The sequence below is a fragment of the Clarias gariepinus genome, chromosome 7 (genome assembly GCF_024256425.1).
Source record: "Clarias gariepinus isolate MV-2021 ecotype Netherlands chromosome 7, CGAR_prim_01v2, whole genome shotgun sequence".
NCBI lineage: Eukaryota > Metazoa > Chordata > Actinopteri > Siluriformes > Clariidae > Clarias > Clarias gariepinus.
The window spans coordinates 11,761,064-11,904,908 of record NC_071106.1 but is presented as its reverse complement, the minus strand read 5'-3'; the positions used below and the strand labels follow the sequence as shown (position 1 = coordinate 11,904,908).

The 143,845-nt window shown below is 38.5% G+C and overlaps 9 protein-coding genes across 13 annotated transcripts; 3 read left to right on the top strand and 6 right to left on the bottom strand.

Annotated features, from left to right (window-relative positions):
• Positions 1-2,805: 2,805 nt before the first annotated feature.
• Positions 2,806-11,501, bottom strand: prpf18 (PRP18 pre-mRNA processing factor 18 homolog (yeast)). 2 transcript variants are annotated; one of them, XM_053501159.1, is made up of 10 exons: positions 11,313-11,501; positions 9,336-9,413; positions 7,018-7,125; positions 6,819-6,932; positions 6,576-6,722; positions 5,861-5,929; positions 5,379-5,519; positions 5,183-5,254; positions 3,162-3,317; positions 2,806-3,003 (listed from the first exon to the last, which is right to left on the bottom strand). In XM_053501159.1, exons 1-10 carry the CDS (start codon positions 11,376-11,378, stop codon positions 2,923-2,925), a joined length of 1,032 nt encoding a protein of 343 aa, XP_053357134.1. In that variant the 5' UTR covers positions 11,379-11,501; the 3' UTR covers positions 2,806-2,922. The 2 variants fall into 2 exon arrangements, with proteins under 2 accessions (XP_053357134.1, XP_053357135.1); XM_053501160.1 differs by lacking the exons at positions 9,336-9,413; positions 11,313-11,501 and adding an exon at positions 9,142-9,160.
• Positions 11,502-14,724: 3,223 nt separating this feature from the next.
• bend7 (BEN domain containing 7) lies at positions 14,725-24,396 on the top strand. Its single transcript, XM_053500852.1, has 9 exons — positions 14,725-14,971; positions 17,970-18,044; positions 18,129-18,395; positions 19,539-19,670; positions 19,744-20,036; positions 20,295-20,520; positions 21,834-21,947; positions 22,048-22,101; positions 24,008-24,396. Exons 1-9 carry the CDS (start codon positions 14,908-14,910, stop codon positions 24,094-24,096), a joined length of 1,314 nt encoding a protein of 437 aa, XP_053356827.1. The 5' UTR covers positions 14,725-14,907; the 3' UTR covers positions 24,097-24,396.
• A 3,523-nt stretch (positions 24,397-27,919) lies between these two features.
• sephs1 (selenophosphate synthetase 1) lies at positions 27,920-38,135 on the top strand. The gene is made up of 9 exons (XM_053500018.1): positions 27,920-27,987; positions 33,133-33,383; positions 33,618-33,721; positions 34,466-34,573; positions 34,661-34,815; positions 34,966-35,056; positions 35,376-35,475; positions 35,573-35,785; positions 37,082-38,135. Exons 2-9 carry the CDS (start codon positions 33,191-33,193, stop codon positions 37,294-37,296), a joined length of 1,179 nt encoding a protein of 392 aa, XP_053355993.1. The 5' UTR covers positions 27,920-27,987; positions 33,133-33,190; the 3' UTR covers positions 37,297-38,135.
• A 1,032-nt stretch (positions 38,136-39,167) lies between these two features.
• On the bottom strand, positions 39,168-57,638 carry cpt1b (carnitine palmitoyltransferase 1B (muscle)). Of its 2 annotated transcripts, none has more exons than XM_053500016.1 (19): positions 57,576-57,638; positions 49,462-49,610; positions 49,189-49,328; positions 48,098-48,269; positions 47,885-47,986; positions 47,614-47,751; positions 46,997-47,074; positions 46,803-46,910; positions 46,630-46,714; positions 45,830-46,025; positions 44,422-44,607; positions 44,142-44,247; positions 42,897-43,013; positions 42,652-42,816; positions 42,409-42,543; positions 41,572-41,724; positions 41,364-41,477; positions 41,157-41,249; positions 39,168-39,839 (listed from the first exon to the last, which is right to left on the bottom strand). In XM_053500016.1, exons 2-19 carry the CDS (start codon positions 49,600-49,602, stop codon positions 39,756-39,758), a joined length of 2,313 nt encoding a protein of 770 aa, XP_053355991.1. In that variant the 5' UTR covers positions 49,603-49,610; positions 57,576-57,638; the 3' UTR covers positions 39,168-39,755. The 2 variants fall into 2 exon arrangements, with proteins under 2 accessions (XP_053355991.1, XP_053355990.1); XM_053500015.1 differs by lacking the exon at positions 57,576-57,638 and adding an exon at positions 51,118-51,376.
• On the bottom strand, positions 51,515-57,269 carry LOC128527574 (kelch repeat and BTB domain-containing protein 13). The gene is made up of 4 exons (XM_053500017.1): positions 56,832-57,269; positions 53,911-54,630; positions 53,495-53,795; positions 51,515-52,201 (listed from the first exon to the last, which is right to left on the bottom strand). Exons 1-4 carry the CDS (start codon positions 57,120-57,122, stop codon positions 51,861-51,863), a joined length of 1,653 nt encoding a protein of 550 aa, XP_053355992.1. The 5' UTR covers positions 57,123-57,269; the 3' UTR covers positions 51,515-51,860.
• Positions 57,639-61,086: 3,448 nt separating the features above from the next.
• Positions 61,087-74,227, bottom strand: chkb (choline kinase beta). Its single transcript, XM_053501070.1, has 11 exons — positions 73,881-74,227; positions 70,966-71,074; positions 70,740-70,853; positions 68,415-68,548; positions 68,231-68,335; positions 65,159-65,217; positions 64,533-64,620; positions 64,210-64,318; positions 63,044-63,135; positions 62,780-62,861; positions 61,087-62,237 (listed from the first exon to the last, which is right to left on the bottom strand). Exons 1-11 carry the CDS (start codon positions 74,090-74,092, stop codon positions 62,181-62,183), a joined length of 1,161 nt encoding a protein of 386 aa, XP_053357045.1. The 5' UTR covers positions 74,093-74,227; the 3' UTR covers positions 61,087-62,180.
• A 4,998-nt stretch (positions 74,228-79,225) lies between these two features.
• On the top strand, positions 79,226-129,019 carry mapk8ip2 (mitogen-activated protein kinase 8 interacting protein 2). Of its 2 annotated transcripts, none has more exons than XM_053500384.1 (13): positions 79,226-79,415; positions 106,914-107,019; positions 116,675-116,908; positions 117,004-117,082; positions 118,031-118,123; positions 118,505-120,847; positions 121,709-121,784; positions 122,025-122,197; positions 122,314-122,423; positions 122,531-122,653; positions 122,777-122,847; positions 122,941-123,039; positions 124,964-129,019. In XM_053500384.1, the coding sequence occupies exons 1-13, from the start codon at positions 79,345-79,347 to the stop codon at positions 125,034-125,036; spliced, it is 3,651 nt and encodes a 1,216-aa protein (XP_053356359.1). In that variant the 5' UTR covers positions 79,226-79,344; the 3' UTR covers positions 125,037-129,019. The 2 variants fall into 2 exon arrangements, with proteins under 2 accessions (XP_053356359.1, XP_053356358.1); XM_053500383.1 differs by having other exon boundaries at positions 118,031-118,225.
• On the bottom strand, positions 90,350-94,138 carry LOC128527797 (gastricsin-like). Of its 2 annotated transcripts, none has more exons than XM_053500385.1 (9): positions 94,031-94,138; positions 93,761-93,902; positions 93,569-93,686; positions 93,343-93,461; positions 92,067-92,266; positions 91,836-91,952; positions 91,582-91,735; positions 90,895-90,990; positions 90,350-90,800 (listed from the first exon to the last, which is right to left on the bottom strand). In XM_053500385.1, the coding sequence occupies exons 1-9, from the start codon at positions 94,084-94,086 to the stop codon at positions 90,642-90,644; spliced, it is 1,161 nt and encodes a 386-aa protein (XP_053356360.1). In that variant the 5' UTR covers positions 94,087-94,138; the 3' UTR covers positions 90,350-90,641. The 2 variants fall into 2 exon arrangements, with proteins under 2 accessions (XP_053356360.1, XP_053356361.1); XM_053500386.1 differs by having other exon boundaries at positions 90,350-90,797.
• Positions 129,020-129,273: 254 nt separating the features above from the next.
• Positions 129,274-136,482, bottom strand: arsa (arylsulfatase A). The gene is made up of 8 exons (XM_053499699.1): positions 136,113-136,482; positions 135,052-135,292; positions 134,705-134,923; positions 133,481-133,650; positions 133,240-133,364; positions 131,569-131,696; positions 131,363-131,465; positions 129,274-130,810 (listed from the first exon to the last, which is right to left on the bottom strand). Exons 1-8 carry the CDS (start codon positions 136,370-136,372, stop codon positions 130,491-130,493), a joined length of 1,566 nt encoding a protein of 521 aa, XP_053355674.1. The 5' UTR covers positions 136,373-136,482; the 3' UTR covers positions 129,274-130,490.
• Positions 136,483-143,845: the final 7,363 nt, after the last annotated feature.

The window sequence follows — 143,845 nt, the reverse complement described above, 5'->3', positions numbered from 1 at the left end:
GAGAGGTTTTTACAATTCAAACACCACCTGTAATAGGAAACCCCAGTTAGTGTTAGCATTTAATAAGACCCTTGGACATTAGTATGCAATTAAAGCCACAGCACTAGGTCTCCTTTTACTTCCTGTAGTCGCAGCGGCACTTCAAGCACAATAGTGTTTCGGGTGAGTCAGAGGAATTTCCCTTTATTAACCATTAGCCCTCAGAGGACACCAAGAATGTTTGCTCTTCCCTGGTGGAAATCTAAGCTTTACACCTGGCAATTGTTGGTTTTAGTCAACAGCCTAGTGTACAGTACGTGTCCTACAACAGTCATAACGTCTCCTCCGAAGGTTGGCGTTTACATCCTGTGGTCACATTACAGTTTTGTACGATTTCCACACGGATTTTATTCCTCCTCCACAGGCTTCATGTGGTTGGATGGACTGGATACTTTAAAGTGTCTATATTGGAGTTACACTGATCCAACACATCCCTGATCAGAGTTGATGCGCACTTACTTCTGATGAAAAATATGAAGAGCGTTCAAGTCAAAGTGGGATTTTTTTTCCAGGATTTTTTTTTATTAATGAAGGTGTAAAACCTACTGACACTTACAGAAGACTTCAAGCGCGGTAAAGTAGACGTCCACTAATGATGATCCTTGGTGGTTTGGTTGTTCCAGCGAACATTTGGCGTGTAGCACACCTGACCCTTGGAAATCGACGGATTATTTGTCACCAGCTTGTTTAAAGAGGCGCATATTTCTACGGGAACTGTACACCCAATCATTCACCAAGTCCACTTGCATATGACAGTTGGAACTCGTTGGAAGTTATTGCCACATACCCTGTACAGTCCTGACCTCGCTCCAAGCCATTTCCACACTAAAGGAGTTCCTGGGAGGCCAGAGTTTCAGACATGAAGCAGGCAGTCAGTTCATGGGTCTGGTTCACTAAGTAAATTGTTAACACTGGGATAAGTGCATTAGTGTAGTGAGAAATAAATTAGTTCTTAATTCTCATCACTGTGTTCTGTTCTTTTGCATGATCAAAAGTCCCGGTTTGATGGAGAACATACGCTTTTAAAGGTACCATGTCATCGTGAATTACTTCATATAGTGCATAACACTTTTTTTTTTTTTTTTTTAATTATGCATTAAAAATTGATGTCATATCCTGATACTGTGTAAATAAATTAAATAAAATAATTAAACATTATGATTTGTATCATTAAAGGGATTTACTGCTGGAAACAATAATTCCGGGAGCAGAAAGTCACAAAAAAAAACAACAACAACAAGGAAACTTGAGTGACTCACAGCTTGCCTCCAAATCCTGCAATTTTCAGCAACTGATAACTCGCACACAAAACACACACACGTACATGCTAATAAAGTCCAGCTCTTCCTGAACAGCGTTGCCGTAGCAACAGTCCAGACCGTTGCAGAATGTTTCCTTGCGGGCCTTTGACGGCAGCTGGAAGTTCTTCTCTCATGCAGTGAAAGTGTGTGTGTACATGCGTGTGTGTGTGTGTGTGTTCTCCCACATGCCGTGAGAACACAGCGCGAGAGTGTAATGAGGCTCTTTCAGGAACACTGTGTGTATGTGTTTGTGTGTGTTTTCCCTGTTGCTGTGTGAGTGTTTTGGTGTAGCCTCTGGTCATTGGGAGTCTGGGCTTTCTCTCTCAGTCTCGCTGCTACATCTAGGCCTGGAGGAAGGTCAACACATCTGGCCCTCTGTGAATAATTTACATGCATCTGGTTGGAAGAGTCGAAGCTGATGTTTGAAAACGTTTGACGGTGAACAGGCGAAGAAACGACGGACTTTCTTTAAGGGTTATGTGAATCAGGACAGTAATGATGGGAAATTTTTAATGAGTCAGATTATTTAACGAAGCTCACTATAAAGAGTCGACTCTATAAATCTCAGTAATCTCATGGGTTTTTTTGCGTCATATTTGTTATGAAATGCATTTTTGAATTTTTTTTTTTTATTATTTTGCTGAAATTATTGCTGAACGTCCATTAAACTATAGACTATAGAATGTATAGGGTTTTGTCCCTTAACAACTTTTACACTTACTCACTTGGTCCCACTTATCCTGGGGTGCCAATCCATCACAGAAGACACAAGCACGCACAATCACTGCAAAGGAGAAAACCAGAGGACCCAGGAAACTCTGGGTCCGGATTACTGAACGGACACTGCCACGCTGCCCATGTTGACATTTACAGCCAAGACCTTATCCAAGGCGACTTACATTTAACTCATTATATAACCTAGGAGCTTCCAATCAGTAGTCCTACACCTTTACGACAGCCCTACTGTTGAGCTCATGAGCATCAGGACTGTAACCCTATCTGCTCCAGGAGTGCTGTATCCTGGCAGACACTGTGCCCTGACCACAGCTTCCCAACTGGGATACGTAATAAATTATTTCACTGTGCTGTAAGGTTCATCTAACAAATAATTTAATCTTAATCGTAAATAAATATGCCAAAATCTATAAAAGTTAAATGTCCTCCAAAAAAAAAAAAAACTATCATCTTGTGTAAATACTGGCTTTAACATGATCACTGCTCTGTATGGCGCACTGTAAACTGGTTGACAAATTAAGGGAAAAACCAGTGGCAGTATTGTGGTATGATTTGGGTCCTCATTCCTTTCAGGTTGCTTTCTTTATATATATAAAATATATATCTATATATATATATATATATATATATATATATATATATATATATATATATAAAATTATAATAACTTACACACTTTTTCTCTCACTCGGATACCTCAAGGGTCAATAAAATGCAATTTAACACCTAATATGATTTGAAAAGCATTTATTCAGACTGTTGATTTAATAATATTTACATTATATATATATTTACACAGGAGCAGGGTGGGTGAGTGAGTGTGTGTGTGTGTGTGTGTGTATGTGTGTCACAGAGCGTTGTATTCCACACATTTCGAAGGATCTGTGGAAAAATGCTTCTGACAGATTGTCATTAACCTCTTCAGACCCTGAAGAAACAGAAAGAGAGAGAGAGAGAGAGAGAGAGAGAGAGAGAGAGAGAGAGAAAGAGAGAGAGAGTTAGACACACAAACACACATTGTGTTTAAACAATTAATTCAGTTGTTAATTTTGACTGAAGTCTCATACGTTCACACCATGAACTGACCTGAATGTATTTCCGCTGGGTTTCGTCATTGAGGACGTGAGCGACGTGTTTGGAGAAGATTTTCTCTCGGCCAGTACGCGCATGGATTCCCACCATGGTCACACCGATAGGCCACGGAGCGTTCCCTATCGCCATCTGCAGGTACGCATCATTCGCCTGAGTGCAAAAACAGAGCAGAATCGGAACATCAATAAAGACTCAATGACTCCGTTTCTAATCAGGAACCTGATAAACATTAGAGCTGTTAGTTACCTAGACTTTGCAATCATTTTTTATTTTAATGCTCGAAATTGTTACAGACTTCCTAATCCATCTGGCGCAAATTACAACCGTCAAGACTTCTTTCTTGCAGATCCTGCGATATGTTTCCCATGTGTTTGGCTCTTTACAGCGCAACATCCTGTAAATTTCATTTTCTAGCCAGATTAAGTTGAAGGTAATATGTACCACGTGGAGAAAGCACCTGCAACCTGCCAATATGCTCTACGCCCAGCGTCGAGACCAGATTCAAGAGTTCTAACTGCCAACTTTACAGTAGACTACAGTTAGAGGACTTATCTGGCACTGCAGGTTCTACAGACACAGGGAAATCTTAACCAGATGCTAAATGATAAAACTGAAACGCTACCAAATTGGATCCGCTGCTCCTGGCGTTCTCCTACAGGACTCGGATACAAAGCGTAATTCATGATTCTTATCCCGACCTGTGAAACAGCACTGCATTCTTAAATTCAACATTCTTTAGTCATTTTTAGATGTTCAGCTGGCCTGGGTTTAAACAAGCTAATTAGATTTTTTTCCCCCCTATAGCGACCTCATATAGGAAGAGCCCCTTCCATGGATTGTTGCTCAGCTCTGGAGTGCACAGACAGAAGAGGAGTGAAATTAAGAGAGACTGAAGTATAATTTTTTTTTTATCATTATCTGAGGGGTGTTTCAGCTGGAGTATTAACACACGCACACACTTTGCGGGGAATATAAAGTCGTTAACGTCGTAAATTTGTTAACGATATTGTAAAATATAAGACTTTTAATGCATCCTAGTATCGCACTTATTTATAGCGGTATGAAAGCATGTCTCTTTGTTCTGAGATCCCAGATATGAAGCGGTTAAACTGATTTGTTCACGAAAAAAAAGGTTTGGGAATCATCATGTGTTCCTGGTTAGTGGACGTTTCTGCCTTACTATTCTCCCATGAAGCGCAATCCCTTCCTGATTGCCGAGTGCCAGACCCTGACTGTAACCGAGGCAACAGAAGGCTGCATTTCTTTCAATGTTTTTTTTCCCCTTCTTTCTTTCAGGATCTGTTGAGACTTCCTGGTTGATTTGGGGAGATGTTTGGCATTTCAGTCACTAATGAGCAGATTACCTGACAAATTTACAGCTTATGACTTGAACTGCGGTCATCTTTGAGCAGCACAGAGGACTTCTAAACTCTCTTTTCTTTCCCCCCTGACCTCTTCTTTTATCATGGTGTAAAATGCTGACTGAACCTTTGCACTGGAACTTGATGGTAAGCGTTTCTATGATTTATCTGGGTGAGGGTGGGCTCTAGTGGGGATCGTCCATGCTCAGTCACAAGCGATAAATATGTAACATGTTAAAGCATGATGTGGTTGGTGTGTTTTAACCAGCTCTCAGTGAAACCAACGACTTTTATATACAAGTGGTGTTCAAGTCAAACCGGTACTTCATTTACCTATGTGAACTGTATACACAATCATTCACCAACACCACTTGGACATTACAGGAACTCGGCTGGAAGTTATTGCCTCAGTCCCTATACAGTCCTGACCTCGATCTAAGCCATTTTCTCATGTTTGAGCCGTTAAGTTTCTGTGAGGAAGCAGGCAGTCCGATCATGGGTCTACTGAGAAAACTTTCTACCTCGATGGTATTTAAGCACTAGAGATACGCTGGGATATGTGCATTAGTATAGGTGTTGGTAGATTAAAAGTCCTGGATTGACTTGAACACCCCGGGTACACTTCACACATTCTGTTAATTAAACATTACTCACCTTTACATATTCCCTCTGCAGCATGAACTTAATGATGTCTGTGATGGATTCTTTAATATCTGGAGATAAAGTCTAAAACAGAAAAAAAATGCCAGTTAAACTCCCTGATCTCCCATCGTTCCAAAGAGAACCATCTACAAAAAAAATAAAAAAATAAATTTCCAAAATCAAACAAACAAAATATAAAAACCAGTACCTTCTTGCTCAGTTTTCTGAACAGAGGCTTTAGATAAGACTCGGTCTGTTTCTGCGTCGCGCTGGCCAGCTTTCCCTGTACGCTCCGCTTAATGTGGTACTCTCTGCTGTTCAGGTCTTTAGCCCAAACACCCAGCAAGAACTACACACGCAAATACACACAATGGCAATCATGTGTAAAATACTTACAAATATCTTACACTTTAGGGTAAATGCAAAACAACGCAGTTAAGAACTTAAATCCCTTAAATTTTCTCTCTCCTCATCATATTTTGGCATCATATTGGTCCTTAGACCTCAATTCTTAAAGTTTAACTCGAATATGCTTCAGAAAGCAGTTTATTGATAGTTCTACTTACATCCAAATAGAGTTTTACTTACTATGAAACTCCAGACATATATATTTTCATATTATTCTGTTTATGTTTTCAATGACAAATGGGAAACCTGTCCAAATTATGTTCTTTCTAAAACACGACTCACCCGCATCACTTTTTCTATAATGTCCATGTCTTTCATGTCGTTTCCGGTGCCTAGAGATTCACCCAGTGCCTATGGGTTACAAGACACATCTTAAAACAACAACATGCTTATTATATTTTTAAAAGAAACATTTTTTTACCTGATTAATTCTAATAACTATTAACGATAGTGTGTTTTCTAAGTTGACCCACAGCACCACCTGCAGGCTCAGAGGTGAATCCATTCAACACAACTTCCAACTTGAATGATTTTTTTTGCTACAGGTCACTACAGATTCACAAATCATGCTGTTCCTTTGGTAAGATCATGGCTTATTAAGGTGTGCATCATGGTGATCTGTAGTGATGCAGATTTTATAACACATAAGCCTGTTGTACATCAGTTTTTCGTGGCCCTTAGTAACGAATCCCAAGCAGCTGTCATCTCAGTGCTCCCTCCACACCACACTCATGTGATGTCTAGACATAATTTGGTAAAAAGTGTGTCTCTGACCAGGAAGTGTAAGTCTTTTACAAGAATGCTTTAAACGCTTTTAAAAGAATGCCTGTTTTTCCCCCTCTTTCCTTTATTTAATAGATTTCTAATCTTTTAAGCAAACCTTAAGCCCATATTTACCAATTATGTGTTTTGTTTATTTTATTGCTATCTTATTGTGATTTATTTTAGTGCTATATAAATAAATGTTGATTGATGAACACGGTTGAGATTTTCCTACCTCCAGCTCCTCGATAGTGGTGTTCTCTTCATGCACTTTAAGGTCGTCCTGTGCGTCTGGATCTCCAGCCTCCTGCCCTCCTACGATCTCGTTCAAATACTGCTGATCGATCTTATCCATCGCCGCCTTCAGATCGTTCCTCAGACCCTAAACACGGCCATTTGATCGAGACACACACAAAGTCAGAAACGTCACCGTTTCTCTTTAATTTTATGAAAAAAAAATCAACCCGTGATGTCTTGCCTTGTTCACTTCCGGTGCGAGGATCTCGATCTTGCGGAGCCTCTGAAAGGCATCGTAGTCAGTCTCTCCGAAAAGACGCACCGGCTCTCCGCGCTCCCTCAGACGCCGGATCACCTGCACACAAGGTACATACGTTCGATACACCGGTCATGACGTACAGCAAGGAGTAAAACGGAACGAGTAAACCGTTTACACGTACTTCCTGTCGAGAGAGGGTCATGGGTAACTTCTCCTCAGTGAGCTCCAGCTCTAAGACGGGGTTGGATGAGGTGGACGGCGTGGTTTCCTCTTTCTGCTGCTTCTTCTCCTGGTAAGGATAAAGAACACACAGGCACAAATGATCGATCGGTCATGCCTTAGCTGGGAAAAAAAAAAAAAAAAGGGGGAAAAAAAAGGGGCCTGGTTTATGCTTCATGAAGCTTCCACTAAAACGAACCGTGTTATAGTCTTTCAGATCAAGATGATGATCTTGGATACCTGTCTAACAAGATGGCGGTAGAGAACCATGGTAAAAATACTTAAGCTGTTTCTTCTGCGGCTTTATATTCAGTTTGTACAGAATGACAGGAAAAGGGAATTTAAATTTTTTTACCCAATTTCAAATCAGTAATTAGCGATCAAATTATAAATAAACCTAAACCCAGAAACACAAAAATCTTGCTCTTCCACTCACATTTAGTAATTTACAGACTGTAGAACCCACAAAAGCAGTGTACGGCTCACCGCTATTAGAGTAGACGTAGCGTTTACAAGACTGTGCATACTATCGCTTTCAAAACAACAAGGGCAGGTGAACTAAATGTTAAGATGCTACCCGTGCACATTTACATCAACCAACATCAACAGCGCTCTGCTCAAAGTTCAACGTCTCCCCAATCCTCTGCTGTTTCTTAATCAAGCCCGGCCTTCACGCTCTAGGATTGGCTTCTATTTCAGAACCCTTGCGATCTAACAAATCATAAATGAAGCTGAATTCTTGAAAGCATCACAACGCAGAAAGAACGAAGCAAAAAAATAAAAGGCTGGCCCTGCTGATCAGTAGTAATCTCAGTTGATCTTTCAGTTAGCCTAATTTCTCTTTATGCACTACAGCTTTAGCTGTTATTAAGTGTGGTTAAGTCTGATATTTTAATCTCTTTACAAGATATAGAATATAATGTATCTGTACAAGTCTAATCGACACATCACATGCATCAACATCTGCCCGTTGTTCAGTGATCTACCTTTTCATACAGGTCTTGTCTTACTCTGTCACCACCTCTGCTATTAGGCTGTAATCGATTCAACAATGACCCTGATTCCACTTACCCTTCTTTCACACAGAACGTTGATGGCACAGTGTTCCTGCACTAAACCAGCTGTGTGAATAGCACTAGCAGCTCCAACACACCACTACATACCTACTTCCTCCATAACATTAAAAAAAAAAAGCTATGACACTTAAACCCCAATATACCATGAAGTTAAACTAATCGTTTAAACTAAGCGAGACAGCACTGTGATAAATGTATTTAATAACTGGGTTTGTTCTCAGACACAAGCAGAGCTTTTGATTTTATTTACTTTTTTTTTTTTATTCACACATCGATCCTGCTCACTCGCCAAAGACCCACTTCAGATGCGGCACTTTCAGGGAACGCGATCAAGCTGCGGTGCTTCGCCCTTATCTGAAGTACCGTCTTTGGATAGAAATATAAATCAGGCTTCAACGATCCTCTTCTTCATGCTCTTACGTTACCATCCGTACCGTGTAGCAGTGCAGATAATACACATCTCCAGAGCATGCAGCAGCAGCAGCAGCAGCAGGTAAAACGACTGCGTAGAGCACACTTACCACACAATTCTACAGACATGAATATATACTCAACATGGTCAAAAATTTGTGGACACCAAACTGTCACTTGCACACTTTTTCTGAACGTTGCATGCCAAGTTCGTTCACTCTTCTACAAAGGTTTTCCACTAGATTTCTGAAGCGTTTGTGTTTATTCAGCTACAAGACATTTTAGACGATTCCAACTGTTTCGCAAAAGGACCACATCATGAGCGCGATGGTCAGGTGTCCCTATATTTTTGGCCACATAGTGTACACATTGAGAAACAGTCGTACTTATTCCTGTGGACTAATTAAACCAAACTAAAAAATAAATAATTAAATAAATAATTAAAGAAAGGAAGATGCTGCTGTGGGCTTCATGCAACAGTGGAAACAAATACAACTTAAAAAAGAAATGTGTAAATTAATTGAAGACTGCTTTCTTTAATGCATTAGATTTTAAACAATTCATGCATACTTGGTGCATTCCGCCTGTGTGCACTATACCTGCGTCACAGGCTGTTCATGAGCAACCTGTACACTCGCAGAAAGGAGGGAGAGAGAAAGAGAGAGAGCGGGAGAGAGAAAAAAAAAAGAACAGACATTTCAAAGAAAAAGAGGTTTGAAAGAGAATGAGAAAGGCACGCTCGGTTATCAAGGTTTAAGCTAAAAAATAGTTCACACAAAGTTTGGTGACTTACGTTGTATCCACATCGTTTAAAGTACTCTTCTTCCTCCTTTTTGGCGAGTTCAGCCCGCTTGAAGTACTTCTTTGTGTTCTGGAAAATCATGATGAACAATTTTACCAAAACGCATATGTCTTAGTACACTTTATTGCTGTGCTGCCCGCTGAGGTGTTGATAATTTGCCACCTGTAGGATTATAGAGGTACTGCAGCAATTCACGCAAACATATATAAATTTAAAAAAATTTAACCATGTGTAAAAATAGACAATAAACAACAATCATAACATATCTGAATCAATGTTTTCTTCCCATTGCTAATCTATATATACCGTATATACAAACTGAAATTCTGTTTCTTCTGCCGTTTCAATGTTTGCACAGTTAACACTAAGCAGTGGCTTCATCATCATATTTTACGTCATACTGTGAACATGCCACAAGCGTTCCTCATTGACTGTAACAGTAGACAGCGTTGCCTATGGTGAGAATAAGTACACCAGGCCAAACTCATAGCAACACAATACCAACCCAACGCATACAATTCAAGACAACTAATCAACACTTTAGAATACCCCAGTTAGAGCACAGATCTGAATGCCATCAAATATCTGAGGACTGACCTGAAAAAGCGCTGTTCACCAAATGCACTATGTGTTATATCTGGATAATAAAATGCACCTACTTAGTAGACTCTTTTATATTTATACAGCATATGATGTAAAAATGCAACAATTATAACAAGGTGTAATTATAACGAGGTGGTATTAAAAAGTTTTGAGACTCAGATTCACGTCCTCACTCATATGCCTTAAAACCTGGCAGTAGAATTCGCTATTGATGGTTTGGCCGCTGGGGACGAAATCTCGATGAAATAAATGTCGGTTGTGGGGATGATGAGCTCGTTCACAGTGAAGACAGTTGCTTCGTTTTAGGGTCGTACCCACACACCCAGGTCTCATCACCGGTAATGATTCTAGACATGAAGAAGTTCTTAGCAGACTTCGACGTGTTGAATGACACCTTGAATGACTCATCAAGTTTGGTGCTTCCAGTGACTGTGTACACGGCCTTGTACTAGTGATGGTAAGTTTGTATCATTTTAGTGACTCGGTTCTTTGAATCTCGTTCATCAAAATTAACAAATCTTTTTTTGAGTCATTTAGTTCATTTTGTTCTTTTGATCAGAAATGAAATAAAACGTCGCATTTTCAATAAAAAGACCCACAATACGTCTACATACAAAAATTTCGGCTATAGTTCAGGTTATGAAAATATTACAATGCAGCTGAGGACATATAATGAACAGAATGAGTAGCTCACCTCTCATATCTTCAAGTCCGAGTCGTTCGTTTTTTTTGTTTTGTTTTTTAATCTATTGCACTCTATAGTGTCTATGGGAGTCACGTGACAAAAGAACGACCGACTCGGAGTAGAAGAGTCATTGAGAAAGATGATTCTGTTTCCTGTACATAACCTACCGAGGTTTTGCGATGATTTGCGCATGCGCGCCCAGTAGATAATAAACGAATCACTCTCGGAGACGACTCGTTCTGCTGAGTCACGTTAAAGATTTGTTCAAAAAGAACGAATCGTTCATGATTGTTCACCACTACCTCGTACTGCCATCTGGTACCATGTTACAAAACTCCACCTCGTACATATTTGCTGTAGTTTAGGTGACAAGGTGGATATCCGTGTGAAATGGATTTTATTTAATTTTTTTTTAATGCACGGCATTAGATGGGACTTTTGCTTTTACATGATATGGAAAGATTCATGTAGCAACGTGAGAAGCTAGAAAATGTGTCCGGGACATTTACTGTTTCCTTTCCTCATCCATCATCTCAACCGTTACTGCTTGAAATTAAACATCAAATACAGAATTCAGAATTCAGGGTTGTTATTTCCTGCCCACTGAGCTGCAACAGCACATTAAAGCTAACTCACTGACTATATAGTTAACAAAAAAAACAGCGGTTAAAACCACTCACATCCACGAGCTCTTTCTCCTCCAATAACTTCCGCTTCCGCGCGATTTCCGCTTTCAGAATGTCCATTTTCTCTAAAAGCGCGACTTTTTAAATTATATATACACACAAAATAAAATTAAAGAAATAGAAAAATCCAGAATGCGTGCAGTCGCTCAACGGGAAGTTACGTTTGCAGACTTCCGGTATTAAAAAAAAAAAACGAAACTGGAATTGCGCATGTGCCCTCTAGTGGTTGAGAGATTTAAAATAGCAGGCGTTGATATGACGTCATTTTGCCGAAGCCTTTTACAATAAAAGGCGGCCATATTGAAATCACTCCTAGCATAGAAGTACCATTAAGTTCTGTGTTGTAACATAAAGTATGTGGGAGTTAAGATAAGGAGGGAAGCAATCTCACCTAACTTTAAACTGAACATTTGAAAAATCCAAATCTAGTTTTAATTGTTGGTTACAAAGAGAGCTTTAAATTTTTAACTCAATCATTCTTACTGATCCCTTTCTGTCACAGATCACTCCTGCTGCTCTTCTTCACCTATTCCACCCTGCCTTCACTTTTAGAACCCAATCCCCATTGCTTTGGACACTCACTCATTCATTCATCATCTACACCACTTTATCCTGTATACAGGGTTCAGGGGGGTCTGTAGCCTATCCCAAGAGACTTATGGCACAAAGGCGGAGTGCACCCTGGACGGGGGGGCTAATCCATCACAGGGCACACACATACACACAATCACATGCTCATTCACACTCTGCGGGCAATATGGGAAACGGCAATTAGCGTAACATGCATGTCTTTGGACTGTGGGAGGAAACCGGAGTACCTGGAGGAAACCCACCAAGCATGGGGAGAAGATTCAAACTCCATGCACACAGAGGCAGGAATTAAACCTGGACCCTGGAGGTGCAAGACAGCAGTGCTAACCACTAAGCCACTGTGAAGCCTGCTTTGGACAGTTGACTCTAAATATTTAAACTCCTGTACATATCTTGCTCCACCTTCACATACTTCTCTGGCACTCCTGACCTCCTCATGCAATACCACAGTTCATCTCTGGGCACCTTGTCTCTAGATCTACAAACACACAATGCAACTCTTTCTGACCTTCTTTATAACTTTTCCACCAGGATTCTCAAAGCAAATATAGGGAGTTGTCATGTAATCGGAAACTAAGACCTGTTCTGTATCAACCAATACGGGATGCTCCTAGTTCCATATTTTTGAGAATCCAAGGGAAATCTATGGAAGAGAATTATTCCAGGTTAGACTACTAGGATATGAATAATATAAGATGCTGTAGATGCAAACAGTCTATGGATAAAAGGAAATCTCTTCTCTCTGTCATAGTCTCTACCAAAACAGAGAACAGAGACTGTGCTTCTCATTGCTTGTGACTCACAACCCAGGACAACATCTTGCCATATGATGTCTTGCTAACATCTTGCCATCTTGCCGGGGCACAGCATGCAGGGACAAATAAGGGCAAAATTCAGCATAATGATAGCATTTGGATGATTGGTTTCCTATCTCTAATTTGTTTTCTCTGCAATAACTGATAGATAATTTTTTATATTATCTATCAGTAACAACTGTGATAATTTTTACTACAAAAATTACTTACTATTTTTATTTTACTATAATAATTTCATTTTTACTAGTAAATATATGCTATATACAAATTTTACAAATATTTTACAAATCCAAAGATCTCATATTAATAAATGAAGGTGTTCGAGCCAAACAACAGCACATATCATGTGATATTTCTTAAATAACTCCCCTTCTTTTTTCATTCCCAATTTTATCATTGATAAGAGTGGCAGTTTAAGATTTTAGCTTTTTTGTGATTTTGTTCCAAATAATTTGCTTATCAAGCTTGTGATCTTTCACGAACAAGCCTTTGACACATCCAAAATTGTCTTCAAGTTTAATAATATACAGTAATATAATATGTTGATATAATAATAATTAACATACATCCATAAACAAGACCACTGTCTGTAAGGATTAATATGACCAAGGTGTTATGTTTACCTTTGGAAATGTTTTTAAATGAACTCAAGTCATTCTATGATGCTGAAGTATATAAAAACCAAAATGCTTTAAAGACATTATGTGTTTTAAAAGCTGTTATTACCAATGTTGTTTATTATTTTTAATAGTAGTTGCTCTACCTTTGCCACTTATTTACACTAAAAAGGTATAAGGAACATGCACACAAATCTGGACCCTGAAGGTGGGAGTTGAGTTTGTTTTTAAATAATAAAGTGGGGGTCCACTTTACTACATTTAAATTTTATATAAGAGTTACAACATTGCTGCTGAAGTTAACACTTAATTTTTTCATTCTTTCATGACTTCGAAGAACAGCTCATAGCAAAGTTTTAAATTTCCAATATGGCTCTAGGATCTGCTCTCATGGACAGATGTATTATGTCACATGTTAATTAAATAATGATAATAATATTAATAACAATAATAATAATTCTTTTTATATAGAGCCCTTCTAACACTCAAGGTCATACACAATATGGAAAAAAAATTGACCAAACCTGGTAATTATTGAATTCAGGTGTTTCAATCAGGCTCCTTATCCCTTGTGAAGGACAATCTTAATGCCTTAGCATACATACCTAGAAATCCAACTTTCAAGTTTTTGGCAACAGTTTGGAGAAGGCCCTTTTTTTTGTGAAGGTGCTCGAGTGCACAAAACAAGGACTATGTATAAAGATATAAAATTTGACCGGCCCGCACACAGAGCCCTGTGACCTCAGTGCCATCGAGCACCTTTGGGATGAACTGGAACAGAGATCAGTGCCAGTGCCTGAACTCCTAAATGCTCTACAGTACAAATGGGCACAAATTCCCACAGAAACACTCCACTCACAAGAAGAATGGAAGCTGTTCTAGCTGGAAAAGGGGAACCAACTTCATATTGAGGTATATGCATATGGATACGATGCCATGCAGGTTTGGGCAAATACTTTTGTTAATAAAGTGTATATTTAAAGAAAAACTACGATTAGATTTTAGATTTTATTAGAAACAATCGCAGGAAGAAATTTCTACTTGATTTGATTTTTCGTCCTGTAAACAATTCTGTACTGTAAAAAAAGATAATAATAATAATAATAATAATAATAATAATAGAGTCAGAGAGAGAGAAACAGTGTAAGTCGGAGATTCTTTTGGTTAACAGGTGTGTGTGTGTGTGTGTGTGTGTGTGCTTCAGTGCAAATCTCGGACATTCACATTTGCGTCCCACAAAATATTAGTGGCCGTCAGGTGGCGCAGAGGACCAGATGCGACGAATTAAAAAAAAAAAAAAAAGAAAGAATTAAGCGATTTATTTATTTGCATGAGAAACGAGCGGCCCCGAGGTCTCGCGCTCCTTCATGCCCGGCGCACAGACGCGTGTGTATCCGGGGAGGAGATCCGAGCGCCCGGGCGTCCTGAGCTCTCTGTACCTCACCACTCTGCAGGATTAGGAGTGAGGATGATGAGGAGGAGGAGGAGGATGATGATGGATGGAGTGTGAGACGTTTCTGTGATCAGAGCCTCTGCGCGTCCTCTGGATCCTCTCAGGTCTCAAACATGGAGCTGGCGGAGAGGAGACGCAGCCGCAAATCACAGAGCTTTAAACTGATCAGCGACCCAGGTAAGAGCACAGGGGCTTCCTCAGCACGCAGACAATGAGAAATCAATCACATCCTGCATGTCACAAAGCCCTCCAACCTCCCCAAAGGTCCACAACAGACTCACTCATATATATGTGTGTGTGTGTGTGTGTGTGTATATATATATATATATATATATATATATATATATATATATATATATATATATATGTGTGTGTGTGCCTAAGTGTGTGTGCCTGTGTGTTTGTGTGTGTGACCTCTGAAAAGCACCAGACTGCCTACAGGTGGGATTTTATCTGCGCGGGCACGAGCATCAAGGAGCGCGCAGACTGAATTGCGTCATGGAGTGCATAACACTGATGGAAGCCTTTTTATTATTATTATTATTATTAATATTCAACTGATTTTATGCTAAATACTAAGAAAATCTGAATTGTGTTTATTTTTTGTATATACTTTTTTAAATACTCTATATGGGCACTGGTGGCTCAGTGGTAGGTTTCTCACCTACCATTCAAAAGGCTTCAGAAGGTTTGATTCCCAGCCAATGCCCAAATATATATGGCATGTATTGGATGTACTGCCAGTTGCATCAGAAAGGGAATCCAGTGCAAAAAACTTTGCTAAACTGTTGTGCGTAGGAGTTGGTCTGCCGTGGCGATCCCTTAACCGGAGAACCCGAATGACTTACTATATACAGTATATATAAACCTTACAATGAGGTGAGGTGTATAGTGGTTAGTGCTGTGGCCTTGCACATCCAGCTTTAAGGATTTGATTCTTGCAATTATACTCTTTGGGTGTTCTCCTTGTGCTTCCTGAGGCTCTGGGTTTTTTTTCCCACAGTCCAAAGACATGCAGACTAGGTTAATTGACATATTGTCCATATTTCCTGTAGTGTGTAAATGTGCTTATGTGCCCTGTGATGGATTAGCTCCCTGTAGAAGGTGTACCCCTGCTAATGCCATGAGTTCCCCTTATCATGTGGCATTGTACAGAATAAGCAGTATGGAGAATGTGTACACAACAAAATGTGTATTGTAAAAAGTCCTCAGATGTCATTATCTATCTATTTATTTTTTTCATAATTTAATTTAAAAAGTTTAAATTTAAGGAAACGTTTCTATATTCTAAATTAATTACACATACAGTAAAATATTTTGAGCCTTTTTTGTTTTCACTGTGATGATTATGGCTTATAGCTCATGAAAAATCTCAAAGTATCCAGTACCTCTGAATATTAGAATATTTCATTTTGAGTTTGAGTAAATTCCTAATGTATGAAACCGGTTTGAAGCATACAGTATTCATGAAAAGGACCTTGTGCATTAAGAGCCACCACGCACAAACATCTGCGTTTCTAGTGTCTCCGGTTCAGGAGTGGCTTGACAAGATCTGAAGCATCTTTCGTAAGCTATGGACAAAAATAACTGGACTGTTGCTCAATGGTCCAAACTCAAGCCAATTCTGCATTTCTTTAGGAAATTGCGGTCCCAGAGCCTGAAGGAAGGGTAGAAAGGCACACAATCCAAGTTGCTTGAAGTACACTGTGAAGTTTCCACAGTCAGTGATGATTTGGTGTGCCATGTCACCTGCTGGTGTTGGTCCACTGTGTTTTATCAGGTCCAAAGAAAACAGCTGTCCACCAGTATGTCTGCTGGCAAGCTTTATAAGAATGCCAATTTCTTTTTCCAGCAGGACGTAGCACCTGCCCGCAGTGCCAAAAGTTGATATTACGGTGCTCAAGAACTTAGAGAGCTTATGGGCTATTGTCAAGAGGAGGATGAGAAACACTTGACTTAACAATACAGATGAGCTGAAGGCTACTATCAAAGCAACCTGGTCTTCAATAAAACCACAGCAGGGCCACAACAACAGTGTTCAAATGAATACTGCTGTTGCCCGGGCAGTGTATCTATAAATAGCTTTAAATATGATGTGTTAACAAACAACACATCAGATTCGAAACCATTTATAGATACACTGCCTGGCCAAAAAACAATCACAGTTTCAAAATTGTCAAATTATTGTTCTGCACCAAGCAAAGTGGACAAATGTGGAAATTGTAAATGTGTTGTCCATTAGTAAGGATACCTGGAAGGATTGTGCTGGACCGTCAACTTCATTAAAGAAATGTGGTCGAGAAAAAATCGTGAATTGAGATCACTTAAATGCTTAGGGAAATTGTATTTCTTAGGTAAAAAAAAATCCTGTTTATCTATATTTAATAGTGAAAGTAAGTGCTGTTCCACAATATGTTGAGAACACAGGATTCAGACTGAATAGCTGTGAGGCCATGATAAAACTCATGAGAAAAAAAGCTTCAGTTTGGTAAGGAGCATAAAGAATGGGCTTTGGAGCAATTGAAAAAGGTCAAATGGTCTGATGAGTCCGGGTAAGTCCTGGTAAGAAGAGAAGCACATAAAACCACTATGCAAGCCTCTGGAGGCAGTGTTACGATCTGGGGTTTCTTCAGTAGAAATCATTTTCACACATGAACTGGTCATCACAGTGAGCGTCACATTCAAAGCTAAAGGTGAACAAATGAATATTAGAGAATGTGCCTGTTTTTGGCCAGACAGACTATATACTTTAGGTCTTATTACAGCCTACAGTGTAGAAGCCATAAACACCTGTTTTTGTAACCATAAGCGTAATTTGTAACATGATTATACACTACATTATTATGATTAAATGAGGTGGCAAATTCATAATAACTTTAGTCAGAGATTAGCAAAAGCTGTTGAGAAATTAATTGTCTCTATTAATGGAAGAAAAAAAAAAGAAGGGTAGCACCATCTGCCAGCTAGGTAATCAGAATACGCTGCCATCGCTTATTTTGTATTCACTGTTAAACTTTGCTGTGAGGATGTGAAGTGCAAGTAATTAAGATGAGACCTTCGGTACACTGTTATACATTAACTCTCTGAAATGTATCAAAATTTAACTTAATTGAGAAGTTGTTACAAGGTTCCACGCTTTTTGTAAGAAAATACTCATCGAGTTTTCTTCCTCTAGACTACGGACATAATTCCGACAGTGTGGAGCACATGGACACGGACAGCGAACCGCTGGATGCCTCTGAAAACGAAAGTAGGCTACTAAACAGTACATGATGTTATGCTAGTTCAATGTGTAAGCGACAGGTGCTGAAGTTCTAACCCCCATCTCTCTCAGCATGGCCAGGCGAGGAAGACATGGAGATTAAGAAGCAGATTACAGGCATGATGCGGCTGCTGAGTGATAAAGCAGGTCGGGTGTACCAGAGAGTGGGCAGAGAGGGAGAAACTCTTAAAGAGGAGCCACAGGAGGAGGGTTTGAGCTGGACTTCAAGTCACAAGCAAAGCCCTGAACAGCCTGAGCCTGGCTGGGACTCAGGGTCCCATAATCAGTATGATACACAGTCCAAGAACCAGAAGATGCTGGATCAGGACAAAAACAGAGGTGGGTTTCAAAGAGGGAGTAATGGTTTCAGTGTATGGTATGGATGAATAATTATAATAATAATAAAACAATTAGGAACCACTATAGTCCAACTAGGAACCATGGACGCCAATAGTGACGCCAATTTGGAAACTCCAGTTAGCCTAATCTGCATGTCTTTGTACTGTGGGAGGGAACCAGAGAACCTGAAAGAAATCCACCAAGCACGGGTGGAACATGCAAACTCCATGCACACAGACCCAATGTGGGAATAGAACCCAGGACCCGAAGGTGCTAACAACTAAGCTACTGTGCTGCCACATAAATACATACGCTGTACATGTCAAATTATGATACAAATTCCACTGATCTTACTTGAACATTTCCATTTTTTTTAATGTATTTTGATTATAGAATTAGATCCAAAATCAAATTTAATTCAAACATGTTGCGGCACAGTGGCGTAGTGGAAAGCACTGTGGCCTCGCATCTCCAGGATCGAGGGTTCGCTTCCCGCCTTGTATCTGGTTGAATGTTCTCTACGTGCTTGGTGGGTTTATTCAATGGGCTCCATTTAAGCACAACACTCATTCATATCCACTGACGGGAAATTATACTGTATAACATACTTCAACAATCACTAGATAAGAGTTGCAGGACAACCTGAAAGCAGCATGAACAACAGTACCACCAAGCAATGAACTGTACCATCATCATCTTCATGCAACTCAAAACAAAACAACACAAAGATCCCCAAGTCTTTTGAAACACCATACAAGCTTGTCATGTTTGAAGAAAGAAAGCTTGCATGGAACCAAACAAATCTTAAGTAACTTATTTGTTGCTTGCTGTATCATTACATTAAATCACAATGTGCATTTAAAAGTCAACAACTGGTAGTTAAATGTGTAAAATTTAAAGAGCAGAAGCATTGCACAACCAACTTGATGCACACCAGATGCAAAATAAGATAACAGAGCGATTTAATGGCTGAACCTGCAGCTGTGTAATTCAAAATACCGTCTAGACTGTCTAGACATTTCTCTTTCTGACTCACACCCACACACACACAAAGTCAAGTAACCAGCCCATTGTCTAGTGTCCTTGCATCACTGTTCGAAAGAGTGTGGCGTTCACAGAAGAGTGTGTGTGCTCTGCCTTCAGACTCGGCTCTGCCCCATGTGCCTGCCAGCATGACGACAGAATCCAGCTGCTGCATGTGCAATTGCAAGAGCACTTTACAGGCCATCCTGCTGGAGTTACGCACAATGAGAAAACTCATGCAGACTCAGAGAGGTACAGCATCTCACACAGACACACATGTTTTCCTGGCACAATCACAGATTCACCTGTGGTATGTGAACTTTAGGCCCACCGGAGAAACAGCGAGTTGCGGCCAGCGCGTCTCCCACCTGCAGGAGGAGATCCCGCAAGAGAAGGACGGCGCAAAGAATAAAAGCGGTATCCCCGGCCATAAAAATTCCCACGGCTCTACAAGCTCCCGTGGTGGCCGAATCATTTGAGGCGATTTGCCTTAAGAAACCTGAAAATAAAGAAGAAGAAAAGAAAGAGAGGGCTGTTCCATCTCCTCCTTCAACACCCGTGTCTAACTCTCCACCGTCAGCTCAGTACTGTCTGAACAGAGATCAGACCTGCACAGAGGTACTGAGGAGTGTGTGTTTATTCTACTGTATGTACACATGTTCATATCTAAGCTTTTGGAACTATAGTTTTCCTTTTTTTTTTTAAAGGAAAAAGAGCAAAATAATGGACTATCAAATTAGAAACTAACAGTATGATTAGATCTTTATTAATCATCACCATGAACATTTATTGTTTTCTGTGTATACTAAAAGCACTATCACTGAGAGTGCTATTATAAAACATGCATATGAAATATCTGAGCTGCTTCTCTTGTAGCTGGAGGTGCAGTTGGCAGAGGAATATGAAGTGTTCATCCCGAAGGCGCAGCTGGATTCCATCCTGCTGAACTATACACGCTCGGGCAGTCTGCTCTTCCGCAAGCTGGTGTGTGCCTTCTTTGATGACGCCACGCTGGCTAACTCACTGCCCAACGGCAAGCGGAAGAGGGGTCTTAATGACCAGAGGAAAGGACTGGACCAGAACATAGTGGGAGCCATTAAAGGTAGGTGAACATTAGCACATGTTTGGACAAATAAACAAACAGTCAAATAATTAATAGTATGGACGCCACAGTGGTTAGCACTGTCGCCCTGCACCTAAAAGAAGACTAATTGTAATTTGCTAGGAAGGGTTGCCAGGAGAAACATCTTCTGTCTAAAAAGAACATGGAAGAGCAACTAAAATGCAAAACTGCTTCTAAACAAACTATGAGGTTTCTGAAAAAATACCCTATGGACAGATGACAGTGTGAAGTTGTTTTGCCTTTTTGGCAAAAACCAAACAGCATTTTTGCAGATACACTTCATACCCACTGACAAGCACGGCAGTGGATGGGTGATCATCTGGGCATCATATGACCTGGGCCCGTATTCACAAAGCTTCTTAAGTGTAAAAGTTGCTCCTAGCGATGAAATTCTCGAAAAATTTCCTAAAATTATGACATTTTCTAAGAATTTCCCCTTAAATTTAGGACTAAATCTTAGTAAAGATAAAAATGATTCATGACGCTAACGGTAAGAATCGCTAATAGTAGAGAGGAGGATTTAAGCGTTTCTATAGCAACAAAGACAAAATGGCAGAAAGAATAAATATTTTCCAAACACTGAACTTAAAGCTAAAAGTAAACACTGCTCTTCTGTCCAATTTGGTTTTCATGTTTCTTTACTTCCTTCCATCTCTGTTGGATTGTTGGCTACAAACCATCCAAAATTGCAACCTTAAATAAACTGTCCCTCAATCATGTAAACTGGTAAATTGCTTCCAATCTGAAATGGATTACGAGTAATAAAATCAGTACGGTAAATAAATGTAAGAACTTAAATATAGTAACTACTGCATGGAAATTTGTTGCTTCAAAGGTAGACACATTTTCAACATTTGACTGTTTTAATTAACTTTTAGCCTATAACAGAAACTTTGCATGAAGTATCCGGCATTCATGATTATACAAACATTATGATTTCCCAGTTGTAACACGGCTGCCCGCGCTAAGGGCAAATCTGCGGCAACTACGCAGATTTATAGGCAGGCAGAGTGATGGATGGCCATGGTTGCTAGGCAACCCCGCCATGTTGCCAAATAAAAAAAAAATACATATATTTGGAAAATAAAAAAAATTATTTCACAAAAAGGGGAGAATAAACAGTATATCCAACTCCTGCGTTGGGGCTCTCACACTTAACATATTCATTGGAGACATATTGGAGCGCCCCACTTATAACACCAGCACGATGAGATGATTTTTATTATGTTTTTACACATGATTGCACTGCCTACTTTTTGCTCTCTTTGTTTCACACTCCTGTCTGAGTGTAGTGTTTACAGAAAAATATTGCATGGCGAACAGAATCGAGAAGCTTCCTGGTCCACGAGACTGGGTCCAGATCCTCCAAGACCAGATCAAACTGGCTCGACGGCGCTTAAAAAGAGGTCAGTGAGCACCCACCTTGTCTTCTCTTATTGCCTTTGCAATTCATTGATGGACCTTATTGTTAATAATCGTGATGCATTGTATTGTGTGTGTGAACAGCGGAGATGACTACAGACTCTGATGAAATCAACAGGACATGTACATATAACACAGGTACAGAGTTTGAAGAAAATTCCTGGAGAAGGCGTGTACACAAATGTTTTGAAGAAGAGTAATGTGAATGCCTAGAGACACTCAAAAGGAAGGAATTTCTATTTATTCCTGACAACCATCTTTCAAATTAAATCTTAAAAATTGGCTGTTATTGCATTTTACAAATTATCAATTATAAGTTTGCAAAAAACAATTGCAAACTTAATATCAATTATTTAGTTAGCAATTGTTTTTCTGTTTTAATCTTTCTAGTTTAAATAGCTTACATTTTTCCACTTCTTTAAGAAGTTAACCCAGGTCTTAAAGTTCCCCAATGTGTGTTAATGCTTCAGGTGAAATATCCCCCATATAATATATATTTTTTCATACCTCAAAAATAGATGTGTCTATTTAAATAAGCTACTACTGAGCCTGCAGAGAACAGCAGAACTGAGCAACAAACCCAGCAAAGGTTTCCCTCCTATGAGGTCACATAAGAGGGACAATCTAATTGGCTTGTTTTAAGCCCTAGGCAAGGAAAAAAGGACAAAAATCAGGACGTTTTTTTCCTTGCATTTTCTTTGTACATACACACACTGGAGACCCATCTGAAAGTCTTAAAATGACTAAACAGTGAATTTTAGTGCAAACTGTTTAGTATTTTATTTATTTTATGTTCAAGTCCTTTAATTTTTAAGTTACACATGCATTACAAATTTTAATCTGATTAATGTAAAGATTTATCTTTACTTTATTAAATTTATTGAATTACATTATTGAACTTATTGAATAAGTTTCAATATTCTTGTTTTTTTTCCTCATGATTTGTTTATTTTATGTATAGTTATTTATTTTCACAGGTTTTATTTATTAAATATTGTTAACAGGAAATCACGTGTGTAGTTCCAGAACATGCAAAAATGCACTTTTGTGGGTTTCACATAAGGTCGTGTGAAATGCATGTTTATTTTACATGATTGTCAAAGGTGACCATCATTATTTCTTTCATATTATATCATACAGACACTTGCCAGCCAAAAGAAAGTCATCTCCAGGATTTAACTAAGCAATTAGTTTAAGAGCCTTTAATTGGATAATGCAGTGACTAATATAGTTCAGCTGGCAACAAGTTATTTAACCCTAAATGATGTAGTTAGCAGCTTCTCATTTCTTAAACAACCATGTCAGAAAACATACGTGCTTATGGCAAAGATGTAACTCTGATCAGAACAGTCATATGATTGTCCTGCATTAAGCAAAGAAAACAACTAAGAGATTATGAGGAGAAACTACTGAAAAATACATTATTAAGACCTAAAGGCATAGTGGTGAACCATATTCTTTGAGGAAAAAATGTGTTTGTTTTTTTTAATGATCATGTTAGGAGATCACCTGAACATTTATGGAAATCAAACTGTAAAAAATAATAATGTATAAGGCGAAGAGAACTCAAGGGATTGGGACAAAACAGCTGTGTAGGTTTAAGAAAACCAATTAATCAATCAGAAAAAAGGCTCGGTTTTCTAGGGAGTATAAAGAATGGACTATGGAGAGCATTAGAAAAGGGTCATGTGGTATAATAAGTCCAGATCACGATGTTCGCTCTTATTTGATCAGGTCGAGGTTTAGCAATGTTATGTGCTCAAAGATGAGGTCAGTTAACGACTTGAAAATACTCAATGACCAGATTTTTCCGTCACTGACGATGGTTCCAAAATGACGATGCTAGGACTCATCAGGCTCAAATTGTGAATAAGTGATTTACAGAGCATACTTTAAAATATCGTTTTCACACATTGATTAGCCACCACTGATTTTTGGGGGCTGGGTAGTGTGTGTAATAATAATGATAATAATAATGATAATAATAATGTCACATATTTCATTATTTAATCATTCTTCCTATGCTTTCTGCTCTTCGTTGCAGGGGCTGAAAGTCAGGTAGCAGTGCAAAATGCTGAAGATGACTCCTTTTTTCGAGCAGGTTGGACGGCACCATCTTCCAATGATGTGTAAATTCTTGTCAACTGCCTCAAAGTCAATTTGTTCTTCATCCAAGGGCTCAACGGATTTACAGTAGGCAGAACAGAATTTTGGCATCATCGAAGAAAAAGATGAACTTGTTCATTCAACAAAGGAAACCTCCCGAACTCTTTGACTTCCCGACATATACTGATTATATTTTTATGTTTCAATACAAATGCTTCTTGTTAACTTGTGTGGTTTTAATTGTGTGCGAATGACAGTTTGCTGATTGCTGATCTAATTGTATAATGTACAATGTGTTTTTACTTCCTTTACCTCATTGAGGTGCTTCACAAAGGTCTGGTGTTAAGAAATGAATGACTTGTGTGCCTTTAATTCATTCTGGTAAAATGTGACAAGCTCAGATCAGTATCTCATATCTGGATTGTGACATTCCTAATGTTACATCAGTTGAAATAATCATATATTGTACCATTTTGTTCTTGGTTTTGAAACATCCTCTTTGCGCAGTAGACAATATATCAGTACAGTAACCGTAAGAGCTGTGCCTAATGACTTGTGCTAAATTTCTTCCTGTGTAAGAGGATATGTTTTTGTATTGTGTGCAATTGTGTAAATTATGTCCCAGGACTAAATCACATGGATTTAAACTTGACTGGCTTAAAATTTCATTGTTTACTGTACTGTGTGCACAGATTGTCAGATGTCAAGTTGTTTAAAACTGAGACAAAAAAAAAAACCTTGACCATTTTGTCTAAGGTGTGTGTGTGTGGAGTTTGCATGTTCTGCTCGAGCTCGGTGGGTTTCCTTCTGGTACTCTGGTTCACTCACAGCGTTTAATTACGGGGATTTTATTTCTTAATTACCCCTAGTGTGTGAGTGTGTGTGTGTGTCTGTGTGGGCCTTGCGATGGGTTGGCACCCCATCCAGCCCCCAGCCAACTTGTGCCCTGTGTTCCCTGAGATAGGACCCAGACTCCCTGTGAGCCTACACAGAGTAAATGGAATAAACAATGGATAAATGGTTGGATGGATCTATAAAAAGTACTACTAATTCTCCCGTGGAAAAAGACAAGGTATCCAACTTCTTCTGTTACATTAGGGTAAACAGTAAATGAACCTGGTTGGTGTAGATTTCATTATATCAGAGAAATTAAACAGCAGACATTTGGAAGAAAAAGTGGAAGGAACCAGATACAAAATGGAATCTGTCCTTTTCTCGATGCAACTCAATTTTGGGATTACTGTGTTTACGTGTATAAAGGGCCAGGGGTAGCTCAGTGGTTAAGGCATTGGACTACAGTTCGAAAGATCCCAGGTTCAAACCCCACAACCACCTAGTTGCCACTGTTGGGCCCTTGAGCAAGGCCCTTAACCCTCAACTGCTCAGATGTATAATAAGATAAAAAAAAAAAAAAAGGAAGTCGCTCTGGATAAGAGCGTCTGCCAAATGCCTAAGTGTACAATGCTAATAGTAATGAGTAAATTACAAAGATTTTCACTATGGACAGATTGTAAATAAGAGTCCTGGGATAAGAACAGAGCAGTGTTTATGATTACAGCAGTTTAAAGTAAAGCACAAGTGAAACTTGGAAATAATATGGTTCTGGGAGGTGAAGATTTTTGGATTATGAATGCAAGGCCATTCACAAATATTTATTCATAACCACAAACAACATTATTATAGCTTTAACATTTTAAAGTAAATAACATTGATATGGTTTAGAGACTTCAGTTCAAATTTAAATGTTATTTCTCACATAAACAGTATGATATATGTATATGTGTGTGTATAAGCTGAAAATAATCACAATATTTACAAATTTACTAAATAAAATATAATTATATAGAATATAGAAATAGAAGTTAATTACATATTAGTAAACAGGTAGGTTTATTAACCTACTGTAATCAGGGTGCACTTTTTTTTGGTTAAACAAGATATTTTTGGCTTATCAAAGCTTAGGGATGTTTTGATTTTCTGGCATATATGAAGTAAGAAAATGTTTTTGTGGACTGTAAAAGTACAAAATAGATACAATGCATATAATACTTTTAATTATTTATTAATTAATTAATTTATTTATTTATTTACAAATCCATTGCAGAAGATTAGGTGTGTAAAACAAATCATGTTATCTGCATCTTGCAAAATGCTGTCCGATGTAAACTCTACTTCAAATAAAAAGTTTTCACTGACATTTTATTTCTATATGCAGAATCTATTTGTTTAAATTTAAACTCTGTCTTGTTCATATTTCTTCATCAAATACAATGATCTTTAGTCTTGTGACACCCAGGACACCCTTTTGGAAATGCTGGCAAAAATTTGGCAATTCTAGTCTGTAATATTTTAAGACATTTATTTTGAGGAGATTTGTCATGTCGTACAAATTAAATGAAACATTCAAGTGGAAAAAGACAAGCATGTTAACAATAATCTATATATTATAATACAATTTATGGCCCGTGGATGAAACTTTAACAAACAAAAATCTCTCAGGCCCACTAAATAAGTCTAATATGGCAGCACAGTGGCTTAGTGGTTAGCACAAGTGGCTTATTTGCTTGCCTTTCGGCTGTTCCTGCCAAGGGGTTGTCACAGCTGAACATCTGATCTGCACAACAATTTGGCACAGGTTTTATACTTGATGCCTTTCCTGGCGCATCCCTCCTATTTTATTCGGGGTTTGGGACCGGGACTGCATCCATTGGCTCAGATTAGGCTATAAGGCTAACATTCCCATATTGCCCATAGTGTGTGAATCAGAGTGTGTATATGTGTGTCTGCCTTGCGATGGATTGGAACCCTGTACAGGGTGTAACCTAAGTCTTCTGGGATAGGCTCCAGGCCCCCCCGAGACCTTGTACACAGGATAAAGCGGTATAGGTGATAAATGAACGAATGAATTAATGAATGAATAAATAAATAAATAAATAAATTCATTTATTTTTAATAGCAAATCATTTGCTCTTACAACTTGGAATGCTGTGCTGCCTGCCAATGTGTGGACAGTTTAGAATGCACCACCTGTAGAATGATAGAAACTGCAACATTTTACCACCTGGAAAAAAACGGAGGCACGGTGGCTAACTCTGTCGCACTTTCGCCTACAAGGTGTGTGTGCATGAAGTTGCATGCTCTCCCCATGCTTGGTGGGTTTAATCCGGGTATTCAGTTTTCTGATCCATAGTTCAAAGAAATGCAGATTAGCCGGATTGACATTTCCAAATGTGTGTGAATGAGCATGTGAATGTTGACTGGCCGTGAGGTGGGAATAAATAAAATGGCAATTGTATTACCACAGTAGACTAGTAAGACTACAGATGTTCCTAGGTGGTTGGATGTAAATAAGTCTAATGGGGTATGTTTGCATTGTTAAACCTTCTTTCTTTCTTTTAAAATATCATAATGGGAATCTTTGGGCTTTAATACAACAATTAAAAAAAAAAAAAAAATAATAATAATAATAATAATAAATGTACACCAAATGTAGAAGAATGACCCAAGCTTTATGAACATCTGCCTGAACCTAGTATATAATAGACAAAAAAAAGAGAGCTTAATTAAAGGTACATAGCGTTTTTGACTTTTTGTCGGCACACGTAAAACACTTTTTAAAGGGGAAGTCATGGCGCCAAAGCGCCATATTAGGACCCTTTGTACTCCACACTATTTACTGTCCGTCTTTTTGATCTCGACTCGTACGCGTGTGAACCCGAATTTAAAGGGTATACGTTTCTTCCTCCGCACTAAAACTTACTGTAAGCGTCGTGAATGTTAACGTTATCACTGCGGAATTCGCCACAAACATTGTTTTATTTCTCATCAGGCGGTTGCCAAGGGCGCCCGTTTTGCTCGCATTGCATTGTGGGAGCGCTGCCTTTTCTTCTATCGGGAGGCGCCGCTAAAGCGAAACCGGTAAGCAGAAACCTAGCTGCACAATTAAAGGGGAAATGGGGTAGAAATAAAACTCTGGCACAGTGCTTAAAGTGCCCGGAGAGCTCCTTTAGCCGCTCACTGATGCATCTGGATGCGTGAAAATGCCGCAAAACCTGATTAATGTCTGGTATTTAGTGTTATTATGAGTGTTCTAGCGCACCTCTAATGGCGTGGGGTGCCTTAAGGGTTAAATTTTTCCGCCGCCGACATTTTATAAACAGTCCAGCCTGCATGCACGAGATAAATAAAAGTTTTGATTCCAAGGGGAGAGTTTTATTATTTTATTTTTCTCTCTATACATCAATGCACGTGTAAAGTGTAGTGCATGTGCAGAATATGGGTATGCATGAATTATTATGAGTATTACGAGTATTTTTAAGTATGCCCAGGGGGGAGTGTGTGTGTGTGTGTGTGTTCGCGCTGCAATGGGACGCTCGCTCGCGCACGTTCGTGAACGAGCACACACACACACACACACACACACACACACAATGCAACTTTTACATTTTTATTTTAATTTTGCATTGATAACATAAATGGGGGGGGGGGGGGAATACACACACGCACAGGGGTAAGATCGTGTGATTGATCTGAACACTAATAGTAATACTGCTGTGTGTATGTGTCTGGTAGTCGGAAGCAGACTTTCCCTATACAATTATATATTGTGCAATTGTGTGTACTGACGTGTAGTTGGGTCCTCGGCGTTGGTAATCTTCGCACACGTTGTGTATGTTTTATTAAGCCTATGTGTGTATATGGAGCTCCGCGTGCGCGCGCCGTTTTAAAGGGGAGTAGTGTGTGTAGAGGTTGGACTTGATCTGTTGTTCAAACTATTTTTCTCCACACACACACACGCGTGTGTGTAACAAACCCCCCACCTGTTATCACAGTGTAGAATTTACTCACACAACGTCGGTGTACTAAATATACGTAAATATTTAAATTTAACGTAAAAAACAGTCTCTACCTGGATCGAAATTTAAACCAAAAGTGGGCGTGGCCTAAACAAACGGAAAGGTATTATTATTGTCCTTATTAAAAAAAAACCCTAGCATTCAGTTCTGTAGATATGTTTGCAGGGTTATTCATTTATTTGCTCACTTAAATGTGTGTTTTTAAGTATGTATGAGAGACCAAATAAATATATATATATATATATATATATATATATACAGATTGGGCTGTTCCTAAATTACCCATAGTGTGTGATTGCCCTTACTGTGTGAATTAATGTGTGTGCACCCTGCGATGGATTCACACAATGCAAGGTGTAAATTGCCTTAAGTCTCCTAGGATTGGCTCCAGAGCCCCTGCGATAAAGCGGTACAGACGATGAGATGATGAGATATATCTATATAAATATAAGAGGTTTTATCTGTTAATATCTTTACCTTTCATACATTTCATTGAAGGCCCGAAACCAGTCTCAGAAAAAATTCAGTTTGTATGTATGTCTGACAGAATTTAATGGTATTTTTGCAGTACTAAGATATCTGCCTGAAGTTTAAAATGTGCAACCTTATAAACAGTTATTAATTATTTAATAAGCTTTCTGGTATGATTTTTCTATTTTCTCATCTGTAATTTCTCACTCTCCCATTGTACAAACAGGGAGTGTATTTGACTCACAACAATAGTAGTACAACTTACCGTGAACAAGGTGTAAACAAACTTTTCTATATCCTCTCATTCCCATTGATTGTAATAAGATGAAATGCCGATAGGTATAAAAAGAACTGGTTAAATTTTGTAAAATGTACTGATATTTAGCCACCAATCCTGTGAAAACCAATCCCATATAATGTTGTCCATAACCGTGAAATTAAAGTAAAAAAATATATTTTGAGGGGTTTATCTTTGTGTCAGGCAGAGACATAGCTTAAAGACATGGGCTTAAACCTGAAATAATATCACTTATTACATTAAAGCCGATCAGCTTATTTTTAGCTTTAAGATTTTAACTCTTTCTACAACCATTACCTGTAAAAGTGTGCATTCTTACGCTGCTCCAATATTTCTGCAGCTCCTACTTCTGACTGTCGTATGTGGGCGCTCTGCAGTCTGATCCGAGGTTTTAGTAACAATGCACAGTATGGCATGAAAGCTGACCTTCACCTGTGACACGGTGTGTGTAACACTGGCCGGCCCTGATAAAAGTCTGTGACACGGCCACAGTATGTTATAAAAAGTGATGATGACGCTACCTACTATTAGATTGGGTTAGGAACGATTGTAACACGCCTGAGTTTGAACAACCTGTACAAACATCAGCCACAGACCATCCATACAAACAAACACAGAATTTTAGGTTACACCTCCTCTGCGAGATATCACAGCTTGCAAACGCTTTTTAAAGCCAGCTAAAAGTTTTTCAATTCTTATACTTGGGATTTTCTCCCATTCTTCCTTGCAAAAGGCTTCTAGTTCTGTAATATCCTTTGGTCGTCTTGCACGCACAGCTCTTTTAAGATCTACCCACAAATTTTTAATGATGTTTAAATCAGGGGACTGTGTTGGCTGTTCCAAAACTTTCAGCTTGCGTCTCTTGAGGTATTCCATAGTGGATTTATAGGTATGCTTAGGGTCATTGTCCTGTTGTAGAAGCAATCCTCTTTTCAGCTTTAGCTTTTTTACAGATGATGTGATGTTTGCTTCCAGTATTTGTTGGTATTTAGTGGAATCTATCCTTCCCTCCACGGGTTCAATGTTTCCTGTGCCACTGGCTGCAACACAACCCCAAAGCATGATAGATCCACCGCCATGCTTAATAGTTGGCAGGGTGTTCTTTACATGAAGTGCTGCTTCTTGTTTTCTCTAAACATGCCTTTGCTGATTGAGGCCAAAGAGTTCTACTTTAACTTTATCAGCCACAGCACTTGTTTCCAAAACACATCAGGCTTCTGTAGATGTTCTGTTGCATACTTCTGACGTTGGATTTTATGATGCGGATGCAGGTAAGGTTTTCTTCTGCTGACTCTTCCATGAAGGTCTTGTGCAAAGGTGCATCACTCCTGAATCTGCTAAATCTTCCTGAAGGTTTTTTGCAGTCAAATGGGCTTTTAATTTGTCTTTCTGACCAGCATACGAGCAGTTCTCTATGAGTTTTCTTGGTCTTCCAGATCTCATCTTGACCTCCACAGTCCCCCTGACCTGCCATCCCTTAATTACATTTCTCACTGTAAAAGCTGACAACACTTTGCTATCTTCTTGTAGCCATCTCCTGCATTGTGGGCATCAATAACTTATATTTTCAGAGTCTGACACAGCTGCTTAGAGGAACCCATGGTTGTTAAATGTCTGCAAGTGTGGGCACAAGGATTGAAGAGTCAAAGTATTTGTAAAGCTTTGAAATTGGCATTTACTAATGACAGCTGTTGACATGCATCAGAGCTGATTAAGGTCTGAAACCTTGTAAAAAGAATCTGATTCTCTAAAACTTTTAGGGTGCCCAAACGTTTGCACAATGCCATAATAATGTTTTTATTTTTTATTTTTTTCAATTTTTGTTCCCATTTCCAAGAGAGACTTTTCAATGAAAAAAATCACCAAAAATCTATTATTTATCAAGGGGTGCCCAAACTTTTGCATAAGACTGCATGTGTGTGTGTGTATACACACAGACCAGAGGCAAGAATTGAACCCCAACCCTAGTGGTACAAGGCCACTTTGCAGCCTACATACACATAAAGAGGCGCCCAAAATATATATCCACAAAATATAATAATTCATCATTTTAAGCCAGGTTTTCCTTTACGGGTGCTTTGTGTTTACAGTAAATTATACAGAAAAATTATACACTTATTATATTTTATATGTAAATTTAGCTGAATTTATGTTAATATTCATGTTACTAAATTTGTAAATTATATTGTTCTTAATAGTTTAGTGTTAAAACGCATAAAAAATTATATGTTGCCACAAAAAAAGCCATAAAAAATTGCGAGGGATAATTACAGTTCCCGGGAAATTGCGAGGGTTTCTTTAAACATTTATTAGTTTGGTTCTAAGGAAAAATTCGCAAACGACTGAAGCCGTGAAGTCTGAACCACGACTTTAGTGGGGGTCGACTGTAGTACACATTGACGCCATAATTCAATTCCAGTTTTTTAAACAAAGGGCATAGATAACAATTGTTAAAGTTTGTATACATTTTTTGGGCCTATCTTGTTTTCTTCACGTATACATAATGTAAGAAAAAAATGCTTTATGGTACTTGTTAAATTGACAAAACATACAGTACACACATGTTATAAATTTACCTTACAGCATTGTGTAAACTATGTAAAAATCACGTTAAAGCCAGCTTTTAACCTGCTGCCACTTTGTCTTGTGTTTGCAAAATCTATATCACTGTTCACTTGAGTGTTCTTGAGTTTAACTCTGTGTTGGCCATTTTCCATTGTCTAATATTATACTGATTTCTAGTCACATGACTGTACGCTTTCGGAAATGTTCGAGAAAAACATTCAGTCATTAAAATAATTATACGTTTGTTGTGATTATTTGAGCTAAAAATATAGGCTGAATGCATAGTTTGTAGCAGACACATCTCAATATCAACTGTTGAAAATAATTCATAATGTAGAAACTAATAAAAATCAGGAAATAGCATGGAATTTGATGTTGTGTCCAAAATTTTGACTGGTAGTTATTGTTTCTAATAAGAGCTTCCTTTACTTGTCTTATTCCTTGTAGACTACAGTAATACCATTACCTTATTAAACAGCGATGTTTTATTCGAGAAATCCCCAAATGTCTCTTCTAGCGATGTCTCTGTATACAGTTATGTTTAACGTTGTGGAACATATGCAGGGTCTTAACATTCCTGATGTTATTAATAAAGCAGCTATAATAGCAGTCATTAGCTGACCACACTTTTTTTTTCTTTTCGCTTGAAGTAAAAATCACATTACTGAAAAACTACACAGTGAAAACACTTCTGTCTTTAGGTCTCTCTCTTACTCTAACTTTACATTTTCAGAGAGAGAATGATGTGTGTTGGACACAAGCTGACCACGGACTGTTAAAGCCCCATAAGTATGTTATAATTGCTTATTTTGTGTTGTGCCCTCTCTCTCTCTCTCTCTTTCTCTCTCTCTCTCTCTCTCTCTCTCTCTCTAGCTGCTGTTCTCTAACACGTCGTGTGGACTGGTGCGGGCTCCGTTAATCTCTCTCCACCATGTCAGTGCGGGAGGCTTTTAACCCAGAGAGTTACGAGTTGGATAAGAACTTCAGACTAACGCGGTTCACAGAGCTTAAAGGCACCGGCTGCAAAGTCCCTCAGGATGTGCTACAGAAACTTCTGGAGTCGTTGCAGGAGAACCATTTTCAGGAGGATGAGCAGTTCCTTGGGGCAGTTATGCCCAGATTGGGTTTGTAATTGTACACATTACTCATATGGTAGTTTAGCCACTATTTGTGCTGCATAATATATATTTCCATAGGTTTGTAAAGAAAAACTTACTTGGTTGGCTGCAGGGTCATCAGAGCTAGAGTATTTATGATGGACTCGGCTCAAGTCATGTTGATGCTCAGTGTGGTATTTAAATGTTACCTTAGGTGCGTTTTAGGTTTGTCAGTGTGTGTGACTTTTTGTTTTTTCACAGGCATCGGCATGGACACCTGCGTGATTCCTCTGAGACACGGCGGCCTTTCACTTGTACAGACCACAGACTACATCTACCCTATAGTGGACGACCCTTACATGATGGTAAATTGCTTCGCAATACACTTTATTGAGATATTACAGGTATATGTAGTCCCCTACTTAGAAACATTAGATTCACAAATTTCCACAGATATGAACGGACCGCAGTTCTATTTTCGGGTTCAATCATGTTTAATTCGGAAGTAGCTCACTTGTATTGTACAAAAAAATAGACACTGAGATACCAGATATCAATATTTACAGTTATAAATTTGTATTTATATACAATATTTTCAGTGCGTAAGTAAATGTAGAAAATGTCTAAAGTTCGGTGTGTGTGTGGGGTGGGGGGATTACCAGTTTCAATGAATCAGTTCATGAGCATGGTGATAGAAAATGGTTGTAGTGTAAAGCTCTCCTGGTGGTGAATAATCCTAATTTCGTAAAAAAACAGCTTTGAGAGAATATGGTTTTTAACTTCAAATGGTTTATGTAAATGTTTTTTAATAGGATTCCTCGTGATTTAAAGGTGCAGAGACAACACTAACATTTAGTCATGCTTTACATTGTATATTCATTTCAAAGTGGTATAAGACTCACTTTGTCGGACTTTAGCGCAAATGAAACTTACGAACGCGCTCAAACTCGTATCAGGACTTCTGTATCAGGATTTCTTTCTATAACTTTTATATATTGTATTTGTTTTAAAGACAATTAATTAATGTAATTGTCAAAGAAATGGTAAATAGTACTTTATAAATGTAAAATACAATCTTAAAACACTTACACTCTGTACTTTTTCCTCAGGGCAGAATTGCGTGTGCTAACGTCTTGAGTGACCTGTACGCTATGGGAGTGACCGAGTGTGATAACATGTTGATGTTGTTAGGCGTCAGCAACAAACTGTCAGAAAAGGTAAGACGTAGAAACACGGAATAACAGTTCTGGTTATCCGAGTGAGTTTCCTCGTGCTGACATACTTCCTGACGTGTGTTGGTGTAGGAGAGGGACAAGGTGATGCCGCTTATTATCCAGGGTTTTAAGGATGCAGCAGAGGAAGCAGGCACCTCGGTGACCGGTGGTCAGACTGTTGTGAACCCCTGGATCGTACTCGGAGGCGTGGCCACGACAGTCTGCCAACCCAATGAGTTCATCATGTGAGCATTTTTATTTGCGTCTCTTTCCTTTTTTCTGTATCTGCCTCATTTCCTTTTCCATTTCTGTTTTTCAGGTGATGAGGTTTCTCATTATTAAATCAGTGCACTCGCGTTTTATGTGTTTTGTTCTTGCGTGTTTCTGTGTTAAAGGCCAGATAATGCAGTGCCAGGTGACGTGTTGGTTCTGACGAAACCTCTCGGCACTCAAGTAGCAGTTGCAGTGCATCAGTGGCTGGACATCGTGAGTCTGCTTCCGTTATTATCTGTAGGATAATGTGTATTGTAGATATTCATATTGGAGTCCTAGCCTTGAAGCCATTGCCTCATAAGTTTTGGCCCCAGCTAATTTAATTTAATGGAGATTTATTAATATAGTTTTAATGTTAAAGCACATGTTATTGAATATTTACTGTAAAGAATGATGTCATTAGCTGTCTAGGTCTTTCATGTATAGAGGTCCAAACACTATTGTTGATAACAGCAACATTATAACATTTTTCAAGCACAAAGTTGATTGTGTTTTCTCTCTCTCTCTCTTTCTCTCTCTCTCTGCCTCTCAGCCAGAGAAATGGAACAAGATCAAGTTAGTGGTGACACAAGAGGATGTGGAGCTAGCCTATCAGGAGGCTATGTTGAACATGGCAAGACTCAACAGAACAGGTCCGTAAAGGACACTTACTAACTTTAGCTTTCACGCCCACAGTCCAATCACACATATCCATGCTAATTTTCCTCCTCCCGTGTCTTTGTTCTCCAGCCGCAGGTCTGATGCACACGTTCAACGCACACGCCGCCACTGACATCACAGGCTTCGGTATTTTGGGTCACGCTCAGAACCTCGCCAGGCAGCAACGCAGCGAGGTCTCCTTTGTCATCCACAACCTACCCGTCCTCGCCAAGATGGCCGCCGTCAGCAAAGCCTGCGGGAACATGTTCGGGCTAATGCACGGCTCCTGCCCCGAGACCTCAGGTCAGAAATCTTTAACACTCAGATCTCATGATCTATAAGGATGACAATCACCCGTGACCAGCTGATACGATATTATAGAGACACTTAGGTGCAGTTTCGATTAATATTGTGATTCTGTAAAGTGTTTTGAGAGCGATAATGAGTGGGTTTCAGACCAATTCGGTGTTTTGATACTGGTGTAAGTGTGTAATGAGTGCATTTTGAGACTAATTCTTAGAATTTGGAGAAAACAGCTAATTGTTTTTAACACCATAAAAATGCATTTCTATTGCACCTTTTGGAAAACTTGCGCACTTTGCACAGAATCAGAAATGCTAAAAACTGATTGGTAATGAACTGTCGAGCTCAAAACCTGCAAATTCCAGTCACTGCCTGATCAACTAGTGCATCTCTATTATAAATGTAAAAACAAAAAAAAAAAATGTGGTGATACTTGAATCGGCATACAAAAGAATCTCTTGTAATCTAGTTGACACAAGTGTTTTTTTATACAGTGTAATACTGTATACACCTTCGACCTTACCTTATGCATCACAGTATAAATGTAATATAAAATATATAATATGTAATATAACCAACATTATATATATTTGTATGAAAAATATCGGAAAACACTGCGCCACATAAAAATCTGATGGGGTGGGGGCGAGGGTAATTTCTAAGATAATACTAATCCCGTGCATAAGAGCCCCAAACGTTTTCCAGCGTGAATGTGATTGTAAAAAAACTAGTGGAAATCCATCCCAGGAAAGCTTATTATAACTGCAAACATGAAATACATCTGGAATGGGACACTTAACAAGCACATATGGAGGTAATACATAGATAATATATTGAGTAGCATAAATCAGATTAGTGCTGTAAATGACTTTCAGTGCATGTGAATGAGTAGTCAGGTATTTTTATTTTTTATTTCTTTATTATTAAAGCTACTAATCAGTTTGCAAAGAATAATAATTAAGTCCAAGCTCAGTCCAGTGACGGATCTTTACTCTGAAAGTACTGTATGTTATGATTAACAAAGTCACAATGTAAACCAGAAATGACACAAAGTAAGGCAAAAAAAAAATTCTATGGGATTAGGGGGTTTAGACAAAAGAAAACCTACACATCACGCGTGTACACATGTAGATCAAAGTGCGTTTAAGGATGTTATTGGAAAAATGTCCCCCAACTTCTGTAAACCCTACGGTCTTAACTCCACTCAGCTTCTTTAACAATGTTTGTCAATATAGACGTACTCAGTCCCTGTCAGTTCACACTTGACTCCCACTCTCGTCTGTTTTTCCGTTGCAGGAGGTTTGCTGATCTGTCTTCCACGTGAGCAAGCCGCTCGCTTCTGCGCCGAGATCAAATCTCCAAAATACGGCGAGGGCCACCAGGCCTGGATCATCGGCATCGTAGAGAAAGGCAACCGCACAGCCCGCATTATCGACAAGCCGCGCATCATCGAGGTCGCACCCCAGGTGGCCACGCAGAACGTCAACACCACCCCAGGAGCTACATCCTAAAGCTGAGCCCACGACCCCTGAACATTTTACCACGCTCTAGCTCCACCACAGCGTAGAAACACACACCGCCTGCCTACCATGACATTACGGCAGATACTACATGGACACACTTAAAAACAAAAGTAACAGGGAATCAATGTCTTTTTTTTTCCCCCCAGTAAGTTTTCTGTTACTAAACGTTGCAGAAGCACCCAACTTTAAGGCAGCTTCTACAGTAAATGAAGAGTATGACGATAATCTGATACTGTTGATTCTTTGTGAATCTCTTTGTGAATCTCTTCTGCTCCTCTTCAATTGGAAATCATGTCCCAGTAAATCTCTAACGACCCACTGACACGCGTACATTGTAGCAATATATATATAAAGTTTTGATTTTGACGCTCCATGTGCCAGCAGTAGTTCAGACTGTAGCTGATATGTCGAGCGATAGGGAAAAAAAGTGAGTATATATAGTTTTTTTTTTTGTTTTTTTGTTTTTTTATAAATTTTGTCTTTTGTATGATATTTTCCTGGACTAATCTAAATAAAGTGACCCTTGCCTGGTTTTTGAATGGGCTGAAAGAATCAGAACTAAACACCGTCCTGTATCTTTTAAGGTGTGCCGTGTCTACCCATGATGGTAGTGTGTTGACATTTTGTCAGCGAATGTAAACAGTGGAGATGCAGTTTATATATTGTAGGACGTTCACCGTTTGGTACAGACGTTTCTGGGATAGAGTTAAGGTTTTATATTCTATGAAAACCCCATTATTCTTTCTCTGTCTCTCTCTCTCTCATCTACCAACAGTGACATATATCTCTATGCCCCTTAAATAAATCTGATCTTTTTTTTTTTATTATTTCTTGGAAATTTGTGGCTTTGTTTGTGTGTGAAGGTAAATAATTTTGTAATGCTGAGTGCTGAAGCTATCCCAGCCACTCTGATATTTGATACAACAGCTCAATGTTGAGTGTGATATTGCTTTTATACAACAGTTCCACAACCGTAATTTATGATAAATTTATTATTATTATTTTTTAACAGTTATTTTGTTCCTCCAACGCACAACTAAAGTTGTTAACAGCCATGAAAGTAGTTTTCAATTCTTGCTGGTACTCTCTATGTAGCCAAAAGGTGAGAAGAATTAAATCATGGATGTGTAGAGGTTGGGTTAACACCCCTACCCTAAGTTTAAGGATATATCTAATGATAGAAACTTTTGCAAGTCGCTCTGGGTAAGAGCGTCTGACAAATGCCTAAATGTAAATGCTTCGACAAATTTAAGAGATGTACTTGATATTTTTATTTATTACTTTATTATTTATTTTATAATATTAGCTAACTGACAAAGTTCCAGGGTTTAATTCCAAATAGCATTAAATGAAAAGCTTGTGCACTATGTAATGTGTAGTGTAGTGCCCTTGATCGGGGACTCAGCTGTTTCTTAGGTTTGTAGCTTGTGTTAGCTGTAAAAAAAATCAAAAACCTGATGGATGGTTCAGAGGCAATTCAGGATTGCCTTCCAAACAATTATTAGGGAGATAAAGTGTTGTTTAAGATGACATAACATTATCAGATGTGTGTGTACTTCAGTGACTGGTATTGATTGTGGGTTTTGGCAAGCCGCTGCTTTTCCCTTTTTCCAGTACTGTGGATTGTACCAACCTATTTTCATTAGTTTAATTAACTAATTATTAAAACACCTGTGATGAGAGGTGATGCATATAGTCCCAGCACTTTAAACTCGTCACTTGTGGAATGCCTCCCAACCAATCAGAGATTACTTGGTCTGATCTAACTGCTTTGTAATCCCATATTATCTCATTACATGGAGCTATTACTTTTATCATAATACTCCAATACTACAAGACGTTTCAGATACAGATACATATACAATACTACATACTAATAATACTTTATTAATTGTGCAAGCAAATGGGTTCTTACACTGAGGTTATCATGTAGAGAAAGCTCTTGACACCAGTACATGTTCAGCCCAGTCATAAGCTTTTTAGTATAACATTAGATCATTTCATAAAGACTTTATGAATGAATTAGTGAGACATTAACTTATATTTTGTCGTCTGTGTGCCTTATGACGTACAATTATTTACAATTATACAACATTTCCATATCAGAATGTTGTGCAAAGCAGCAAAATGATTTTGTGTAAGCCTGATGTCACCATTAATTATTAAATAATAAAATATTTAATCCTAGTTTATATTGTTTCGATGCTCAGATTAGCAGTGAAATAGATTCATTAAATTAAAAATAAATTAGTAAAATGTCCATCTGTACAATATTTTTATCAAGTTGTTCTAAGCAATAAATTCACTTCAAGTTTTAAAATATCTGTACAATATTTTTACATGTTGCCATTCTCTGGTTGATTCTGTTTTCTTTAAGTGGAGTGTTGGACCAGCTGTGTGAATGTAATCTGCACGTGTGTTTGTGTGTGAGTAAAATATCATCGTCTTCACATGGCCTTCTCCTTCTGGTTGAACAGCGCTCTAATGTCCAGCATAGCCTGTCTGATGTTGTGACCAAAACGATGCGAATCCTGTGGACAGAGTGGCACCACAGTTCATACAGTCAGTGTACCAATGCCACGTGTTTGGTACAAATACTTCAAAATTCATCTGTACAACCTATACGGGACACCTGGATGGGGCATACATGACAGGGCACCATGCACGCACGCACACACACACACACACACACACACGTTTACACCAATTTAGAGTATCCTGTTCACCTACTGGTTTGTTTTGGAGGTGAACAGAAACCAAAGAATTGGGAGTGAACCCACACAAACACAAAGTGAACATGCCAAACCCAGGGTTGAATCAGGTACCATAGAGCTGTGAGGCAAGATTTAGGAATATTTGACCTTATGAGGACATATGACTGGTCCCCATTAGAAAAACTGCTTCAATACAAAAAAATGCAGCTTTTATTTAAAATGCTACTGAGGTTAGGGTTAGATTTTGGTTTAGCTGAAGCATTAATTAGCTACATTAATACGAGGTGGTATCAAAAAGTTTCAAGACTAGTTTTGTAACACGCCAACAGATGGCAGCACAAGGTTGCACGCACAGTCACAGGGAGTGCCAACCTTCATTAGTCAGTGTGCCAAAAGACACTGTCCTGTGTACACCTGAAGCTGTGCAACTGGTGCCACTCTGCTGTTTCATCATGAACAGCAATTTAGAACAAAGAGCGAATGTGATTTTGCGTAAAATGGAGAATCTGCCACAGAGACGTTTGACATGATTCTGCAAGTTTACATAGTTGCTGCAATAAGTCATTTAAGATGTTTTGAATGGCATGCGTGCTTCAAGAGCGGAAGAACATCACTGGAAGACGACGAGAGATCAGAAAGGCCTTCAACAAGTTCAATCCTCAAAACTCTGGCAATTTGTGCATGATGATCGTCGGAGAGCAATCCACGACATTGCTGCAATTGTTTGTGTGTCATATGTGACAGTCCAGGCAATCCTCACATGTGGTTTGAACATGCGCCATGTTGCTGCCAGGTTTGTCCCCAGGCCCTAGACCCAGGAGCAGAAAGAACATTGCGTCAAAGTCTACCAAGAAATCCATCGGCAGTGGATGATCCGTCCTTCATGTCGAGGTCCATTACTGGTGACGAAACTTGGGTGTATTGGTACGATGAGACAAAGCAACAGTCTTCATAGTGAAAGAGCCCATCATGTCCACGACCGAAAAAGAAAAGGCAGGTCCGCAGCTCGACCAAGTGCATGGTACCAACGAAGGCATGGTACGAAAACTGTGGAAATCAAAGTTTTTTGATACCATCTCGTAGTGTCAATGGAAGATTCTCAAAAGGACAGTGTGTATGTCTGTGTGCTCTTACTGTTTCTGGACTAGAGAACTTGCTGGAGATATGGAATGTGATGAGATTCTCCCCTACAATAATATAAGAAACTCCATATCCATCATCAGCAACCTGCAAGACACAGTCCATGTGAGTTTCAATAAGTACAACTAAACGCTACTGGACAGCAACGTACACAGTGTTACACTCATGTAAGAATGTTAACAATGAATTAAAAACACTCACAGGGCCAAAGCCACCACCTGCTCCAACATATTTTGGGAATTTCTGGATATCAACAAGGTTGAGCTGCTGCTGGGGTGTCTGACTGGTCGAGAGACGCCAAGGCTCTGAAAGAACCTGAAGGACATGCATAACAATCACAGTCAGGAATGAATCTTCAATGAATTCATGCTGACGAAGAAAAGAAATGGATTAAGTTCACGGCTTGTACTTGGTTAAGAAAGGGTGATTTTATATCCAGTAATTTAGAGACGACGTAGAGGCAGAAGAGATGACGGTCGATACCGGCTCCTGTCATGGCCAGGCGGTACATGTTCTGGTGTTTTTCCGCTGCTGTCCGGAATAGCACCAGACGCTGTTCATTCTGTTCAGGGAACATCAAAAACTAAATTTACAAAAGAAAAAAGTAATTTCATGCCGTATGTAAGCGCTCATATTATCTGCATGATCAGATCAGGTTGAAATCCACTGATATGCAAAAAAACTAACAAACAAAACATTTTACATAATGTATACCATAGCTCATATTTGAGGATATACACTATATGGACGTATTTGGCCAAACCTGTTGATTGTTGAATTCAGGTGTTACAGTTAGACCCCTTATCCCCAGTAAAGGGAAATCTTAATGCTTGCATCATCTTGGACAATGCCATGCTTTCAACTTGGCAACAGTTTTGGGAAGGCCCTTTCCAAAGCAAGAACTATAAAGACATTTTTTGATGAGTTCGGTGTGTAAGAACTTGACTGGCCCGCAAGGAGCCCTGACCTCATCACCATCAAGCACGTTTGGGATGAACTGGAACGGAAATTGTGAGCCAGGCCTTTCTGTCCAACATCAGTGCTTGACATCATAAATGCTCTACAGAATGAATGTCATTGCAAGTTTGACCAAATACTTTTGTCCATACAGTGTGTTTTATAATATACTTTTTGTGTGTAATTAGTTTGATACTACTCCTCATGAACAAGGAATATAAGCTTCTAAAAGAATAATTTTATCTCACTGACTGCAATCAGTCAGAATGTGTCAGAATACTGCTTTTACCGTGCAGCTCTTGTCCTCCATGGCTCTGACAAAGGCTGTGGATTGGATGGTGCAGGAGCGCACGGTCTCTGTCCGTCCCTCCCGGAACATGCGGGTCATTGAGGACTCGTACGTAAGACAGAATTGACCTTTATCCTACTCCGAAGACAATACAAATAAAAACGAGTGAGACACAGTGAGTCACCCGTATCCTGCTGCGAATACTACAGATAAGGCGCCAGTATGTGTAGGTGTGTGTTGTACCCTGAAGTGAGCAAGCTGTAGTGCTAGTTGGATAAAAGCATCAGGGCTTGTTCTGCTTTGCTTGATCAGGCCTTTTCCAAACTCGTCAAATACAACTCCGCAGAAATCCACATCATCAGCGAGCTCCTTGGCTACTGTGTACGACGCCTCAATAATCTCCTGACACTGTCAGGGTGTGAGGGACAACAAGTTAAAGCCTAAAGCAAGGCAAACCTGAGTTGTTATTCACTTGTAGGGTATCATACCGCTTTTGGAATGTCCCAATATAGTCTGGTTGGGGGGACCAGACCTTTGTTAATGTCTCCTTTGCAGTGTCCCTCCTCAGTGTAACCCAGGCGAAGGACATCCGTAGCCAAAATATCCTGAATATATACCAGAGCATGTTACCTACTGTATATATTGCTAATCACTGGCCATATATCATAACTTGAATATAAGTTTTTGAAATATTTTTGTCTATTTTCTACCAGCTAATGGCTGGCCACTGCTATGTCTTGGCCACTGATGACCCGGTTGTCAGTTCACTGGTTTTTCTTCCTTGGATCACTTTTGGAATGTCCTGATTACTGCAGACCAGGGACATCCCATAAGAGATGCAGATTTGGAGTTGCACTATCTCCTTATGCTTGCAAAACATCAACATCAGTAAAAAACTTCCAGGTGCTGCGTAATAAATCCCACCCACTTCCAGCTGCCATTGTAACGAGATATTGAAAATATAGAAGCACCAGATTGTAATGGCTTGAAAACTGGGTGAGAACAACTCCAAAACTGCAGCTCTTATGGGATGTTCTCAGGCTGCAGTGGTCAGGACATATCAAAAGTAATAGTGTAGTCCAATCAAAAAAAAGAGCTACTGTAGCTCAGATCACTGTAAAGGCTAATGCTGGTTCCAATATAAAGGTGTCAGAACACACAGATCATTAATGTTTTTGTGGCAAAGTAACATTAGTTTACATTTAGGCATTTGGCAGATGCTCTTATCCTGAGCGACTGACATTTTTATCTCATTATACATCTGAGCAGTTGAGGATTAAGGGCCTTGCTTAAGGGCCCAACAGTGGCAACTTGGTGGTTGTGGGGTTTGAACCTACGATCTTCCAAACCGTAGTCCAATGCCTTAACCACTGAGCTACCCCTGGCCTACCCCTGGTTTAACTTCCCCTCTCAGATTGGTGGCAATTCTATGGCAAAGAGATGTCTAGCAAAACATTAGGAAATGGTTATTGGTAAATTAAGTCAAAACGATATACAATTATATTAAATTTTCACCATTGTGAAATCTTTAATATGGTTATAATTCCAGTTATGCCTCTTGGGTGGTTCCTATTACTTGAGCTGTAAAAAAAGATAACATTACACAATGCTGTAGCTGCTAAATCTATATACTTTTTCAGATCTTTGGCTAATATTTCCTGGATATTTGATCCATTTTCCGTTTCCTTAATTGACAACTCAATAATTCAGGTTTTCCACGCTGTCCTACTTACCTCCCACATGTGCCCAATAATGGGAGCGTCTGCCCATGAGTGCTCAGTATTCACGCCTATTTTACCATTCTTGTAGACAACGAGAGTGAAAGATTTATCAAACCACCTGAGAAAGAAGTGCAGTGAGAGGAGACTTAGTGTGCTGCACTTGCACAAGAGGTCATCCAATGTTATGTTTCTAAATATATCACCTCTTGCTTAATGCAATACAGTAAGCTGACTGCAGGAGACCTTTCACCCAGCTCCTATGAAGCATAAAAAACAAACACTCAAATCGTACCTGTCGTAACACTTTCCATGCAGTAAGGACTTGGCATAAAGATCCATTGACTGTGGCTTTTCAGGGTCATATCCGTGTGTTTCATCATCCAGAGTGAGGAAAAAGGCAGCCGTCTCGATGGTATCTAGAGACGTCTTATTTACACCATCCTTGAAGAACTTCTGTCGTGCTTTGGCCCATGGGACCCTGGAAGAGTGTTACAGAAGTGTGATTTGGAAATATCCTAAACTAATATGCTAGAGCACTTTGCCAATGGCCATGGCCAAAGGTTTTGTGAATGACACAAATGTTCTGCTGCTTCCATGGACCCAAAATGTTGATGTTTTGTCCCCCGAGCCACTTAGTTATCACTTTTGCCAGGTGCTCCATCATGCTGGAGAAGGCATTGTTAGTCACCTAATTGTTCTTGGGTGGGTTGGAGAAGTTGCTCCCTAAGGATGTTTTTGTACATGTAATTCTTTATTCATGGTTGTGTTTTTAGACAAAATTGTAAATGAGCCCACTCCATTGGCTGAGAAGCAACCTCACACATGAATGGTCTCAGAATGGTTTACTGTTGGCATGGCACAGGACTAGTGATAGCACTCTATACATATACTGTATTTTACAAGAAGGGCAGCCCACTTCTGGTTTGAGGAACAAAACATTGAATGTTTGGGTCTATGGCCAGGAAACTCCCCAGACCTTAATTCCATCAAGAACTTGTGGTCAACCCTCAAGCAGTGGGTAGACAAACAAAACCGCACAAATTCTGACAAACTCCAAGCACTAATTATGCAAAAATGGACTACCATCAGTCAGGATGTGGTTGATTAACAGCATGCCAGGGTGAATTGCAGCAGCCTTGAAAAGGAAGGGTAAACACTGCAAATAGGTACTCTTTGCATAAACATTAATGTACTACACTAAAGCAGCAGACTTTATGAAAATTAATATTAGTGTGATTCTGAAAACTTTTAGCCACAGCTATTCAATACAGTTGGCATAATTCAATTCAATTCAATTTTATTTATATAGTGCTTTTAACATTGGTCATTGTCTCAAAGCAGCTTCACAAAAATGAAAGATTAAAAAAAAATTTTTTTTAAGAAAATATTTGGAAGTGTGTATGTGTGAGAAAAATGTGTCTAGATAATAATAAGATGAATGAATGAATGATGAATGAAATGTCTCTGATGAGCAAGCCAAAGGTGACGGCGACAGTGGCAAGGAAAAACTCCCTGAGATGGCAATAGGAAGAAACCTTGAGAGGAACCAGACTCAACAGGGAACCCATCCTCATTTGGGTGATAACAGATAGAAATGATATAACATAAGGCTGGAGACAAGCATTTACAAACCATCTGAAGTGCCTCAAATCTGGAAAGCTGTTGAATACTATATATGGCTACTGGCGTGTTGTGTTTACCTCTTCCCAGCAGTGAGCGAGGCCAGTTTCAGTTCTCCAGGCTGAGGCTCTGTGCTGTCATTGAGAATATGCTGGAACTGCTGCTCCAACTCTGCAGGCAAGAGATGACGACCACCGTAGTACAGCCACACTTTAAAAAAACGTCCTCGGTGATACACGACCAGGTGCTTCCTGTTTCTCAGGTGCTGAACATAGTCTGTGGAGAAAGTATGGTATTATAGAAGAGTAAGCTTTGGTGTTTCTGTGTTGACTCATCTGATTATTCATCTATCATACACAGTGAACAGTCAGATACAGCTAAAAGATGTAACATTAAGACCAGAGTGTAGTCCTGCTTCATGACCAGTGTTCCCACAACTGTGACAAAGATAAAGCCGGTACTGAAAATGAATGATTTAATAAATTAATCTTTATAAGCGTATGTGCCAACAAAAGCAGGGGAACATTTTTAACTTTTCAGATGAATATTAAAACCTCTTTGTGATTAAATAACAGGTCTGGTTACAAGGTTATTGTATGCCCGTACCTGTCTTGCAGTATTACAGGGGTCATCGCAGGGCACACACACAATCACACACTATGGGAAATTTTGGAACGCCAATTAGGCACATGTGCATGACTGTGGGAGGAAACCGGAGTACCCGGAGGAAACCCACCAAGCACGGGGAGAACATGCAAACTCCATAAACACAGGGCCGGGAATCGAACCCGGACCCTGGAGGTGCAAGGCAACCAGTACACCACCGTGCCGCCTTTTAGCAGTATTAGTTTTCACTTATTTTGAGAGGACACATCATTACCTGTTTCAATGCCAGGGATTCGAGTGGTATTGAACATTCTCTCATACTGATAGGAACACATGGGCACCACCCCTAGAGCTCTCATCTGCCAGGACAAATATAAACATGATTAACTCATTAAATCAACTCTACCATATGATGTGTCAGCTATTAAATATTGTAAATGTGTGAACCGGGGCATGTTCTCCTCGCTCTAGTTTGCGCCGATATTGGAGGATGGCATGGACCACATTTCCTGCTCGTGCTGCCTGCCTGTGAGTTGGGATCATATACAGCAGATCCTGAAATGCACACATACACGAGTTGTTAGGCAGCATAGCTGTAAAGATTATAGCAAGAAATATGCATTATGTTTGGGTCCTCTCACCATGGTGTAGAAGTTGCTATTCACCATGATTGGGCCCCGGCCCCTGAGGTAGATGTACTCTTCCCACCAGTCACTCACCTTGGTACAGACACATCAGGGAGTATGCATCAAGTTCAAAAAGTGGTGTAAAGGTGCAGTTTTTAATGATAAACAGTTTTATAATAATTGGTAAGTAAAAAATTTGAGTCCTAGTCTTTCCATAAAGAATTAAAAAGTTCTGTTTAGAATTTTAACTTTGTCAGAATGGTGGCATAGTGGTTAGCACCATGGCCTCACACCTCCAGGATCAAAGGTTGGTGGGTTTCCTCCAAAGTCATGCAGATTAGGCTAATTGGTGTTCTCAAATTGCTCATAGTGTGAGTGTGTGTGTGCGTCAATGGCCTGCAATGGATTAGCACCCTTTCTGCCCTGCCTTGTGCCCGCAGTCTCCTCGGATTTGCCTAAATCCATTGCAATGCACAGTTTGGGAATACCAATTAGCCTAATCTGCATGCCTTTTTGGGAGGAGACTCTTTGCACAGACAGACCCCAAGTCAGGAATTGAACCTTGGAGGTGTAAGGCTACAGTGAAAAGCAAAACACCACTTTGCAATGGATCTAATATTTTAGATACTTACATAATTGTGGGCCCACCAGGACTTAAGGTGAAGGTATTTTTGCAGTTTTGGGGCTTGGTCCCTTTTGAACTCGTTGGCCACAATTTCCATCTGTTTATACTGATCATCATCCAGTAGGGGGCGCACTGACTCAAGATACTGAGAGACAGGCAGAATAGTTTTAATTTTTGCAAAATGTACTATTTATGCAGTATACTGTAAAGCACAGAAATCTAATTTTCTAAAGAAAGCACATATCTAATCCTTAATTTAACCAAAAGCAGGTTCTCACCCTGTGAATGGTGTCATCAATGCTGGGTACAGGCAGTCTAGGCAAAGAGCCCTGGAAACTGTAGAGTAACGGCCGACGACTCGAAAACATCTTTAGCAAACTCTAAACCAAGTAAAATACTTTTAGATCAGAGACATCTTTGCAAAAACACAGATAAGCTATTCTCCTTCTCTAAATGTTTCCCTATAACTATGCATGTGTATGAGTATTTACTATCCAGACTTTGGTGGTCATGCTCATTTTGCCATGTGGCTCAAAGATCCAGCCGTGGTAGGAGAGCAGAACTTTCAGAGTGCAGCGCAGAAGCATAATCAGAGAGAACCACAGTCCGGTGGCAAACACGATAGCACTCAACACCGTCTGAGTCTGAGCCGTAAGACGATCGCTGCAGAGAGAGAGAAACACTATTAAAAAAGCAGTTCATGTATGCATCAGTTGATTCTGCAGAGTCTCTATATTTTTATTATAGTGTAAATGTAAATTGTGTCTTTTTAGCAGTAAGATCCTGTTTTGTTAGAGCTTTTGCCTAATCTGACATACATTCACCGGCCACGTAATTACATACACCATGCTAGTCCTGGGTTGGACCCACTTTTGCCTTTAGAACTATCTTAATTACTCATGGCAAAGATTCAACAAGGACATACAACTGTGTGTTATCAGCATAACAGTGAAAACTAATACCAGGCCATAATACAAATTATGTTGCCCAGAGGAAGCATGTGAAGAGAGCAAAGCAATGGGCCTAAAACCGAACCCTGTGGAACACCACTTGAGAACATGTAGAATAGTCACCTGCTTCAATCTTTAATGTGTTGTGCTTTTACAGATGCTCTTTAGCGTACTTTAATTATAACGAGATGTTAATTGGGTTACTGTTGTCTTTTCATCAGCTCAAACCAGTCCGGGCATTTACCTCTGATCACTGGCATCACTGCGCACTTTTTCCCAGAGAACTGCCGCTCACTGTATATTTTCACTTTTTTAGGCCATTCTCTATAAACACTTAATATGGTTGTGTGTGAAAATCCTAGTAATTTACCAGTTTTTTAAATACTCAGATTAGCCCATTTGGCACCAACAACAACAATCCACGTTCAAAATCACCTTTCTTCCCCATTCTGATGCTTGGTTTGAACTTCAGCTTGACCATGTCTACATGCCTGAATGCATTGAGTTTCTGCTATGTAATTGGCTGATTAGATATTTACATTAATATACAGTTGAACAGGTGTACTCAATGAAGTGGCCAGTGAGTATTTTAATTGACACAAATTATATTGTTGTAATGTTGACATACAGACCTTGCAGGTAAAACCTTCTTGATGCTGTTAATCATTCCCATGGATGGATCCATTCTGGCATAAATGGAACTCATTATTGCGATCACCACAATTAACCAGCTAGAGGGACTGGCCGGATATACGCCCATTCGGATGCCATTCTGTTTAAACATGAACAAAAATTTTGTAACAGTTATATTATGGTGTCTCTAACATCCAGTGGTGTTTATACCAGGATAAACCGTGATGCCAAAATATAGCACATATTTGACTGTAAATTCAAAATCCACTCACTCGAAACAGAATCGCACGTTTTCTCCATGACGTCACTGCAGCCAGGTAGATGTGTTTGAACGCCTCACGGCTGAGGCGCAGGTCAATGCCCTCTGGTGTGACGGTGAACTGGAAGGCCACCGCCTGGTGCGCCTCTGCCATAGCACGTGCTGTAAAAACGGGTCAGCTGTTATTAAACTGATGGATTGAAGTAAGTCACAGCATTGTTTTTAGTTATAGTGTAACTATATGCTGGGTGACCAGGGGGTTGCTAGGGGACAAAACTAACACGCTATTCAATATAGAGTGCACTTGATATTGTATAAACCATACTTGAAAGTTTCAGATTTGGTTGTACCTTATATATATATATATATATATATATATATATATATAATATAATTATATATATTGCGTATCCAAGTTAGAAAGCTGGTATCAGAGTGCAGGGTCAGTCAGGATACTCGAGCAGATAAGGTTATGGGCCTGGCTCAAGGGCACAACAGTGACAGCTTGGTAGTACTGGGGCTTGAACCCTGTACTTCTGTGTACGGTTTTCATCATAAAACTAAATTTAGATGTTTCTTTAGTCAGGGTTGCAACTAAGACACAGCTGGTCAGTTTCAGTGAAGGAATCTCATAAATCGTCATTGATGCACACTTTTATTAATAAATAAATTTTCCGTATCATGTTTAGCCAAATTTGAGGTTACCTTGGCCTTCACAGCCACACTAGCATGTTAAAGGTAAGTTCTTAATTGTATCATGATGGAACCATTGGTTATGCTGTATGAACAATATAGAAAAAACAGTGTTTTGGTCAGCAACTATATTTGTGATAAAAGAAAAAAAATTAAGCATGATGTCATTTATAAAATGCCTGAAATATGCATTTAAGATGATAAAAAAACTTCTTAAAAATCAAGGTCATTGTATTACATAAAATTGACAACACAGCTGTGTAAAATCTGGATTGCACATTTGGATATCTAGGCTAGTCCAGGATCATTTTATTTCACAACTCCTTAGCTTAAGAGTGCCTGCAATGAGTTGAGCAAAAAGTCAACAAATTCATGATAAATACAGTACGGATAATTTCCTGAAGTCAGGTACGTTGTCACAGCAGGTTACGATTTATATGATAGGGGAAATCATGAGCATGTTTTTTTTTCCATGTCATGTGACTGGAAGCCATCAAACTGGGGCAAAGTTGAACAGTCAGAAATAGCGAAGAAGCTGACGCACATGCTCAGTACACACACACACACACACACACACACACACAGAACTGCATGGAATAAGGAAAGGATAAAAAGGCTGCCTCACAGTAAAAATTAAAAGCTTTAATTTTTAATTGTTCGCTGCATTATAACACATTATTTATGACAAATTTGCCTGTTATTCAAGATTACTGTTGATGACATTCATAGAAATATGAGTCTGCAGAAATTAGACATCACATCCTATGGTACATTAAAAATATATTGGTAAAATAATGACAGGTGAGTATTGGTGACCTGTAAAGGCACTACAGTTAAATAGAAATGACCTGCATGCGAAACCTAAATAACTGTCACCTGGTTTAAAAAAACAAACAAAACAACACATCCTCAATATCTGAAAATCTTCATCCATAATAATTGACAATAAATTTAACAAAAAAGCAGTAGCTTTTACCTTTAGTTAAAGCAGTGCACGAGTGAAGTAAATCAAAATATCTGAGGAGGTCAGGTTGCTTCTGGTTTGTTATGAGAACAGCTCTGTGCCACAGCTTGACGCTGACGACCTTCAAATGATAAAAATTTCCTCAAGAAGTCTATGGGAGAAAATCCAACTCCCACTTATGATCAATTTAGACTATTCTGTCTCTAAAGTTTTCTGTGTCTACCTTCTGTCCCTTTCCTCACTATCTTCCCGCTCATGTGCTCTCTGGCTCACTCTGTATGTGAGTCTGAGTGAGTGTGTGTTTGTAACCAGACACCTATGTGGCTCAGACTATGCTGGTGACTGCGCAGTCGAGTCTACCATTTACTGTAATCATACTCACTTTCAGATCTCACAACGTTCCTGCATTGAATCGGATGACATTCCAGAGCGCAGGAGGAAGAGCCCAAAAAGTGCATGCTAAGGATACATTCCATGTATCCTTAGCTGTGTGGTGCGTTCTCAGACATATAGGCCTATGTAATATAAGGCCACATAGGGCTTTAGGTAACCTGGTACCTATATTAACCGGTGTACACAATCACTCTTGGAAGCTTTTGGAAAACACATTATTTTATTAAGCCACAGGTGGTTAAGACCAGACTACTGGACAGACCTCCGAGTAGGTGTTCTCATAGCGTCTCAAAACTGGTTGACAGATCCTGAAGTTATTTACAAATCCACCAAAGGCACAGGCCCTGAAAGGAATAAACGGTTTAGAAGAAAAGATGGAAAAGGCTCTCATAGCAAGTACAGACTGGAAGAGAAGGAAGGGTGGACAGAGACAGAGAGCGGATGTTTAGCCGATAGATTGTGTCCTCCTGGTTTCCCGACATGTAGACATCTTCATTGTACACCGTGCCTTGACCGATTAAAGCTGTCTTCTCCATGCTTCTGATCTGACCCCATTTTCGTGTCTCCACACAGAATGACGTGACTATGGTTTCAACATTGTTGCCACCAATGACAATCAACCTGTCCGTGGATCCCAGGAAGTGAAGGCTGGGCATATCCGCAGCAGTGCGTGTGAGCGTAGGAAGCAACTCACTCCAGCAGTCTGAGGGAGAGAAGAAGGTTTTAGGCATGTGCAAAACTTTTTGTTCGTCATTTATTTATTCATCTTTAGTAATTGTTTTAAACTGCTCAGGATCAGAGTGGATCGAGAGCTAAGTCTGGGAACACTGAGTGTGAGGTGGGAATACACACTTGATGCAATGGCACGGTATTTACAGCAGTATTTACCCAGGAATAACCTATTCACCTTCTGTACCATGTAATAAGAAAATGGGAGAAAGCCATAGAGCCTTAAGTAAACCTGCATAGACATGGAAAGAACATGAACCAAGGACCTTATCTATACCACTTATCTATCAAGGTGCCTGTAGACCGAGGAGATCCAGGGCTCAAGGCAGGGCACAAGGCAAGGCACAAGGCAAGGAACACCCTCAATGGGGCGCCAATCTATTAAAGGGCACACAAACACCCTCACACACACGTACAAAGTACATTTAGTTAACCTACTCAGCTTTTCTTTGGACTGTTGGAGGAAATCGGAGTACTCGGAGGAAACCCACGAAGCACGCAGATATACCTCAGGCAGGAGGTAGCACCTCGCAAGGCCACAGTGCTAACCACTATGCCACTGCGCCAATCAGTCAATGTTGAAACCTATTGGGCTCTTGGTATGGTTAATGATTTTGCCTTGCCAAAGCAGGTCTACTTGTAGCCTTTTCTAAAAAGGAAATGGTGGGGTCTCTATTTAATCTGTAATGGTCCCCAAAAAGGGAAAATAGGAAAAGAACTATCTAAGGTTAATTTATATTATAAAACTGTTGCACTGTTGACTCACACCTCCTTGGTTGTTGGTTCGAATTCGCCCATCGGTCTGTCTGTGGAGTTGGCACGTCCTTTCTGCGCCAGACTCCCCCAGGCTCTCCCATTTTCTCCCTCTCTCCAAAGTTATGTGGGGTAGGTTGATTGCTGTTTCAAATTCTTCTTTGTGTATGGTTGCATGTGTGAGTGTTTGTGCTTGTGCCCTGTGATGGGTTGGCACCCTATCAATGGTGTTCCTCGTTTTGTGCTTTGGAATAGGCTCCAGGTTCCCTCCAAATGTACGGATGGATGGACAAATTATAAATACATTATAAAAAATATACAAACAATTCAAAGGTTTGTACGGGCCAACAAACTTCCTGGTTCAACCTAAAACAATGGTTCACTAGATGGTTTAAGGTATGTGGAAATTTATAGTTTATAATTCAACCTGTTAACATGTCTGCCAAATACAAAAAATAAATTAAAAAAAAAAAAACGATTGTATAAAGTGTTTAAAGTAAGTCGCTTGTTTTACCTTGTGTAGTATCATAGCATAGCACTAGTTTCTCTCCAGTTCTCTGGATGTTCCCCACCACATAGAGGCTTGTCCCTAGGCTGGTGGTAAGGGGGGAATCATGAGAGAGGGAAAGGGTAAACTGGAAGTCTGAAAGAGGTAACGAGGAAACAAAAGCCCATGAATCAGTCCATGGGTCATATTGCTCCACTGCTGTATACACTCCTGTGCTGGAGTCAGGAGTCACGAGGGAGTCCAAATACCAGCCCCCTACAGCGTAGATGTGCCCCTCACACACTGCTGCACTGAAGTGGCGCCTGTGCTGAGAGAAATCACACACATTTACAGCCATGGAAAAAACATCAGATGACAGGTTTCAATTGATAAAGTGCTCTTCTATTTATATTCCTGTGATTCGAACATAATTAACTCCATACCTTGATAAGAGGCGCAGTTGAAACCCATTTATTGGTTAAAGGATTATAACGGAAGGAGGCCATCTTGAACTCGTAACCTCTCTTCATGTGTTGCCGGAACCCTCCAATGAGGTAGAGGTAATTAAACAGTACTGCTGTGGTGAAACACCACTTATCTGCACCAAATGGCAAATCTGTAACAGTACTCCATGTCCCATCATCCTCATCCAGCCTGAAAAGCTTCCTTGCAGACTCTGTTTCCTGACTGTTTCGTGAAATCAGATTCTCTTTCCTCAGACAGCACAGCCGAGGTGAGCCCTTTGACCGAATCTGAAGGATCTCGTGTTGTAGGTGGCGGTCCAGATTCCTGCTCAAGTGAGAAAGCTCTAGTAGGTTTGTGCCCAGGTACATCAGCACAGTTTCATGAAGCTCAACACTGCCTAGCTCCTCAGCCAGCTGCAGGTAATCTAGGAACGTTTGCTCGGTGAGGATTTCAGACAGATTTAGCAGCAGGCAACGAGTGAAATCAGGGACCAACAGATATGTGCTGACACGCAAATGCTCCTCTAGAAGGTTGTGGGGAATGCAGAATCTTTGCTGGAAGCAGAACTGCAGGAGGTTGTGGAACACACTGGAGGGCACATGGGACAGGTTCACAAGTTGTTCTGCACTTTCTCTCATGCAGGAGTTATACAGAGCCCTGAAGTACTCACTACAATCCGCCAGCCTCTCAACGTCAACCTGATGAATGAAATATGAAATATTTTGAATCACTAGTATACCTTGGCTTGAAAGACAAATGACATATGTTTGAGGATGAGTGAATGAGTTTTGGACAGAGAATATAGATTGTTTGAGAGAGGGGTCATTGACCGGGGAGCATCGTTTGACCTTGAAAGATTAAAAAATAAGGAACTTAACAACTTTCCTTTGACTAAAGGAGCTACTTGCATGTGTACTGAAATGTTTCTACCTAACAAAAAAGAAGCCCAGTTGACATGACTCAACTTCCAGATGGAATATATTACTTTTTGTTACAGTAAAAGTTGTTTAATTTATAACTGAGACTTTGAGGTATGAGACGTAGAGCATATGACTTGGATTTCTATCCATTCGTAGATGAAGGGTTTCCTGAGGGTTTTCTATGGTTCCAAAAACAGTCTCATCCATGCTTAAGTGAATAATCCTACCTAAATACTGCAGCATATATACATCATATTAAACAGCCTTGCTTGATTCTATAGTATATATACAGTGGTTTTCAAAATAATAGCAGTGTCTTGAAAAAAGTTCCATATCCGTATAATAACTCTTAATTTAAATCACATAAATGCATTGGACCCCTGCACGTTCTACTCTGAATTACAACATTAAGAAAAATGTGCGAAATGGATTATTAGTTTAATGTAAGTGAAGAAAAACAAATATTAGTCTGTTCAAAAAAATAGCAGTGTCATCACTCATCTTTACAAAGTGATGAATTTACAGTTTAAACAAAAATGATCTCTGAACTAATATTTAGTTGTATAACCATGGTTTCTGAGAACTGCTTCACATCTGTGGCAACTGTACTACATGCCACAATTCCTCTGCATTTCTTGGTTTTGCCTCAGAAAAAGCATTTTTAATGTTGGACCACAAGTTTTCTATGGTATTAAGGTCTAAGGATTGGGCTGGCCATTACATAACGTCAATCTTGTTGGTCTGGAACCAAGATGCTGCTTGATTACTGGTGTGTTTGGGGTTGTTGTCTTGTTGAAACACCCATTTCAAGGGCATTTCCTCTTCGGCATAAGGCTACATGATGTGACATTAAGTATTCTGATGTCCTTGAATTGATCCATGATCCCTAAAATGTGATAAATAAGCCCCACACCATAGTACGAGAAGCATCCCCATATCATGATGCTCGTGCCTCCATGCTTCACTGTCTTCACAGTGTACTGTGGCTTGAATTCAGTGTTTGGGGGTCGCCTGACAAACTGCCTGTGGCCTCTAGACCCAAAAAGGACAATCTTGCTTTCATCAGTTCACAAAATATTGCGCCATTTCTCTTTAGGCCAGTCAGTGTGTTCTTTGGCGAACTGTAACTTCTTCAGCACATGTCTTTTTGTCAACAATGGGGCGTCTTGCTAATAGCTTTCTGGTTTTGGTCTCTATTTTAAAGCATTTGATATCATTTTAGCAGAGCAGCCTATCACTTTCTGCACTTCTTTGTTTGTTCTCCCATCTCTAATTAACTTTTAAATCAAAGTACGCTGTTCTTCTGAACAATGTCTGGAATGACCATTTTATTTTCAGGGAGAAATGCACAGAACAACCTTTTTCTGCATTTATCCTTAAATAAGGGGAACTTGTTTGACACCTGTTTTTCACAGAATAATTTACCTCTCTAATTGAACTCCGCACTGCTATTATTTTGAACAGACTAATATTTGTTTTTCTTCACTTACATTAAACTAATAATCCATTTAGCACATTTTTCTTCATGTTCTGATTCAGAATAGAACCTGCAGGGTGTCCAATGCATTTATGTGATTTAAATTAAAAGTTATTATATGGATATGGAGCTTTACGCACTTTTTTCAACACACTGCTATTATTTTGAACACAACTGTATAGTAAAGCCAGCATATTAATGTTTTTTCCATGCTGCATGACATATTCAAAAGAAAACAATTTCTAAAACGCCTACAATTGCTTAGTGTTGTTTTGACTGAAAGGAATACCGCCCCCCTCAAAATTGTATGTTTTTGGTTGAATTTGTCCACAAAATAAGAAAAAATTCAAGGGGGATGAATACCTTAACTTTAAATGTGTTGAATGTACAACGTGTAAACAGTTAACCATTATGCCTAAGCACAAGAGATTGATAGCTTCTAGACAGAAAATGATCAGATCATATTCTATCAAATTGTGAGCATAATTGTGTAGAGACTCACATAGAAAAGATGTGTGCTGGTCTGGATGGTAAACATGGGTCCATTTCCATGGTAACGATACGTCCTAGCTTCCTGGTCTGTTTTCCACGTATCCGTCTGGTTGCCATCAAGAGTTCTCCGTATCTTATCAACATTAGAATGATTCCATGCGGAAAATCTATCCACACGTTTCATAACCCAGGATGAATTATTCGTGAACCCAAAATGTCGCTGTATATAGTTGAGACTGTACTTTATCCACGAGAACAAACTGAGAATTAGAGCTAAAAGCGTCTCCCAGAGAGCATTCATACTTGTATACTCGGCCCACAACAGATTTATTAGAATATTCTTTAAAAAAAAGTGGCATTTAAGCAATCTGACTGAAAAAACACTATAATAAAGTGCAAGAGTTGCTGTCTCAATAAACCCTGACTGCCTTACTCTGTCTCTGGTTTGGAGGTCAGTCGATCTGGTCTCTCTTGTAAACTAGGCCTGATTGTTTTGAAGGTTTCCTTTCTTTATGCAGTCGAGTCTGGAGTGCTCTCACTGTGTTACTGAGCTGAAGCAGGAGGAGCAGAGCTATTTTAGGAAGCACCGGATTGAAACAGGACCAGATACAGCCATGTAGGAGCAATAAAAATTAAACACAACAAAAAGCTGAACAATGTTAGGAAAGATTATACTCATTTTCTACTCAATGTTTTTAAAGATGTCATATTCCATACTCGCCTGCACACACAATCCAATCTTTAGATACATTACCTGTTTGAAGTCTGTTCTTCGCTTTTCAGTGGGACGTCCCCAAATCAAACTGCCAAAAAACTATTCATCACTGGTCTACGGTCAAATTAATGACTTTTATAAACGCGATGTAGAAACATTTAGTTCTTCTCATATTTAGCATTATGACATCAGCTCTATGTCGTCATAGTGTGTGAAGGACCCTGTTGTTTTTCTAAGTCGTTGTTTTTTTTCCCCACCACAATTTGGGGCTTTTTGGGGGTCATAACATGCTCAAAAACTCAAAGAAATTGTCAGGCAAGTCAAAGCTGCTGCCATTAGGATGCCTGAGAGTCACATGAGATTTTGCAGCACAGATCATACACACTTTCACGTATGCACATAAAACCCAGTACACATTTACAGCTCATTGAGCCAAACGACTTTTGCATTGCATGTCATAGGCTCAACTCAACAGGACGTCAGTTATTTTGGGTCATTTGCCAAACGCACCCATTAGAATTTGATGGTCTTCCTTAAGGAATTTATGGTATTGCCACCAGACCAGGCCTATGTGATCTCAAGAGATAAAGGGCTGTTTGATATCTCAAACAGTTCAGCCGTGACAATGCCGAACTTCTGCTGAAAAGTGGTAAATAACTTTGTGTGGCATTATATTGATTGACATTACATTGAATGACATCATATTGTGACATCACATTGAGTGACATCATAGTGTGATGCTTTTTTTTCGCAGCATCTGGGGCTTTTTTGATCTCCCCTTTTCTAAAATTGTGTCATAATGTTTTTGGTATGTCCCCTTTAAATACATGTGCCTGGTGTGCCCATTTTCTTCCTGGAGCACCGCTGTGAAAATGGTGCTTGGGCCCGCTCATCGTTGCTTGCTACTATATTTTCTTTCTTTTTATTTCTTTATCGCAGTTACAATTATTAGTAGTATGAAGATGGCTTGGCAGTTAGCCCTGTCGCCTCATACCTACTGTATAAGTTCAGGGGTTTGAATCTTACCTCTTGACTGTGTATGGAGTGTGCCTGTTCTACTCTACTTGGTGGGTTTCATCTGGGTAATGTTTCCTCCCACAGAATAATGACATTCTGTAGATTTTCTGGGTTTCCAAATTGCCATAGTGTATGATTGGGTGTGTGTGCTTATACCCTGCATTGGGTTGGCCCCTCATCCAGGGTGTCTGAAGCATTGCTCTCCAGAGAACCTCCAGAACCCAACACAGATTAAGTTGTATTAAAAATAGCTGGATGATTCCTGCTACTACTACACACTATTCTAGGAAGTAGCTGTACAGTGTACTTATGGTCTTGCTTACAGTTACACTCCTGAACGTTTGTTGAAACAGAAATGCGGCATCATACATTTGAAGCAGTCTACCAACAAATCTGCATGTGGTTTTACTGTTCCTTTTTAAAATAAATGCTCAAAGCATACTTAAATCAAGAACACTCAAATGCTTTAATGCAAAACTAGGAAATAAGGGAGTTGTGCTTTTAGCTCCAAATAGTCATAAGGGTGGAGCAATGGGAATTTATAAAGTTTGAAGACACTTGAAGAAAATGGAGAAATAGGACGAAAGTATTTCAAAGAATTTCTTAAGGCCAATGGGACTAAAAAAGAGAATTTAAACTGAAAGGAAAATGAGGGAGATTAAGACCAGAAGGTGGCAGTAATGCAACATGTTGGATGCCAACCGCCAGTAAACACCAAGAAGACAGAAAATACATGCCTCTTAGCCTTTATGAAGGGTGTATGTGCATATTATTATCTGAAGCTTTGTACAGTAGTAACTGAAATATAATGTACTTAAACATTTATATTATATATATAAAATATGCTTTACAGATTTAAAAAAAACATTTTAAAAACACATTAAAAACAAAAAATATATTTTTTTAAACAGCTGATTTTTTGGGTGCAACATCAGTAACACTATAAAGAGTATAAATGACATGTACACAAATGCTCAGATTTTAAATGTTTTTATTTGTAATTAGGAGGTTCAATGGCTGCTGCGTCCTATTAAGGCTAATAATCCACATAAAACAAGTGCATACAGACCGAAAAAAGGATTTGCCAAGGGTTTTAACAAACAGAAATACAAGAATAATAAAAACTGGACCCAGCTCAATGGACGTTCGAAACTGACATAAATGAGGCAGATTTACATTGAAACGTTGATGATCCTTTTGACTTGGACTTTATCTGTATGTACTCGAATCTAGATTAATAAGTGCCTTTTATATTTTTTTGTCTGTTTTGGATCCATGACTGATGCAGGTCAATAATAAAATAATAATAAATTAAATAAAAACATTATAAATTACAGACATTATAAATAAGAATCTGGCTAAGATCTGGTCACAAGCTTGGTAAGCTACATATACTGTAATAAAGCATGCAGTTCAGGCAGATATACCGTATAGTGCAGACAAACTGGTTATTTACGCAAATTAAAGAAGGACATAAAAGAGAGATGAAATTGAAATGAATAACCATTCACACAAGTAGTTCCAGAATTTTCTGTAATATTAGCCTTTAGTATTTCACTTACAGTCTTTCAAACACAAACTGAAAAATGTTCTATACTATCCTAATAATCCAGTTAGAGAACCATCCAGTTAGGAACTGTTAAACTTTCGAGCATCAGTAATGTTCAGCTCCCCTAACAAACGCTTCCCTTGATAAACTTAGTTGGTCCATCAAATTGAGTTATTTTTAAACCAGTTACTCTAACCAGGATAAAGCAGCTACGCAAGATAAAACAACTAACATGGTATAGATCAGTGGCGGCTGGTGCTCAAAATTTATGAGGGGGCTCAAGTTTTGGTGTAGCAAACCAACTGCTAAGATCTGAAAAAAGTGACAATTCAATACTGTTAAAGCTGGTACCAATCAGTGAATTTGAGTTAAACATGAGTTTAGGATGATGCTCAGATTTAAGACTGACAAGACAGCATTTTTCTAAAAGATGTTTTAAGTGTTGTAACCCCATCGTTGTCCACAATGCTTCTGCATCAGGATGTAGGAAAAAAAAAATGTAAAAGCAATAAAGACATTACTTAAACCATATCCTGCTAACGAGCTCTGTTCACCTTACTCGTTACTCATAATAAACATTATGCATGTTATGGCCAGTCCAAGGAAAACTGTCTTGCATAAATCTGGTCCGTGGTGCAAAAAAAAGAAAAAAAAAAAAAAAAAAGAATTTAGTATTTTATTAAGAACCACTAATTTAGTATGTTCAGGTTATCAGTTGACAAGATTTTTTAGGCATATATCAGTGCTAAACCTAGTCCTGTCTAACCTAAACCTGACCACCTGTTCAGTCCCAATCCCTTGAGAATCACAATTCCTCTTTGTGTTTTCCATGTGAAAATTGTCTTGTTTACACTATAAAACTTAGCTGCAAGCTCTAGCCTTTTTTCCCCACAGTAAAGAGAAGGGAAGAGAAGATATGCTACTTTGAAATTTAAATGAAAAATGCCCTTATATCATAAAGAAACCCCCCTCCCAAAAAAAAAAAAAAAAAAAGAAAATCGACCATAAAAAAAAATTATAGGCGCTTACGAGTGTGCAATTGAAATCTACTTAATAAGTGAAATCTTACATCTTACGGTAAGACGAAATTTTTTTAGTTTCAACATTCAACAGATGACGTTGTACATTTATTTATTTAATAAATTTCCACTTGGGCACATCTAGTCATTAATATTTGTTTAACATGTTTATTTACATGTTTAAGCAATCTTTTTTTTCTCTAATAATTATAAGAGGATGGGCCCCAGCGCCCCATATTAACCAGCCGCCACTGGACTATGCATGTTAACAGTTAACGAGTTTCATAACTAACTGACCAGCAACACCGGTATGAGAGTATAATTCAGCTGCAGTCTCAGTCCCCTACAGCTAAAAGCCAAGAAATTCCTCTTTTTGCTTTTTTTTTTTTTTTTTGTTACTGGATAAAACAAAACAAGCTATAACATGTTACACTCACTAGTGCTATTAGGACATATATTCAGTGATGAACACCCCTGACTTGTGTCCTAGTGCCGCACTGGTCCATGGATCCCTCTTCTGGATCCACAACCACTGAGGCCTCCTGTGCCTCCTCTAACCAAACTGTGTGCATGGTCCTTGTATTATCTCAGACCACACATCAATTGAAAAATACAACTATGCACCTCTTTATACTTGTTTAGAAGGAAATTAGCAGGAGATGTTTGCCAAAGTGTACAGTATTATATGATATATGGAAATAATATTAAGGAGAACTAGTGTGGACCCTCATGTACACACTGAATTGTGCAGCTATACACAAACTTGCTCTCATGAATTCAAAAAAAGAAAAAAATAACAAAACACAGAAAGTTGCAATAAATAATAAGTACTGAATACTGTACTCAAGTGCTTGGATTAGATTAGATAAAAGAATATGTGCCATATCTGCCTATGGATATTGCTGTATGCCTGGAGATTTGTGCCATATGTTCACATTTGAACCGTTCATGTAATTTTCACTATGTCACTAGTAAAATAGTAAAAAGCGGGGGTGGGGGTGGGATGAAAATATGTTCCTCTGAGGTCTGATCCATCCTGAAGCCTTCTCCTACAGTTGATTAGGCAAAAAGCTTTTTCTGCTTGAAGTATGAATCAAACCTGTGCTGGGCATAATCCTGAAGTCAGAGAAAAAGAAAAAGCAGACGCACACAGATGGAGCATTAAACCACGCTCCAGTTATTTACTCTAAAATCATAATCATGAGGATGTTTTGCTCAACAATCTCTGTCGTATTCTTGTGTGCTTTAATACTACTATGAAGGGTGTTCAAGTCTTACTGGGACTTATTTGTGCAGAAAAAAACTCCCTTTATTTCTCGGTAAATGATTGTGTGTACAGTTCCCACAGACAGATGCGTCTTAACCACAAGCTGGTGACAAGTTATTTATCAATTTTCAAGGATCAGGCATTCCACTTGCTGAATGTTCACTGGAATGACTGCAAGGGGCTCCGAACCACCTCGTCATTCACAGAAGTACGACCTTTTTAAAAATGTCTGCACCATTCCAATGTTTTATTGCAGCTAAGAGTTCTGTGCTAAAAGACGTCTGTAAATTCCATAGAGTTTTGTGCCTTCATTTACAAGAAATTTTATCAAAAGTCCCGGTTTGAATTGAACGCCCTCGTATAATAACGTTTTAAATTCTGTATTACTCACCATGTATCCAAATTCAATGTTGGAAATCCTGGCTTGAATGATGGACCACAGTCCCCAGAAGAAATGAGATGCAAGGGCAAATCTGCATATGGGTAAATGTGTGCGAAAGAGAGATTATTAGAGATTATAAGGAAAATCAGAGATGTGTAGGAAAGTTTCTTCAGTCAACTTCAGTGCAAAACGTATGATTTAGACTTTTAGTCTGCACAGATTACAGAAAATAGTGGAAAGTACAGATGAACACAGAGCCAAGCTAAAACATACCTGTTTGCTTCAACGATCATCTGTTCCATGGCCGCTTGGTCTTTACACACAGTGTCTTCACTCTCGGACAAGTAGTTTTTGAAGAAGTGTAGCTAAAGAGTGAAACGCAAAGAGCATGTTCAGAGAAGTGGCATATAATTATAAGAAAATCTATCGTATCTGTGGTTTCAAACTTAATTTATTAGGTACCATTACTCCCAAAATAAATGAATAAATAAAAAAGGGTAAATTTTTTTTTTTTAATAATAATAATAATAATATTAATTATTATTATTATATATAACCATAGCAATTTCAACATTAGTTTACTATATGATATTGGGGTATGATCTCCTAATATACTACATGTAATTTTACTTAGATTCAATAATAATATATGAACTTCAGATCATTTCTTTATAATTTGTAATTCTTTGTAAAAATGAACTGCAATGATCCAACCTTAAGGAACTCCCCAAAAGTTTTGAATTCAAATTATTTATATTTGCACCGTGATTTAGATAACCAATTTATAACTCATCTTCTAAATGCATATAAGTCCACGAAGGTAATCATGTCTTACCCCTCTAAACCTATTTCTATTTTTGTTAAGAGTAATTTATGTTCAACAGTATCAAATGCTTTCTGTAGATAAACGTATTTTTCACTTGTTAGTCATGTCCTTCTATAGCCTTTTGCCTACAAAATCTATCAGTGCTAAGGAAGTGGTCTTATTTTAATCTAAAACCATATTTATGTTCACATAATATGTTATGCTTTGGAAATAAAGATAGTTAAACATCTGAAAAATTTCCAAAAACTTGCAAAGAGAACTGGTGTATATTAAGGCATGCTTGTCTACAGCTTTATACTGTATAGTAGAATAATCTTGACTATTTTAATTGTATTAGGAAATTGTCCTGCAATTATAGAGCGTTTAAAAGTATGAGTCAGCAGTTTAATGTTAATTAAACATTAATAAAGTTTAAAGTATGCATCAAAACTATTCCAGTCTGTTTTTTACTTTCTGATTTAAAAATTGCAACATGCAAATAATTAGGCAAATTTTAAACAAAAAGTGACTAAAGTAAAAAATCTCATTTATAATTCACAGCAGAGTACCTTTTAGCATAATCAATTTTATCCCGAAGGCACATAAGGGCATGCATGAGATGATAGAGACTCACCTGCTGTTCTCTGCTTGGGTAGTTTTCCAGGTTTGCCTTAAAAAAAGGCCACTTGTCATATGTGTAGTTATACACCCACTCACAGAAATGGTTCCCAAAATCAAAGCCCCTGCACCAAACAGATAACATTAGGGCAAAGCCGAGAGTCAACAGATCAAAACAGATCATTGTTACAATAGCATGCAGCGCTTTGAATAATTATTATACAACATTAGAAACTGTAGATGCACTGTGAAAATTGTAACAATGAAGTGGGAATGTTTTGCAGGTACTATAGGAATGCAGTAGACTTTTCTTATCAAGACTTAATCTTTCAGGTTCACCTGAAGTTGTAGCTGCTGTATTCGAAGTCGATAAGCATCAGTTTATCAGAGAAATCCTGTTCTCGACCTTCCAACATCAGGATATTACCTAAAGCAGAGGAAGTCTAAGTCGTTAAAAAAATTATGTGGGTGTATTTGGTGTAAAAATAATTAGGTGTATGAACAACAGACAAATTTTTATATATTACATAAACATAAAAAAAATAATATAATGAAAAGCTTTTTTGTGTAATATAATTAAAAAAGTTAAACTTTTATATATTGTAGATTACTTACGCATAAAGTGAAATATTTCAAGTCTTTCTTTGGTTAAACTTTGATGATTACAGCTTAAAGCTCATGAAAACCAAACATTTCAAAATATTAGAATATTCTAAAGAGCAAGAAATATTTACAATACAGAAATGTCCAAATTCTAAAAAGTGTGTCCATTTATGCAGTAATCTTTTCCTTTAGGACTAATTACTGCATTAATGGCATATACATGAGAGTTATGTTAGGTAATTTAGATTTTAATTAAACATATATATATAAAACATCCACAATATGCAAACTTTGTTAAAATTTGCACACAACTAGATATCATTGTGTATAAATGTAACAGTGAAGGAGAGTTCGAGATTTACCTTCTTGTACATCATTGTGACAGAAGACAACAGGTGAAGGAGTCGCTTCCAGCAGCGCTCTATGATTAAAGAAGAGGACAATATCATGTTACAGTCACATACTGTATGACTAAAAGGCCATCTTTTTACATAACAGTATATGAAGCTGTCATGACACCAGACTCAGTCTGTTAGAAAGGGAAAGGTGTTACAGGATGTGTAATTACAGAATCTATATCTAAATAATATCACTTCCACTTAGATATAAGGAACACCAACACGGCGGGTGCTATAAACCTTAATACCGGTGGGATTGCTAGTTATGAGAAACCATTAAGTAAAACCTGTTTTTAAGATTCTTTTAGGATATCCGAAAAATTTTAAATAATTATTAAATTATAATAGGCTACGGTAGAATAAACAATACTGTATGTTCATGCTGACTCCAGACTGCTGTAGCCTATTATAAAGCTGAAGGAGAACAACTATGGACGTTTCTACTGTCAGTAACAGCTGTGAGCTGGAACTGCTTCACAGGATTTGCATAACATGGGCCTTTCTTTGTTGCAAATGTAACACATACCCAAATTACCTTTAGACCCTCCCTTCCTGTTGGACTAAACAAGCAAAAAGAAACATATTTACCCATTCATTATATAATAATAATAATAATAATAATAATAATAATAATAATAATAAAAAATAAAATAATAATAATAATAATAATAATAATTAATTTGTGTCATATAAAGTCAGGTATTAAGTCGCACAGATTAGCTTTATGCTATGGTTAATAGTGTGAAGTAGGTAAAAGGTATAAAATTTTCAATTTCATTAAAAATTTATAATTTGATAAATATTGTCTTCCTGATTCTTCAGCAGAATTGAAAATGTTTTAATCTTAAACATTGTTTTAAAGCACTTTAACGAACACAACCCAACCTAGTTACTCCAGCTGTGATAGATATACATGCTTAAAAATTATTTTTTTTCCCTAAGAAAAAAAACACATGGCAAAGTTATTTTTAGGGTTAGCAGATGAATCCTAGTGTCAAATGATGCTGACGGTTCTCTCTCTTTTTACTACATCATGGAATCTTCATTTAAATATTCTAAGAATAGAATTTTGACAGATTTTTTTGAAGCCTTCATCATAAACAAACTCTTACTAGCCATAATAAAGTAATACATTTATACAAAATGGAGTTCATTGAACTAGTACTTAATACCTGATTAAATGTGATGTGTCACATAACCTGCCCAAAGTTATTTGCATTATTAATGATTTATGAAATGTCCAATCAACATATTTCTATATCACTCTACTATAGGTCTGACATTCGTCTAAAGTTTGCTTGAGGATCAAACTAAATAAAACACTTTTTAAAAAAACTTTCAAAACTACCATTGTCCTTCCTATTATACTGATCTTCTACCCCAACCTTTTTACTATGTTTGGCTTACACCAAACATAATAAAAACACAAGTTACTTCTAAATAATGTCACTGTTATAAACAGCAGCAAAAAAAAAATAAAAAAAAAAATGCTGGTCCTAAGATGGTTTAATCCGTAAACTGACACTTTTCTGATAAACGAAAATAAATAATATTCCAGTAATCTAGCCTTTTTCCCCTCAAGGTGGGTGTGGCTAGACATGTCACTCAACAGAGCCAATCAACGTGATAGTTTACCATGTATAGGCAGAGTGTGCAGAAGAAACAGAAACAAAACCGCGACACAACATTACTCCAAGAAAAGGAAAGCAGACTTTGAAAACTGAACAATCAAAGATGAATGAACAGATCAATGTATGCTAATTTAAAACAAGTTTGGCCCATACCGTATGTTCTGAAACTGTGGGAATAATAAAGGAGCCATGAAACAAAACACAGGAAGTTAGAGCAAACATATCCACATCAGTCCGAGGTGAGGGCGTGTAAAATACTCAAACTGAGAGCCAGGTATGACAGAGCAACCAGTCCTTTTACATTTATTTACAGCAGCAAATAGGCAAATTAAGATAGATTAAATATTGTTGTTTGTATTCTATACAAATACAAGGAAATGTACAAGGATGTCAAAGTTTAAATTGTTCACATGTTTAAGGAAGTTTGTAAAATGATATGGAAATTACATTGATAGACTTGACTGCATAAACACACACATAAAGAGAGAGAGAGAGATCTGAATCCTAACACAGACATGAAATTCCGAGCGTGGCTTGAAGAAAATTCTATTGACCAGACCTCCTTACATTTAATTCAATACTCCTGTAATAGACATTAAGTATTTATGGTTTCGATATAGACATTGATAGATATCAGTGCAGTATTGCTTTAAAATCTCATGAATTTGAACATGAATTCATGTTTAGTAAAAACTGTTTTTTAGGATAACGGTTTTAGAGTAAACATTAATATGGTGTGATGACTCCGTAATCTGGGAAAGTAACAAACAGCCTAGCAGTTTCTGATTGGCAGACACGACCCTGCCCTGGAGAAAGACTGTACAGAGCCACTGAACTAAAATAACACTGGCTCACTTGGTGGGAATTGTGCCTGAAAATTCCAAGCCCATGGCTTCTTAAAAAATTTCTACAGAAGCACATCTACTGTAAATACATTCTCCCATCACATACTCACTCCCAAACAAACGCTCACTCATTCACACACTTGTGTACAATAGTTCGATTCTACCCCCCTGTAATGCTTGCCTGTTCGTGTTTGTCTGTGTGAGTGTTTGAGAAGGCTAAGTATGAGCAGACAGATTCTGCACACACACACACAAACATTGACCTCCAACACACACAGACCTTGTACCTGTACTACACGTAATAAGCCCGATAAGATCATAATCCGTCTCACAAAAATCGCTCACACACACACACACACACACCTAGGTAAAATGACACCTGGTGCAGATATTTCAGATCAATTTTGGCCTTTATCATGTAACCATGTGGAATTCAATCAATGCAGCACTTTCTTTGTTCTTCCTCACACCTTAATGACGTGGTTCGTCTTTATATCACTCATGTTCCCCATTTTCATCCTAATCATTTTGTACATTATCTCTCCTTTATTTCCTCTCACCTCAGATTTGCCAGTTCACCCTGAAGATCATACTTCATCAGCTTCTTGAACTTTTTGACGTGCGCTTCCCGTACAAATGTAATATTGCTGATTTGCTCCATGTACCTGAACAGAAAGCAGATGGTCAGTGTAAAAATCACTGGTGTAACAGTAGGTCTCAGTGAATCTCGTGAGCGGCTTTTACCTCTCCATCGTGGAAAACAGCCATTTGGGTTCCTTGTTAAAGGGCATGATCATGCGATGGAATCGGGCCAACTTAACTGCTACTTCAGCCGAGATGTCCGGGAGCTGCAAGTGCTCAGTGCACAGGCGCTTACTCTAGGCCGCAGAAAAACACAAGTTATTAGTCATTAAACTAAAACACATACACCAATCGGTCCATAACATTAACAACACCGCTGGGTGGACTGGACTACACTTTGCTGGAGTATAGTGGGTGATATAACTCATATAACTAGTGGCAGGATCGTGAGTACCCAAGACTGATCCATAGAAGCGCCACCCGACAATCCAAAGCACCCACTATGAGTGTTTTGGTGCCACACACCACATCCAGAGGCCCTGTGGAGCCACGTCCTGAAGGGCCAAAATTGCACCAGTGGTACAATCAAACCCAAACCCCCATTACACATTAAACGCAGATCAGTGAGTCAAAGCAAAGAGACTTCTGATAACTGTCTTGGGTGCTTTCACATATCCTGACAGTTTTTCAAATTCATAAGAGAAACTGTATCTCCTGTGAATTCAGACTCACAATTCTGTTCTACATGTTATGGTTAGTTTATTGTTTAAGAATGGTATAGTGTTTACTTCAGTGCAAGGTAAACTAATTCTAGCACACGCAGCACGTTTGGAGCTTCTTTTAATACTTGATTAGCAGGATTAAGTGAACACAGCAGCTCAGCAGACCCCCACAGACTGGGTACTCCAATAGACCTTAGCTACACTTACATGTTTATGTGAAAACATATTTAAAGCAGTTGCTACACAGCTCGTGTTGATATGCTAAATTGCAAGTTGCTCGGCAGAGTATTATACTACTGCAACAGAGTATTATACTACTGCAGAGTATTTAAATACTCTGTCTCAGGGTTATTCTGATACTACTATACTACTACTGTATTATACTACTGCATAGTATTATACTACTAGAACGAACTGCAACAGAGTATTATACTACTGCAGAGTATTACAATACTCTGTCTCAGTAGTAAAATACATTATTATTATACTACTAAATAATTCTGATACTACTAAACTACTATTGCATTATACTACTGAATAGTATTATACTACTGAGACAAAGTATTAAACTACTGCAACAATTTATTTCATTATAAATTATACTGCTGAAACAGAGTATTGTACTAGTGAAACGGAGTATTGTACTAGTGAAACGGAGTATTGTACTAGTGAAACGGAGTATTGTACTAGTGAAACGGAGTATTGTACTAGTGAAACATAATATTGTACTAGTGAAACGGAGTATTGTACTAGTGAAACATAATATTGTACTAGTGAAACATAATATTGTACTAGTGAAACATAATATTGTACTAGTGAAACAATAAATTATATTATTGCAACAGAGTATTGTACTGCTGAAACAGAGTATTACACTGCCGAAAGAGTATTGTACTGCTGAAACAGAATATTGTACTGCAACAGAGTATTATAAAACTGCAGAGTGTTATGCTGCCGAAACAGAATACTGTACTGCCGAAACAGAGTATTACACTGCCGAAACGGAGCATGCTGTTCTACTTTTCTGCAATTATGCTAAACATTTCTGAAAGTATCAGGACTGATGGTGTTACATGCAGGGATGATTTCCTCCTTTAATGCTTTTCTGGGCAGATTTTAACAGATTACTGACTGTGTGTTAGGGCTGATTCTATTCCATCTTCTATCACTAGTTTTAAAACCATCCCATGGATCTAGATCTTGGGCCACTCTGTATATAGTTTGCAAAGTGTTAAACTGGTTAAGTTTTTGCAATAAATTGACTGCATAAGTATTCACCACTGTTCCTGTGAAACCCCCACACTACCAATACTAAATAATTAAATCAATTGTAATTAATCAAACTATCAATAACTAAAGGAAAGTAATAACAAAAGTAAGTTACATTTTGTTCAACATAAAGACTAATACCAAATTTTATAAATCAGTATACAGATTTAGAAAAGACGGAGTATGGGTAAGTACTGTACGGTGTTTATAATCATGTTATTAATGGTATGTTTGTAGAAGACTGCTTCGATCCCCTGATAACCCTTCTCCATCTAAGAGGCAATCAGAAACACCACTGCACCGAGTTAGTCACTGAGTTTAGAGTGGTTACTGTCAATAATCTGACTTTACACCTACTGCCGGCAGTCTTAAATGTACACGGACATGTCAAATGTGTGTAAGCTCATTGAGAAAAACCTGTGTGTGTTCATTTGTCAGCACATTTTGCTGAATGTAACTGTCCACATTTCTGTGGTTTGTGTGAAACCAGACTCACAGGAATATACTCTTCTAAACGTCCCTCTGGGAAGATGCCATAGAGCGTAGGACCCAACTTTCTCTCTGCTAGAATGGCAAACATCACACTCTCTGAGACCAAGGAGTCCACTCCCTAATACACACAAGCACATATACAGCTACATGAAGGACAGCGTATAATGCCCGAAACATCAATATTTCACAGACACTTTTTTTAGATGGTAAAGAAAAGCAAAAGTATTCACTTGTAAAATAGCCCCGTAGATTCGCAGCAGCACGCAGGATGGCTCAACCCCTTCTGGAGTCACGTGATCGGGTAGATTGCACTTGTAGAGCATGTTGCTGAGTCCACCACTGCAAACACACAGAGGAAGAACAGTAATCATTCACATTTATTTCATTTCATCATCAGTCTTTTAGAAGTGACCATGAAAAAACCCACTTCATCCAGAGCGATGTGTGCAATAAAATGAAGTCAGCTGACAACTTAAATTTACTGAACGACCAGATAATCACATTTACTGTATAGAGATTTTTTCCTTTAAAGACTTAAATAGTGAAAGTGTTTCTGGGAGCATGAGGAATCATTTTTACACATAAATCCACCATCACACTGTGCACCTTAATCAACGCTATCAATAAAAGGCGATCAATAAAATCTTCTTGTGTTATTTTGTTTCTCATTACCTGGCAGTATGGTTGAACATTAAATCATAACTGATAAGATAGTTGTAAATATCCCAGTTTCATAAATCTGCTAATGTGCTGCCTTCAGAAATGTTGTAAAGAACAGATGGAGCTTGATAAAAATCAGTAATAACAAATGAAGAAATTAAGTTTCTCAACATACACCGTTATCTGATGTCTCATCATGTGTTTGTGGGTGTAAATTTACCCAGTGATTCATCATTATTTGGCTTGATTATAAACGCTCTGGCAGACGTTACCACCAGACCCAATGTTTTACATCCTGGATTACGCGACTCCAGAAGAGACGGTTTAGACCGAAACGACTGCTTTTCACCAGATCATGTGATCAAGGCCACTGAAACTAACACAAGAAGCAGCCGTTGTGTTTGAAGATAGGTAAACACAATGAGTCTTCAGATTTTCTGACTTACAGACTCAACTTTAAGAACTTCTGGGCTGGGCAGGATTTATTTATTTACTTATAAATGTATAGAAAATGTATTAATTGATCATTAAAATAAAAAAAAAGACACACCAAGACGCACAAAGTTTACATTTGTACCACCTGCCTTACATCACATTTATACCACCTGCCTTACATCTGTCCTCCACCAATCAACTAGTAGCAGATGAGGAAACAAGATGCCTCCTTATCACCATTTCAAGTTGAACTTGACCGGGCCAGGTCACCGGATTCTAACACACACATACACACCACATCAAGGCTCCAGAGGTGAATCGCTGATCCTGATCTGGGCGCAAGTCTTACGTAAGACTGTACATGTCATCACATCTACATCTGGGCATTTGGCAGACTCCCTTAACTGAGAGAGACTTACGTTTTATGTCTCATTATACATCTGAGCGGTTGAGGGTTAAGGGCCCAACAGTGGCAACTGTCCTTATCCGTCCTTTATGATACGGTCGATTTGCTGATAAAATGTACGCACCAAAGTTTCTTAAATATTTAAGCAGGCATGGTTTAGCTATTAGTTCATTATTAGTAATGTTACTTTTCTTCACTGGTTTATTTAAGGTGGACAAATCGAACATACGAGATGCTGTGCTGTCTGCACGTTTAAATAGATTAGAGCACACTACCTGTAGGATTATACAGAAAGTGCAACATTTTACCACCTCTAAGGCAAACAGACTGTCGGTTTTGAGGTCGGTGTGAACCTCAACATCAACAGAATCGTAATAAATGACTGCAGTTATTATCTCCACCTCTAGTAAACATTTTGGTTCGACTTTATCTTAAACTGTAATCCTGTTAATTGTAAAAAAAAAGAAAATGGAGAAAAAAAAATAGATTCGGTTATGAATTGCGATTCATTTGTCGATTTACATATCGCCACATTGACACCAACAATCTATTTTTATCTACGATTTATTACATTTATAATAGAAACACCAGTTAACCAGCCAGTGACAGGAATTCTAGCTTAGTCATCCATGACGGATCATGTGTAGAGTACACAAGCTTTTGAGTGGTGCAACAGGACAATTTTTATGGCATTACATTATGAAAAGGTGTGCCCATTAAAAGCCTCCTATTCTTCTTTTTCTCTAAACTCTGTGAGCGAATTTGTCTCAAACCCCCTCATTATACTTTACACAGAACCACGTGCGCCAATTAGTCTAAAAATCACATGCGTTAGCAGACCCGCGTGCCCGTGTTAGAAGCAGCATGCATACTTGCATAGTTGTAACCACTCAACCCGCACAATCACTGTCAAGTTGAGTTTTGAGACTTTGGAGGCATTTAAGATGGTAAAACATTGCTGTTTCTTTACAAGAACAGGTGGTACACTCTAAACTATTGATAGGTTTTTCTGTGACTTATTTGCTAATTTTGGTAATAAACACCAATTATGACGGAGGAGGTAACAGGAATACGGGTAAAAAAAAATTTTTTTCATTTAATTTGAAGTTTAAACTCTTTAACGTTAGTTTGTATCGTTTAAATGGTGTGTTTGGTTAAGTGAGAAGACTAATGTTATAAGAACCAGACTTTTAAATTTAATGAAACTTTAGTTCAGTTGAAGTTGTGGAATAAAGTTACGGCATAAAACGTTTGAATTCTGACACTTTTCCTTTTTAAATTTCAGCAAAATCATAAATATGTAATCTTTTATAAAAATCGATTAATCATGATACCATTACAGAATCGCAATATTAATCGAATCGATTAATAGGTATTGTGATCATATCGTATGTAGAGTATCGTGACTGGTGATTCCTGTCTCCAGTAAAAAAGAGGGATTTTAAGATTCCTAGCTATTTGTCTCTTAGACAATCCATCTTTAGGCTGATAAACAATCCAGCCACTTTAAAAATCAGAAAAACAAAAAGGACGTAATAATAATAACAACAATAGCAATAATAATAAGGGCAGCACGTGCTGGTGTATAAATGTGATCCTATAAAAGTATAACTTTGTTTGTGTCAGCTGAATGACTTGCAGTACCTGACGATGCTGATCTCAAACTCCCCCAGACTGATGCTCTTCCACGCCCCGGACAGGAAGCTCTGACACCAGGTGAAAGCTCGGCTCCTGGTCTCCTGGTCCACCCCCTCGGTCCTGCCGTCCTGGTACGATTCCGCCTCGGAGTCCTCCTCCCCGTTCATATCCACCAGCTCCCTAAGCGCGGGGTTTCCCGCTGTGTTCTTCGTCATCATCGTTATTATTATCAGCGACACTGAGGGAACCGACCGGGAGAGAGAGTCTGTACTGCGCTACCGAGGGCTAATAATGGGGACTCAGTGGCACCAAACGGACTATTTAACCGCTCTAGCGCGTAACACACACACACACACACACACACACACACACACACAGAGGCAAAGTTCATGTGGAGCCAACGCGCGCGCGCACACAAACACACGCGCCTGCGGCTAACAAACTCTGACTACTACACAAACTGTGACGTTTCCGCATTACGGACACGTGACTACGGTATCTCCATCCGGACAAACTGGTATCGATCACTCTCTCTCTCTCTCTTTCTCTCTTTCTTTTGGTCCCTGTATTTGTTGTTGTTGCTTTTTTAGGCACAATCCTAAATCAGAGCAGAAAATAAATCATATATCATAACCATTAAATGAACACATACAAGGACACAATAGTATAAAATAAACTAAGGGCTTGTTTTTGGTCTTTAACACATTCCTGTGATTTGTCTAAAAGTTTGCATTCACTCCTCTCCTGAAATATGGCCTCATTTTAAAGTACAGCACAGGGGTTGAACGATCAAACTGAAATGCCAGTAGGGCGTTGGTGTCAGGCCTCCTTTAGCGGCCATTACAGCATCAATTTATCTTGGGAATTGACGAGTCAACAAACTGTTGGATGTGGTTGGTCCTTCTTGGTGGTATGCTGACATTACCCTGGATACCGTGGCTCTTGATCCATTACAAAGACTTGCTGTCTTGGTCACAGATGCGCCAGCGAGACGCGCACCAACTATTTGTCCTCTTTCAAACTCTGCCACACATAATGTTGTGTGCATTGCAATATTTTAAGCAAAACTGCAAATAAATACCCTCCTAATGAAACCTTCACTCTCTGCTCATACTGGTGGAATGTGCAACTAATGAAGATTGGCCACCAGGCTGGACAAATTTAGCCATGAAACCTCCAAAATTTAATTAGTCAGTGTTTCATTTTCATCCTCCAACCCCTGTGTAGTGTAAGTACACAAACACTACACTACAAGTCAAAAGTTTTTTTTGACACACCGTCTAATTCCATGGTCTTTCCTGATTTTTATTTCCTTTCACATTGAAGAAAAACAAAGCTGAAGGTGTCCAAAATATGCAATGATCTGTTTTAAACAGTTGATATGAGATGTGTCTGCTACTTATGCTCTGTAAAGCCTTCATAACAGCTCTAATCTGAGGTGCTGTTTGTTAATCACTGATTTCTGGTTTGAAACAAATATTAACTGTATTATTGGGAGCAAAAGGAAATGAAATATATTATATATGCCTCGTTTTTTTATAATGTAATTTTTCTTTTTAACGTAGACATTTCAATTTAGCTGCATATTTAAACCAGCTGCATATTTGTTATACTTAAATGATTCAGATTGCTTTTATCATTTTTAACGGTTTTCTATGCAGATCTGCCTCAGTGCAGGAAAAAACTTTTCTCTTCCTATTCTTTTCTTTCCTTCTTTCTTTCCTTCTTTCTTTCCTTCTTTCTTTCTTTCTTTCTTTCTTTCTTTCTTTCTTTTCCTACTTTCTTTTTTCTTTCTTTCTTTCTGACATGCTGTAACGGGTTTACATTTGAGGTCCGCTGTTGCAACCCATTGAAAGGAGCAGCCAAAAAAAACTAACAACAGCTTTGAAATGTTTGATTATTCTGTGTATCCTGTATTAATTGCCTAATCTTGTTGCATTATTCTTTTTTTTTTTATAATCTGCAATTCAATTTCCAGTAAGCTTTATTTTTATATTGTTGCTCAAAGTAGATTCTAATACTAAATCTGCATAGCAAAGGTCAGATAAAGGTGCATTAAATACTTTGATTTGGGAAACAAGACCACAACATGGATCGCCAAAGATGCAAGATCTCCCGTTTTAGTTTTATTTGACAGATTACATGAGTAAAAATGTATTTCATCCCAACATGTCCAGGAAGGAGAGAACTGAAATGTGCTGTGTCTCGACAAATTAAATATTCATAATCTAAGCCAAGGTAAGCCATGCTAGTACAGTATATGTGTGCGTATGTGTGCATGCTTCTTCTTAACAGTTTTGTAACAGTGCATACAGTGGTTAGTACATTCACTCTGTATCCCAATCCCTTTGTATCTATACATACTGTACGCATTCATGTCCCATAAATACATGCTACTCATTTTACTTACCTTAGGGATGCACAACATGGACTAATTTTCATATGATAAGCCTTTTGGTGGAGCGTTTAATGTTAAGTAATTCAACACTAAAAATTAAGCTTTTCTTTTTCAGTAAACAAAAATTATTATCAATGGGATATATAAAATGCTGATCCTTCACAAAATATATTGATTAGACCAATCACTGTCTCAGGCTACACTGAATGTGTAAAATAAATTTTGAGATCATCAATGTTCTTGAATTTTGTAATAACAGTAGTATTAACATTGTCCCCTCTTAACTAAACTAAACTCTTGTATGTCTGTATTTGTGTGTGTCTGTAGATAATCGGTTGTTGCACACTGGCCCCAACAAGAAATATATGCATGTTGTTGTTTGACAGAGGAAGAAAAGCGGTCCGTCCTTAATGAGTTTCCTGGGGAAACTGTTTTGTCATGAGATGTGCTGGTATCTGGAGCACATCCCAGCACATGTCAAGTCATAGACACCGTACGTGTCTTTAGAATTTGGAGATTTAGTAATTACAAGACAATCATTCAAGGTGTATTTATGCAAAAAAAATGTAAAGTTATGGACTACGTACAGTACATGTGTAACACGGATTTTGTAGTGTCACAGATTCAATAGTGACAGATGTTACTGCATCATCCTGTTTATAAAATTACCATTAGCAGTGTTGCTGAAATGTGACAACATTGGGCATTCTATGTTATTTTACATAAAGTTGTGATGTAGTTACAATGTCTTTGGGGAAAAAGAAGAAGCTTTTTGCCCGAAAGTCTATAAGCTAATTAAATGCAATCCAACATGTTATGGTAAAAATAATAATAATAATAATAATATTTTTTTTGTATTACAAAGTGATGCAGAATGTTGCAGTTTGGCAAAGCGTAACTATGGTTAAGACAACAAGTTGTTAAATATACCATAGTACTGTACATTAAAGTACTAGATAATGTTTATTATAGTCTACCAGCTTACTTCTACTATTTATTTACTGTATTAAGTTATTACTTTTTCTTTACACAAAGTATGTACTGTATAACGCCCATACTGTTGTTTAATAATAATAAAATAATTGAACAAAAGGTTTTTGCATGGTGAAAAAAGTTATATGTCACTGTCTATTTTTCTAAAACAGCTACTGTATCTACACTGAGAGCACAGTCATGCCACTATATTTCAACTATCATAATGTTTGTTTTCAAGGTCAGGCCTTGCCGTGACCCTGACATGCACTGACAGTTCAGTATACTATGAAACAAAACAACATTCCAACAGGAACAAGGTGCTACATACAAAATAAAATGACAACTTAAACTAACAAAACTAGCTAAGCACCATACAGGGGAAAAAAACAAGAAAACTTGTGAAAATGTGCACACAAAAGTAACAAACATGACACGATGCAATACACCGTGGTAATGTAGCGCCGACCAGAACACAGAGCTTAATTGAGGTAGTGAAAATAAATTGTCCATGAGATGGTGTGTGTGTTTATCAGTCCAGTCCCATTGTTTTGAGGTGATGCTGTTCATGTGTGTGTATGTGTGTGTGTGTTTATCAGTCAGGTTTCATTGTATTGAGGTGATACTGTTCATGTGTGTTCTGTGCATGTGATACTGTTCGTATGTGAGTGTGTGTGCGTGTGTGTGTTTATCAATCCAGTCCCATTGTATTGAGGTGATCGTGTTCATCTCTCTCTCTCTATGTCTGTGTGTGTGTGTGAGAGAGAGTGTTTATCAGTTAGGGTACATTCTATTGAGGTGATGGTGTTTATCTAGGTGTGGGTGTGTGCGTGTGTTTATCAGTCCAGTCCCACTGTTTTGAGGTGATGGTGTTTATCTTAGTGTGTGCGTGTGTGTGTTTATCAGTTCAGTTACATTGTATTAAGGTGTGTTGTGTGTGTGTGTGTGTGTGTGTGTGTGTGTGTGTGTGTGTCCAGTCCAGTCCCTTTGTATTGTTGAGCTGGATGGCTGGTGAGAAGAAACTGTTTTACATTCTGTAGATGTGAGGGCCTGAATGCTTTCGTGGCCTTTTTCCACGTGGCAGGAGGAATTTTAGATAAAGAGTGTGTGTGAGGTGTGTATGATCAGCCACAATGCTGGTGGCTTTGCTGATTTGCTGATGCAGCGTGTGGTTCCCTCTGTCATGTCCAGAGACCCACATGATCTTCTCAGCTGTCCTCACTACAGTATGAGCTGAGAAAGTCATCGGGGTCTTACTTTCCTCGGCGCGCCTCTGTCATATTAATTATTATGGACATCTACAACACAGCAATTTGCAAAATTTGACATAAAATTGTGAAATTCCAGTATTATGACTGACTGTCTCCTGCCTGTGTGTGCACGCTCTGAGATAAGCTCTGATCTGACAGAATAAGCGACAATGAAAATAAATCAATAAAAATCAAATCCTGAGGTGAGCACAAATACAAATTAATTCAGGGTTGTGATATTTTTCTATCATTTTGCTAGAGACAGCACTGGCAGCCTGTAATCATTTCCCCTCTGTTTGTTGGTGCGGGAGCGAGCGCGCATCGGCAGGGGGCGCGCACGCTGCCTGGTCCTCCTCCTCCTCCTCCTGTGAAGCTGGTCTGTGAACAGCGTCACGCGCTCTCTGCCCACGCGCAGCAACCGCATCACCACGGTGCAGCATCTCACGCATCCGACAGATCAATCCATCTTCCGAAAGCGCGCGCCCCGTCAGACCAGGCTGGAGGTGGAGCAGATGCATCATATGGGTGGCGTCGACAAGAGCGCTGATATTCTCTGAACATCATCAGATCTCTCTCTCTCTCTTATTTTTTATTTTATTTATTTGCTTATTTATTTATTGTATTTGTTTATATGATGCGCGCCTGATTTGGAGAGTTCGGGCCCGGTAATCGCATCCGCAGTGTGGCACAGAGACAGCGCGCGCGCATTTATATATTTATATTTACACACACACACACACGCACGCACACACACACTCAGTCATACACGCATACACACGCAAAGGTGTGCGTTTGCCTCCGTCGCCGCCGTCTGTGGATGGGCGAGTCGCCGTTCCGACGCGTTTAGTGGATGAAGATGGCGGACAGAGCCGAGATGTTCTCCCTCTCCACCTTTCACTCCCTCTCTCCTCCGGGATGCAGGTGAGCAAACCGCAGCATCCTCTTGCTTTTCATCCTTTTTAAGCTTTGCCAATCCTGGGCAGGATTAGATTAATCAGGATTATATATATATATATATATATATATATATATATATATATATAAAATTCTTTTATACCTACCTACACTGCTACACAGAAAAAAAACAAGGTGATGATGATGATGATGATGGTGATGATGATGATAATAAGCATCATCTTTACTCGAGTCTTTAGCATCACTAATAATGCAGCTCGATTCTATGGTCTTGCTTGTATAGGTTTATATATATATATATATATATATATATATATATATAACATTTCCTGTTTAAGGTCATTTGGAGCTGCAAGTGTGGTGTTATGCATTTGTTTCCATGGCGCAGAATCTGGGAAAGGAGGCCCACGCCCTGATGGGCTAATCTGCAAACTGTAAACAGTGCAACTTAATCCATATCCAAGAGTGTTATCGGAATACCAGCCTCATTGTTATCTTGTTCAGAGGTCTAGGTCTTTAAAACAGGTTCATCTTCACTGTGTTTATAATGTATCTGATGAATTCGGCCTGTACAGGCATGCACATACAGTACAGTACACTAGTCTATATATACTGTGGTTAGGAATAAAAACAAAAAAAAAACAGGATGTTGTATCACATTGGGTGTAACTGCACATGAGGTTCTTTGTGTCTTGTTTTTTAATAAGCTGTATGTGTGTGTGAGAGACTCCAGATGCAGATATTCCCGATGTTACAGTAGGAGATTGCTTTTGTACTGGGAGCGGCCAGTGTTGCATTATAAATAGTAAATGAGGAAACAATAAGCTAAAACCTAATACTCACATTCTCACACACACACACACACACACACACACGCACTGGTACAGACATATAACCACGACCTCCCCCCGTTTGTGGTTTCTCCTCTGTATTCAAGAAAATGTGCATGTGTACAGTATGTGTGTGTAGAAAGAAATATTTATGTTCACCAAGAAATTATACACATAGATTTTCAGAATCTGTTGGCTAACGTTGGAATCCATTCTGACGATCCTGTGTAATTTGTATATTTTTAATATTTCTATTTTAATTGTATTTTTATGGGAACTTTGTAAATCTGTACAAAACAGATTTGTACATTCATCCCGAATGTTTATTTTTTAATTGTAACATTTCAATTAGCACAAACTTTCCCATTGCAATAGAATCTTTCTATCCTTCTATTTTATCCTGTCTGCATATTATGCTCTGTTGCATTATAAATAGTAAATGAGCAAACAATAAGCTAAAACCCAATATTTATATTCACACACACACGCACTGGTATAGAGATGTAATCACAACCTCCTACCGTCTGTGATTTCACGTACATGTTCATGTATGTGACAAAATTTGATTCAAATTTTCTGGTATTTCACATACCAGAGTAAGCTCAGTTCTTATTAAATAAATAAACCAGTGTACAAGTGTTAAGGTGATATGAAAAAAAAATACTGTATGCTTTTAATTCTGTCCCATCAAGCATTAGTAGTGTTCACCCTGACCTTGTAGAGGAAAAGCATTCAGAATAAAGCGTGTAACAGACACATAACCGGTCAGAGCTTCACAAAATGATTACAGCAGCTTGAGTAAGCAGGTAATGGATTACGAGACCACCCGAAAACAGAAATGGAGGGTTATTAAGATTAAGTGCAACACGTCACTCAGCTATCTCTCTGACTCATTCGTTCTTTCATTTTTGTCTCTGTTCTATTCATCTCTTTTCCATATCTAGCCTCTCTTATCTAAATTAATCCTCTTTTTCTCTGAACAATATAATATTCCTCTCTCTCTCTCTCATTCTGTTTTCCCCATCCTCTTTATATAATACCACCAAATTCGATTTCTCTTTCTGTTCTTATGATGAAAATACAACTCCGCAACTCTCATGCTTTCCATCAGCTCAGTGCTGAAACAGCTGACATAATGGGCACCGCTGTGCTGTCTCTAACGCTTTAGGATATGAGTCTAACTGTACAATGGAGTGTGCATGTTTGTTTCTATGACGATGCCTCAATGAAAGCCTGACTCATAGGATTTAAGAAATTCTAAGAGTAAAGCCAAAAAAAGAAAGACAAGAAGCCAAGAATTAAACAGAAGAAAAAAAAATCATGGCTGGTTGACCTTCGCTTTAATTAGCTGAAATATGTATTGTTTACATTTTTATGGATCTTTAAGAATAAAACAAGTCATAAAAAACAGAATCTTTAATTATATCCATATTTATGTTCATGTTTAATGTGGATTTTATTTTATTGATTTGCTTCATGAGTGTTTAGGATTCCAGCGCCTTCTAGTACGTTGTATGTGTAGTAATTATAAAATAAATTGCGTACAATTATTGTTAACATAATGTTCAATTATAGAATTCCTGTACCGTAATATAATCAATAACAGAAATAGTGAGAATGCAAATAGAGATACAGAGATACATTGTGTGAATGATCTAGCATCGATAAGACAGACTTTATTCCCAGAAATGTTAGTTTATATCTGATCTCTCAGACGATTAATAAAATCTAAGCAGACAATATGTAGAGGAGAACCTCAGCACACGAGTGCCCTCCCTTATGAATTTTTGCCTTAAGATTTTAAATTTTGCAAGAAATTTGCATCGGCATACGAAGCATTTTCGGCATATGAATGAACAAAGCAAACGCCGGCTAAGATGCGCGTAGGTCCGGCAGGCGTTCAAAACTTTGCGTTTTCATACGTTTGCGATTCCTTTTCTAAGCGTATTAATTGTTTTTATAATTGTTAATATGGGTAAAATTATTTCTTATGGGAAAATTGCAGTGTAAATAAATTCCTATGCAGAGGTTTGTAATACTTTGTATTATAAAATAATTGTATCAGGCTTTTAACGATTGATGAATTACATCGTGCTGCTTCGGCACTATAGCAGTATAGATCTTTTTTTTTATATGATACAGTTGTATGAATCTGATATTGATGCACTTCACCGCTCCTTGACTTCTCAGTTCATGAGTCAGTCAGTGCTGTCATGTTTGTCTGGCCCATTTACTAAATTAAACCTTTACAGTGTGCTGGAAGAACACCTAGGTTTATTTCCTCTGACTCCTCACACAGATCCTTAGCTCCTCCTTTGTTTATTATTCATCCATACCAATGTACGGTACAATGGATGCAGTAATCCACTTAACGCTCTGAGTTAGACAGCTAGAGGTTAAAAGCCCTTCTCAAAGGTTTCTGGGATTTGAATTCATGACCTTCTCCTTTATAGCTGACCTGTCTTTTATTCTCTTCTCCATACCATAGCACAGCAGATTCTTAGCAGTGTGTGTGTGTGTGTGTGCGCGCATCAGTGCATGCTCTTTTAACCACCAACTGAATATTGAACAGGAGTGGAGGCTTAAAAGAAGGAATGTTGATTCAGCAGCTCATAAACCCAGAACTGATGAAATGGAGGGATAAACTAGATGTTATTATGATCTTGTGTATCTTTATAATCTCTCAACAGTAAATTTTAGTGAAAGGTAATACATACTTGTGTTGTTAAAAAAAAAAAAAACAAGAGTGATATACAGTACAGTATATGATGTATATGGTTTATTTCTGCTTCCTTTCTAAGGTAAACCTGATATAGATGATTGTGGCTTTGGACATGAACATACACACTGCGTTATGTTGGCGTACAATCTGAAAAGCTGAACAAGCTATAGCAAAAATATTGTGTGTGTTTGTTTCTGTATATTAAGAGAAATCTGTTGGTTTGTATTTAGTATTTTCATTTTGAAGGAAAACTGTATTTATCCATTCAGCTTAAGCAAGTGGTTTGACCTGGTGAAGGTCACGGTGAAGCCTTAGACTACTGTATGCCTGGGACAGTAAGTGACTCCATCTACTGGAAATGTTCCTTAGGACGTGGGAGAAAAACATTCCGAAAGAAACCCATTCACATGGACAGAACTTGTCGAACTCCATAAAAACAGCAAACCATGAATAAGATGGAACATGGCAGGCTGAAGCTTTACAGCAGTGAAACTACACAACGATGGCCAGGAAACACAGTGACCAAAAATGTGTAACGATAACTAACAAAGTAAACTGTCCATTCCTACATAAGGGTGTTTTTCTAATTGCGTACTCGTAGAACATGAGCTAGAGAAACGACATTTAATTAACAACCATTGAGATGTGTAAATATGACTGGGCAAGAAACATTTAAACACGCCGATCCGGCCTCCACGCCCGGACAAACAAATCCAATCCACAGATGCCCCACCTCACAACCCACAGCAACCAAGGACATTGATCCACTGCTACTGTATGTATTGTGGTGTTTGGCATGTCCTGGTGCCAGACACCACAGTACACCCTAAAGGCCCTGCAGGACCATGCCCAGAGGGGCCAGAGCTGCCCCAGTGGCATAACTGGAAGCCAAAATATAGGTGGATTTAATCTTGATGTTTTTTAAGTGTTATGGCTGATTGTGTATACTATATTTTCTTTCAAGTTTCTCTCAATATTAAAATGGACAAAAACACAATGTGCATTTAGGTGTTAAAATCAAGCCAAACCAGTACTGACCAAAAATAGACCAACATTTTATGGGTTAGACTGGCCTAGTTCTGGTTTCATTCTCTATAAAACATCTCTTGAGTTTATTTCAATATCATACACAATGCACAACCAGAATCAGGGCAATTACCCAAATCAATATTGCTACAGTACAACAACATTTAGTTATTTCCAGTGAATAGACCTTAATGACCTTTTTTTCTCACAGCAGAGGGTTAACTAATGCTGTTAAATTTCAGCTGTGCTTAAATGATGTGTGTGATTCTGGGTGTTAATCTTGGAAAGGTGCAAGCGGTAGAATTTAGAAAGGTCTTTTTGTTTATGAAGGAAGGAAATAAAATCTGTAGGAGCAGAAGTTATTATACAGACATAACATTAAGACCATTAACATTAAAGCCAGCTAGATTTTGGCTTCCCCTTGTGCCACCGGGACAGCTCTGTCCCTTCCACAGATCCTCTGGAGGCGTGCTGTGGTGTCTGGTACCAAGATTTTGGAAGTGGATCCTTTGGGGTAGGGCCTCTGTGGATCGGAATTTTTTCACCAGTTTGTCCCAATGGTGCTTGATCGGATTGGGATCTGGGGAGTCACACTGGAGGCCACATTGGCTTTTTTGTGGAATTTGAATTTGATGGGTTGGACTGTAGTTGATCCTGTGACCGGTTTGTTGGGGTATAGTTGGTGATCAGTGTTGTATATTTCACAACGTGTTGGAGTTAATGTCACGGCCGATTGGTGTATACACAGTACATCCTGTATGAACAGTATATTTACACTCTGATCTACAGTACATCAACCATATCCATTGGACATGCCAGTGTATGTTTTGGAACTGAACAGAAACCAGAGAATGTAGAGGAAACACTAGGAGAACATGCAGAACATTAAACAGAGTGGAGTAACCCAAGCTCATGGTCGAAGAGGGGACCCATTTGGCAGCATTTGCACTGTACTATTGTTGTGTTTATTTCTATGATCAAATGATCTAATCTTTCACCTGAAATGCTTTTTGATGTACCTGACTTGATGAATGATCACAAATGATTCAGCTTTTTCAAATATGAATTCCTTTTCTTATTCACATGGCATATTAGGTCATTCTGAATATGGGGGTGTATGTGTGAAAGAGAAAGAGAAATTAAAGACACTGAGAAGATCTCATAACTCAGCTGCTATCTGAAAACAGGCTTTACAGTCAACAGAACAGTCAGTACAACATGTTCTTGATGTTGCACGTGTGGCATCGGGATTGCACTGAATCCTTTGCAGGTACGTGCACTGATATGCACGTACAGTGGAATGTATTTAGTCATGTTACACTCAATCATGCAATCAAATCAGAACAGATATTTAGACATATTACCAGCTGAAGGAGGCAATGCTCTAATTACGTGCAATGCATGTACAGTATATGACCATGGGCTAGATCAAGCATCATGGGAGTCACAAATTATGTGACTTTTTTTTTGAACTGTTTGCTTCTCTAGTTTCCTCAAAGATCCATGAACTAATTTATGCATGCTGCAGATGGGCCGTTAGTTTTCAGCACTGCAATACAATAAAGCTATAGCATTATGGATATTTTTGGACATTTGATCCTGATCATGGCTTCAGTATTATGTGCCGTTATACACATGATAAAGGCTGGGCTTGAAAGTTGCAAAGCTTCACTTTTTTTCTTTATGCTTGCAGTAGCTGCCATTCTCTTTCTCTTAGATTCTGTGGATAAGATTGTGTTATGTCATGCATGTAAAATTGTCATGCATTTTTCTTTGGTAGAAATGAAAAAAATAAAATAATAGAAAGTAAAGATACAAAGAAATATCTGTGTGATTATTGATGTGCAAAATGTTACAGTATGTTAAATGAATTCCAGGCAAAACTAGCAGAAATTAGTGTATGTACAGTATTTGACATTTAGAAATGCAGGGGTGGTTCTTGTTATATGCACAGTATTTTTGAAATGTATGCATTCTGTGTATTTTCTAGCCATAACATAATTGACCGTAGTGCAGACATATATTCATCTGGTATACCGTTGATTAATTCCCTCTTTCTTTTCCCTTTTAGTGCCCTTTTTCTTTCATCTTTTTTTCGCTCCCATCATCTAATGGTCTAGTTTCATCTCTTACCATTACATAATTTATGCAGGCACAAGGGGTGCAGCGCTGCAGGCTCTGTGTGTGTGCCTGTGTGTGTGTATGCACGCATACTGGCAATTGTTAATGGGCTTCTTCGTTATTGTTGCTTAAATAAATCTTCCCCTTTGTTTTTGTTTTTTGAGAGAGAAAGGCTTAGACTAAAGGCAAGATGCAGGACGAGAGGGAAAGCCCATACGCTCATTAGGAGCTGTTCGCGCTGTTATTGCGTGGTTTTGAAATTACTGGAGCATCCCCTCTGGGCAATGACATGCAAATTGGCAACCAGACTGGAAATCATCTCAGTAGTTGTAGGTTATATGAAAGAGAGGGATGTCAAGCACTCTCACGCTGTTACTTTTCCTTTCCAGGAATGAGAGTCTACATAGTACTATACAGTACTAAATACTAAATAACCAGCCATACACAACTAATAATAATTACATGCTGTTCAATATTGTAGGATAAAGATAAATCCGTATTTGTTGTGATTTACGGAGCAAAGAACACACGTGTCATGTATTCTCTGCTGTTTCTGGCTTGAAATCCGAGATGAAAGTGGGATGAGTCAGCGAATGAGCTTATACTAGTAGGATGCAGTTGTCATGGTGACAGCTGTTAAAGGTGACCTCACCCTCCTTAACGAGCTCGAACCCTCTAGGGGGGTTTCTGCTAATAGCGTGACATCACCCCTTAGCAAGCACCAGCTGCCATGGCAACAGCTGATGACGGGCAACAATGTTGCGTTGCAGAGTTCTGAACAGACCCCGCCCACTGTAATAAGCAGGGAGTGATAGGAGGTTTCAGCGGTGGGTTGCTTTAGACACACACACACACACACACACACACACACACACACACACACACACATATATATATTATGCATTTAATATATTAAGCATTTACAATAAAAAAGTATAGTTACATCAATATATATATATATATATAAAACAATCAGGGAACTGAACCATAAATAATAGCTGTGCTGCCATATGACCTTTAAACTAATATAGCCTGACTGGACCCTATTGATCCATTGAGTGATTCATTGATTTTGTAAGTAGCTTATTGAGAGCTAGATCTATTTACAGTGCAGTAATATACAGGATGTATGTATTTCCTAGAGCTGTGCATCCATAAGGGCTGTTGTCTTTGCATTAAGGAAAAGGTCAGTATATAAGTTTAAGCTGCACAATTACTCACATAAAAGAATCTGAATTGTAATACTGGCCAGTGCAATTATTACCCTGGACATTCATGGACAATTTATGGATATTACACATTTACACATTCATGCATATTTGCAAACTCTTTAAACATTTCTATTTAAATTCTATGTCAATTTCCATAACATTTTGTATATTTTTTATATTTTTACAGCCATCTTCTATATTTTTGTACAGCTAAGTTATTATTTTATTTTATATTTTAATATTATATATTTTGTTCTTATTTTCTATAGCTATAGAATATTTATAGAAATATTTTCTATATTTTATACTTGTTATTCCATCATTTATTTCTGATTAATAAGCTTGTTTTTAAAATTAGAATTAGAATTTAATTTTAATTCATAGTACATAGATAGTTAGACGTTTATGTAGGGTTTGTCAATAATTGCAATTTTTTCAAATAATTTTGAGGCACTAAATAAATATTAGCAAACATAAATAATGAAATATACTATTAGATACCAAACGGTATGTTTAATAGTTATGTTTTTCAACCTAATCACAGTGTAATTTTTTTTTATCAATTCGTGCATTTAATTTAGGTAAAATAAATATTAACTATAATTGTTTAGGAGTGTTTTAATGCCAATGCTACCCACTCGGAACAAATTAGTACCAGGATAGGGTGGCACACGCCTCGGTGGTTAGCACTAAGGCCGCACAGTTTGCAAACATACACGCACACACACAAAAATTTTATTCATATTTTTACTAAAATTAAAACTGCAATTTTAAATGTACCATTTTGTGTTAAACATATTTATATAGGCTAAAAAAATAATTAGACACATTTTTTCATTAAGAGGATGTTTATCTATTTTTATTTATCAACTCAAAATTATATAAAAAGTAGTGCTGTCAATCGATTAAAAAAAAATAACTAATTAATCGCACACTTTTTTGCAATTAATCGCGATTAATCACAATTAAAACACTGAAACTTTTTGGATATGTAAATGTAAATAATTAATGTAAACTCAAGACAATGAAACTATTTAAATTCAAATATGATTGTTTATTGGAATTTTTGTTTAACTTGTAACACAGATTTTCTCATGTAAACAACATACCTGCAATAAACCATCAATATTCTCCAAATTAACTGTTGGCTTGAAAGCCATATTTATTACAGAAATAAAAACACAGGTATGTGCCATTTGTGTCATTTGAATTTCAAAACAATCAATGCAATTTACATTGGCGAGGCCCTGTAGAGATTGTTTCGGTGGGGTGTTTTGCTTTTAAGTGATATGTCAAAGACGAATTACTTCTCTGGTATTTAAATTCGGCTTTGCAAAATGTACAGATTACTTTTGTTTTATCCACAGAACCATCCGGCAGAGTTTTATACTGAAACTTTCCGTCTAAAAGTCCTTCCTTGGTCTTATCCATACTTCTTTGCACGTTGAACACACGTCGGCCACAACAGGAAATAAAAAAAACTGCAACCGCGTTAATTGCGTTAATTTTTTTTAATGCGTTAAATATTTTAAATTAATCGCATGCGTTAACGCACTAATTTTGACAGCACTAATAAAAAGATATATTATTTATTCTTTACAAACTGTATACAGATTTCTGACTATCTGTATACTATTTGTAATAAATTACAGTCTTTTGTAATTAAATTATTGTGTAAGTCCATATTGCAAGTGGAATTTTTATGTGACTAATTGTACTACACTAGTTAGCGCCGTCACCTCACACCTCCAGGGCTGGGGAATTAAATCTCGCCTCTGGTCTGTTCATGTTCCCCCTGTGCTGGGTGGATAGCCTCCAGGTTTTTTCGCACAGTAAAAAGATATGCAGTGTAGGCTGATTGTGTTTCCTTGTGTCTGTGGTCTGAATCTGGATGCAGGAGCATGAAATACAGCCGTAACCCAGAACAGCACCACAATGAGAATTTAAGAATAGGGACGTTGGTTGTCCTGGAGCTGTAACACCAAGAAAGTACAAAATATTAACTTTTTTTTTGCTTGGTTGTGCACATCTGCACAGCTGTTGTAGGAAACCAACAACAGTCCTGTAACAATTCACGAGTAACAACAAGCCTATAATAAAACAGCTACTTTTTTCAGCTCTTTATATTTATATACTTATGTATTTCCTCCCAAAGTCCACAGTCCTACCACGATCGTAAAAATAGGAATAAATACCATGGTCACCATTGGCCTCCACGGTCCCTATAACATATCAACATGCTGCACATGTTGACATATGAAGATATTTGGTGTTCTTCAGTCCAAGCTTATGTTCTTCAAGAAACTTAAAGGCTTTTTATATTAACATACAGGCTTTAGTGCAAGCTTCTGTGATGTGATCATTATACTGTAGATACTATGCATTAATTCTGTAAGTAAATATAGTAAGTAATAGCATCTCTGTAATTGTGTTAGATGTTGGCGAGACATGTTCTTATGGTGGCACAGTGGCTTAGTGGTTAGCACTGTCGCCTTGAACCTCCAGCGTTTGCTTCCCAGGGTTTACACGTTCTCCCCATGCTTGGTGAGTTTCCTCCTGGTACTCTGGTTTCCTCCCACAGTCCACAGACATGCAAATTAGGATAATTGGTGTTCCCAAACTGCCCGTAGTGTGTCAGTGTGTGTGTGTGTTTGTGGGCTGTGAAGGATTGGCACCCTGTCCAGGGTGTACCCCGCCTTGTGCCCCTGTGATAGGCTCCAGGCTCCTCAATACCCTGTATCAAGGATGAAGTGGTTAAGACGATCAGTGAGTGAGTGAGTGATGCTCTTTATGTTAGTTAAATACTTCATTGCCAAAATAAGTTCATGTTACTTTGTATACATCAAGGTCACGCTCAGAAAAGATTGATAACCTCAGCGGTTTAACCAATTCCAGAATGTACAAGTGAAGAGATTGATAACCTGCGTACATGCTTGTATAGAGTTTAGTGGGCATTTGATATAATGCTTCATGCTCTGTGTGCATCAATAGAATGAATAGAATCGAATAAAATAGAAACAATACTAGAGATGATTTTTGCATGATTTAAATTTTTATTTGAACGATTGTGTTTCAATATGGTATGGTACTGGGAGATATATTTAAATAGATATTTCCGTTTGAAAACAAGTTAACACCAAAATCCATTATTGAATTTGCTTATAACTGGCAATATTAAAACAAACAGAAAAAAAGAAATTCCAGATAGTAACAGTCCACCACAAGGAGCTTTCAATTTCCTTTTAATTAATACAGGTATCAATGATGCTATGGAGACCATAGGGTTCTATTAGAGATTTCTATGGAGAGTTGATGGTGGTGTTCAGGCAAGCTGGGCGAAGCCAACCTGGTTGTTTGCGCGGTCATACACGGAGTAGTAGGACCTGAGGAAGACATCGCCGAAGATCCAGAGAGGCTGGTTGTTCTGAGAGGGCAGGTAGGTGGGAGTGATGTCAACGGTGCAGTAGCCACTCTGGGTCTGCTGTGAATATACCACGAGATATTTAGACATTGGAGGTTGGTTTTAGGGATTGATACACCCATTGGTGTGTGAATATTTGGAGATGGGAACTTACTTGGATGTAGGCAGAGGGTCCCAGGGAGAAGGTGGTTCCACTGATGGTGAAGGTCAGAGTGGGGAGACTGCTGACCTGGCTACAGTCCACAGCGTACTGTTAAAAATAAGGTTGTGCAGAAGATGTTGAGGGGGATGTGTGGATAAATTTTTTTTTTAAAGCAATTCAGGTCACCTGCCAGCCATAATACTGAAAATTCAGTGTAACACAAAAAGATGCTAGTACAGCATCTTTGTTCCCAAATTGCAAGATGCAATACATGAGCTTTCTCTCATCATCAAATCAAATTTCAAAAAGAAATCCATGGTTTTGGTGAATGCTATAAAAACAAATTACAAATTGTATAACACCAACAATGCCATTGTTTAAAAATCTGAAGAATATCATATAGTCATGGCGTAGTATAGTGGAGGCTGTCCACCAAAGGTTAGAATTGGATTGAGAGAGGAGGCCAAGAGTAACTCTGAAGGAGCTAGAGTGATCTATACCTCAATCCTTTACATTCTATAAACTTTCATTGAAAGTTTGAGGTATTTTCATTTATAAGAACTTTGTCCTTTTTACAGTCTTCTTATAATATCATACCTTCTTACAACCTTTACAATTTTTACCTTTACATTTACACTGCAAATAACTGGTAAAACATTATAATTCCCCTTTTCCCAATTCAGTTTTATGGGATCGTACCTCGCCGTAGCTATTCTGCTGTGCCCCGATTTGCTGCATCAGAGAGGAGTAGATGTTGCTAGGGGCAGTAAGGCTGGGGGTACCGGTGTCCACGATGGCCTGGCAGCCTCCGTACTGGGAGCACCAGCCAGTCTGCTGTCCTGAAATCGTGAACCTGATCCATAATAACGTTTATGATTAAAAACAAATCTATTATAAATTAAAAGTCAATAATTATTTATTTACTAATGTTTCCTATTATGAATGCCACTTACTCCTGAATGCCAATCTGCCAGTAGGTCTCAGCGGTCACTGGTGTCCAGTAGATCTGTCCCTGATACATGTTGGTGTCCACAGCACCAAAAGCAACCTCACTGCCAGATCCTCCAGCCCTGAACATTCAGTGCCATACAGGTTTAGGTAACTATTCATACCAACGCAATAACAATTAACAAAATATGCCTATATGTCTTTAGATGTGCATGGACAAATTCACAATGGCTTACGGGCTCAGATAGATTCCAAACAGGTTTTGTTCAAGGAGTCCCTGCTGCATCATGTTGTCGACGAGGGGCATGGCATTGCCGACAGCAAGAGATGGGTAGGCCAGACCCAGGATTCCATCGAATGGAGCTGACAGGAAGGGCTGGCTTGGTTCGTTAGTGCTCAGACCGACCTCCTGATTAGTGACCTGGATGCCAGCCAGCTATCAAAAGTCAAAAAAGATAAACTGTCTAATAAGTGCTGTGCTCGAGAGGCTTACACATGATATTAACAAATAAAGATGCATATGAATACAGAAAGCATATTTATTGGAGTTTAGATCAGTCTGTTAAATACCACAAATTGCAAAAAATTCACAATAATAAATAAGTTATGAGTCCCTGGTGCCCAGGATATTAAGTAAGGTCAATTTAATTCGGTATCACCTAAACACACCTATGGATGTTATATTAATATGAACCCAGACACGTTATACCATGTATAGAGTTGTAACAAATCAGAGTTGATCCGTGATCTTCTTCGCACGGTTTGACATGTATGTGAACCATGGATAAATTGTAAAGTCTAACCATCATAGTGTGAAATATAGTAATACAGTGATACGGTGATATAGTGCTGTAATTGGGCAAGATTACTGAGTGAAAAGACGTCAAATAATTAATTGTAAAAAGGTTATTTTTTAACTATATTTTTGCCAGCTCAACCTTTCTCCCACTTGCTAGCTCTGTGCCTATCAGGGTTGCCAGATCACACCAAGAAATTCCCGCTGCGCAGTTCTGATAACTTGACTTAATTGATATTTATTTAGTGTTTTTTTTTTCTATCTTTTGGACACTTTTTTTTTACTGTTGTTTTATAAAAAAGAATGGTCAGTGTATACATCTTTAAAAAAATCTTTATGCCTTATATTTTCCTTAATTTGATAATTAACTATTGAATATTTTTATTTTATTTACACATTAGACATCTGGAATGCTGTTTTCATTTAAGACCATGGGAAAAAGTTCCTTGCTTTATGCGTTCTTTACATTTTATGAATAATAAAGGGAGAATTTATTTTTCTCTCCCTTTTTTTGCTGATTCGAAGAAAATTCTCTCATTCATTGCTCACAATGGATGCTTTGATCTGATTTGTGATCTGTTGCACTCCTATCATCACAGCAATACTGAAATTTCTTTTTTGGATAATATATCCAGCTAGAACTTAGTCAAGTCACAGTATAGTAAATCATATTTAGGTTCATACTGTATGTGCTAAATTATGAGCTAGACACTTACAGTGACAGTATCGTAACCAAAGACGCCGTTGAGAGCTCCAGCTCCGTAGGGCAGGTAGAAGGTTTGAGAGGTGCTCTGGTAGGTGGAGGACTGCTGAGGGTTGAACTGAGCTTGAGCCGCTGTTGAAAGAAATGCACAGATCTAGGTTATAAACATCTCCTTTGTCTAACTCCTATAAAAGGCGTTTTCTAATGCATGGTGCTTGAGTGAATAGCGGTGAACCTACTGCATGCCTGGGTGCTGCAGTACACAGAGTTGACCCACAGGTTGGAAGAGCCAGTGTCAAAAAGCACTTGGAAGGACTGGGGTGGTGTGCCGACGCTGATAACGCCAAAGTAGTATGACTGAAACACAGGTGGTAAACCGATCAGACGAATCCTTAGGCTAGTTTGAGAAGTAAGACTGGGATTTGACTTACATCAGCGTAGGTCAAGGAATCGATAGTGGTAGTGGCCAGGACCTCTGGGCGCTGATATTTAAGGGCTGGATCAGTGTAAGGCAGATGGATGCCCTTCTCCCTCAGACTCTCTCTGATGGACTTACCCCTGATCAGGGGAACCCTGCACAGACGGACAAAACCTCAGCTAAACACAACATAAAGCCAGCACTATTCACAAAATATGCACTGAAGACAAATGCTTGAAAATTTAAAAGGAATAATGAGAGTCATCAGCCACTTAGTACTTACTTAATGGCTGCCTCGGAGAGGACGAGGCAGGCCATAACGACGATTAGGCTCTTCATTGTGAATCTTGTTCTCTGGTTGCCCGAATGAACACACAGATCGTTCGCACAACACAGGCTTTTTATACACACACGCCATCCGCATATCATTACGTGTATGATCCTGCGCTAGAACTTTTTCGCTGTGATGGAAAAACTCACTTAATGCCAGGCTTTACTGATAAGACACGCAAACACGATTTGTACCAGTTTGGATGTGGAGCCAAATCTCAGATGAAGGCAAAAGTTAAAAAGAAGTAAATCAAATGCATCCTAATGAGATAGATGTACTCTCTTTGAAAATATGCCCAAATGTCCCAACATTATACAAGTACTATATGTACTGTAGTATGGTTGGCAAGTCTGATTCCCTGCCAAAAACAATTGGAATTACCATTAATTTAAGAAGGAATAAACCGTATCAGGGTGCACTGTTATAAGTGATCTTAGTGAGAGAAAAAAAAAGTTCCTTCTATCATCTTGAAGTTTGTCATGCTTTACATAATGGCATGTTCGGAAGTGTTTCGTTCATCATGCTTTTTTTTTTTCCTCAACTCATCTGAAATCACTCACGGAAATTTGAATAAACATTTAAATTAATAATGCATGTGAACGAAAAAACTTTATTTAATATATCAGTATATAGATTATTTTTATTTTTTAAATGAGTGTAATTATTTTTAAATTTGCATTAAATTTTTATGACCTGGATCCAGTTCTTCAAAATAAAATGCTGTTAAAAAAAATTAATCTTTTGTACCTGTGTGGAAAATGATGTTAATCTGTACTATGATTACATAAGCGATTTATCAAGGTCACTGCTATCACTGTAACATTTCTTTAAAGTTTTGCCATAAGGAAAAATATTTGTTCTCTTATCTCGAACATAAGGAACATTCTAGCTGTTATCAGAAACAACAGATAATAGAAAGGTCAAGGTTACTATTGTTTGTTTATTTAAGCTACTTTTAATATGTAGTTAATGTTACTGTAACTGCATAGTTGTAGAATAATTAAAAAATATATATGGATAACCAATGGGGTCTTATCCATACTGTCTAATAAAAAAAAACTTGGAGAAAAACTTTTAATGTAATTTAAACAATAATGATAATAATAATAATAATAATAATAGTAATAATAAAACTCACTTTTGAGAATCCATATGCTTCAATTAGTGACGTAAAAATAACATTGCAATTATGTGCTTATAGTAATTAAATGTATTGAATTTCTTTAGTCTTCTTCAGTCAGGGTCGGGGGTTTGATTCCCGCCAGCATGGAGTTTGCATATTCTCCCTATTCTTGGTGGGTTTAATCCGGGGTACTCCGGTTTCCTCCCACAGTCCAAAGACATGCAGATTAGGCTAACTGGTGTTCCCAAATTGACCATAGTGTATGAATGAACGTGTGAGTGTGTGTGTGTGTGTGTGTGTGTGTGTGTGTGTATACCCTGCAATGGATTGGCACCCTGTCCAGGGTATACCCCGTCTCCTGATGTAAGTCTCCTGGGATAGGCCACTGGCCCTCCGCAGCCCTGTATGCCTGATGAAGCGGTATAGACGATGAGTGAGTGAGTGAGTAAATAAGTAAACAATAATTGCTGTTCATGTCGCCCTCGGCTTGCTCACCAGGGACAAACTGACCATTTTGATTCATACAAATTCACATTTCATACAAACCTAAATAATTCTTTTGACTATGTAAAGCTGCTTTGCGGCAATGAAAATTGCTAAAAGCGCTATACAAATAAAATTGAATTGAATTGAATTGAATGTTATTTAGAATTTGGCTTAAAACTGTAAATCCTAAATCCTTAATGATATTACTTGGAACATGGCTAAACAAAGGTAGCCCTGAAAGCACACATAATGAGCTGCTAGACTGTATGCGGGATTAATTCTCAAAATTTAACTTTAAAAGGTGCTGATGTTCATTGCTTAGTAATGTGATTGTTTTTATTTTTTAATTTGTATAAATAACGATGAAGACGTATGTGACACTGTAGCCCTTTATATGTATTACTTACTGTAGTTTTAGAAATTCCCTGGCAAATATCAGGGATGTTAATAGGCTGAGAAAAGGACGGGCAGATACTCTGGATCATCCATTCTGCATCAAAGTGACAGTAACCTCTTCATAGAGCAGCCAAATCCCCACTGTGGCATGTGGACTGTTAGTAACTCAGACTTGTGTATTCTGTATGTTCTGTAAGAATTTCAGATGTCAGAGCATCTAATAAGACACTATCATGGTCACTACTTACAAAACCAAGACATCGTTGAAAGCCTTTCATGTGGATTGTCAGCACTAAAATTATCTGCTTGAGCAGACAGAGGAAATGTTGGCAACTCTGCATTTCTCTTGGAGGTTTGCCATTCATGTTTTTGACTTTAAAGGGCATTTTCAAGATGATTTTAGATGAGTTTGTAGGGATCAACAGGATGACAAACAGATTTGTAGAATCTGTGACTTTTAGGTCAGATCACAGCCATATTTGCTTGAGATGAAACAACAAATAAAACTATATTGAGGTCAGTGGAGAAGATATCCAAGTAAAAACATGCATACTCCCTCCACTTACTCATCGTCTATACCGCTTTATCCTGTAAAAGCAGGGGGTCGCAGGGGGCCTGGAGCCTATCCCAGGGGACTTAGGGTAGGAGGCGGGGTACACCCTGAATATGTATGCATACTGTAGTTAAGAAGTGGTTAAGTGTAGGGCAGACAGATGCCCTTCTCTCTTGCTGCCTCCCTCACTCTCTGATGGACTTAACCTTTATTAGAGCAACCGAATGGTAACGAAAAGAGAACTCAACTGATAGTCGCCTCTGACACGATGTGAATCTAAAGGACAATTAAGCTCTTCATGATGTCTCTTCTGATCCACTTAGCTGAATGCACATACAGATCATTCTCGCATTGTGACCCTTTTATATACACATGAGCCAAATAACACTTTTTGGCCTGTCTGATGGCAGTAGGCCTGTGAAAACACTCAGCAAATGCCAGGCTTTCCTTATGATCATATTGATTAAACAAACAAAATGCCAGTAAAGGCATAGAATGAACTGTTGTAAAAAAAAAAAAAAAAAGCAATTAATGCCTTGTAATTAAATACATGTTTTAAAGAGTTATCAAGAATTTAACTATTATACAGTGACCCAGAAGAAAAAAATACGGTTGAGACAAATTAGAAAACATGTCAAGCCAAGTTTGTAACAAAAGCCAAACAATTGTATCCAAAGGTAGTATAAGTTATGTAGTATAACCATTTCCCCCCCAAAATGCTTGTTAAACATAGAAATTATGTATATTATATATAGGATAAATAAAATATTTGTCACATGTCCAGTACAGCACAGTGAAATCATTTTTTTGCGCCCTCCAGTTAGGAAGCTGGGGTCAGCCTTTGGAGCAGTTGGGATAAAAGCCTTGCTCAACAGTGGAATCCTGGCGCTGCTGGGGCTCGAACCCCGACCTTATGATCAGTAACCCACAGCCTTAACTGATTGAGCCTGAGTTAAACCAATATGACTGTTTATTATAATTGTTAATCTGCTAGGGGAACCTGTATGAAGTAGAAGGTGGTAACTATTGTTCTATGCCCATCCATTATAAATTACCTTGGAACCAGCTGGTTAATAGTAATTTCATAAAATGGCTAAGAAGGGGGGTGTATGTATTTTACACAAAGAAATAATTAGCACTACCAAGTTGTGAAAACTTCTCACATCCTTTCTACTTTTTTTTGTGATGGTCAGGATGGCAGAGATCAATGAATGTACTGGGTCAGCACAGTCTAGCTGCTGAAGAACTGCATACCCCAAGCAGAGGGGATGCACCCTCAGGTGGTGGTGCAGAACTGGGGAGATGTGGTTCAGTGGTTGAAGCGTTCGATTACTCATTAGATGTTCAGGACACAGTTAGGCCCTAGAGTAAGGCCCTTAATTGTATCCCATGTTCAAGGGGTGCTGTATCCTGAATTACCATGTGTGCTGACTCCACACTTCTAACAAATTGGGATATCCAGGAAAATAATTTGCCTGTATTTATATTAATGTGGCTAATAAAATGGGTTTCTTGTTATTAATTTTTACAATTTTATTTGTTCTAATGTGTGCATTCCACATCACTCTGCTGACTCTGATGCTTTCCAGGAATCTTTGTAGATTGTCCACTAGTTGTATACCAGGATTCAGGACACTTGTTTGGAAGGAACATTGGAACATTTTTGGACATGCAGTCATCTGATCAGAGGTCTGGGAGAAAGCTCATACCTTGGCAATATACTCACCTACATGGATTGATGACCAGATGGTTCTGGGGGGACTTTTTAAGCCAACTTGGACTTCCTACCTGAAATTTTTGTGTTACAAAACAAATAATCCAATGTTGACAACAGAATGTAACACAAAGTTAGTGGTTGATTTGCAGAATTTTATCTAGTGACTTAGAGAAGTGCTTAAAATAATATGCTTGAGATTAGCCAATCTAGACAACATTAACATTCACCAAACAAGAGTTTCCTCATTTTGTAATCGAGTATTTCAGATTTATTGATTTTTGTACTTATTCATGTGTGGATGTGTTTCCACACAAGGCTACACTGTCAAAGCAAATTGACAGCCAACAAGGTTTATGTTGTCCCATTAATAGAGTACAGTATTAAGTCTGTCAAAGCCAGGGTTGGTGTTTTCGCTGTTAAAAGCACACTCTTTGAGAGAAGGTAGGAGGATTGTAGAAAAAGTATTAGCTAAGCACTCCTTACCTGTCCGGGTAGCTGCAGTACCATCAGTCTGACAAAAATACAGCATATGGAGGAGGGAAACACAACGAATTCACTCAATCAGTTCACACTGTTGGTCTTTACAAAAGAAGCATGGCATTCATGTATAAGTCACCAAGAGATGCTTCATTTACATCGTTTTTTCCCAAAAAAAAGGAAATAAATTTTTTTAAAGACATGTTTAATGCAGAGTTTATGTCAATCAACATTTTTATAAAGCCCAGATTAGACGAGCATCAATGCCACTAGATAAAATAATAAAATAGTCACAATAAAGCCAAATTTGCACTAATGGTAAATATAGCAAACGTTATATATTTAAATGTTTCCAGACAAAATGGTGTCGTTTCTTTGAGCACTTTTTCATAAGTCGTACAATTACTTTTATACGTTAACAATTATCTATTAGATGCCTTAAATATATGTACCTTATCCACCCATGGACACTAGATGGCATACCGCATTTCTTTTTAATTAATGCATTGTATTCCAGTACTGTCTGCAATAGCATTCATAAATGAACAAATATTCTTGGACCCTAATAATCGCTATTTGCAAAGGTGTCCTTTTTACTAATAAACCGAACTACCAATATGAAATAGATACCATTGTCAGATTTATATGTCCTTTGTTTCTGTAAAGCTCCAAACTTAGGAACACAGTAAGATGCTGTTATTATTCTTACATACATTACTGTGCAAAAGTCTTTTTTTTTCACGGTTGTACTGTATTATTACAGTATGTCCAAAACCATTCACTATTCCCAAACATACATAAAAAATTAATAAATGAATATTTATATTTATATGAATATGACAAGTTTTCAGATGGAAACCATAAAAAACATAATAATAACAATAATAATAATAATAATAATAATAATAAACCTAACGTAGGCTTCTGAGTGTTTCCTAGAAATAGAAATGGTCAAGTGTGACAAAGTAACCAGTAGAACTCATATTCTCCATATATACACTCAATAAAACAGCTGACACCTTACAATACTGTGCAAACGTCTTAGGAACACATTTCTGCATTTTTATAAGTAAAACAGCTGTTAGGTTTTACTGAGCATGCTGGAACATAAGAGTTTTATGCCAAACTCAGGATACTACATTTTAGGTTTCCCATCTGAAATCTGGACTGTCATGTAATATTGTAATTGCTTTCCTTGATGTTTCTTTCTTTGCCTGTATCCAATTTACTTGGCAACGCTTCATCCAACAGGAATGAGCAGAATCAGACCTGTGGATGATTTTGTATGCTGCAGAACAAAAGTGTTCCCTTTATCCTGAGAAGACTGCCAGTTTAAATCTAGATGTTAGATTAAATCTAGTCGGCCTAGAGTTGTAAGAGCATGCCCCCAGGGTGGAAGGGATGGGGTTTCTCTCTTTTCCCTGTCAATCAGAGCGACACCAGGCAGCTGTGGGAATCACTGAGCTCATGTAAATGAAAGAGGGTAGTTAGCTCTTTCCTCTGAGTGTGTTATATTGTCCTGTGAAACAGCATGAGCAGCATTTTAAAAAAGATATATGCCTCATTTGTATTGACAACTTGAAAGTTTTGTACAGTTTGGGTAAAAAAAGACAAACAAATAAAAAAAAAAACTGGCTGTTTTTTATGACTAGTAGACCCTGAGGAAGACATAAGCAAGGGATGCTTAGATTTCAACAATGCAGTACTCTGTCTCCTGCAGGCACAAACACAGACGCACACACGAGATGTAATTATTATCTTTACTGTTCCTTAGAAAAATACAATATGTTGTATAAATGTTTGGTGTATTAACATTTATAGAGAAGCACTCGCTTGGATGTAGGCATAAGGGCACAGAGATAACGTCACTCATTGATGGTGAAGGTCAGAGTGGAGAGATTGCCAACCTCTTATAGTTTAGAACATACTGTAAATCAGAACGTACTATAAATCAGAGTGCTACAGATGTTTACGCAGAGATAAAAGATTTGTTATTGATCATCCTGGGAGGATGTTCACATCACATTGCCACATCAGTACAATGCCTATATAAAGAAATGCTCCTCTTGTTTGTATGACTAAATGTCCATCTAACACATCTTTTTCAGATAGGATTGCATTGGTACAATACATTATTATCATGTTTTCTGGAAATGGATTTATAGTTGCTCTACAGAGTGATCTATTTTGGGGATCTTTTTTTCCCCTTCCTATATTCAAACTTTGTTTTGATAGCTTTTTTGGTTGGGACTTAATTTTTTTACACTTATATGGACATTTTTTATTATTATTATTGTATTCAATATTTTATTATATATATTTTTCTAAATGTGTGTGAGTACCTAGCAGGAACTGCCCTTGTGTTCCCAAGGATACTGCTTGAGAAAGGATGGGTGGAGCTCTGGGCAGTAAGGCTAAAGGGGTACTGGTGTCGATTATAAAATCAAACCAATAATATTGTGAACTTATGACATGGCAAGACATGCCTCCACATCAAATATTAATATAATATAATATAATATAATATAATATAATATAATATAATATAATATAATATAATATAATATAATATAAAAGTAATTTTAAAAATGGTCACCAATTATTATATAATTAGTTTATAATGTATAGGAAGCTAATTATTATGAATGGCATATATAGTCTTCCAGTAGATCCCATAAATCACTGGTATCCAATAAATCTGACCCTGATACATGGTGTCCACAGCACAAGAATTCGCCTCACTGCCAGACTGTTAGATAAAAATTCATATCAACACAACAAAAAATGCATTGTTAGAATTACAGTACAGTACATATTACTATTATTATTAATGCTGTAATAAATAGAATGTGTTTGTATAAAAGTGGCAAAGTTAGAGTCAGAGAAGGGTAAGAATGCACTTTATTTAAAAACTTTATGACACCAGCGCCATGTGACGTTCTAGCAGACATGGTTCTGAAGACATGGAAGTGCCACGTAGTTCGGCTACAAAAGTGAGTCAATCCCCATGAAGCCACATGTTAAAATGTTGAGAAATAAACAAGTTTACAGCCTGGTACAAAAAAACCAACAAAAAAACCCCGACATTTTTGGTCTTCATATCTAGAGGTGCGACTCACCTACCCAATCACTTATCGTCTATACCGCTTTATCCTGGACGGACCAATTCATCTCAGGCTAGAGTTCCCATTTATGACTAAAGTACAGGGGTAAATTCTTATGGAACCTATGAGTTAAAATTATATTAAGCCATCAAATGATGCATAATTAGGAGTGTGGGTGATTTTGAGTGTATGAGTGTAAATGTCAAACTGCTACAGTAGCTGTTTGCTACCATCGTTTAGCTTATCAGCTAACTGGAATCATTGTACTTGAAGTAGAATAAATCAACTATAATAAAAAAAATGTAGGAGTTGACATGGGACAATGTGTAATAATTTAATGAAGTTAAATCGAATGCAAAGTAATGCTGGCATATAAAATACTACCTTTGCATTTAATTAAGCTAAAGCTAAGCTAAGCTAGATAACTTGTGGTAACTGAGGTTTGTGCATTCAGAGCTCCCACAGTTGCCCTTCAAACCTACTCTTCAGAAAACCTACAGTATGTGTGATGTCACAGAGGGTTTGTCCAGTTCTTATACTATTAATAATATCAGTACAGTCTTTAAAAAGAAACCTTTACATACAGTATCTCAGTGAAAAATAGTTGTGTTGATCTCTTCTAGCATTATGTGAGAGCTTTATTTAAGTCACTGCAATCAGTCTATCATTTCTTAGGAGTGATTAAACATCAGGTCTAAAACATGTTGCTTATCTACGTACAACATAAGATGCTAATCCCACTCCTATCACATTATAGTGAAGCACTATGAATGCTTCTGCCAAGACATACAGAACTACATCCTTTTAAACTTACGCTGTGTCACAGGGCAACTGAACACACAGCACACTTGGAAGAAATCTTCTGCTTCATACAAACGTTATGGACAAATACCTGTGACTGGCTCTGAGTGACAGGACACAGAGAGTGATGTCATTCCTTTCATCTTGAGAGCAGGGATAATGATGTTCTCCTGAAGTCCTAAACATGGCTGGCTAGGGAATTATCAGGATTTCGTTATAATTATTATAATGTGAATATTTATTGATTTTAACACTGATTGTAGTAGTAATGCTAACAATAAACATTACAAGTGATTTTTTTTATGTTTAGTTATTTTGACATGTTGGACATAACTGTCATAATAAGTGTCTCGATATGAATGGCATAAATTAATTAAAACATTTCAATAACCTTTTTTTAGACAAACAAAACATTTAAAAAAAATTTTTTTTTTAAATTGTCGCTACTTCTCCGTATGTAATATCATTACAGTACATCAAAGCACCTATTTTTCATTAGGTTTTTTCTTGTTCTTCCACCCTAAAATAAATCATGTAGATTATATCATGTAAAGTGATATAAAGTTGAGATGTGCTTGTTATACCCTAAACATTATTCTCTAATTACATTAGTTCCATTTATTTCTACTTTAAATTAATATGCATTGTATGGGTGACACACTGGTGTAGACTTCGGCCTTGCACCTCCAGCGTCCTCCATGGTTTGATTCCTACCCTGTGTCTATGTGTGTGTGTTTGTTTCCCTGAACTTTGAGTTTGCATGTTTTCCCTGTACTGTACTTGGTGCGTTTCCTCCCACAGACTGAAGACATGCAGATTAGGCAAATTTTCATTCCCAAGTTGTTCATAGGATGTGTGTGCATGTGTGCTCTTCAATGGATTGGCACTCTGTCCAGGGTGTACAGCCACCTCGTGCCCTTAAACTCCAGGGCTCCTGTGACCCTGTATGGGATAATTAGATAATTGGTATAATATGCATAATAGAATTACTACAGCTGGTCCCGGTTTTTTTCTTTTTCTTTACAGACTTCTTGACCTTGAAGGGGCAACTTCATTAGGTTCATCCAAGGTTCATGCCTATAAATCCTAATAGGGTGAAGCCTGATTTACTCAAACAGTTATAACTTGTGATTGGTTGCATGGATTTGCAGTATATTCTGGACGCAAGTTTGCAGAGTTTGGGGCATGTCCATTGTATGTACATGGACACTCTTATGTACAAGTACAAGTATGTCATTGTTAAGCCTGTATTCTGCCTGTTTGACACTGTACAATAAAAATTATGATGATTCTACATTCTACTGTACAACAACTTTCCTTTTGCCATTATTATGTGATTATGAATTATGATTCCTTATAGATGTATAGGATATGTTCTGGTTTAAAAATAGATCTTATATCATACTTGAAGAATAACAGAATTTAAATCCTATGACTTTGATTTATTACTTCTGATCACTTGTCCAAAATATTATAAATATAATGTACTGTACATATACATTTACAATGTTAAATATTCTGGATCACCCATGTGTCCCTTCATGGCCATTTCAGGAAATCCTTTTATTGCTTATTATTTATTTTTTTATAGCAACCGCTAAAAAGACATTGGTATTCTTGTCTGTTGTATGTATACTAATATGAATCTTAATATTATACTAACATGAAGAATAGATTTGGTATACCTTTGTCTTAGCCTATGGTTCTAGCCTTTAGACCACTTGCAGAGATAGTTAAAGCTTATGTATAAACGTACTAGATGCGTTGGTAGGAAAATCTTTCTACTGCAGAAATTCTTGACACAGCATTGATGTAAAAAGCGGATTTAGACCAGGGTGGACACTTTATGATATCTAGGTCAGTGAGATTTGACTTAAGTGCAACAAAATACCTTAAAAAAACAGTATGCAATTCAACTGAATGAAGCACATGCTAATAAAAAGGCAGATAAATGGTTGTATCCCATCTACAAAATGAAAAATGTACCATCATTTCTTTTGCATAAAATCCTAACTTGAGATGTTTGACATGCTTTTTCTTTAATTAAACAATTAGTGAAGATTGACAACTGATTTATTCTAAATAGAAAACAATGAGAAAAAAAAAACATTTCAACAAAGCTATTTTTGGTTAGACACAGGCTATCCTAGAAGGCTATCTCTTCCAATATCCATGTAATGATGATGCTAAGGAGACTGGGGCTTGCTTCCATGTGGGATCTGGATCCCATCAACTCCATCTAAGTTTAGATTTATGGCATTTGGCAGACGCCTTTATCCAGAGTGGCTTACATTTATTTATCTTATTATACATCTGAGCAGTTAAGGGCTAAGGGCCTTGCTCAAGGGCCCAACAGTGGTAGCTTGGTGGTGCTGGGGTTTGAACGTGTGCCATTTTGACTCGTAGATATAGATCTGTAGTCCAACATCTTAACTGCTGAGCTGACTCGGTCCACCCCCTGTGGGATTGGTAGTGATGTTAAGACAGAATTGGCAAAGAGCATCCGGTTGTTTCTGCAATCCAACATACAGTGCATCTTAGACAAATGCACTAACTTGTGCTAAAAAAGCCTTGACCAACTATTGAGTGCATACATTTCTGTACTAAAATCATTTTGTGATTAATGTTAGGAAATATTTTAATATTTTGATGTAGATTTTTATAATTTTTTTTTTATTTTTATGAGCTGTAAACTAGAGATGTGAAACACCAGGTATCACCACCAGGTATGACCATCTCTACTATAAGCCATAGATATTGAAATTAGAGATAGAAGAATTGTTAGAGGTGTGGATACATTCTGTAAAGATTATCAGGTCACCTGGCTGTAATCAACCAGCAAATGTAATGACATGCAGATGAAGACTAAAATCAGTTTAAGCTCAGTAATTGCCATCTAATGTTATCCATCCATCCATCCATCCATCCAGGAACCTCTAATAGTCCAACTAGGGACCAATGAGGCCAATGGGAATTGTATTTATTCACATTTTTATGACCGTGTTAGGACCAAAGTTATCAATACTGTCCTAAATGATGTAACGCCAATCATTCTTTTGTTATTTTGTAAAATATTATTTGTGTTTTAGTCCTGTATATACAGCCATCATACTAAGAGCACTGGCTTGTCTGCTTTTCTTTAATCCAAAACTTGATTCTGATTATTTGAAAAACGTGCACACATTTTGGACATGACGAGTAGTTTTGAGTTTGGTCATGCAATAGGTTAACTATTTCTTCTTCACTGTCTCACTATCACCTTAGCTTTGTGTACATGGCGTTGTCATGCTGGTTTGAGCTCCTTAGTTTGACTGAAGGAGTCAGATCGTAATGTTACCGCATGCAGAGCCATTCTGGAGAATTGTGTTCTGTAAACGCTGTGACAGCAGTTCAGGAAAAGTAAACTATTTTATGTTTTATGTTTATAAGCACCAGTCATTTAAAATGCATAATTTCACTGTCTCTGTAATGGATACCTAATAATGGCTAGTAACAATATAGTAAAATACATGTTCTTTTGCACAAGTGATGCACACAGAACTTCATGCTGCAAATCTGTGTTAGCACAGATTACTCTTTATCTATATCTTACATATGTATATATGCATCCCTCTGTACATGGGAGTTTTTGTATTTGCCTGAGAACTTCGGGGTGGAAAAAAGCTGCATTGCAGCATTCCTCTCAACCGAACAGAGTCGAACTGATGTGGTCTGTGTAAGCTCAGTGCTTTCTGCTATTGCCCTGAGCCAAGGCACATACACTGTCCTCGTTTAGCAGCATGCCAACCCATATAACCAACAACTAACAGTATCCCTAAATGAGTGAGACGTCTAAATACTACCTGGAGTCCTAGAAATAGATATTTGATAGGGGGAAACGAGACACATGTCATATTGTTGCTGTGTTCTGGTCAGTTAGACAGAGTGTTAGTCCTGACTGCTTAGTTTGGCTTCGTGTGGTTAAATGACTTAGAGACTGTGAGATAAGTCCTTTCAAGGACACGTGCACACAATATCAGTAGACATTAGTAGTTTCCTTTATCATATAGTATACAAATGGTCTACATACTGTACATAACCTTATGATAAGTGCCATGCTCTGAGTCGCATATGTAATTGGTAATTTTTGCAATTGTGTACTTGAAAAAAAGTTAAGCATTTTTTTTTCCTGTCTGCAGGGCAGCGCATGACATAAGTCTGGAAGAATTTGATGATGAAGATCTGTCCGAGATTACAGATGACTGTGGCATCGGCCTCAACTATGATTCTGATCCCTATGAAAAGGTAAAACACATTCTATTCTATTCTATTCTATTCTATTCTATTCTATTCCTCATACTGTAACAAACATAATAGCCAATAACAAATAATTTTACATGAAGGGGTCTGCTGTTATACAGTAGGTAAATAATTAACCCTGGGTGATTTGACATTATGACCCTGAAGTTAATTATTTACCCACAGTATAACAGCATCAAGGTATTTCTCTTCATATCCAAGCTATAATATACTGTATATATACATACACTGTATAAAAAGCTATAACAGCAACTTAATCTCTAACTGAGATACGACTTGATAGTTGCGTCAAGAAGATAAAAATAGTAATCATTTCCATATTATGTAAAGAAAATTGGATCGATCAACTGGTGGAGGCACTACAGGTAAAAAAAGAAAAAGACTAATGATTCAATAAAATACAAACAGCAATGTAATACAAATTGTATATGAATGGAAAATATAGTAGGAAGTGGTAGAAGTGGTAGACATACAGTTGGCTGAGAATGTAGGTACTATGCAGAAAGTATTATGTTTGGACGGATTTTATTGGGAATTACACCGAAAGTCCAGCCATAGCTTTAGTTGAGTGAGCTTGTCCAGCAGTCATAAGACAGTCTTATGATTCAGTCTTTTCAGTCTAGATACAGTAGCACTGAAGTTCTCTATTCCGTCTTTGTCTTGCAATGATAGAGACTGTCTGAGACAGACAAAACCCCCAGCACCCACCTACTGTACCTCTCAGCTCTAGTCATATCTCGCACCGTGTTTCCTCTAATACTCCAGCACTGCTCAGCTGGTCCCACCATCTCTCAGGGATCGAGGAAGATGTGCATCGAGACTCTTTTCTGTTCTGGCACCTAAGTGTTGGAATGAACTTCGTCTGGATGTCTGAACAGCTGACAGTTGGTTAGTGACAGATAGTACTTAGTTTGTTGCCTTGTAACCTAACATAAGGATCTATCCAATGGTGGAAACTACAAAGCACTTTCCGGATAAGAGCGTCTGCTAAATGCCTTAATGAAAATGTAAACAAGACTGATAGATACAGTAGAAACGTACAGATAAGAATTAGCTTTTTACAGATATGCGGTGGAATGTTTAGGAGTGTATATGTCTGTGACTTTCTTTATAAGGTGATGCTGATTGGTCAGGTGTGGATTGGGACATCTTGTGGTGCAAGTCCAATTCATACCAGTTTTAGGATGATGCCTTGGAACTTATTTTATGTAGGTTCATAAGATGTTCAACAACCTGAACTACCTCGGGTGGCAGAGAGCATATAAATAAGTAAAATAGGGGGGAAAACGGGTTTTGCTGAGCATTCACGTCCTCCCTCTTACTCTGCAGTTGTTGGGTTTTGTCACCTTGAGATAAGGCGTAGCAGTCTGTACTGTAGTGTAGAGTATTACATGAGGTGTGGACATAGCTGCTATTTATACTCTGTGCTTTTCTGTTTAGTGTCCTGTTGTTCTGCTCATCTAAGTGCACCACAGGGTTTGCATTTGAGCTGGCACGTTTCCTTTTTTTTCCTTGGAAAAAGGGAGTGTCTGCGATTACAGTGATGAGTTCCTTATTTCCTAATTTACAGTATCAGCTGAATGATCAATGAAGTCGACTTAGTTATGCTTCAAATATAACCCAAAAGAAGAAAAAGACAACTCTGGCAACCTTTGTTTACCACTTCTAGGTGGTAAAAGGGTTGTTACTTAGCGGATGCCAGTGCCAAAACTCACATACAAAACTAGTCACGGTAGCACTAAGAAGAACAGGAAACGCGTCTGATAACATCATGTCTTCTTAAACAAGACTTTAAAACCGTTCTGTATTGCCTAAGAACGGTCTGTATTGGCCCTAAGGCTGAATCCCAAATCCCTCTCGAACCCTTGAACAAGGGAACTACTTGGTGTGTGGAACAAGGGATTATACACACACTACATAGCACCATAGGTTCCCATTTTATGTTAATTGGGATTCAATCAAATCCAGAATTAATATTTAAATACCGATTGATTTAATCACGTTATGCACTTAAACTTCAGCAAATATGCTTACTATCATCATTAAATATGATTGTTTCTCTTTTAAATAAGTTTTCATCACAACATACCGCATATAAAGAGATTGTCAGCAAAAAAATGTGTGACAAAGCATCACATTAATTCAGTATGTACTATAGTCAGGTATTTTAGATGACTGCAAAAGGTCTGTTTTTACCTTTTTTTTTAAATAAATTACATTATTACTTCATTTACTTTTTCTTCATTGCAAAATCTCACTCACTTGCTCACTTACTCATTCTCTCATTGTCCATACCACTTCATCCTGTACTGTATACAGGGTCGGTAGGGGCCTGGGGCCTAACCCAGATGATTCAGTGCATGAGGCGGGATGCCAATCTGTCAGCACATATACACACTCACACTGTGGGAGGAAACCGAAGTACAGTACCTGGAGGAAACCCATTAAGCACTGGGGGAACCTGAAAATTCCTTGCACACTGAAAATTCCTTACACACAGACCCATGGAGGGAATTGAACCTGGAACCTGGAGGTGCAATGCGACAGTGCTAACCACTAAGCCAATGTGCCGCCCATTGCAAACTCTATCTAACAAGATTTATCAGCAAGGTCGCCTTAGTTAGTTGCTCCAAGGCCAAGTCTGCTAGCAAGCTTTTGTCCCAATTAACAAACCAGGTCATTGCAACATTACCAATGTACGTGCATTCATTGGGCTAATGTATGTTTGAGTGCGACCCTTTCCATAAAACAATAAGTAGCAATACGGGTCCTTCAGGATGGTCACACTGCTTATTGATTATTGAAGTAACTCAATGATCTGCTCTCTCCTCTCCTCTCCTCTCCTCTCCTCTCTTCTATTCCTCTTACACTCCTTCTTGTATTTACTGAAACTGCAAATAATGGGTCACCATATAACTGTCAATGTATAACCCATGTTAAAGAAACAGTGGGCCTGCTTTGTTTTTCAGTTGTATATTCTAGATAACTACAGCAGTGCTTCATTTCTGATTTAACATTATGCGTATAGGTGTATATGCTGACTGTATCTAGGGGGTGTTTAAATGTTTCATTGCAGTGGCTGTGTGCCAATGCTGCCGCAGTGGTGGATCCAGTGAAATCTGAACATTCTCCTCTCCTCGTCTCAAGACGCAGTTACGGCCTCAGGATTCTGCTCTGCCTCTTTTGCGTCCCGCGATGTTGCCATATGTCTCGTTAAGACTCATGAGTTTATGCTCGCAACTGCATAAGCTTCACTGTAATGACAATCCCGTTCAATCTGACTGACGATTGGTCGCTTAGCAGATTGCTGGCTTGGCTCATACAGTACACTGCATCAATCCACATTACATCTAACTGAAGATAGAGACAGTAATCCCTCTCCGCATACACACACACATGCACACACATACATCTCTGCCATGCGGATTGTTAATCTTTGCCACTCACAGCTCACCCCAGCTTAGCTTCTTTTTAGTGCCAGCATTACATAAGTGTGTTTTAGGGCCAAAAATCTAGCCAGCTTTCCCCTTTTTTAATAACTGAACGCAGTGTGTGGTTGTGAGATGGTACTATGGAACACGCTGCGCTTGTGTACAGTATGCAAAGTAACGGCACATCAGCCTCAGGCACGGGAAAAAAAATACTGTGGGTTTTAAACATCGATGAGTGAAGGTACGATGACTGATTAAGCAGTTTATAGTTCAGCATTAAATCATTACGAGATCCGAGGACAGACCTACCAGAATAGATCTGTGCCCTTTCTGCTTTTAACGGCTGATGGATTTTAACACATCGTCACATGTCTTGGACAAGTTTTTATGTTCTTGAATTCTTGTGAAAACCGTTTGTCCTTGAACTCCAGTTACTTAGTTGTGTGTGTGTGTGTGTGTGTGTGTGTGTTTCCTTCTACAATCTATATAAATAAACAAAAATGTTTGGTCTGTACATTGGTCAGAACCCGCTCTTTCATCTTTACGTTATCTTTACGTTTAATACATTGGCAGACCCGAAACCAGTCTGAAAAATTTCTGTCTGTACATCTGACTGTCTGTCTAGCCAGATTTTGTCACAGCATCACATTTACTCGCTCACTCAACAGGGTGGCAGGTGGCCTGGAGCCCTGGTGGCGTAGGGCACGAGGCAGGGTACACCCTCGACAGGGTGCCAATCCATCGCAGGGCACACACGCACGCACACACTACGGGCAATTTAGGAACACCAGTTAGCCTAACCTACATGTCTTTGGACTGTGGGAGGAAACCGGAGTACCCGGAGGAAACCCACCAAGCACGGGGAAAACATGCAAACTCCATGCACACAGAGACCGGATCCGAGCCTGGCCGGGAATCGAACCCGGATCCTTCAGGTGCAAGGCGACAGTATCTAGTAGCAGTTTTGTGCCAGATTTTAAACTGCAAGTTTTACCAGCGTACTGCACACGAGTCAAAAATCAAAAAGGTTGAGTAATAGCGATCAAGTCGGTTTAAGACAAAACTTAATCTTTATCTGATCTACTTTTTTTATTTCTTATTTGTGATCCGCCCTCTGATTACCGAACAGGGAGTGTATTTGGCTGACGACAAAAGAAGAACAACTTAATGTACTTAAGCGTGAAAAAAGGTGCAGCATTAAAAAAGGCGTAAGATACTCAAACTTCCAAAATTTTATTTCTTCGTTCCTGCTGTACAGAAAGACAGACACGTACGTGCGTTTTAAACTGAAACAATAATATCACTGATTATATTAATGCTGATTACAGTAGCTTATTTTTAGCTTTAACCTTTTAACCCTTTTTCCATCAACAACTGGTACTTAAATATAAGCAATATACTGTATGGCATCTCTTAATCATGTGATTCCTTATACTGTTTAAAGAACATGATCTCCTGCAGTTTCCTTCAGACAAAAAAAAAAACCCTTACAAAATTAAAAAACTTCTATCTGCAACTATTTGCTTACATGATTTATTCATTCGGTCTGTTGTTTATTAGTCCTGCTGACTTGCAAAGACTGTGTCCCGAAGGTGCGGGAAAGTGAGAGAGAGAAAGTGTCAGGTTTTAATTGTTAGAAAACGATAATACAGATTTGGATAGTAACTTGTAAATAGTGCTGTAGGAGACGAGACGTGATGTATGCTTGTGAACAGGTTTGTTTTAGAGCTGTGCATTTGAGTGGGGAATTGTGTGTTAAGCTGTGCAGTGTATAATCTGGGGTATTAGTGTCTGCAGACTTAATCAGAGATCTGGGGCTGAGCTGCTTTTTCCCATAAAACTCTTTACTAAGAGAGAGAGAGAGCGAGAGACAGCGTCATTCATATGCGTATATACTGCAGTATTGGCACTGAATGACGTTCACCTTTTAACAGTGACAGCTGGTCGTCACTTGTTACGAGACAACTTTAGAGGAGAGAATTAAGTATAATATGTGTTCATACAGTAGCTCTACACTTAAATGATCTTATTCATATCTTATTTATGGAATAAAAAGAATAAATTGAGTAGGTGATGTTTCCTGTTTAACTTCAGATGCCTGTTATAAATTAGTAGAAGGATGTTTCCTGCTGCATATCAAGAATGAGATGAATAACCACTTAGCCTCGCTTAGAACCAATAACTACTAAGCCTCGCTTGTTGTTGGAATTAATTTGATTTGTTTGGAGAGTTCAACAATGGACATTGTCCCAAAGCAGATTTAAATTTAGGTCAGATTCTGAGACTCTCAGAAAAGAAATCCAACCATCCAAAGTCAGAAAAAGCAAGATATATGAGGTGCGTTCAAGTCAAACCCGGACTTTTTCTTGCGCAGTGTCCAAGTGATTTCAACATGTTTGGGACATTAAAAGAGTTTCTGGTACGCCAGAGCCATGTACCGACTGCTTGCTGCACGTTCGAAACGATGGCCTCCCAGGAACTCCTTTAACGCCACCAACATAAGGAAATGGCTTGAAGTGAGGTCAAGACTGTACGGGGGATGTGGCAAGAACTCCCTGTGAGTTTCTTTAATGTTCTAAGTGGTTTTGGTGAATGATTGTGTGTACAGTGCTCACAGACAACAAGTTAGGTGTCGATTTTCAAGGATCAGGTGTTCCACTTGCTGAATGATCATGTGAACAACTGCAGTAGAAAAATGTGATTCTCCGTACTGTGCTTAAAGTCTTCTATAAATAGGTTTACGTCTTCATTCACGAAAAATTTTCATCAGGTTTGACTGTGAATTGTGAATTAAGGACATTTACAACTTTAATTTGCCTGTTCCTTATAACTTTAAGTAATTAAAACTTCAAAATAACTTTAAATACAAAAGATTAACATTTAACTGAGCAGCACGTATCTCTGTCCTATATTATTATTATTATTTGTAAACAAACAAGCAAATAATTCATTCCTACCACATGGGATAAAAGTGTCTAAATAGTTTAGAGTGCGCCACCTGTAGGATTGTAAAGAAACAGCGATGTTTTAACGCCTAAAACGCCTCCAAAGTCTCAAAACTCAAATAAATAAATTTTTCTGAATTAATCTCTAATGACCAGGACTTCCCTGTTGACTAAGACATACATTTATTTTAGCTTTTATAGTTTACCAAAATACTAATTTCACATCCAGAAATTGGTATTTTCACAGAAAGCAGAAAAAAAGACGTCTTTCAAGGATGATCGGGTCACTATGGGTAATATTATTGGCACCCCTGCTTTTTAAATAAGATATTTACTCTTTTTTATCATAATTGAGATATCATTAGGATCTAAACATGTCTTTCTGTGAAGCAATGAATTCAAAAGGAACGATTGATCATCTCACTTCCTGTGCTGTGTCCTACTGTCCCTGTATGTCCTCTCTGCCCCCACTGCAGCATCCTGCTGTCATCTGATACTGCATTAGCTGTGTGTGCGTGTATATATATATATATATAAACAATAAAGCTTAGATTTTGCCTCCACTGCCTGTTTCATGGTCAGACAGTATACAAAATTTTTTAAATGTGTGTCTGTCTGCATATTATTGCATAATTACACACAATATCCTCTTGTCTTTTACACAATATTTTATTCTCTATCATTTCTGCATCATTCTTTCATTTTCTATTTGACCTTTCCTTATGTTTATAAGCTGTTTATTAATTCATCTACTGTCTACCCCATCATATAATTTTTTTTTTGTCACTTGTCCTTTCATCCTCCATCTGTGCGTTACATGCAGTTCATGAAGTGATGGAATGTTCATCCACGAGTTCTCTGCAGGTTTGTTCTTGTCAGCAGAAGAGTTTATGCTGATATAAGGCTGCCTCGTGCAGTGAAGCCAGAGCTGGTAAGGCCGAGACTGCACCCTTGGGAATATGAGAATGATGACAGTTCATGGCATCTCTCTCTCTCTCTCTCAGAGTCGTAGATGATTATAGATTTTGGTCAGTGATTAGTCTGCTGGGGTGGTGGCTGTTAGCATTATTGATCTAGGCCATGGAACTGCATTGATTATTGGTTTGTGTGCTTGCAGTGCTGTCTGTGGAAGAGCTGTGTATATCTGAAAGGGCTTGTTGTTGAAATAAACTGAATTACTGCAGATGGAGTAATTAGTATTTTCAAACTTATGACAAACCACAAGGCACTTCATACTGTAGAAACAGACTTTTCTATTATGTATTAATTATACATTGATAATGTTGACTTGGGCATTAGACAAAAATATATATTTAATTCTGATTCATGCATACATATATACATACTGTACATCACCAGCGCATCTCCTGTCAAACCTGCACAAAGATTTCTACTTATTTTACAGTATAAAATGGAAAAACTCTTTGTGGTGGCTCTGCTTTTCTATCATCCTAATAGTGTTGCTTTGTTTGTGCATTGGGGTAAATATGGCCCGCAGCAAGTTAGGTGAAGACGAATACACCAACGAGACTTTAGCATCTTTTTTTCAGATAGTTTCAGATCCTTAGGAGACTCCCAGAAGTTAAACTGAATTTATGCAGTATCGTGCCACATTGTCATAATTGAACGTCCGCTAGCACAAGATGTTTAGTAAAAAGCTTTCAAAGGACAATATAAAGGCTAAATTACTTACTGTATGACTCAACACATCTTCAAAGTCTCTTGTGAATGTGCTGAGTATGTAACATGACACCAACTTTGCTGAGGCAGTGGGTCAGGCTGTAGAAATGCTCAGGCGTAGTAAAGATCAGCTTTCTCTTCATTAAATCTTAGTGTATTATTTAATGTTTCAAATAAAAAAAAAAAATTAGTAGAAACTCCCCAAACAGTCTTCCACGAATATTTTTACATGTTATTTCCACTGATGGTTCCTTTGTCCGTTATTAATTATACATATTTCCTCATTCTTTTTAAACTCATTTACATGACTTTTTGTCTTATTCTGTAAAGCTGCTTTGTTATAGACAATGAGCTTTGTTTAAAAGATTATATAAATAAAACTGAATTAAATTGAATCGCACTGCCCTGTGTTTTGTGGTAGAAATTCCCTGTAATGCACTTTTATATGGACTTTTTGGTACACTGAGCGGCCATAACATTAACACCACATATGATTAATACATTACCATTAATTATCAATTATACATCAGTACAGTGGTGACAGGATCAAGGGCATCAAAGGCTCGCTCATGCCCGCGTGGACCAAAGCCTGTCTGGTCTGAATCAGCACAAATCACAAAAAAAAGAGTCAATCCTCACCATAACACAAAGGCACCAGAACACCCAGTGCACCAGTCTACTGTGCACAGGGCCCAGCAGGCAAAGAGCCCAAGGCCGCCGACCTACAGTAGTCGCCAAACTACCCAAATCCTGATCTGACTGATGTGCCAAACAAACAAGTCCTATCCACAATAGCCCGCAACACAACCCACAGCACCAAAAGGATCTGCTGCCGAGGTCCAGGTGTACACACACTCCCAGAGGCCCTGTGGAGCCACGCCCTGAGGGACCAGAGCCGCACAGGTGGAACAAGGGGAACCTAGGCAATACAACGGCTGATAAGTGTATAGACATATTGTACAGTATATATATGTGTTTTACACACACATACTGTATATAAGCATATACTGTATAAAAAAGGTCAATGTGCTGTTTCAGCATCAGGCGTTTATAAGGTTTATTATAGTTTTATCTTTACTGGAAATCATCTCTGTTGAAACCTGAGTGGCTTTTTATTTATTGATTTCTTGTTTTTGTGTGTCTTTCCTGCTCTTTAAAAAAATAATCTGAAACAGTAAACCCACTTTAATACCAGACTGACTACTAACTGTGAGAGAAACTCACAGACATAGTTGTGATCATCTTTGTATACTGTATGTTTTTCCTTCTTTTAATGTTATGTGTTTTTTTTTATCATTTAACTCACTACCTCGTCCAGACATCTGCGATTCCATCCTTGAGTTTTGATCCTCTCAACCCTATACATCAGATTCGTCAACAGCCTTTCTGTGGAAATCATTTCAGCTTTAGTTGCGTCTTTGAATTAGCAACACACTGCAGGACTCCATTTTGTTCCTAGAGCTTATTCTTGAAATATTTATGAGTCATGCTGAGCTCATACTCAGACTTTCAGAAAATGTATTTTAGTTAAATACCATAAAGCTTTACAAAAACCATCTAATCCTATAGTGTCTTGTTCTGCAGGACTCCCTCATCCTAGAGAAGAGTGATGTCCATCATACTGTTTGCTCATTCCAAGACGACTTTCAGGAGTTTGAGATGATTGATGACGAAGATGAGGATGAGGAGGAAGATGAGGATGGAGAGGCAGATCCCGATGCTCCACCGTCTCCTTCCACATCTCCTCCTCCTTCCCCTACTTTCGGTTCACTTAAGAGCCGCCCCACAACCTTAAACCTGACCACTGCAGTTTCACAGGTGAACAGACAAACACCCCATGTTATATTGCTTTAATACAGCTTGAAATATGCGACTTTTAGACAAATCTTTGTTATTTTTCTAATTCATCATAGGATTCCTTGAACAACAACAGTAGTGTATCTCCACGAAAATCAAGCTGGCAGGAATCTCTTCGCAACACCACGTCACAGGGTAATTATTTTATTGAAAAGTTTGTTTTTATCTCTTTTATTCTGTCTGTGGTTTTCCATTGCATTTTTATGTGAAAGTAAATATGAGAGAGGTTCAAGTCAAACCTGGACTTGTTATGAAAATAAAGATGTAAAATCGACTGACTTTAACAGACGACTTCTGCACGGTATGGTGATGAGTAATGGTCATGGTAAAATATTAGGATGTTGCTAAAGAAGGCCATCTCTCTTGATGCCTTCTAAAGAAGGCCATCTCTCTTGATGCCTTGATGCCCCCTGCATACATTCCCATCAGCATTTAACCAGAGGGACACTTGAACTATGACAATCAACAGATAACTTGTCATCAACTTGAGGAAGTAATATCTGTCTCTGGGAACTGTCCACACAAATCGACTTTTTAATTGATTACTACCACATCCCTGCACAGTCCTGACCTGGTTCAAAGTGATTTCCACATGTTTTGGCCATTAATGGAGTTCCTGGGAGGCCAGCGTTTCAGGCGTGAAGCAGGCAGTTTGATCACAGCAATACTCCAGCATACTCAAAGCACTATCTGAAACACTAGTTAAATGCTGGGATAAGTGTACTAGTATAGCAGGGGATTATATAGAGAAATAAAGGTACTTTTTCTTCTCATAACTGTGGTCTGTTATTCTTTACAATCAAAAGTCCTGGTTTGACTTGAACACCCCTCATATATATGGCTTGGATATGTAGGCTATTACAGCATTGTGGGTAGGCATAAAAACAGCTTTACATGCTGAGATGAATAAGTTCATGAAAGATGTAGTTCCACATGTACTAAACTGTCTTAACAGTATTAATCAATCATACTGTATAAATCTTTGGAAAACCTGGATCATTTAGTTTTGCTGTATAAGTGTGAAACAGACATTATTAAATTCTCCAAGTATATTTCTCATACTCTCCATACCTATCACATCAGGTCGTATGTCTCCAAGCCACACTTGCCTTGAGGATGGTTCCCACGTTACTGGCACATGTACAGGGGTTCCCGGCACCACCATCTCTGCCAAAGGTACTCCCCCAAACCCACCTGGCCACTGTGGTCTCAATCAGTCACCTGGCAGGCCGCTGCTGTACGACTTTGAGGGCAACAGACGCGAACGTCTCGAATACGGTACAAATAAAATCTGCCCTTGCTTGGGGCCCATCGACATGAACAAACATTTACAACCCTGAACCTGAAGTTGTCAGCACACTTTCCCAAGTGCTCACCATCACATCCACTTTGTCCATCAGTAATGTATTTTAAATGTATAACAGTAGGTTTTCATACCTTAAAGGTTTTCTAAAACATGATATGTATTGTTCTGTGAAGTAAACCTTCCTTTTTAGCTTTTTTTCCCCTCTAATCTTCTGTTTTTTTCCCTCTTTTGCCTTTAAAAAAAAAAATCAGGTTCATTTGGTCAGCACAACTCCTCGGGTGGTCCTGAAGTCACTGAGATAAAGTCTACAGTTGAAGAGACTCTTGAGGAACGTGTCCCCTCAGGTGATGATTGCACTTCCCAGTGCTCTGATACCGAGGTTGACCATGACCTCAATGGCCATGCCAGACGCAGACAATGCCGTCCTCGACCTGATGACACATACACCATCACTACGGAGACTGCCGATGACCCAGAGATGGAGAATGACTTTACGATGGATGGCACCAGCAAGTGCCTATCCTCTACAGCCCCGATAGGGAATGATGCAGAGACCCCACTATCAGATGAGGAGTTAGATAAGGAATTTGAGATTGACTTCATGAACCAGGAGACCTTTGATCTGGATTGTAAGGAAGAAGAAGGCTCATCCTATGTAGAGTTTCCCAGCATTGAACCCACAGATCCGTCCTCTCTCTCTGTCCATGCATTCTCCAGTCAGTCAGAACCCAGGAATGAGTCTTGCGACTTGCCTCCGAATCAACATGTTGCTGCTGCATCAAACGACACAACCTCTCCATCCTCTGACCCTGGCATTGCTGACATGAATGCCAAGCGCTATGCAGAGTCAGACCACCACAGTGATGACCTTAGCTCCCCTGGATCTGACTCTGATCTTGAAGGTGAGCTGGAGGCAGAGTTTGCCTGTGGTGGACCACTGGTTAGTAATATGATTTCATCGATCTCTGAGACAGAGCTTGACCTGACAAGTGAGTCCAGCAGTGGAAGGTCCTCACACCTCACAAACTCCATTGAGGAGGCAAGCTCCCCCACATCTGACCCTGAGCTGGATCATGAGCTTGATGTTGAGCAGGACAGTGGCATTGTGGGTCTGAAGACATCTCTTCTTTTAGGTCAACCTGAGCCCATTAAACAGGACCTTTCATTATATCTACAGCACAGTCCAGACATTCATCCTTTTGATGATGATCATGCCCTGATGGGACTTCAGAATGTGGATGAAGAGCAAGGGTTTGAGCATCAAGCTGATCCTGATGAGACTCTGCCTCCTGCAGTGCCCTGTGATGACAGTGCAACTCAGCAACTACTGCTGAAGATCGAACCAGATCATAGCCTGGAAAGCTTTAAACGATCTTTCTACCTTCCTGTTGAACCTAGACTCATCCCCTCAGTAGATGACTATGATGGAACCACTGAGGGAGACTCTGAATCGGAATCAGAGGATGAACTTAGTGAGAACTCTGACTCACCATGGCTCCTTAGTAATTTGGTCAACAAAATGATTTCAGAAGGGTCCTTTCCAATCCACTGTCCAGAGGATTGTCTCAGGCGCTCTGCCTCCATCTCTGACACAATCTCACCCTCATCTGACCTGGAGACTGAAGCATTCAATGAAAGTGAAGGTTACAGGACACAGACGCCAAAATATGAAGAAGACTCCCAGGAAGAGCTGTTGGTAGGCTCAGAAATGAGGACAGATGGAGAAAAAGAGGACAGAAGAGGCAGTTGTGGATCTGAAGAGGAGCAACAAAGCAAGGCTCTCGGCTCTTGTCTATACATGAGCAATCCTACACATGACACCGTAGTTCCTGTGTGCTTGGAGAGATATCACTCCAACAACACAATTCAGGACTGTACATCCCAGAGGTTACTGAAAAATCAACATGAAGAGGAAGAGCCAAATAATGACTTAATGATGGACAGGATGAAAGATCTGGATTCCCCCAGCCTGAGTGAGAGCATCATCAGTGACAAGGATGAGGGGCGAGAGACAAGAGTGGATCCACTAGCTCTGGAGAAAATGACAGAGGTTAAAAACAGTCTGACGCTTGACATCCCAACAGCACAGACTAATCGCTGCTTCAGCCTCACATACTCTACAGATAATGATGAAAATGAACAAGATGCATCACCTTTCCTAGAGGCCATTCACAATCCCCCCTCACCCTATGGAGACGACACTTACCTGGACAGTTCCCCACCTATTGACGAGAGTGTCCGAGAGTTGCGCAATACCTTTGAGCCAGCAGATGTCAGACCTGTCAATGACTCCCTGGCTTATGACTCAGTAAAATACACCTTGGTTGTGGATGAAAATACTACTCTTGAGCTGGTGAGTCTAAAGCGATGCACCTCTGTTCTGAGTGATGACAGTGATGGACTCTCCACGGTTTGTGACGAAGACGCTGCTGACGAGGATGAAGATATCTATGGGCAAAGCCAGACTGTAGGAGGAATGCGCCCTGATCTACTATTGAGCTCCTCTTCAGAAGAAGATTCTTCACCAGAGGCAGACCTACCTTTCTCCAAGAAATTTCTCAACGTGTTTGTTAATGGCACATCGCGATCCTCCAGTAAGTAAGAGTTAAGAGTTTTCTAATCTCTTAACCTGTAAATAAAATGTAATAAGATTAAAATGAGTATAGTGAAACGTATGTACATACATTGACCAGCCACAATATTAAAACCCAAAACGTTAAGCCCAGTATTGTGTAGGTTCTTCTTGTGCTGGAGCGCTGGCACCTCAGCGTATGACTTCACAAGACCTGTTGTGGCATCTGGCAATGGGATGGAAGAGGCAGATCCTTTGGGTGCTGTTGGTTGTAGGGTGGGGCCTACAAGGATCGGTACTTGGATTGATTGAAGTCGGATCAATAAACTTGAACTCTTTGCCTGCTAAGCCACATATGGGGCAGACTGTGACGCATTGGCTGTTTTAATAACTTTCTATCGTAGCCAACATTAGCTCTTTTCTGCAATTTGTGCTACCTTGGCTTTTCTGTGGGATCAAACCAAACAAGCTGGCCTTTTTGTTCCCTCATGTATAGCTGAGCATTAGGTGCACATGATCCGGTCGCCACTTTGCTGGTATATGATCGATAATCAACATTTTTTAATTCATCTCGCGGTGATGTCAGTGTCATGGCTGATTCGTGCGCATGTATTTTTGTAAATATTTTGTATTTTATTAAAATGAACTGTAGAATTGGCATACATATTTTCATTTCTCATTCAAAGTGATCGGAAATGTTTGGAAAAGGTTTTCTTATTTAATAATTTAAACAATGCCATTGACTTGCCGTACATATAAAGTATTCATGAGGTTCTTAGGAAAGAGTGCTTTGGAAGTAAACAATTAATGCACATTTTTATATGATGATATGTTGAGAAGATGTTTACGTCTACATTTCGGTCTCTTCTGCTTTGTGTTTTAGGTACAGAATCATTCGGGTTGTTCTCTTGCTCAATAAATGGAGAGGAGAGAGACCAGACCCACAGAGCAGTGTTCAGGTAAATAAAAGATGTCATTTACATTTACATTAGGAGAGCAATAGACAGGTACTCTCATACAGGGTGTCTTCCATTTATTTCCTTATACATCTGAGCAGTTGATAGTTAAGGGCTTTGACTAAGGGTTCTTCAAGGCCGCTTAATGATGCTGGAGTTCGAACTGTGACCTTTTGATCAAGAATCTAACTTCTTAACCATTGACAATGTTTGCATGTCATCAGACACTCTGTATTTTTACAGGTTTATCCCACGTCATGCAGATGAACTTGAACTGGACGTCGATGACCCGCTTTTTGTGGAGGAAGAGGAGGATGATTACTGGTACCGTGGCTACAACATGCGCACAGGGGCTCGGGGGATCTTCCCTGCCTATTATGCTCACGAGGTCATCGGCCAAACCAAAGACCTGATGGGTAAGATCCTAGACTAGTCTGTGTTAAAAACTGCTTTAAAAATCGACATCGTTTTGCTGCAAGTGCTGGTTCTTGCTACTACACAATGAGGTACTGGTTCTCAAATGTTTTCATAGCAATGAAGAGAAACCCAGCATGGATGGAGAGTTTCACTGTGCAGTTTTTGGGTTCAGTTGAAGTGCCTTACCACCAAGGCAATGGTATCCTCTGTGCTGCAATGCAGAAGGTAAAAAAAAAGGTTTTCAGCACAAGGAATATCGCAGTCACAGATAAATGATCAGCGGTAAAGCATCCACTGTTATGTTTGTCTGTCTGTCTGTCTTTGCCTCGTAGATCGCCATGGCGAGGAAGAGGACAGTGCATCTCCGTCCTCCATCTTTGTGTGAGCTGGAAATTAGCCTACAGGGGGTGAAGTTGATCATGAGTCTGGAGGATGAGTATGACCTCTCTGAGGAGGTACGAAAGAGAGAGATAATAGAAGGAGGGATGGAAAAGAGAATAGAGTTTGTGACTTCTTGTATATTAGATTGATAGACAAACCTTATTTAGGGTGAGATAATGGTCATTCTTTTCTTCCAGTTTGACAGATGTAGTCACTTCTTCCAGATGAAAAACATCTCTTTCTGTGGATGCCACCCAAAAAACAACTGGTAGAAACACTCTGTCATCACTCTATGGTTGAATACAATATATAAATGAAGTCTTGTTCACCATTCAAGCTCTTTTTTGTCTCTGTTTTGCAGCTACTTCGGCTTCATTACCAAGCACCCAGTCCTGAACAGGTTTGCGTGCCATGTCTTTGTCTCTCAGGAGTCCATGCGGCCTGTGGCTGAGTGTGTGGGGTGAGCTGATTATTCTTGTACTATTATAGTCTTAAATGAAAAACACCTTAAAACAAGGACCTTGAAGATTAGTTTAGGAGGAAGGACAATGCCATGTAGAAAGAAAGTTGGAGAGTTAGGGAAGGATGAAGGAGGGAGGATTGGAGCGCTGGATGAGATGATGCTAATGATGATGTGTTTCCATCAATGACCCATCAAGCACACACTGCAGCATGAATAATTGAACATTCCTCACATCATCCTGAAGATAGAGAACAGACACGGGAGAAGAGTTATCACCCCTCATCAGTGTGAGAGACCCATCCTCGTCAAAATTAATATGACCTCATTAACACAGTCATAAATTACTCATAAAGAGAGAGAGAGAGAGAGAGAGAGAGAGAGGGAGAAGAGAGGGAGGAGGGAAGAAGGAGAAGAAGAACCGCTGGTCATTTGTCATGTAGACTAGGCGAAGTTTTCTGAAAAGTCCAAAAGGACATTGTCTAAGAATGACTAGTCTGTTTTTGCAGTTGAATGCAGTGCTAAGAAATATTTTTTGGTTTAAATATCTAAAGGAGTTTCAATGATTGCAAATAGATTTAGTGTTTTTAATTATTTAAAAAAAAAACACTTTTACATTAGAAGTTTAACACTCTAAATCAGGGATTTTTTAACTTTTTGGGAGCAAAAATTCCTAGCAGACAAATCTACCCGTGAGCAACTAACATGACTTAATTGTGACAACAGGAGACAACTTTTTGATTATTTCATGGAAATAAATAAAATCACTCTGTATTGTGCCAGTTGGCATAGTGCCTAGCACTTTTGCCTTGCATCTCCAACGTCGAGGGTTCAGTTCACACCTCATGTCTGTATTGAAGGAGTTCACATGTTCTCCTTATGCTTGGGGAGTTTTCTCTGGGTACTCCAGGTTCCTCCCACAGTGTGTGCACCCTGTGATGGATTGGCACCTTGTCCAGGCCCAGTACCCAGCCTTATGCCCTAAGTCTCCTGAGATAGAAGAAGATAAACATGGCATTGTGTCTGGGCAGCATTGCGTGCTCGAATCCACTTGAAGTTTGGTCTCGGGCACAGTACTGTGTACTGGGGCATGACTTAAATTAAATATTTAAGCCAAGTGTACCTTCAGACAGAAGAAAAAAGTGGGTCACTGTTTAGAATGTGACATTTGATTTGTCTGCGCTGATCTTATCCTCTGACCTACACAACCATAGGCGATGGCATAGAGAGGCCAGCGAGAGGGGCGCTTTTGTAATATTTACCTGGAATGCCTGCATATCATGAACTTACTGGTACTTAGTGGTAGATGTGTTTATTGCCAGTTTACAAACCAGCTACAGTAGGTGCACACTGCCATCTGCTGCGTTGGATATTGTAAATACACAAATGTACAAAACAACAACAACAATAATAATAATAATAATGATGATGTGAACACTGGCCAGCAGGGGTGTGGGGACAAGCGAGCACCTGTTTCTAGTCTAAGACACAGGAGTTATTGTCTCTAGGCTCTGGTCTAATGAGCTGAATCATTTACTATAATTTAAAAATTGTTAAGGAATCCAAGATGTTTAATGACAGAGACACTAAACCATACTGTTTTTTTCCCACCAGATGTTTAATTATTTTACTCTAGTATTAATAAGCGCTTATCTCATTCAGCTGAAATACTTTCCTGAGCCCAAGGTATTGACCAGTTGAACGCTGCTCTAAATAATTAATTTTATACAGTATAAAAAACGTTTAGAGGACTTCTCTAAATATATATTTTATTGTTCTTAGTTTTATTGTAAATGGTTAAAAAATATTCATGCATTTACATGTAATGGTCCATAGACAAATTAGAATCTATATTTTTGTCCAAGCTATTAGTATTTGTCTTAATTATTATTGTGTATGTGTGTGTGTGTGTGTGTGTGTGCAGACGTGCGTTTCAGGAGTATTATCAGGAGCATCTTGAGTACGCCTGTCCCACTGAGGATATCTACCTGGAGTAGAGGAAGAAGAAGGAAAAAAAAAAAAAAAGGTTACCATGGTAACCTCTGCCCAACAACAGAAGTGTGTTCCTGGCTTTGGCCACTTGGGGGCTCCTTATGGCCTTTAAAGGGTTTAACATATGCCTTGAGTTCCTTTCTTTTTTTTTTTCTTCCCCCCACATGAACTGGCCTAGACATGTAGGTTCAAACTTGTTGATGCATCCATTTGTTTCACTATAGTTTTTTCCCCCTTCTTCAATTTATTCTCATTTCTAAAACAGATTGCTTGTTTAATTTTGTATGAATTAGTACCTAGGATTGTGGCTCGGTCGAGATACTTTGACTTTCACCTGGTTTAGAAAATGCCAAAACTACGACTTCACACATTTTAATGCATGGCTTTGAGGGTTATGCTCACAGGCAGATATACACACAGGAAATACTTATGTTTGAAATTCATTTCGAAGGATGGGTTTCGTTTGTAAATATGTACTCGTTTGATTATTCCGAAATACGCTGAACGAGGTTTGTACTGAAATGGACATCGGGACAGGTGTTGGATTAGTGATATAATGATGCTCTGCTCGCTGTAGTTAAAGGTTATTTGTGCATTCTTATTATACCATCCTGTAAATACTGTATATTTAGTAACCAGTAGGTGACTACTCTGGACGTTCGTTACATCACTGTATGTACGTAGCACCTCCATCAGCAAATGGAAGAATGAAGCGGTTTCGCTGGTGGCCAGGAGGGCATGTTTGTTAGCCTGAGAATGGAGAGCCAGGTAGCATTGGCCATGCACGGTCCTGTAAATTCCTAACCTCTTACCAAATTACTCAAGCTCAGCTATAGCTTCCTGTTCCCAATGACTCTCTTTTCGTGACTCTTTGTTGGCCATCTCGTGTAAATCTTCAGACTGTGCTTTAGTGCTTTGTGATTCTAAGTCTCTTTAGTCACTCTCTTCGTTCATTGAAGGCTAACAGGTTAACGTATAGCCAGCCACTGGCACGCTGCAATCAGACAGATTACTTAGCAAATAGACGAAATTACCAGATTACTTAGGACAAGGCCATTCTAAATAAGGATATTAAAGATACAGTAGTGTTAAACAACAAATAAACTGTTACATGAAAATCTTTCCAGTAAAACAAACATGCAGTTTTTAGGAGGGTAATAACAATAAAACCATTGCCATCTAAAAGTACCATTGTATAAATATTTTTCATACATTTTTTTCCTATATGTCCTTTTCGGTACTATGTAGAAGTCTTTAACCACCCCTCATTTTTGCATATTTTGATTCCCAAGATTCCCACTTCCTGAAGGACGTTGTTCACTCTTTTCTTTATTAAGCCACACAGTAACCTATGTATCATACACATAAAACAAACAAACAAACAAAAATAATCCGGTGCAGACGATCAGGTCGGTGATTAGTATACTGGTGATGCTGAATGCTAAATGGTTGATACAGATGAGAGGGGAAATGAGGTCGCTGCTGAAGTCGTTACATAAACAAACAATTTTTATATTGCATCTTTAGGCACTTTGCAGTCTGTCACAGTAAAACATTCATTCTCATTTCTCTAATCTACACTATAGTGTTAAACGTGTTTGTCCAGACAGGCAATGACATTATATTCAAATGCATATATATTTTAATGTGGTGCCGGTCCCCCTTTTGCAGCTATAACAGCTTCCACTTTTCCTGTAAGGCTGCCCACAGGATTTTGCAGTGTTTCTATGGGAATTCGTGTTCATTCATTCTGTAGAGCATTTATGAGGTCAGGTACTGATGTTGGACGAGAAGGCCCAGCTCGCAATCTCCATTCTAGTTCATCCCAAAGGTGCTCGATTGGGTTGAGGTCAAGTTCTTCCACACCGAACTCATTAAACCATGTCTTTATAGTCCTTGCTTTGTGCACTAGGGAACAGTCCTGTTGGAAAAGAAAAGGACCTTCGCCAAACTGTTAGCATTGTCCAAGATGTCTTGGTATACTGAAGCATTAAGATTGCCCTTCACTGGGGATAAGGGGCATGATTGATTGAAACACCTGAATCCAATAATTCAGAGGTTTGGCCAAATACGTTTATCCATATAGTGTATGTAATTTAATTTAATTTAAAAAAGAAAAAAAAAATTGGGGTGGCTCAAGACTTTTGCACAGTTCTGTACTCTTGTCATGAACCTCATAGTCATGAAGTGAAATGATTGTATGGTGATAGTCAAAGGTTTTTGAGAAACTTTATAATTTTTGCGTACCCAAGCAATCGGCTGATTGAAATACTAACAATTTTGAAAAATTGGACAATCTACAGGACGTAAAGAAGAAAAACTTGGATTGTCATCTTGTAGTTTATTGGAAAGAATGTAGATATTATTGTAAAAGCCAGACATTATCCTAGCGGGCATATATTTTTATGGTTACAGCGGATACACTTTAAATTATAGACTAAATTTGCTTGCATGTATTTAGCTCTAGTGTTTGAAATAATTTGTCTAGAAGTTTCTATACTATTAAAAGGAACACAACCACGGAAATATTATGGCACTGATTGGAAATGCAGTTTAATCTTTCTGCTTTAGTACCAGACACAATGAAAATGATTTTATTTTCTCCTTTGTAGCTCTTTCCTTAACCTTTATAGCTTCATGGCTAGACACAGTAGAGAGCCCTCTCCTGGCTGTCCTTATGTACGATTGGACTTACGGTACCATATGAATTAATTGTACGAACCAGGGAAAGCAATGAAATGGTAATAGAAGGGTTAATGGTTGGATATTGTACACCTTATACTGTACATTCTCACCTTTAATTCTCTCCTTCGTTAGAGTTTTCTTATTATCTGCCACAATGAATTGAACGGCATAGACATGAAATGAAAAAAAAAAAAGAAATAAAAGAAATTGTGATTAAAAGAACTAATAGGCCTACAATTAGATAAAAAATTTAGATTCTCTGTGTGCAGATATCATTAGTAACAAGGGCCGTGATTCTTGGCTCCTGCAGTAGGCTGGTTGTCATCCCGGTGTCAATAGGGTCTAGCATCATAGCAGTGTAACTTCTAGACTTGTCCTAATTGCAGTGATAGATGAACTCACTGCATACCACACACACACACCTATGACCGTTTACCAGCGGCCTGCGATCTGATGCCATCGTCCCTCGTCCGTTTGTGCTGATGCCACATGTAGGAAAGAGCTGCAGGCTTACGACTATAAATGTGATCATTTGGTGTCCGTTAGATCGCTGTAAATATTCTAGTTGAGATGATCATACTGTGTCCTTTCTATTGAGTGTTACTGAACTAAATCTGTAAATTTAAAATGAACAATAGCGCTGACAACGATAACCTTATCACCTATCAAGTAACAGGGGTTCAAAACTTTCAGCCGATTTCTTTTAGCGTTTGATCTTTCAGTTCCGCTGCTTCACACTGCTGTATATTTGTGGTTGAACGTTGTCACACCGTGCTGCATAACAGACGCCTGTCAATCAGCCGTGTACGTCTTTCATTCAAAAACCCACGTTTCTATGCTAACGCTAGCAGTATCAGCCCAAGCGTTTGGTCTGACTTCTCACAGAGGTTAGCAGAGACAGATCAGGACACTCATCAGGACTCGACTGTTTTTCATCAAGATGTTAGTTCACATTCATGTTTGTCCGGAAAAGTAAGTGAATTTTTGAATGTTTTGTCTACATTTAAGCATTTTACAAATCATCCACCGGCCATCAAACCCCCCTTTATTTATCGAAGCAGAGCAACTTCTGGAGTATGTAAGCTTGGATAGCTGAATGACAACAATAACTGCAAATCTTTTGGACTGTAATTCCATAGTGCAGACCTTTACTGTATATCAAGATGAACAGCAACAGTATGACATACTAGCTATCTTGTATCTTTAAAAATTAAACTTGTAAAAATCTAAATGGAAAAAAAAAAAATTCCCTGCCTTGTCATGGATTTGGTCTTAAGAATAAAACACTATATGCTTGATGTCATCACTGTTTTTGTGTCTTTTTGTCAGTGTGTATGGACAGTGTGAAGATCAGATATAATTATGTGAATATGTGATACCATATATTTTTTAACAACCTGGCAACAAAATAACACAGACCAAAATGTTTTGAATGTAAAAACATGTTTTTCCACATTTTTTAATTTTCAGAATATTAATTCATACACACTTTTTAAAGACAGTAGAGTCTGATTTTAATTGACTTCAGTGCAAAGTATAAAAATGACAAACCTAAAAAAAAAAGAAAAAAAAAGGATGCCCCTTTTAGATTTTATCAGATTACTGTCTGACTTAGATTAAACAAATTTTATTTATATATACACAAAATGCAGTTTTTAAATAATGATTGAATTTATTAAGGGATAAAAAAGCTGCACAAACCCACCTGGCCTGATGTGAAAAAGTTGTCACATCTGGTGTAAAACTAACAGTGTTTCATAAAAAGAACATCATACAGTACCAGCAGTCATACATACAGTAGTGGTGGTTGTATGATGATCTGGGGACCAACGTCGCCATAATTGCTGCAATCATGAATTCTCTGCCAAAAAATCCTGAAGGAGAACGTCAAGCCATCAGTTTGTGACCTCACAGCTGTTATGCAGCTGGACAATAATCCAGATCACATCTGCAAGTCCACCTCTGAATGGCTCAAAAAAAAATTAAGGTTTCGAAGTGGCCTAGTCAAAGTCCTGGGTTAAAGAAGAGTGGGGCAACATTTCTCCATAGCGATGAAAACAACTTACTGCCAGTTATCGCAAACACTTGATTGCAGTTGTTGCTGCCATGGCTGGGACAACCAATTATTAGGTTTAGGGGCAATTACTTTTTCACATAGGACCTGGGAGGTTTTGGAAAGCTTTTTCCCTTAAAAAATGAAATAATCATTTAAAAAACTGCATTTTGTATTTACTTCCGTTATCTTTATGAAATATTAACATTTGTTTGATTTGTCATTTAAGTATGACAAAGATGCAAATAATAATAATAATAAAAATAAAAAAAAACGGCAAATACTTTTTTTACAGCATTGTAAATCAGCACTGTAAACCGTAAATCACACGAAAGCAACATGAGACAATAAAAATTAAGGCTCTTCTTCCATGGTTGCTGTTTTACTGATAAAATAATACTCACAAGAAAATATGCTTATGATTTTATCATTAGCAAAATTCCACAATAGACGAATAATGTATCCATGATTCTTATAATTAATTTTAATACATTCAAATGAATAGGAATCAGATTACTGCGAGCTGAGAAGACCATAACAGAGCAGCGTCTCTGATATGAAATAAATCAGTCCCAGTGTTAGACTATAACTAATTTAAGGGGAATTTAAATGCATGTGTATTAATGATTATACACATTTTACACAGTTTCAAATGCACTTGATTTTAATGCATTTTTTGTCTCTGGCCTGTTTTTCCCTTTAAAAAATGATAGGATGTTTATTAAAAGACTGGTCGGTGTGTAGTCCCACAGTGGCAGCATTCTGGTTTGGGAGAGCACTGAGGATTACAGCAGGGCTCCAGATTACGATCAGTTCCTTTTCCAATCTCACTTTCTCCAAATTGCATGGAGGACTCAAACTCGTCCTTGAGCTGACTGATATTCTGCAACACACTGACCAGCTCGGGATGATCCTTCACACTCAGGCTGTAGTGTTCAGATGGATCAGACTCCAGGTCATACAGCAGAGGTGGGTCGTGATACTTCAGGAGAGAGATTATCTGACAGTCCTTATCCGGGTTTGGGTCACTGTGCGTCGATCCTAGGACAGTAAAAAAGGGTAAGTTGTTCTGGATGCACAGAGTGGACAATGATTAGCTACAACACTAACACCACCGCTAGGTTAATTAAATAACCGATTGTCAATTATATACCAGCAAACTGGTGAGAGGATCATGGGCTCTCAAGACTCATCTATGCCCAAAGGCTGGGCTGATCCCACAGAAAAGCCAATGAAATATAAGAACACCCAGTGCATCATAGCCGAAGAGGTATGGGGCCCAAAAGGCAAACCTTTCCAGCCTCCAAACTCAAGCATCTGTGTGATGCACCAACTAAACAATCCATGAAGATTCATGGAGGTCCCATCCCCACCCACAGCACCTAAAGGATCCTCCAAAAGCCCTGCAGAAACATGCCGTTAGATGCCAGAGCTGCCCCAATGGCACAGGGAACGTAAGACCTATGTTGTTTTAATGTTAATAGTTTTTGAGTTATGGCTGATTGGTGCATATGGCAGTTTAAACTCTTCATAAAGACATTTAACTGTTTGTGAACAGAATTCTGCACAAAGTAGATCCAAGCCAGAACTCACCCCTGGTGTAATAATGAGCTTTATACTTTCCCATTCTGACAGCAAACACTCCATACTTCTCACTGGGGTCGACTGGGTAGTAAAACATAGCCTTTCTTTGACCCTGGAACCCAAAGCAGAGTAAAGTCAAAGAATAAACACAACCTTATGAAAGTGATTCATTTTTAGAGAACAGGGCACAGCCTTATAGAGTCATGCTTCCTTACTGCTCCATGGTTGAACAATATATCAATCATGTCAACGCCATCCAGCTGAACGTCGGGTAATGGCGCTCCAGCCAATCTGGCAAAGGTAGGCAGGATATCCAGGGTACTGGACAGACTGTGCGTGACACCTAGGAAAGTAGATTTTATTTAAAATGAGTCAATTTAACCTGAAACCAATTAAGGTCATGCAAGTGTATTGTAGATGCAGAATAAAACAATGACAGGAAAACAGGTAACAGGGTGGCATCATATTATTATCACGATGAAGCAGATTCTTCTTTATGAGCGTATTATTCCATTTATAGTACGGCAATGTCGCAACAATTATACTTTTTTATTTATGAATATTCTAATTATTTATAGTTACATGTAATGTGAAACAAGTTAGCTGCTGTGATCAGTTATGTAAGAGCAGCTATAAACAGTTCTTTCCCACCAGTCCCACCAGTTGTAATGTCTAAAACTGTAAAGCACAGCAACCCCAAACTACAGACTTTCCAGTGGTGAAAAACTTAAACTTGTCAATAGACTAATTCCCTAAATCTTAAATAAGGCTACAGCCCCATTGTTCAATTCAGATTTTTTTTAATCAGATTGGATTTGCATGTCATTACGGATTACATTCATAACCTGGCATTGGTATCTCAGTGGTAGTTGTCTCGTCTGCCATGTGGAAGGCCTGGGTTCGATTCGCAGCCCCAAGTGCCCAAACCCTAGTCATTGGATGCAGTCCCGCTCCCAATCCCGGATCAATGGGAAGGTCACATTAGGAAGGATGTCTGGCGTAAAACCTGTGCCAAGCTTGTATGTGCGGACCGGAACACATCATGAGTGGGTGTGACCGTTCATTTATTTCAAACAATGGCTGCTAATTCAGTAAAAATATAGCATTCAAGAGATTTTGTTCTGGAGGACGGAAAACAGTTAGTCGGCTGTTTTTGTTGAGGCCCAGGAGACAGAAGAAAGCCAGTTGCTGTACCTTATTTTAGCTGTTTTAGCAGTTTATTGCTAGCACTGCTACAGCATTAAATCCTGGTACTGTCTGACGTGACCCCTCACATGCGCAAAGGCAAAAAGTTGCACGAGTTCTGATCTGCCCATTCTAAGCATTCTGTATATTTATATCAATATCAAAACAAATACAAGTGATTCAGTCTGTGAAATTAATCAGATCTGAGTAATATTGGGGTGTTAAAATTTTTTTAATTATTAAAAAATCGGAATTGAGTCACACAGGCTGGTAATGTGAACGTGTCTCTAAAGACAATTCCCCTTATGGACCTACAAAAACAATAATATCATTGTTAGATGATTAGAGCTTCTCCAAAGGGTGTGTGTATTAATGCTGTAGCTGAAAAATCCCTTAGAGCTGAGTAAAAAAAAAAAAAAAAAGGGGGGGGGGAGGGGTCTTCTACTTCATATGATGTCACATTAGGGGAAAAAATCTAATGAACTTGGAAAAATGACAGAAGGCAGAGAATATATTCCCCCTCACACTGTTGGTTTGGACAGGCCCTAAAAACACCACAAAGGGTCATTTTTGCATAATACGTTGAATTTAATATAAACCGTGATTACTCTCACAACTGTGGTTATAGAAACATTTAACAATTTAACAATTAAAATTAAAAATTTATCTCCCAGTATAGTGACACTTTCAGATCACTGTACCTGGTTTGATGACTCCAGACCAGTACGCAATAGCAGGTTCTCTCATTCCTCCTTCATATGTAGTGCCCTTACCACACTTCAACAGCCCAGCATTTCCTCCACGAGACATTCGCATAAGCTCTGGCCTGAAAATATGACATGACATAAAAAAATAAAATAAAAACTTAGACTACATGTACTCGTTTTTTTTTTCCTCCCTCAAAAATGACATGCGCACACCCACAAACACAAACGCGCTCACCCGTTGTCAGCTGTAAAGAAGACGAGTGTGTTGTTAAGGACGCCTGTTTCCTTCAGAGTGTGCAGGATGTTCCCTACGGTGGAGTCGAACTCCAGCAGGGCATCTCCGAACGGCCCCCTGAGCGTTCGGCCTACAGATTTCCACCCTGCAAACTGTGGGTAGTGGGTGTGCTATATGGGCCCACAGCAAGACGGAGAAGAGACAGAGAAAAAAAGAACGATAAGAAAATATGGAGGCAATAAACTTAACTTTTCTCAAGGGTGAAAATCAATGTGAAGTTATTGCATTTTCGATATCACTTTATAAGTGCAATCAGTAAGACTGAAATAGTATTACTATACTGCATTGCATTACTGTTCGTTTTTTTGGGGGGGCATTTTGGTTGGCACATTGGAAAACCGAAATCGGAGTACCCGGATGAAAACCCACCTAGCAAAAGGAGAACATGCAAACCCCATGCACACAGACCCAAGATGGGAATCGAACCCCGACCCTGGAGGTGCAAGGTGGCGGTCATAACGACTACGCCACTGTTCCGCTGCATTACTGCTTAGCGACTACTATAAAGTCATATAGTTATGTGAGTTTTATGTTGCAAAAAAATGAAGTCAGCTGACGACCTAAAAGTACCAAAAGACCAGATAATCACATCTATGGAGTTTTTCTTCCCTGACTGCATAAGCATATTCAAGAACTCAAATAGGAAAGCATGGTTCTGCGAGCATGAGGAATCATTTTCCACATGAACTGGCCACCGCAGAGTCCTGATCTTAACTCTATTGAAAGTCTTTAGGATTTACTGGTTTGACTCTTGCAACTCTAGATGGAAATAAATCTTATGCCGTTGTGTATGGGTGATGAAACTATGCCAGGGAGATTGGGAATTCTTATCACAGCTAAAGACAAAATATTAGTGTGTGTGAGATTTTTTGTTGACGATGGTAAAAGTGTAGGCTTCGATGAAACTGGCGTAAATAATTAACCTAGCTCACAGTGAAGCTTAATGGATGTTGTTTGACAATTGCACATGTGATATTTACATATCAACAGCAACAATGTAAAAAGAATAACAGAGCCAATTCAACATGGAAATGTGTTCACTAGCAAGGCAAATCACATCACCCTCCAAATTGAAACCTGAGCGATTCGGCGATAATATAAAAAGAGCTTGAATGTAGCTCTCAGCTTGTTCTGGTGGTTGCAATGGTTTGTCTCCTGACTTACATGAGAAGGATAATAGAGAAAAAACGGTTGACTTTTCTGAGCCGAGCTGCGGATGAACTCCGTGGCAAAAGTACTGTAGCTGTCTTCCAAGTTAACAAAATCTACAGGCTGCTGTGTGATGGTTTCCCCATTCATCAGAGGCACGGTTACTGTACCGACATCACAGGAGCCATAGCACTTCACATCCGGAGGGAAGCAGGTCAGGTTGTGACAAGGACCCTGGATAACAAAAAGGAGGAAAGAACTGGGTCTGGTATAAATTAAAATGCACAATATGACCACTTCAGTCAAAATGGTTAAAGAAATGAAGCAAGTACTAATACTGGCCACAGTCCCAGATATGTTACCATGTCATGAGAGTACGGGATGCCAAGATAGTGGTCAAAGCCTTGTCGCGTAGGCAGGTAAGTACCGTTGGCACCGTAGCCCAGATGCCATTTCCCCATCATGGCTGTGGCATAGCCTAAAGGCTTCAATACTTCTGCGATGGTGGTCTCGTTGAGTGGAAGCCCACCTTTTGAACCTGGGTACAGAACACCTGGGTAGATGCCAGAGCGTGTCTGATAACGACCCGTCAGCAAAGATGCTCTGTTAAATAAGAACAAAGCTTCGTTCAATGCCATGATTTGATAGATTACTTAGAAACAAAATGTGATTGCGATTTAAACAGTGATATGTAACTATTAAATGCACCATTTTGTTTTTAAATGTATTTATCTACTGTACGCTTACAGTAAATAATGGCACAAATGATCTTATTAGAAAGATGTTTGCCAATATTTATTTATGACCTCAAATGTTTAAAATTCTAGAAGCATATAACCTGTAAAAATAGTTGTTTAAATTGTTTTTGGTAAAAGCTTAACAAGCAACAAAATCTGTAGTGTCCGTAACCATGTCGAATTCATGTTGCAACATATTAACAATTTTGCATTTTAGAATAATACACTTTTTCGGGTTTACGTGAAATCTAATTTCTGAATTAAAATTAAGATCTTTAAATGATTTGAATTTAGAAAAGTTACAGACACTACATACTGTACATATAGTAAAAAGGCATGGAACTGTATTTATCTTTTTATCTGATAAAAATATAAATGTGTATCATTATTTACAAAAACAATGCAGCATGGATCGTGAGACAAGAAGCATTAAGTGTTATTTAAAAAATGGTGTTATATGAGTCTATCTGAAAAAATTACATTTTACACCTACTGTAGGTGAAACACTTTTTAGCACCAATACCATGTTTTAGCCGCGCGCGCACATGATATGGTCAAAAGTATTTGCCTTTGATACGTTTGAAGTTCAGCTACTTTAAGAAACACACACATCAGACTCAATGTTTTCTGAGCATGTTTGATCACAGGAAGCTAAAAATACCCAGAGTTTGGTGTGAGACACACACCTGGACGGGCTGCACACCGGGCTGGTGGCGTAGAAGTCGGTGAATCGGAGCCCGTGAGCCGCCAGTCGGTCCAGGTTCGGTGTGAGTGATGTGGGATGACCCGCGAACCCCAGATCTCCAAATCCCAAATCATCCGCAAACAGCAGCACGAAGTTGGGCAGAGCTGCAGCCTTGCACAGAGAGATCAGCGCGAATCCCACAAACACACTCACACACTCCATCATCATCATCATTACCCGCTGACCCGAATGCAGCCGCATGTTTAATCTATCACACACGGCAACCCTTCATCACTACACAGGCACAAAACCGCACTAAAGTCCTCAATTATTTAGTGCTTAAAGAAAAGCTCCACCAGCACAAAGTCATGTGTGCGGTCATGTGAGAGTCATGTGATCAGCTTCACCGAATACGTCACTGCAAAGGCTCATGGGAATTGATGTTCTTGTCGCTTCCTTGTTTTCTGCCTACGGTAAAAAACTAAATCTCGAAACAGTGAAACAAAGAGAAGCAAAATGAATAAATAGAATATAAAACCTTTTCTCAGATATGGCCCATATTTTAAATCTAGTTTCTGTGTATGTGTGTGTTTAAAGCATACTTTGAGTTTACACATTATTTGTAAAATAACTGCTTAGGCTAAGTTCATGGTTTAGTCGTTAGCACAGTGGCCTCGCACCTCCAGGGTCAGCTTTCAATTCCCGCCAGAAGTAATAAATAATGGGATGGGATGGGAAGTTTAATTAATTTTTGTGACTCGGTTCTTTAAATCTCATTCATCAAAATGACCTAATCTTGGTTTTTGAGTCATTTCGTTCTTGTGATAAGAAATAAAATAAAATGTTGCATTTTCAATAAAAAGACTCCCAACACGGCTTACACAAAATTCGTGTATTTTGCACAAAAATACACAAACTTTGGCTAAACTTCGAGTAATAAAAATATTACAATGCAGCTAAGGACATATTATAATGAACAGGATGAGTAGCTCACCATCATATCTTCCAGTCTGAGTCGTTCGTTCTTTTGAATCTATTGCACCGCATAGCATCTATGGGAGTCACGTGACCAAATAACGAACAACTCAGGACTCTTTTGAGACTTATTGAGAAAGTATCGTTCAATTCGCTTTCCTGTGTACTGCATTGCATAGCGTCTATGGGAGTCACGTGACAAAAGAACGTTTCCTGTATATAACCTACGGGGGTTTTGCAATGATTTGCGCATTTCCACCCAGTAGAAAATGAACAAATCATTCTCCAAGACTACTCGTTCTTCTGAGTCACATTAAAGATTCATTCAAAAAGAACGAATCGTTCATGAACGACTCATCACTAGTTCTTCCTGTGCTTAATGTTTTTCTGCTGGGTACTCCGGTTTTCTCCCACAGTCCAAAGATTTGCAGATTAGGCTAACTGGCTAACCTGTAGTGTGTGAATAAGTGCATATGAATGTGTTTGTGTTTTGAGATGAATTGGCACTCTGTCGACCTCGTGCCCTAAGTCTCCTGGAATAAAACCTCCCCCCATGCCCCTGCAGGATGAAGCGATATAGATGATAAGTGAGTGAGTAACCCCTTTATGGTTCATGGTGGATTAGTGGTTAGTACTATGGACCTCTAGGCTTGTGGTTTGATTCCTGCCTCTGGTCTGTGTGCAGAGTTTGCATTTTCTCCCCATGCTTGGTGGCTTTTCTCCAGGTACTCCAGTTTCCTCCAACAGTCCAAAGACATACAGTTTAAAGTAATTTTAATTAAGTGTGTGAATAAAAATCAGGCATCAAGCTGGCAACCCGACCCTTTAAGTAGACGCCACAGAAATAGATATAAGGATATATCTCCAGAGTGGGGAGTATCCGTCCCCCGATGAGCCCCGATGAATGAATGACGGACCAAAAGACCAAAAAAATAAATAAAATACTGAAGACTATACATATTTCATAAACATATTTTACCATGTTTATCTATTTTTAGAGACAGAAAACTTTTTAACTGATGAACTTTCTACCAACAGGACCCATTAAATTTAAATTGATGTTACTTGTTTTTTAATGATACAGGTTAATGAGGTGGTGAATTGAACTCGTTCAATTTAAGTGCCCAGTCAAACAGGCCAGTGACTTTAACAACTCCAAAATCTAATGTTTTTATAATCAAAGCCACATTGCGATTTCCACCACTGTAGTTAAATTGAAAAGAGAACTCCTGTCTTGCTTCACGGACCCTTGGATGTACAGCCTATGGCAGAGACAGTGCTGTAAACAACATTAACAGCTGTTTGCTTCCTTATACATTAGGTTTCGATATTAGACATTTAGATTTGGACATTAGGTAAACTCTGTCACCTGCTCAGATGTAAAATGAGAAAGAAATGGAAGTTACTCTGGATACAGTAGAGGTGTCTGCAAAATGCTTTAATGTTAGATCATATACACACAGATCAGCCATGAAATTATCATCATAATCAGTTATTATATTTAGCAACAGTCCAGTTTCTTCTTCTTCTTCTTAAAGTTTAAAGATCAATTTATCAAAGCATGTATTTCATCTGCCTACTAACAGAGACATCTATGCATGCTACAGGCTGATGGAAAAGGTTGGTAGTACTGGGTGATATCTTTTGCCACTGTGGGTCACTGTTTCCTTGATGGTGCTGTAGTATAACTACAATGACGTCAGCCTGAATTCTGAGGATTCATATATATATATATATATATATATATATATATATATATATATATATATAGTGGTGTGGAAAACTATTTGCCCCCTTCCTGATTTCTTATTCTTTTGCATGTTTGTCACACAAAATGTTTCTGATCATCAAACACATTTAAGTATTAGTCAAAGATAACAAGTAAACACAAAATGCAGTTTTTAAAAGTGGTCTTTATTATTTAGGGAGAAAAAAAATCCAAACCTACATGGCCCTGTGTAAAAAAAGTAATTGCCCCCCGAACCTAATAACTGGTTGGGCCACCCTTAGCAGCAATAACTGCAATCAAGCATTTGCGATAACTTGCAACGAGTCTTTTACAGCGCTCTGGAGGAATTTTGGCCCACTCATCTTTGCAGAATTGTTGTAATTCAGCTTTATTTGAGGTCTCAATAGGATTCAGGTCAGGACTTTGACTAGGCCACTCCAAAGTCTTCATTTTGTTTTTCTTTAGCCATTCAGAGGTGGATTTGCTGGTGTGTTTTGGGTCATTGTCCTGCTGCAGCACCCAAGATCGCTTCAGCTTGAGTTGACGAACAGATGGCCAGACATTCTCCTTTAAGATTTTTTGGTAGACAGTAGAATTCATGGTTCCATCTATCACAGCAAGCCTTCCAGGTTCTGAAGCAGCAAAACAACCTCAGACCATCACACTACCACCACCAAATTTTACTGTTGGTATTACGTTCTTTTTCTGAAATGCTGTGTTACTTTTACGCCAGATGTAACGGGACACGCACCTTCCAAAAAGTTTAACTTTTGTCTCGTCAGTCCACAAGGTATTTTCCCAAAAGTCTTGGCAATCATTGAGATGTTTTTTAGCAAAGTTGAGACGAGCCTTAATGTTCTTTTTGCTTAAAAGTGGTTTGCGCCTTGGAAATCTGCCATGCAGGCCATTTTTGCCCAGTCTCTTTCTTATGGTGGAGTCATGAACACTGACCTTAATTGAGGCAAGTGAGGCCTGCAGTTCTTTAGATGTTGTCCTGGGGTCTTTTGTGGCCTCTCGGATGAGTTGTCTCTGCGCTCTTGGGGTAATTTTGGTCGGCCGGCCACTCCTGGGAAGGTTCACCACTGTTCTATGTTTTTGCTATTTGTGGATAATGGCTCTCACTGTGGTTCGCTGGAGTCCCAAAGCTTTAGAAATGGCTTTATAACCTTTACCAGACTGATAGATCTCAATTACTTTTGTTCTCATTTGTTCCTGAATTTCTTTGGATCTTGGCATGATGTCTAGCTTTTGAGGTGCTTTTGGTCTACTTCTCTGTGTCAGGTAGCTCCTATTTAAGTGATTTCTTGATTGAAACAGGTGTGGCAGTAATCAGGCCTGGGGGTGACTACAGAAATTTGAACTCAGGTGTGATAAACCACAGTTAAGTTATTTTTTAACAAGGGGGGCAATCACTTTTTCACACAGGGCCATGTAGATTTTGAGTTTTTTTTCTCCCTTAATAATGTAAACCTTCATTTAAAAACTGCATTTTGTGTTCAATTATGTTATCTTTAAATAATAGTTAACAGTTTTTGATGAGCAGAAACATTTAAGTGTGACAAACATGCAAAAGAATAAGAAATCAGGAAGGGGCAAATAGTTTTTCACACCACTGTATATACAGTACACACACACACACCTTTAGTAGATTCCCTGTCCCTCCTGCACAATTTTAGTGTGTTTAGAGCTCAAATGTGCAAAATTAAGTAAAGCTTGTAGACCTTCTTTGGCAACATAAAACGGATTTGTTTAACAGCATTCATTTGATTGATTGACCAACATGCAGTACAATGGGAGAGTCCAAGGAGCACAGTGCAGATTTGAGAATAAGGTCAAGTCAGGAATATCTCTAGTAACCATTTCGAGAAATCACATCTGCAGAATCCAAGATCAGTTTAAACTGATTGCATGTAAGTCCAAGTTATTGGGAGCATGGCCACTTTGTCAACAAGGTCTGGAAGAAGATAATCTTAGCTCAGAGAAAAGATAAACCTAGTAATCACTGAAGTATAAAACTGCCATGAACTGGAAGCTGCTGGAGCACCAGTGTCACTGTCTATAGCCAAGCATGTTTTACATTGCCATGGGCTGAAAGACATCCAAGTAATGGTTGCTCCAAAATCGACACCATCAAGAAAGTTTACAGAAGTCCACATGGACATAAGTCTTCTGGAGAAAAAAATCTGACCAGAGATATGTTTGAAGGAGTACAGTACCAGCTGTTAAACATGGTGGTGGAAGCATCATGCTTTGGGGCTGTTTTCATACTATTGGAAGCTTGTTGATAGACATCTTATAATAGGCGTTTAAAAATGATGCTGACATAATTTTGACCTGTTTTTGTTTTTTTGTCATTCTGCCCCAAAACAAAACCAGTAAAAATACATTGCCATGCCATTCCAGTTCATTTCAACTTCTGACCACAACGGAATATTTACCTCTTTAGCATTCAAGCACACCATTCAATACAGGAAGGGCTGTTAATTAGTTGAAGTGTGTTTGTCTGTCTGTGTGTGTGTGTGTGTGTGTGTGTGTGTGTAGGGATATCATTTAAATGTAGGCATGGACAGGAATTACAAAAGGTTCAAATATTATTCAAAAGGAGAAGAAGAAAATGAATACATATTACACTAACATATACTGTACACTGGCTGGCCAAAAAATACACACATTCTAATATTTCCTTTGACCACCTTTATGCTTTGATTACAAGGCATAGTGTGATGGCTAACACATAAGTAAAATAGGTTACTTATGATCACAGATTCCTGAAATATGGACATACAGTACCATCATGGAAAATGAACTCCACAGATGTGATAACCTGGTCATTCAGTACATTCAGGCCGTCAGCTGACTTCATTTTATTGCCATATAACATTGCTGAGTCTAGACCTGACCAGCTTATACAGTGTCTATTATGCATCATGGGTGCATTGTTTTATGCACTTCCCTAATCACTCTGACACGCCATCAGTCTGGTATTGGGTCAGTCTGTACTCGGGTCAATCTAGACATTTTTCCCCTATGCTCTGAAGCCTTTTTTCTGATTAATCTTACTATCAAGTGGTTTTCTTACGAGCACACAGCTGTTCAGCCCCAATCCTTTGAATTCTTATTGTGTGTAAATTGTACAAAATGCTTAGATTTTCATTGTTAAACATAGCTGTAACTTAACCAATGCCACCAAGCGTTAAAGTAATCTGCAATAATGCCCATTCATGATTTTTTTTCTCTCTGACAATTCTCTATCCTTCCATAGTAATAATGCATTGGAAAGTTTATGACTCAAGTTTCAGTAATTTTACTGAACCAGTGAAATTCTTTTCTAAACCCACTCCCAGCTTGTTATAAAGTGGGATCAAAAGCACCCCTTTTGCAGGCTTAATGGCCCAACAGTGGGTGTTTAAACCTCTGACCTTCTGTTTAGTAACCCAGAGCCTTACCCACTGAGCCGTCACAATCATTATAATATAATTATTGCTGGAGGGGATAAGTCCTTGCTTGCTGCTTTGATTATGAGTTTAATAAAACAGATTATTTAGATTTTCTGTTCTAGTTCAGGCAACAAGATTTATCCAGGTAATTCAAGGCACTAGGATGCTGATTGCCTCACAAATGTGGAATTTCTTCCTAATATCTGCATTTGGTTCATCTTTTTTTGGGAGCTTTTTCATTACATTTGGGAAACCTGTTCTTGAAACTGGAACAGAACAAAAATGGTGGTCCATGATGATTATGGTGGAATAGTTAAGCAGTGTGGTGCGTGTACTATTGCATAACATGTAACAAGCATGTTCACATGCTAATTAGGTTGAAACTTCTCCTTTTGCACCACAGGGACCAACATATACAGAGCTGTATCTTTAATCATATATTTTATTCACTTCTAAAATGCGAGGAGAGATTGTTGTGACTTCACTGACCTGCATTTCTTAATAAGTACTTTATTAAGTAGTGAGTGGAGTTAAAAAGTTTTATAAATCTTAAGTAAAAGTCCCACGTCTTTATTAATGTAATTAATGCAATACAGCACAAGCAGTCACTTACTTTCCACTGCAATTAAACAACTGTGAAAATGAATAACTCCCTGATTGAAGAGGGCATCTGCCAGTGTGGGGAAAAAGTTTGTGCATTACGGTGAGGATGAAGGCATAAACAGAAAAACACTCAGCATTTTACTGATATTCTAGTGGCTAGGGACTGCCGCAACTGCATGTTAATGTGTCGTCTATACCGATTTATCCTGTATAGAGGCCAATCCATCGCAGGACACACACACAAACACACTCTCATTCACACACACTACAGGCAATTTGAGAATGCTAATTAGCCTAACCTGTATGTCTCTGGGCTGTGGGAGGAAACCGGAGTACCCACTAAGCTGAAGCATGCAAACTCCATGCACACAGTCACGAGATGAGAATCAAACCCTGGCCCTAGAGGTGCAAGGTGACAGTGCTATCCACTCAGCCACCATGTCACTATGTTAATATGTTTTTTTTTTTAATGAAAAAGTGTCTTAACTAGGTGAATTTTTTATATAACACCATTTTTTCATAATACTTGATGCTTCTTATCTCCCGATCCATGCTTTGTTTTTTTTTTTTAAATATGCATACTCATTTATATTTTTATCAGGTAGAAAGAAAATTTGCCAAATACAATTTTATGCCCTATCTTTCATGCCCAATTTCATGCATCTTACTTTGCATGTAATGTGTCTATCTCATATATTAGTATTATTTTTTACTGAAATAAATTAACTTTAGTACAATATTCAAATTTTTCGAGTTTCATCTGTGTGTATATATGAGATAGACACATTACATGCACATTACATTCGAGGCTCAAATAGTCCCACTCTAATCAGCTAATTAAGCCATAACACCTGCAAAATGTTCCTAAACCTTCAAATGTTCTCTCAGTCTGGTTCAGTAGGAAGCACAATCATGGGAAAGACTGCTGACCTGACAGTTATGCAGAAAACCATTATAGACAACCTCCATAAGGAGGAAGAGCCTCAAAAG

What these genes read in the sequence shown, in the direction of transcription:
- prpf18 (XM_053501159.1), bottom strand. Translation starts at nt 11,378, where the DNA reads ATGGACATTCTGAAAGCGGAAATCGCGCGGAAGCGGAAGTTATTGGAG. An exon ending in TGACCCTCTCTCGACAGGAA is followed by an intron (nt 6,933 to 7,017) that starts GTACGTGTAAAC and finishes CCTTGTGTGCAG; the next exon opens with GTGATCCGGCGTCTGAGGGA. An exon ending in TCAGAAAACTGAGCAAGAAG is followed by an intron (nt 5,255 to 5,378) that starts GTACTGGTTTTT and finishes TTTCTGTTTTAG; the next exon opens with ACTTTATCTCCAGATATTAA.
- bend7 (XM_053500852.1), top strand. Translation starts at nt 14,908, where the DNA reads ATGGAGCTGGCGGAGAGGAGACGCAGCCGCAAATCACAGAGCTTTAAA. An exon ending in TAAACTGATCAGCGACCCAG is followed by an intron (nt 14,972 to 17,969) that starts GTAAGAGCACAG and finishes TTCTTCCTCTAG; the next exon opens with ACTACGGACATAATTCCGAC. An exon ending in GAGATCAGACCTGCACAGAG is followed by an intron (nt 20,037 to 20,294) that starts GTACTGAGGAGT and finishes CTTCTCTTGTAG; the next exon opens with CTGGAGGTGCAGTTGGCAGA.
- sephs1 (XM_053500018.1), top strand. Translation starts at nt 33,191, where the DNA reads ATGTCAGTGCGGGAGGCTTTTAACCCAGAGAGTTACGAGTTGGATAAG. An exon ending in GGCAGTTATGCCCAGATTGG is followed by an intron (nt 33,384 to 33,617) that starts GTTTGTAATTGT and finishes GTTTTTTCACAG; the next exon opens with GCATCGGCATGGACACCTGC. An exon ending in CTCCTGCCCCGAGACCTCAG is followed by an intron (nt 35,786 to 37,081) that starts GTCAGAAATCTT and finishes TTTCCGTTGCAG; the next exon opens with GAGGTTTGCTGATCTGTCTT.
- cpt1b (XM_053500016.1), bottom strand. Translation starts at nt 49,602, where the DNA reads ATGGCAGAGGCGCACCAGGCGGTGGCCTTCCAGTTCACCGTCACACCA. An exon ending in ATTGGGACATTCCAAAAGCG is followed by an intron (nt 42,817 to 42,896) that starts GTATGATACCCT and finishes ACACCCTGACAG; the next exon opens with TGTCAGGAGATTATTGAGGC. An exon ending in TGGAGGACAAGAGCTGCACG is followed by an intron (nt 41,725 to 42,408) that starts GTAAAAGCAGTA and finishes TTCCCTGAACAG; the next exon opens with AATGAACAGCGTCTGGTGCT.
- LOC128527574 (XM_053500017.1), bottom strand. Translation starts at nt 57,122, where the DNA reads ATGAATGCTCTCTGGGAGACGCTTTTAGCTCTAATTCTCAGTTTGTTC. An exon ending in CCAGCACACATCTTTTCTAT is followed by an intron (nt 54,631 to 56,831) that starts GTGAGTCTCTAC and finishes TTCATTCATCAG; the next exon opens with GTTGACGTTGAGAGGCTGGC. An exon ending in ATGCTATGATACTACACAAG is followed by an intron (nt 52,202 to 53,494) that starts GTAAAACAAGCG and finishes TCTCTCCCTCAG; the next exon opens with ACTGCTGGAGTGAGTTGCTT.
- chkb (XM_053501070.1), bottom strand. Translation starts at nt 74,092, where the DNA reads ATGATGACGAAGAACACAGCGGGAAACCCCGCGCTTAGGGAGCTGGTG. An exon ending in CTGTTTTCCACGATGGAGAG is followed by an intron (nt 68,336 to 68,414) that starts GTAAAAGCCGCT and finishes CTTTCTGTTCAG; the next exon opens with GTACATGGAGCAAATCAGCA. An exon ending in ATGATCGTTGAAGCAAACAG is followed by an intron (nt 62,862 to 63,043) that starts GTATGTTTTAGC and finishes ACCCATATGCAG; the next exon opens with ATTTGCCCTTGCATCTCATT.
- mapk8ip2 (XM_053500383.1), top strand. Translation starts at nt 79,345, where the DNA reads ATGAAGATGGCGGACAGAGCCGAGATGTTCTCCCTCTCCACCTTTCAC. An exon ending in CTCTCTCCTCCGGGATGCAG is followed by an intron (nt 79,416 to 106,913) that starts GTGAGCAAACCG and finishes TCCTGTCTGCAG; the next exon opens with GGCAGCGCATGACATAAGTC. An exon ending in TCGCAACACCACGTCACAGG is followed by an intron (nt 117,083 to 118,030) that starts GTAATTATTTTA and finishes CTATCACATCAG; the next exon opens with GTCGTATGTCTCCAAGCCAC.
- LOC128527797 (XM_053500385.1), bottom strand. Translation starts at nt 94,086, where the DNA reads ATGAAGAGCCTAATCGTCGTTATGGCCTGCCTCGTCCTCTCCGAGGCA. An exon ending in TTGGTTACGATACTGTCACT is followed by an intron (nt 92,267 to 93,342) that starts GTAAGTGTCTAG and finishes GACTTTTGATAG; the next exon opens with CTGGCTGGCATCCAGGTCAC. An exon ending in AGCAGAATAGCTACGGCGAG is followed by an intron (nt 90,991 to 91,581) that starts GTACGATCCCAT and finishes TATTTTTAACAG; the next exon opens with TACGCTGTGGACTGTAGCCA.
- arsa (XM_053499699.1), bottom strand. Translation starts at nt 136,372, where the DNA reads ATGCGGCTGCATTCGGGTCAGCGGGTAATGATGATGATGATGGAGTGT. An exon ending in CCGGTGTGCAGCCCGTCCAG is followed by an intron (nt 135,293 to 136,112) that starts GTGTGTGTCTCA and finishes CTTATTTAACAG; the next exon opens with AGCATCTTTGCTGACGGGTC. An exon ending in TTCTTTACAGCTGACAACGG is followed by an intron (nt 133,365 to 133,480) that starts GTGAGCGCGTTT and finishes TCATATTTTCAG; the next exon opens with GCCAGAGCTTATGCGAATGT.